This window comes from Anomalospiza imberbis, chromosome 5 (genome assembly GCF_031753505.1).
Source record: "Anomalospiza imberbis isolate Cuckoo-Finch-1a 21T00152 chromosome 5, ASM3175350v1, whole genome shotgun sequence".
In the NCBI taxonomy this organism is placed as follows: Eukaryota; Metazoa; Chordata; class Aves; order Passeriformes; family Viduidae; genus Anomalospiza; species Anomalospiza imberbis.
The window spans coordinates 57,890,611-58,005,223 of NC_089685.1; the positions used below are offsets into that span (position 1 = coordinate 57,890,611).

The 114,613-nt window shown below is 40.5% G+C and overlaps 3 protein-coding genes and 1 long non-coding RNA gene across 7 annotated transcripts; 2 read left to right on the top strand and 2 right to left on the bottom strand.

Annotated features, from left to right (window-relative positions):
* Window positions 1-6,472: 6,472 nt before the first annotated feature.
* On the bottom strand, window positions 6,473-14,524 carry CKAP4 (cytoskeleton associated protein 4). Of its 2 annotated transcripts, XM_068191044.1 has the most exons (3): window positions 13,965-14,517; window positions 8,502-9,527; window positions 6,473-8,441 (listed from the first exon to the last, which is right to left on the bottom strand). In XM_068191044.1, the coding sequence occupies exons 1-3, from the start codon at window positions 14,304-14,306 to the stop codon at window positions 8,196-8,198; spliced, it is 1,614 nt and encodes a 537-aa protein (XP_068047145.1). In that variant the 5' UTR covers window positions 14,307-14,517; the 3' UTR covers window positions 6,473-8,195. The 2 variants fall into 2 exon arrangements, with proteins under 2 accessions (XP_068047145.1, XP_068047144.1); XM_068191043.1 differs by having other exon boundaries at window positions 6,473-9,527; window positions 13,965-14,524.
* Window positions 14,525-19,837: 5,313 nt separating this feature from the next.
* Window positions 19,838-35,403, top strand: TCP11L2 (t-complex 11 like 2). 3 transcript variants are annotated; one of them, XM_068191045.1, is made up of 12 exons: window positions 19,838-19,965; window positions 22,597-22,703; window positions 24,692-24,859; window positions 25,011-25,088; window positions 26,063-26,195; window positions 26,433-26,553; window positions 27,279-27,499; window positions 28,419-28,555; window positions 29,558-29,739; window positions 31,092-31,273; window positions 31,983-32,155; window positions 32,723-35,403. In XM_068191045.1, exons 3-12 carry the CDS (start codon window positions 24,724-24,726, stop codon window positions 32,965-32,967), a joined length of 1,608 nt encoding a protein of 535 aa, XP_068047146.1. In that variant the 5' UTR covers window positions 19,838-19,965; window positions 22,597-22,703; window positions 24,692-24,723; the 3' UTR covers window positions 32,968-35,403. The 3 variants fall into 3 exon arrangements, with proteins under 3 accessions (XP_068047146.1, XP_068047147.1, XP_068047148.1); XM_068191046.1 differs by lacking the exons at window positions 19,838-19,965; window positions 25,011-25,088 and having other exon boundaries at window positions 21,729-22,703; window positions 26,060-26,195; XM_068191047.1 differs by lacking the exons at window positions 19,838-19,965; window positions 25,011-25,088 and having other exon boundaries at window positions 21,729-22,703.
* Window positions 35,404-36,638: 1,235 nt separating this feature from the next.
* On the top strand, window positions 36,639-106,787 carry POLR3B (RNA polymerase III subunit B). Its single transcript, XM_068191042.1, has 28 exons — window positions 36,639-36,812; window positions 38,262-38,294; window positions 38,816-38,872; window positions 38,955-39,019; window positions 39,386-39,461; window positions 42,556-42,656; window positions 44,856-44,947; window positions 45,564-45,681; window positions 46,710-46,818; window positions 53,707-53,829; window positions 55,309-55,425; window positions 55,902-56,036; window positions 60,651-60,812; window positions 64,029-64,229; window positions 65,291-65,453; window positions 67,503-67,656; window positions 68,906-68,980; window positions 69,737-69,835; window positions 72,183-72,310; window positions 79,215-79,424; window positions 81,240-81,398; window positions 82,831-82,948; window positions 83,445-83,587; window positions 93,380-93,483; window positions 94,364-94,530; window positions 96,810-96,923; window positions 101,960-102,133; window positions 106,253-106,787. The coding sequence occupies exons 1-28, from the start codon at window positions 36,747-36,749 to the stop codon at window positions 106,380-106,382; spliced, it is 3,393 nt and encodes a 1,130-aa protein (XP_068047143.1). The 5' UTR covers window positions 36,639-36,746; the 3' UTR covers window positions 106,383-106,787.
* A 3,980-nt stretch (window positions 106,788-110,767) lies between these two features.
* On the bottom strand, window positions 110,768-114,183 carry LOC137474462 (uncharacterized). The gene is made up of 2 exons (XR_010999362.1): window positions 112,910-114,183; window positions 110,768-112,870 (listed from the first exon to the last, which is right to left on the bottom strand). It is a non-coding gene; the product is annotated as an uncharacterized lncRNA (long non-coding RNA).
* Between the last annotated feature and the right edge of the window lie 430 nt (window positions 114,184-114,613).

Consider the following 114,613-nt stretch of genomic DNA (forward strand, 5'->3'; position numbering starts at 1 on the left):
TCATCCCAAAACAAATTTATCTCCAGATTCTGTCCAGGAAATGTTGAAATCAGGGATGCCTCTAAATAGTTCAGGCAAAAATTCAAACACTGAACTTCACTCACTACAGTAGATCTTTTCTCAATTCTTTTTTGCCAGTGCAAGAAAGCACACCTAGTCCTGAACGTGGGTTGTGCTGTGAAGTCTGTAAGAACTTAGATTTATTTCATTTCTCTTCAGGAGGAGGAGCACTTTTTGTTAAGGTGACATGAAAAAAAATTGAAAGGAACAATAAACAGCACTCCAAAAACTCTTTTTAATAGATGTGCTTCTTTTTATAGTTCAAATACTTTCACAAACAGGGATTTGGCTCTGTGCAACCATTTGAAACAGAAGCTCTGTTGCTGAATTAATTTTATTGGTAAAGTAGTAAATTATACCAGTTCTAATAAATGTGAAACATTAAACCTGAGGAAACTGAAGAGCTTTGTGAAGACAAGTGACAGCAAATCAGGATCTGAACAAAGGACATAGTAGGGCTCTTGGATAGATTCAGCCTTTATTCCAATTGTTTGAGGTTTGGGGCAGACCTGGCTCATGAGCCATGATAAGCAAGAGAGTCAGCACATGTGCTGCAAGGGGCAGGTCCCAAAGATGCCATATGAGACACACAATTTCTGCTAAAAGTACTTGCAGATCATCCACGACAACAGCAAGATTACAGATCAGTAGTAATCCCCCAAACCACATGAGAATGCAACCCCTCACCCTACCCTTGGTGGATCATGTGGACTTTTGGGAAAATACACTAATTCTAGGCAGTTCAAACATGTGATTCCTGTCTTGCATTTATGGAACTACCAGCATTTCTGGAGCACTTAGTTGCAATGCTTAAAGTCCTTGATCTTACTCCTTGACCTGAACCAAAAACTATTTTTAAGGGTTATATTTAACAAATAACACCACTATCTATTACCAACTTCATTATAAGTATTCCTTACCCATACTAAAAGAATGGAGAGAAGAAAAAGGAGATTCTTTGCCTTGAGAAGATTCATAAATGAATAATGATCCCCAAACACTAGAAAAATATATAATGGGGCTGGAGGCTGGAAAGCAGCAGGTGTCTATTCTGTTTGGTACTTCAGCTTTGGTTGCTCAGCTCCTTTGGGCAGGTGCTCTGGGGTCTGACTGCACAGTGGATGGAAGGAGCAGTGACACAAAGGACAACTGTAGCCTGCACCCTCACTTCCTACACCTCCACAGCTTCGTTTTACCCCATGTTGTTACCAGATAACCCAATTGTGCTTGTGTGGTAAAACACTCAGAAGGGTCTAAAACGTCTCCCAGCCTGATTTAATCAAAGGAGGTTCTTCTGAGCCCAAAAAAGGCCAGGAGGAGTCACTCTGCTATCTCTGCAGCTGCTGTGGCTTTAAACCCACAGTGACTTAGGGGGTACAGGGCTTTTTCCAGTATTGTCCCCAAACTGCAGTCACTGAGAGGCCGTGACATTCTTTTGGGATGCTGTAATGCACTTTGATCACTGAATGCATTCAACTACAGAGGTATTTTGCATGGCTCTGAGAGGTTATTATCACCTCAGTTAATTATATGTAAGGATTTAGACTCTGGCAAACCTTAATTATCCTTCCATCAATCTCAAGGTCACAAAAGTTTAGTAGGGCTGTTATTAGCAATACAAATATCTCCTTTCTGAATGGAAAAGCTGCTCTTTTTCTTACATATCTTATTTTTAAATGCTAAACACATTAGAACTGAGAAACCACCTTGAGAATGCAGAATCCTCAATGGATGTGCTAAGACCAATACCATCTTCAGACGTGAATGTATGATGTTAGAAGTCTGGTATGGGAATGAGGCAAAAATTATCAGAATGGGGTACTTGAAGCCCACATTTCATCCTAAACAATATGCCCTTGGGAGAGTGGTTTGGTGCCCGGAGCATTCCAGTAGACAGGTGCCTAAATAAATCTCCTCATCCAGCACCTGTTTGAACCTCTGGGTTCAAACTGGTGTTACATGCATGATGTAAGAATAACAACAGCTTCATTCACTCAGGGCACACATTCAAATCATTCAATGTCCCTTCTGTTTCTAGCTCTGAGGGCTGTGATGGCATCTCTGAAGGCATCAGCTGAACATATACCAGGTAGCTGCTCTGAAATTCTAGGCAGCTGGAAACAACAGCATGGATAAGGCTGTCCCTCAGTGAAGAGCCTCATGATGAGCATTGGGCTATCTACATTGTTCATCTTTTGAACAGAAATAGCTAATAAACATGCCCTGAGGCCCAGCCTGTCTCCCCAACACCACAAACCATATTTGCTTAATCCATAAACCATATAAGCCAGTGCTACCTTCTCTGATCATGTTCTTATGCTGCTGTGTCGAGACCCTGAGAAGGGATCCTGAAAAAGGAGAGCCTTGCTTAGGATGGGAAGATTTGTTAGGTATTCTGGTAAGCAACTCTGATGCACTCATAGGAAAGGAGAGGATTATTTGAACTTGAGGAATTGGAAACCATTGTTGGGTATATGACACATTTTCTATGTGGCTTTGGGTAAAATGCTTTGGCCTGAATTTTGTACCACGAAAGAAAAGGGGAATGTAGCTACTGACTTGAGTGGGATCTGGATCAGGACCCTTGTCACTCTGTGTAAGTTTCCTATCTGGGTGGAAATTTTCTCTTGACCATACTGTTTCAATTTACATACTTTTCACACTCAGCAGAGGTTGTCCAAGAAAAGCTTCCCAGGCTGAGCAGACTAGAGGTAGTCTGCTGCCCTTCCCAGGCCTCTGGCTCACAGCAACACCACCTTGCTGGTTGGATCTCACTCCTCTGCAAAAGCATTTTGAGTTTCCAGGGCAGGGAACTACTTGTCAGTAAGGTTTTTTTGGCCTGAGTGACACCAAAGTGTGAACTATTCAAACACACTCTGGGAACTGCAAAGTTTTTGTTTTACCTGCCACTGACAAGGATATAAATTCCTATGTTTAAATCACGTCTCTTGCAGTGCTCTCTCTAAACAAGTAACTCTTCAGTGGCTTTCATCTTAAGGTATGGTTTTGCTTGTGACTTCAGATTTTTACTGTAAATCAATTAAAATCTAAGCATAATATTCTGTATCCCCCTACTATGTATATACAGTTGGAAAAATTGGTGAAAAGGGAGAAACAAGGAAAAAAGAAAAAACTGTCAGAACTTTGAAAAAAAGTTTCAAGGTAACCCTGATTCTTTCTCCACTTGTTATGTTTTCCATCCTTACTCATAACTCCAGGATTCCATCCCAACCCCAACCTAAGCAGTATTGACAGGAAAGGATTATCCACTGGAATTTGACATATTTACATCTAGAGAGTGCCAAAGCAAAGTCTTTCTGAGTAGAACAAAACCGCCCTTATTTGAACTAGCTTCTTCCTCTAGAATTGCAGATGAACACCAGGGTGAGGCACAGGAGTTAATTGTGTAATTAGTGTTTCCTCAAAACTATTTTTTATTTCTAAAGAGCATATGCAGTAAAATAAGAAATTGCTTCTTTGGCTTTTTTTCCTCTCACAGTGAAATAGGAATCACTTGAGAAAAGATTTGTCCTCATGATGCTAAGCACAGCATCTAGTAGCATCCTCTTGGAAAAGAATTCAGGACTCTCTTTGTCTGAGGTCTAGCAAGCTACAACTGTGATGCTGTATTAACTCTGAATAGCTCTGGGGTTTAGTATTTGCATTATAAATGCAGGAATTATTGAGTTCTGCTCACATAAAGAGATTTCCAAGTTCTTTCACTTTCTGAGTGCATGAGCAAGCACAGACTCTGGAGAAATTACATTATATTGGGAGCTTGCAGCAGATTGTATACTAGAGACTCTGGAGAGGTTTTCCTATGTGAGCAAGGACAAAATACACTTTTTGTTTTGGTGTCCAAGGCAGAATTGCCCTTTAAGCATCCCTGGTCAGCATTAGACTAAGTGGGTTCTTGGCAAAGGAATCATGTTTTTTGCTGTTTGACCTCATGCCAAAATTTACACATAGGTGACCAAAAAGTCCTGAGTGTAAATATTCTGAACCAGCATATCTGACATTGGTGAATATCTGCTCTTGGCTGGTAGAGGATGACAATGACTAAAATGCATGCAGGAAGGCCAGGGTAGCCTGGCCTTAGTACGACTACTCAGAGAACCAGCAGGGATTAGCATCTCACAGTGCTAAGTATCACAGAGAGCTGATCTTAAACCCAAAAGAGCCACAGCTTCCCCCTCCCTAAACATGTATAAACCAAGCAGGTGATGACACGACAAATGAGCCAGGGACCAGTTATTAGCAAAATGGCAAAACTGGGCAGAACAAGTGGCAGTTGCTTCTAGAGTCAGCCCCGCAGTGGATGAAGGATTTTTCGGGGCGGTGGTAGCACAGGAGAGCATTAAACAGGGCACACGGGCCGGTGCCGCGGCGGGACCTGGGGAGGGGAGGCGGGGGGCACCTGGCGCCTCTCTTTTGCCAGCTAGGTGCTTCAGGACATGTTCCGGCCCCTGCCCCCGGAGGGAATGCCAGCGGCCCGGACGGACGGACGGACGGACGGACGGACGGACGGGCTGGCGCAGAGCTCGGCCCGCGTCGCTGCCGCGCCGCTGCCACCGGGGGGCGCCCGGCGCCACCGCCCAGCTCCGCGCCCTCAGCCTCGGCGGGCGGGGAGGGCTCGTTCTTCCCTTCCTTCCTCCTTCCCCTTCCATCCTCCCTTCCCCTCCGCTTGTCGATGTCTAAACAGCCCCGTCTGTTCCAGCTCTTCTCCTGCAACATCTCGCCTCCCATCATCGCCGTTGTTCTCTTGGGGAGACGCTCCAGCTCAGCCACTCCCGTCCGGCAGTGCTCCAAACTGGACAAGAGAGCACCCTTGGCAGTGCCCAGCCAAGCAGAAGGTCCACACTGGATGTTTTTTGGCTGCTGGGGTGTTTGTACATCTCAGACAGACTTCTTTTCCCCTAGTCATTTCACCTCTCTGCAGCTTTGTTTATGGTACCAGCTGAGCTAGGTCAAAAAAGGTAGTAAAACCACTAAATCACTAATCCATGCTTTAATGAAACTTCCAATATACGCATTTAGACCACCAGATGCCCTTCTCAGTAATTTAGCTCAAGGCAGTGGTTGAATTCCCACTGGGAGAAGTCCCTGCAGCAACCCAAGATTTATCTCCATCACATTTGCCAGTGTAGCTATTTAGGCAAGCCCTTTCAAGAGTGATCAAGTCCACAGTGCCTCAGTGTAATGGTTTCTCCATTTATGAGAGCCGAAAATGAAGGCAAGTGTTAATGAACAGGCCCAATCAATACCCCATCAATCAGGTAAGACAATTTATGTGGAAATTTGTTACTGTAACAGCATGTTACTGATGAACTCCCAGTAGAATAAGGAACACTGACAACAGTCTGTCTTGCTTAAGACCTTCTCCACTGCTTTATTACAAAGTTGAATAATGACAGTAAAGAGCAGAATTAGGTCTGTATGTGGTCTGTGAGCATTTATGAGGAAATCAGGAAATGTTTGTATTGGATGAAAATGTCAAACCAGACATAAAAGCTGAGCCACCATTCTGCCAAGGGATCCTCGCCTCTGCGCCTGCCTTCAAACATTTTATTATTTACAGAGAATTATTATTCTCATTTAGTGAGATAAATAATTTCAATAGCTTGCCATAAAAATTCAGTACTAGAAGTGTAATTAGTAATTCTTTGTTTAATCTTTGAGATCAAATACAGCCCAGCTGCACTACTGGCTTTAAAACAGCTGAAGTTCCAACATCATGCAGCTACTATAAAGTCACTGCATGCTGTCAGCCAGCTTACTGCCAACTTGGGGTTACCTCAAATATCTTTAGACAGAAGGGCTTGGGTGCTCACCTGCTTTGTCAAGCACATGTAGTTTAATTAAAGAGTTATTACCTATTTCTGTGACTTTGGCCTCAAGAATTGCCAGGATATGATGATGCCTATACTCCTGAAATTACCCTTTCCCAAGCTTTTGAAAGGCAGATATCCATCATGAGAATGATATCAGTTGATGGGCCTTACAATCCAGCATTCCAAGCTAAGCAGAAGGAGCGGCCACTGTAGAAGTATCACACAGGTTCTTTCTGCACATTATTTCTGTACTACAAGCCTTGGGCATTGAGGAAGTCTTAGAGGGGCCTTGCTGGCAGTGTCTGGCACAGAACTCATTCATGGCACAGATCAGGTATTTCACACTTTATGATCACTTTCTCAGGTTCCTGAGTCTGCTGGTCAACAGCAACACCTTGATGTGACTCAAACCCTGCTGCTTCCATAGCAGGCAAAAGCGCCTCAACATTTCCCTGTGGAAGCTGAGAACAAGTACAGGGCTGCAGCACATCTGGTGCTTCCCCAAGCACTTCCCTGTACTCCGCTGGAAGCACCCTAGGAAACACAACAATAAGCAAGCAGCAATCAAAAAAAAAAAAAGGTGCAAAGAATATTCCAAATGTTTATTATGTATTAAAAATACTGCAAATAAGCCATACAGTTCATTTCACAGTAACCTAAACAACATTGTTCAAGAACTTGAGAAGTCAACAAAGAACAGTGCAGTTCCAACAGTGACAACAGTTACTTTAATGCCATGGCTCCCTCTTTCTCTGACAGCAATTCTTTCCTGTTTACAGTGGAACAACACTGGATATGGTTCAGTATCCTATTTACCTAGGAGAACTCCTTTTCACCTGTGCTGTTCCTGTTTCTGGGAGATGCTATTTCTAGGAATTTTTTATCTAACACAGTTGAGGATCTGTCTGGTCCAAGCTGAGGTGGGCATGATGCCCACGGCCTATTTCCAAGGTAACCACATGCAGACTTCTTTACCAATTATTTGGATGAAGTTCAAAAGTAAACTTGAAAAGGAGGGATATTAGAAATCCTTTCCAAAAAGACAGAAAACCAAAGAAGCTCCACGAATAAGTGGTTTTTAAAAGACCATCTATAGAATTATGACACTTTTTCCTCCCTCTCCTAGAGGAGGTCTCCTAGAAGGATCCTTTGCTACCAATGCCCCAGCCAGACACCTGGTGACAAAAATAGTGACAAGAATCAGGCACCAAGTCCTGAATACGTAACAAGAGTTCAGGTCACTGTCAGCTGTGTGAAAACCGGGAAATGTATATACCATAGAAGCAATTCTGCTGATTTCACGGTGATTTTCCCTCTTGTGTGTTTTGGGAGTGTATTATTGCTGTTGTTAGCATGCTTGTTATATATGGAACACAACAGGTGCAATTTTGGTCCTTCCCTTTCCTAAAATTTGTGATGATTTTTACAGAAAAATCCCTTATCAAAGACCAAATTAGATCTTTCCAAGGAAGACACAGCCTAATCATGTAAACAGTCTAAAAATATAACAAAAATATTACTGTACCCTCTTGAAATTAATCCCATCCTTCAGATATCCCTCCTAAGCATGGATCTTCTGCACCAGCAGTTGAAGATGCTGGCAAAGAAGCCTGTGATCATAAAGAATGAATCTCCTAGGCCTTAGCCCCAGGCAATGCCACTTACCTCAGACTTTGTTAGTTCCTTGGTACAGATTAAGGTCTCACAGAAATACACTACAGCTCAGCTGACCCTTGGTGAACTGACCACACATCTGAATCCCAAACTGCAGAAACAGATGAGGTGCTCCACACCTTCTCCACTCTTAAAGTTCACCACAGTGAACAGTTTAAAATAGCATGTAGTTTTGCTTCTTAAACCAAAACATACCAGTAAAATCCTCAGTGAGTGCAGCAGTATGCTTTGGGTACCAGAACAGCTGTAGCCCTTCTTTGTGGGGTATCTTGTGTCAGTGTGAAACACCTTCATGCCATTAAATATGTGCCCATGCTAACGAGGCTGTAGTTATACCACTACACTTAACAGTGGTACAACTTCATAGAGAAGATGAAACTTTAAAAAACTCAACCCCCAACTAAACTTGTGTTTTCTTAAAACAAAATTTAGGGGAAAGAAAAAACCAAACAACAAAAACTCCAAAAACACTATGTAGAAAAGAAATAAAGGAAATAAGCAGAACTGTCTCTATTATTAAAGTATTCTTATTCTCTTTGGAGGTATCAAATTGCTTTTTAAAAGAGTAAAAAACAGGGCATACAAAAGCTATTCCCCTTAACCCATTATTTGCCCAAGGAGCACCACTGCCTAAATATTTTCATGTATTTTTTCTACTTTCACAAACAACCTTTCCAGATCATTCCTCAGGTCATCCACTGAGCTCTTCACAGACTCCAAGCTGTTCTCATTATTTTCAATTTTCACTGAATAGGCAACTAAACTATCCACTGCAGTTCTTAGCATTTTCAAATCAGAATCGACCTGGCTAACAGAAGATCTCAGTTCATCTACAGAGCCTTCCATAGAAGAAAACTTTTCAAGGTAACCTTGAGAATGTGTTTGACTTGTCTGAAGATTTTCTTGATCCAACAAAGTACTAATTTGCTTCTGGACATCCTGGAGAGCACCAGAGGATGGCAAGTCACTGATGCTTCTCTTTAAGTTTTCCACATCGTTGTACAGTGAAGTCTGCGCCTCACCAAGATTTTTCAGAACATCTGTGACTGAAGTTACATCTGTATCTGAGAGTCCCTGAAGAGTGGTAATGCTTTGTTCTAGAGTATTGAGCTTATTCTCATATTCTGCCTCCTTCGAAAGGAAAGATTCCAACTTTTCACTGTTTTGAGCAGCAACAGATGCTAGAGACTCTAGGCTGTCTTCTATGTGCCTCAATCGAGACTCCAGTCCTCCACTGTTCTTCCCAAAAGTTTCTAATGCTTTTCTGAAGAGTTCATTATCTTCCCATTTGTTGAGGTTGGCTTTAACTTGCAGTAAATCTTCGTCAAGTCTTTTAATGTCACTAGGGAGCTGCATAATAGAATCCTCAGCTCTCAGAACTTTCTCTTGTAAAGCTTTTAATGAAAGGTGTTCAGTGTCCGCAGCCTCTTTGAACTTCTCATGTTCCTGTTTGAGGTTGACTAACTCTTTCACTTCAGTGTACACATCAGACTCCATGGAGTCTATTGTACTCTTCAAGGTCTCTATGTCCTTTTCTTTCATTTTCATGGATGCTTGCATCTCATCAAAAGCATCTTTTAGCACCTTAATTTCATGTTTATACACATCTGCCTGTTCTAGTGAACCAACCTTTGCTTTCATATTGTTGATTTCATCTTGGCTCCTTTGCTGGACTTCAGTGAATACAGCAATGTTATCATTTATAGACTTGGTCAGCTCTGTTAGTCTCTCTTCCACTGTGTTTTCCAGAGATGTGAAGTCTCGTTCCCTTGCATCCTTCACCATGTGAATGCCATCAGACAAGTCTTTCAAAATTTCATTCTGCAGCTTCTGAAGCACTTCACTGATCCGGTTTATTTCACTCTCCCCTTGTTTAACAGCCTTCTCGCTCACCTCCTGCTTCTGCTGAACAATTTTCATCATGGATTCAAATTCTCCAAATGTGGTTTGAAGAGAACGTACCTGGGCCAGAAATACACATGGTTAATACCAACAATTTCACACTTTTTTCCAAAATCCTTATAGCCCTTGTTACCAGATGAAATTATTATGTTGCAATCCTTCATGCCCCATACCTGAAGTGGTCCAGTGGCATACAGATATTGGAGGCACAAAAAAAACCAGCATCTTGAGCCTTACAGCTCTATAGTACATACACCTTCTGTTAAGGGTCCTTGGCCTCACTGACCTGCCACTCATGAGCCAGGAAATCTGTGGCAGTGAAAAAGGAACCCAGTTCTCCAGAGTCTCCATGCAGATTCCTGAACCATCCGTCCCATATAGGATTCCTGGTTCTAAAGACCTCAAGTCTTTAGAAAAAGGAAGGGGGTGGGGAGGGAACCAAACCAAAAGAATATCTGGCATCAGTTTCTGAATACAGAAAAACTGGGATTATATTTTATCAGCCATGAATACCTGAACAATTCCTGACCATGAAAAAGAAGTTTTGCGGTAGACAAGAAAGAGCAACAAGTAAAATTAGAGGGAGGGGGGAGCTGGGATGGGCCAAGGAATGGAAATAGTAATAACATTTTGCTGCTCCTAGACACCAGCGGAAACACAAGAGATTTTTTTTTGTTAACTATTTTTTAAGATTAGAAAAAAAAATTAGGAAGTCTTTAATGTTCTAAATAGTTAGCAGCTTGTTTTTCCCACTCCTGCATACACCCACACACTCACAGTGAGCAGGGCTCATGTATGTACACACAGAGAACAAAAGCACAGCAGCTGCCAAGGGCCTGCCTTGCATCTAGCTCAGGTTAACAGAAAGTTCCTAACACTGCATCAGGTACACTATTAAACTTCCCTATTACAAAAACTATCTTTACAGCTGGTTTTAGTAGCAGCCAGAGGGAAAAGGTCAAGGAGTGAGGGGCTGCCACGTTTGTTTACTCTCACATTTAAAGGTAAGATCCAGGCCAGGGAAGCACACATTACTTAATTTTGAGGCCAAGCAGAGCATCAGGCCTAAGACTGTGGAGAAACCTTTTTGAGCATGTGTGGGTTGTACTTTCTTAAACTTAGTAAAGCAATGTAAGAACTCCCACTGGCTGCAAGAGGAATCCATCACACAGAAAATACCTCAAGGCTTTGGCAGGATGGCAAGTGCTGAGTAATGCACGTTGCCCTGCCTCACACTACTCCCTGTGTCTGAGGGGTATATTAATCAGCCATGCCACATGGGCTGCCATGTTTACTGATTAGATACACAGCTGGAGGGGTGGTTTTATTCTATAAATAGAAAGAAGTATATTTTATATGGTTTTAGAAAGAAATACACAGAGCTGCCTTTTTTTCTTTTCAAATGAAGCAGGCTCCAGCAGTTCCTTGACTCAGAACCTAGACATTATTTTCTAAAGACCTAACAGATATCCTAATTAGAAATTAAGTTATTTCTATGTATTTTTGCAAATCCCTGGCAAAATCCTTCTTAGTTTTCATGAAAGTCTATACTGTGCGAAGACTGTAGAGTTTGGCCATGAGACTTGCCTTTGCTTTGACAGATCCCCGCAGTTTGAACAATGCCCACTAAGATGACTTCTTATCTCCCTCTTCAGCAAAAGGGTTTCTACCACCCTTATATTCCTTACACTTGAATTCTCTAGTGCTCCCATAGGAAATTAGAACTGAGCTAAGGGGAAGGGGTGGAGAAGGTAATACTGTCATACACATTGCAGCTGGGCATCAGTCATTTGACTGACTTACCAACCTCATTTTTGTTACATCTTAGCTGTCATTCATTCTGATTACTTCCACAAGGAGAAGAGAGCTGTATCTTCTGTATCACTATAAATGGAGGTCAGAAATCAAACAGGGTAACACAGGAAAGTTCTCCTCCCTCTCCTATTACAGTGATACATTTCAACCAAATCACCAAATTCATATTTGCAAGTAACTGTCTTTTTTAGTCTAAGAAATCAGAAATAGCCAGAACTCTCCAGAGGGCTGGGTCTCTGCAACTCTATGACTGACAGAGGTGGATCCCACCTGACACGGTGGAAGTACTTTATACCTGCTCCTCCACTGCATTCAGGCAATGTTCATGGTACAAGTTGAAGCTATTCCCCATCTGGGCCAGCCACTTGAAGATCAGAGAGCTCTGATATAATAAAATGGACTGGGGTCTTCAAAATATACCAGCTTCTAATCTGATTTGTTCTAACCAAGAGCTACCAAGACTCAAAGCAATACCCTTGCACAAGAGGGGTAAAAACCCACAGCTTCAAAGCAGTTGGTCTGTGTATGAACCTTCATGTGAGTTTGCTTTTTTGGCATACATGGCTGGTAAGATTTGAAGCCATAGCCCTTGAAAGATTTAACATCATAAATAGTACATAAAAATATATCTCCAGCAAATGACTACTGTTTTCTCTAACTGGTCATACTATCTTGTGTTTAAACACCAAAAGACCTTGGCCTCTCTGAGAATGGTGCTATGTTAAAGACTAAACTGCCACATAATTTCCTTTCTCCTCGATGTGTTAAGCAGATGAGTTTATATAATGCTTACTCCTGACAGAAGCTCTCTGCAGTCAGATGAAGGGCAAAGCTACACAGCAGCCTGTGCTGATGGCACTCTGCAAGTACAACGCAGAATCCTACACCTTTGTGAAGCAGTGAAATACAGCATGCTCTCCTCTCCCTCAAGTAAATTTCTGTGTCATCAAACCACAGCAACCAAGACTTCCATGGGTTACATCGAAACCCTGTGATCTCTTTCCCCCACCTTTAACAGCCATCTGCTATACAAAGGCAAGTCAGTTTCAGTTGTCTTTGAAACCAACTATTTATAAACTTCTGTTATATACTCGTCTCCTAGAATATGTAACACATACTTATGATTTTCTGCATTGATGTGGAGATGGGAGGCAGCAAATTATCCCCAATCCTTTGATTACAAAGGCTTACACATTGCATGTACATGAGTTCTACACTCATGTATTGTAGTTTTACATCTTGCCATTTCAATTTCTTCCTTTTTACAAACAGTCTACAAAAATGGCTTAAAAAGCAGTAAAAAGCAACAGCCTTTGCTAATTCAAATCATTGTCCTGTCATCAGTGACTTAAAACTAGTTTCAGACACAGTCCTATAGCCCTGAAGTTTACAACTCTTCTCCCCCTCTGACATGAATTTTCCTTTTCCTTCTTGTTGTATGGGACAGGAAACATCAAGACGGATGATATAATCTCCACATGTGCAGGCCACCGTGTTTCTGAAAGCACTGAACAGCCAGAAGATCTCTGCCAGTGCCTGTCCCCAAGCTCGCAGGGAATATAGGGAATCTGAATGGTCTGCCATGCAGAAAGCAGTCAAGCTGAGACAAGAATTTCCTTTTCCTTGATCTGACTTAGTCATAACTTTACATACTGTCTTCCAACCAACTAACCTGCTCCCGGGAGAGGAGTTTAATTGTATGTTGATGATGTGCAATCACAGATGCCATTTTTAAAGGGTTTAGGCACCCTAGGACGTATCCAAGTGGACAGTGCTATTTGTGAAAGTATAGCTGGGAGGCTAATAAGGGCCTGAGTGAAAAAAATGAAGGAAGTGAGCATTTATTTCACTTCACTTGAGCCACATCCTGTGCCAGCAACTTCACAGCTTTTCCATGGTCCTGGACTGCCCTGGACACTGCGAGTGTCACTCCCTTGGCCAGGGACTGCGGCAGGAACGTGGGAGGCAGGGTACTGCAGCAGTGTTTCTGGCACAGCCTCTGTTGTTCGGTGAAGCTCACATGGGTTTTGTTTTCGAGAGCGTGGGGACGCTGAGGCAGGATCCTGCCCCATTCTGACAGCGCTGCCACCCCGTGTCCCTTGGCGTGCACACCTGCCTACTCGACAGGCAGCGACGAGCAGCTCGTTCGCCCCGCCAGGTTAAGTGATTTGCGGACCTCGAAGATACAGAATTACGGGCACCAGGCTCCTTCGGAACTGCGGGTCCGCACCGCTGCCGACACCTAATGCAGCGTGCGAGCTGTATTCCATAAAATGGCTTCAGGCACAGGCCCTGGAAAGGAGAGCTGGGGGCTGCGGCCACCGTCGCGGGGTCCCGTCCCGCCCCGTCCCGCCCAGCTCTACGCTGCCTGGCAGGGATTTCTCGCTGCTCCGGGGCCACGTTTGCAGGCACGCGGAATACCGCGGCCCGGACTCCATTTGCCCCTCTAATGCCATGAAAGCATCTTTGAGGGAGCACGGAAGAGGAGGGGAGGCAACGGGACACGTTGGCTTTCCCGCGAGCCAGGCCATCCGACAGCTGCACAGCTCCTTATTTAAGGGGCGAACCCCCGCGCCCGCCTCCCTGCACGGGCGGCTGCTGCCCCCCGCCCCGCCGAGCAGCACCGAGCGCCCCGGCGGTGCCCAGCCCGCCCGTCCCCGGCGGTGCCCGGCGCAGCGCTACCTTCTGCACCACGGTGTCCAGGGTGGCGGCCAGCTCCTGCCGCTGCCGGCCGGAGGCCTCCACCTCCCGGGCGCTCCGCCCGACCTCCTCCTGCAGCTGCAGCACGTACCAGCCGGCGGGCAGCGCGGCGCCCAGCACCACCGCGGCGCCCAGCAGCATCGCCCAGCCGCGGCGGGGGCCGGCGCCGGAGCGGCCCCCCCCGCCGGCCCTGCCGCCCCGGCCGTGCCCCGCCGCCGCCGGCTTCTTCGCCGGCGGCTCCTCGCCGCCGCCGAGGTGCGCGCTCTTCTCGTTGACGGCGGGCGGGCTGCCCCCCTTAGTGCCCCGATGCTTGGCGGCCGACATGGCGGGACGCCGACGCCGCCGTACGCAGAGCGGGAACAGCGGGAGTGGGCGAGGGAGAGAGGGAGGGAGGATGGAGGGAAGGCGGAGGCGCCGGCCCGGACCGCGCCACGCTCCCTGCCCCGCCCCGGCCCCCGCCCCGGGGAGCCGCCACGCACACGGGGATGGGCTCCGTCCCTGCCGGGGGGCAGACGTGGCGCACGGGGCCCAGCCCCATCCCCAGGGGAGCAAAGGCACCGGGAAGCGGCGGGCGGGGCGGAGAGGAAGCCCCGGCCCAGCCCCGCGATGACAGACCCCCGCCCGACCCGCTGTGGGGGTCTCGGAGCGAGGAGCGCTCTCCACCCCCGCAGCCCACGGCGCCGGGCGTCCCCCAACCCAGACCGGTCCTTCTGCCAGTTTTTGGCCCCGATCGTAGTTTTAGTGGTATAACGCGGCAGAATTCTGCCTCAGGCAACTTCTGTTTTGCTTGGTTGTGATTTTGGCTGGAATACCTGCAGCAAGTTCCGGAATGACTGAGAGGAAGGCGTGGAGAGAAAGTTATTTTCTCCATCCGCAACCCCTCTCCCCAGCCCGTTTCTAGTGCCTGTAGAGCGTAGACTTGGCTTCGGGCTGGTCCCTGGGGACCCAACAGCTGCTGCCCTGGCTGGCGGGAGCGCTGCCGGCCCCAGGCAAGCCCCTCTCAGGTCACGGACGGCTTTGTCCGAGACGGAGAGACCGAGAGCTCAGCACCGAGTCTGCCCGCACAGCCTTTCTGCTCCGGCCATGCTGCTTTGCCTCCCCACGCCGACACGAGCCTGCTGCCTTCATCTTCCCCGCGGAGCGAGTCCCGGCACAGGACAGGAAAGGAAAGGCTAAGCAGGCCTTCCCCTGTGCCACGGGCTCCAGCTGGAGCTTGAGGCACTGAATGTATCTGTTTCTCTGTTTGATTACAGCAAGAAATTAAATCAACTTTTGTCTTGGAAAATGTTTTCTTTTCTTGGTCTTTCCTTTGATTACCGTATATTCTTCCATGTGTATATATATAAATTTTTAAAAAATTATGTTGAGTATTGTGTAGAAACAGTGAATCGTGAAGTCAGCTGGATCACAGCCCTTGATGTCAGCCTGTCAAATACAGTTCGACCTCTGCAGAGGCTTAGGATGAACTGAACAGTTTAGTCTATACATGATGTTCTAGTAACTTCTAGAATGGGTGATAAGAGGAGAATTTATACTGAATTGTCTCAGGCATTTTGTTAGCACAATTCTGTCAAATGCACAGACCTGAGAGGATGTTGGTGTGACTGCAGGTTATGTGCACCACAACCGAAGTTACTGCCCTGACCCTAACAAGTAACAGAGAGCTTGCATGGGGCCAGGAGGTTGTCTTAAATATATCCCAGAGGTGGGTGAAGCTAGTATGAGGAGGCTTGCACTAAAGCAGGTGAGGAACCCTCAGAATAACCTGTCTTCCTCAATATGATGAGAGTAGAAATCTTCAGCAGCAAACAAAGCACCCTAGCAAAGCTTCAACAGCAGTTTCCACTGTGAACATCTAGCCACAGCCTTAGCTGTCTCACACTTTATGAGAAGGGGATATCAGATTTCTATTTAGGAAAAGCCTAGAAAGGCTAGGATTTGTAGCAGTACCCTAAGACCCAGGATTTTAGCCCTGAAGCCATTTATTTCAGACTTTACTGTAAGAACGGAGCTATATGGACTTCATCAGAGAGAATAATCATAATCATGAGGATCATCAATGCTAAGTACCAAAGGATGTAAATCTGTTTCAGGGAGCAAGGTAGCATGGGTAACTGTCACTATTTCTCCTTTTCTCGCTTGGTAGTGACAAGGAAAACATTAGCAATGTACTACCTAAAGATTTTTCTCACCATGGAACCAATTCAAGCTATTTCTGATTAAGAGTACCATTCTACAAATAGCTTTTTGTTGTATTTGACACTGTGGGTCAAACTCTTATTTCCTTTGTACAGAAAGACCAGTTACTAGTGCTGAGGGGAGTCTGCATTAGGAATTTGCTGAGTTGGTAAAGTTGCTAGACACTGCAGACTGGCGTGGTTGGAGAAGCTACTGACATACCATTTTCTCTCAGAAGTGTCAATATTCTTCTTTGCCTTTGAATTTGAAGACAAATACTTCAGTGGGGAGAAGTAGCAACCCTGTTTGCTTCTCACAATACTTATTTCTCCTTGGAGTACAGGAAAGTCCACAGAAGAACAAGATGAGAAAGCATCCTTACACCTGCCTTGTAGTCTTTCTGTCTTGACGTTGAGCCTATTATCAAATCTGGGCCTGATGATCTCAGTCAACCCAGAGTCTTAACATCCATCTGTTAGCACTAAAGCCAATCTGCCTGGCGTTATTAGGATTAGGGAAAAATGTCTTGTGACTTTAAGTTATGTTCTCAACTTACTTGTCATTGGCCCTGGCATAAACTATAGCATGCCTTGCCCTTTCCCTCTCCTCCCACGCTAACCATGAGTTAGCCACATACTGGGACACTTCTGGCCCACGGGGCCAAATGCAGCTGCACATCTTATCCACTCAGTAGCTGCCTTGCTGTTTGCTGGATAAAGCAGAGCATTAGTTATAGGCTTTACTGTCTTTGCCAGTTTTACTGGTAGCAGTAAGGAACATTATGAGCCAACTTGCTGCAAACAGTGAGCACAAACCAGTCCTTCATTTCAATTAACAGTGTTTCTGTAGTGAAAGGCTAAGAGTTAAAGTTGACTTGAGACACTAGTCAAAATTCCAAATGTGTACCTTTGTGTGGTTTAACTCCACCCAGGAAATAAGCACCACAGTTACTCTCTCTCACCCCACATGTCTCCAGTGGGATGAGGGAGAGAATCAGAAGGGTAAAAGTGAGAAAACTTGAGAGTTGAGATAAAAGAAGTTTAATAATTGAAAAAAAATTAAAATAATATTAAATTGTAATAAAAATGAAAATAACAAAAGGGCTAAATAAAAGCCAAGAAAGACAAGTGAAGCAAATGAAAACAATTTCTCACCAGCAAGTGACTGATGGCCAGCCAGTCCCCCAGCTGTGCCCCTGCACCAACCTTCCCACAGTTTTATTGCTGACCCTGATGCCTTATGGTATGGAATATCCCCTAGGTCAGTGCAGTCAGCTATCCTGGCTGTGTCCTCTCCCAACTTCTTGCGCACCTTCCTCCTGGCTTATGAGGTGGGGTGGGAGGCAGAAAAGGCTTTGACTCAGTGTAAGCACTGGTCACCAGTAACTAAAGCATCCCTCTGTTATCAACACTGTTTGCAAAACAAATCCAAAACACAGCCCTTTGCCAGCTACTAGGAAGAAAATTAACTCTATCCCAGCCAAATCCAGGACATACATGCATGTGCTATATAAGACACAAGGACATTGATCTTGTTAATTGAGCAGAACAAATTTAAAGGCTGTACAATTATTTTCTGGCTGACATTGGGGACGCCAGAAAGTGAGAAAAGAGTATAATTTCTCTGTTGAGAAAATCTCTCCAGTTGGTAATCTACTTCAAGATCCATATAGTGGCCTATAGCTTCAGTGCCTCTAGATCAGGAAAGAATTGAAACCAAAAAGAAGGGGAAGTGCTGAGTACTGCAGTGTCTAACTTATTCTTGGCTTTTGGACCAGAATCTCAAAGCATGTCCTTGGTGCCTCAGCTATATATGACAGATGTACATGTCTGATATGGTAGATAAATAGATAGATAGACAGATAGATAGAGCAAGCTATGCACTTAAGAATGGGCTCCAAAACAGCTGGTGGGCTTGTGAGAGAAGAACACTGCTATAGCTGAAAAAAAAATTGTTTTAAAGCCATCCCTTTCTGGAATCCCATCTCTCACTCCATGATTTAGGTGGAGATACTTTTAGGTTGAGATACTTTTTCCCCTGATATTATTTTTTATATCAGTATTTAGAAGCGACCTCACTTGGTGAGGCTGACCCCTTTCCTTCCCTTGTGCAAGCTAGGCCACTGAGCAGCACAGGTTTCCACAAGTGCCAGTCCACAGAGACACTAAATGGACCCTGAATCACTGGCCCTAGTGTTTTTGCAAGTACTCTTTGTGCAATTTAGCTGGTTAATTAATAAAAGGCATCAGTAGCCATCACAGCAAAAACTCATGTTTTCCCCATATTTCAGATGGTGTCTAAGCAAAATTGACATAAAAAATAATAATAAATTATGTCCTTGGAAGTTGTAACAGGTCTGTACAAAGCAGCCCGTCTGTATATCAGTCTTCTCCAAAGCCCTTTTGAGCCTCTTTCAGACTGTCATTGCCATGTGACATGCACAAAGTGGGGCAAAGTAGTGCAAATACAGTTACTTAAAACATCGTCTTCTTTATAGAAGCTACCGGATTAGGCTGTTGGACTTAATCCCATTTAATGTCTCTGAAGGCCGGGCTGACAGGTGCTCTGCATCGCTGCAAGCAAGCACTCCCTCTCCAGCTGGGCACTTGGCACTTGTGTAGCCAAACTCTGTGCCCTGCTTCGAGCCCTTGATTTTATAGCAGAGGTTAATGGGACCTGCAGTGGGCTTTGGTCTACCCGAACACAACATCTGTTCTGTGTAGTTCACCACACGTGCTAAAGGCTATCTGCAGGAAGGGGAGCTCCGTCTTCATGGTAGGCAAGGCTGGCGTTAGCGAGCTCTTGCCTCAGAGATGACCGCCGGTGTTTTGCTCTCCGTGCTTCCTGGTGGGTGAGGCAGTGGTGGCACGTAGCTCCTGTGACAGGAAGAGCTGATGACCCTGACAGGTACAGCTGGCCCAGTGGGTGCGTGAAGCTGCCAGTGCACGAGGTCAATACAGCAATAAGCAAGGCATTTCTAATGACAGTGCTGCACTGTCCGAGCTGCGTTCCTCAGTGGGCGCTCAGAAGGCCCCCGGACCCCACAGCCGTGAGCGAGACGAGTGACTAAACGCAGCACGGGGCCGAGTGGCTCCCCTGAAGCTGCGGTGGCGGGGGTGGCAGTGGGGAGCCAAGATGGCGCGTGGAGGGGCGCCTGACTATCCCACATCGGTAGGGTAAGGAAACCAGGGCAGCAGCATAGTTAAAGGCGTGCACACACAGCCCGAGGCGCTGCCCTATCCCTGCGGAGCACGGCCCCTTTCCCCCAGCCCGGGCTCTGCGGGATCGGTGCTCCCGTCCCCGAGGCGGCCCAGGGGCGGGGCCGGGGCGGCGCCGGCCCGGACGGACGGGGCCCTTCCGTAAACAGCACCCGGCCCGTCCCCCGGCCTACCCCCCGCACGCCGGCACGGCCCATTGCCGGCGCGGGGGAGTCCGCCGAAGCATCTTTCCGTGTCGCCGCGTATTTCCCCACGCTTAGTGCCCGGTCGCAGGCAGAATGAGGAGATACGGGCAGTTTCTACTGGCATAAGTGGAGGCTGGCCCAAGCGCCTCGGATAACTCGCCGTTGGCAGGCAGGAAAGGATGACGCACCTCCCCCCTTGCACCGTCAGAGATGGACGTGCCCGAGGAAGACACTAATAGTCCGGGCTGGGTCTTTAAATCTGAGGGGGGGTTCCTGCGGTCCCGGCGAGCGGCAGCGGTGAGTGACCGGCTGGGGACAGCGGGCAGGGCAGGGCTGCTCCGGCCGGCCGGCGGAGCTGACACGCGGCGGGGTGTCCGGGCACGCTGGGCGATGAGCCGCGGGGTGAGTCCGGGACAGCGCTGGCTCGGGGCTGCCACCCTCGTGTGCGGTGTGGGTGGCAGGGAGGTGGTGGACTGGCCCGTCGCTCTGCTGCCCCGGTGGGACACCCGCTGCAGCAGGTGGGATTCGCAGTTCCTGCGCTGGGTCCCTAGTTCTCTCCTTGCCCCGTGTCTCCTGGGCTTTCGCCATCCCTTAGTGTCCGCCGGGACCATCCGCCCGGACGGGCGCAGCCGCAGGGTCCCCCCGTGCAGCCCCGGCCAGCAGGGCAGGGGCACCCCGAGACCTCCCCGGGCCATGGGGGCCGCGGCGCTGAGGGGCGGGTGCCCGGGCTCTGCTTCTCTGGGGCTGACAGGGAGTGTTCCCTCCTTGCTTCTCCCCCGGACTCCCTCCCCCCGGGCCCGTCCTTGGAAACGCTGTTTGTTTTGGTCGGCGGGTGCCAAACTCTTGCCTTTGCTAAGTGTTAAAAACATGGGGCCGGGGGAGGAGACAGGCAGCCAAAGAGATGGAGGAAGAGGAGGAGCCGCCGGCTCCCCTCGGCGTCGCTCCCCCCGCGGTGGAGGGCAGCGGGCAGGACGTCCCCGGGCTCCCCTCGGGCCCACGGCCCCTCGTCCCGACACCGGCATGTCCGGGCGGAGGTCGCTCCCGCGGGCAGCGCTCGGGCCACTCGGCCGCATCTCACTCTCGCCGATACAGTTTGTTTAAGCCTTCACGAAGAGAAGTGTCTCTTCCAAGAGCTGTGGAACTAGAAAGCTAAAGGGGAGAAATGTCGGCTGTAAGCTGTGAAAAATGAGGGGGGTGGAAATGCGAGTAAACTCCTGACAAAGGCTCTTTTCTGTTCTCGTGTCGTGAGTGCTGACAGAGGTGGAGTCAGTGAAAGGGAAACTCGAGACCAAATGAGATTCAGTCGGTGCCAGCTTGAAGATAGTAAGAATGTGAACCCAGCAGAATAAACAAAGTTAAGACCTTCCTAGTGGTAAAACTGGACAGAGCACTCATAAGTCTCTGTCGCCATGCACACTTTGAGCAAAGCAGGGCTGTGGAAAACCTTTGCTTGAAGATGGTATCTGAAGAAAATACCCAACAAACTGAGAAATGGTCTTCCTCCCTCCTCCCCCTGGGTGCTTTGTAAAATTACTTCTAAAGCAAACCTACAGAAATAAAAAGTGTTTTTGTGCCTTCTAAAACTAACCTGGTCATGCAGTCTTGATAAGTTCTAAATGAAGAATTGAGTTGGGTGATGCAGTAACCAGTTAAGGACAAGATGTCTTTAAGCATTCACAGAGTTGTATTAATTTTCTTTTTACTAAAAAGAATAATCCTCACCTGTCTAAATAGCAGAAATGTGAGAATTTATTTCTTCATTGTTAAATTAGCTAGAATCTTGGGGTTGGTTCATGTAGAAGATACTTTTAGCTTGGTCTTCCAAAGAGTTTATCCTTAAAAAACCCTACAGTATGGTACTGATTGAAGGAAAGCAAATGGTGTGATGAAGCCCACTGTGATGGTGTCCAACCTAATATAAATGTAAATGTGGGTAGTCTTTAATGCAGCAAAGCAGGTTGTAACCTCAGGCTGACCCTTTAATAGAGCAGTTGGAATATTAATATATGTATTAAAACAACCACCTAATATGTAATACTTAATGAACAAATTTTTAAAAAAAAAAAAACAAGATGGTATTGTTTATCCAAGATGGCGAGTTACAAAGAGATCTTGCAAGGCTGAAGGGCTTTTAAAAATATTTTTCTGTGACCATTATACTCATTTAAACTTAAAGTTCTAAATTAACTTGGCCATTAGTTATTGATGAGAACTTCTGTGCTATCTACAAAAATGTAAGGAAAATCAGCTCTTCCAGTGTGTGCTATAAAGCAAAGACTAAGTGACTCAGTTGTCTATTGTAACTAATTAGAAATGGCATTTTTGGTTTGTACTTACCTTTCATATGCTCAATGACTGCATTTTTGCTTAAGTGTTTTAGATGGCCCCTGCAGGTTCTGCTTGTATATTCATGTACGTTTAGTTTGATGTGTTTATCTTTTAAACTTAGAATTTAGCAATAATGTTCTGAATCTGCAGAGTACACCCATTCTTACTTCCCATTGTGCTTGAAGCATTCTACTAGGAAATGCGTTTAGCGTGGCAAAAGATTGCAGTGGTTTTTTGTGTGTCATCTCCTGTTGCATGCAGTGTTGAAACTCCTCACTTAAATTAAGTCTTCTGAAGCTCTCTACTGACAGCTCTGCTGTCTGTATGTGTGCATATATTCTGGGAGCAGGTATGGTCTTGATACATCAAGATGCCATGTGCATCTTTGAAATGCAACTATTTGCATTGATATTTGCTGGGATTAGTGCTTAAGGACTTAACGTATACAGACCTCTAATTCTACCTTAAACCACTTGGTCTTCTTGGAAATCAAGATGGGGTGGAAAATGGCAGTGCTGACTGCCTTCATGGCTGGTTTAGTGCTTCTCTCAGAAGAACCTTGCAAAGCTCAATATTGATTAACATTGTCATACCTAGAGGTAAGAGGAAGTTCATGAAATGATGACGTGTAAATTATGTGAGAGTATTTGGGGTTTTAATGGTCATTTACCTTCTTCCATGTTGTTAACACCTGAACTGAAGCAGTAGACACACCGTGAATTGCTCACACTCCACAAGTGATTTGCAAGACTTTGGGCCACTACGCTGCAAACTTTTGATGGACCACGTCCTGCAACATTAATCTTTTGGAGGTTAGTTATTTGTATGGAAATAAAGGGGTGTTATACAAGATTAAAGCCTGGAAATAAACTGTTCTTATATTGATTTAAAAAAACTAGTTGGAGACTAATAAATACTTTGCAGGCTCTGTACAGTGTTACTGTATTTAAGTGAGCAGTTCAACATGAAGAACCTCAAGTATGTTCTGTAACTAGTTTGTCACAACTAGTTTCTGATCAGCACTAACTTTGAGATCTGTAACACAGATTTTAATTGAAGAAATAGTTTGTTTCTTCTCCAGCATTAGCTAATGACCCATTTCTAATTGTAGCTTCAATACCATTTCCAAGCCAAAATATCTGTTTTGTGTTTTTTAGGTTCTGTTACAACTGTCTTGTTCAGCCAATACTGTTTTAAATATTTGCTTGTTTGAAATTAAAAAATTGCTGTTCTAATAAGAGTTATGATGCTTAGGATCACTGGTAATGTTGCGAGTTCTGAATGCATGACCTCTGTGTTCTAGTCAAGTGTCTCTTACTGGCTCCTCCAGTACAGTGATAAACTGTTAGCTGTGTTCTTGCTAATGTGACCAATTCTTTTCACAAAAAAACCCAATGTAAAGTATGACATAAATAAGGTACTCAAGTGCATCCTCTTTCCTCTTGGGAGAGGAGGAAGAGTAAACATACACTTAAGAAATGTTAATCATCTCAATTAACAGGGGAGTGCTCATCAGTGTAGTAGCTCATCAAGTTATAAAGGCCTATTCAGAATGAGTTGGTACCCATAAAGTCAAATGCCTTAAGCTGTAACCAGGTGCCAGCATAAAGAAGTCTTCATTTTCACTACCTTTTGTCTATCCCAGGACCCTATAATATGTTGATTCACATAAGTACAGACAAAGACCATCCTTTTATTGCCAAAAGTTTCTTTTTTTCCAAATTCAGCAGTTGCAAAGTGTGGTATTCCCTGCCTACTGAAATGGACATAATTTAATAATAAATGAAGTTACATATTAGTTAAATTTGCTGATGGAAAACATTGCTGCCTGTATCTCGTCATAAAGTCCACTACAGAATGCTTCATGGCCATAATCAGAGATGGACAGCTACTTTTGGTATCTGGGCCAAATTCCTGTGGTAGTAATTACAGCTGACTTCCAGGTTCTCATTTTAATATTATTACGAACGTATTTTTCACTGCCTGTCATGCAGTTGTTAATCATCTGCATCACACTGTGCAGCTGTCCGCATTGTCTGCAATTGCAGATTGTCTGCCTGGGAAGCAGTTTCTTTACATAGACAGAAACACGATGAAGCACAACACTTCTCAGGGGAGGTTGTTGTCTCTGCTAAATAGAATGTTAGAGGCTCACAGTTGCCATTTGACTTAAACCAGAAAAGCTATCCACCTTCACCCCTAGGAGGAGTGGTTTTTGGGTCTGTGCCATTGTTGATCTGATTCCGAGCACAGACCCACCTAAAGCAGCAGGCCAGACTTTCAGCTACACCCTGTCAGAAGTGTAAAACACTAAATTACTTGCATGTTCTCCCCCTGCAGCCTCTATGTTTGCTTCGCAGTTGTTACACTTGGTGCAGCCTGTTTGTGGAAGGAAACTCATTGCTAAACACCACTTCTTTGTGAGGTCAGGTGGGGGATTGTAACATCACCAGATGCCTTCATGGACATTGAAAACTAACAAAATTCTTACAACGAGCAGCTTCAGGGGTTCTTGTGGATAGTCTTTCATTTTTTAAAATATAACCAATTTAGGGACTGTCTCCAACATAATCATTAAGGTATGAAACAGCTGAAGGTACAAAGCTTTCTTACAGAACAGGTATAGTTTGTTAATAACTATATGATTTTGCGTGTCAAGCCAGATCCTTTCCTTTGTTTTTCCTGTTTAGGAAAGGCAAGTACTTGATCTTCATCCACAATATAATGATCACTAGCTGACTTTTGAGGAAACAAGCGGCAGTAAGTGCTGCTTTTATGGGAATTGTGTTTGTCTTTCCAGGTCTTGTTTACTGTGTAAACAAAGTAATCAGAATGCCTCTCAATGATGAGCAGATCAGTGACTCAGATTCTTCACGACTCTCAGAAAGCACAGCTTCTTCCAGCGACTCAGAATATTCCAGGCAGAGCTTTAACAGTGATTCTTCAAGCAAACCCAGCTCCCCAGCATGTAAGCCTATTTCAGCCTTACCTGCACTGTGCATGGACCAATAAGGCTAAGTTACCTTGTTTCTCTTTGCTGTCGTGGGTAGAACCTGGGATTCTGAATCTATGTAAGAGTATTAACAGAGAGGCATGGCTTTCTCTCTGCTGTGAAGCAGTGCATCTCTTGTGTGTGGAACACCAGCAGCAGCTGTATCCATGGGGGTCTCCCTGTGCACTCCTTCCCTTCAGAAACTGTAAGAAAAGTGTGTCACCATGATCTTCCTAACATTGACATTGGTAGCAGCCCCCCCACTCAACCAGATATGCCTTTGTGCAAAGGGGGGTTTCTTCTGTTTGATCCCCGCATTTAAAAATTAATTCTGTAACTTACAGATTTGTAGTACCAACAGAAAACACACATTTGCACAAGGAAGATAATTTGAGTAATGGTGGAAAAAACCTTGGTTAAAATGTAGTTTGTATGTGTCTGTAAGCATTTGCAGACCATGCTTACTTTTTACATCCATGTAAATGAAGTCTTACATTAAAACAAGCTTGTTAGTGGAGCTGCAGTTTGCAGCTGGCTCTTTGTCTTTCCTTGTTACCAGTCTTCCAAATGCTAAATTAAATTATAGAATTTGAGTATTTAGAAACTTTGGGAATTTGCTCTTGTTTTCCAGTGTAGAGTTTGTTTTGTCATTGCTGCTAACTCCTAAAAGAAAGGGTATAACTTACATTCCACAGCAGATGAAAGATCTGCTGATCTTAAGTGGGGGGGGTTTGCAAGTCTGTAACTTCAGAACCTTTTCAACAGGCAATATAGCCATCATGTGTTTGGAATTACAGTGGACATCTGGTATCTCTTACTGCCCGTGCTTTTGGTTGGGTGGCTTTGACAGAACAGTTAGTAGGAAATCTGTGGAATGCAAGATCCCATTTTAAAGGAAAAAAAAAGATACCTTAGTTTGGATGTAGAAATATGAAAGTGCTCCCCAAAATATTTTGAGGCTTGTGTGGTATTTCCTCACAAACACACACACCCCTGATAAGCTGGGAGTTTCCTGAGTTAGTGTTTTAGGAAGATATAAAGACTTGGTAATCTTGGGTTTCTTCTTCCAGAGTACTGGAGTCCCATTAGCAAACAGTAAAATTTCTAGATTTTAGTATATTCAATTGCATTTATCAGCTATAGATATTTGGCTTGAATTGATCTTGCTTGTTCCAGCAGCAAGCCCTCCCAAGGTTATCACATTTGATGAACTGATGGCAGCTACAAGAAATCTGTCAAACTGGACTCTAGCTCATGAAATTGCTGTAAATGCAAATTTTTGCATAAAACATGAAGACTACCCACAAAACAGGTAAGAGTTTGAACTTTGTAAAAAGCAGCACTGGTGTTGGAAAGAGAGGAGAAATGAATAGAGTAGTCGAGACTGTGTTTTGGGAGCTGATGATCTACCACCCAAGAAAGATATGGTTGCAGGGCATAGTATCTGGGGAGGTGTGTTTCCCAACAAGTGATCAGTCCCATCTGAAACAGTTACAAGGATGAAAGCTAGTTGGGAGTTTTTCCTCTATCTAATTGACTTTCTCCACAGCTTTGCAGGCACAGTGAAACAGATTGTACACAAGGCATTTTGGGATCATTTGGAATCGGAACTGAATGAAGATCCTCCAGAATATGAACATGCTATCAAGCTCTTTGAGGAAATTAAGGAGGTAATGTTGTTCCTTTGTCTGTATTGTTTTGTCAGCTTAGCTTTAGGAGTCCCTTAGTTCACTGAAGGGTCTGCTTAACTTAGCTGAGCCAACACCTTCTAGTTTTCTTTTTATAATATGAAGCCACGATTTTATTCAGAACTGAAAACAGATGTCTATTTGTAGTATATTTATATTAACCAGGAATATGGCCACAAACAAACAGTGGCATGTTCACTCAACTTTCACGGCACAGTGATCAGTTGAAAGTCATCTCTTTTTCCAAAGCTTCACATCTCTACTAGCCTGTTTCCAGAACCGTACTGCGAGCTTAGGGCATGAACATGATTGCACCTGCCCACTTAGACTTCATTGTTTGATTATCACACAGGTGAGCATACAAACCTTCAATCCTGGCACAATGCTAAGTCTTTCAGAACTTTAAGTTAGTAAATGTTTATTTTACAGGGTAGCCTCCCAGCTTTTGAATGGGTCTACTTGTTGACTTGCTTTTTGTTTTATTGGTTTGAGCATTTTTGCAGAACTGTACTGGTTTGTTTGGGTTTTTTTTTCCAAACAGTCCTTTTTTCCCCTCAACCTTTGATAATGTTCAGTCTTAAAATGTCTGGTTATAATCTGTCAGCTCTATACACCTGACATGAATGTTAAAATTTCACTCAAGTGTGCTTACTGAGTGGTTTGGTTTTTATTGATAAGCTCTTTCTTTTTTTTCCCCTCTAATTTAGATTCTTCTTTCCTTCCTGACTCCTGGAGCAAACAGGATGCACAATCAAATTTGTGAAGTTCTAGATACGGATCTTATAAGACAGCAGGCAGAACACAATGCTGTTGATATTCCTGGGCTAGCTAACTATATCATCAACACTATGGGAAAGTTATGTGCTCCAATAAGAGACAACGATATAAAACAGTTAAAAGCAACTGACAATATTGTAGAGTTACTGAGGTTGGTATTTAAGTGTGGTTTTTGGAGAAAAAAACGTCCTCTCTGAAAGGGTAGTAGACAGTGGAAGGTGGGGGGGCTGGGTAAAGGAAGTCTAAAATTGTGTCAATTTGCATAACACCTGTTCTCAAACTACAGGAGAACTTCCTGAAGCATTAAAGGGGAAGAGCTCTGACACACTGATCAGATTGTGTATCTCACTTTGTAATAAAATGAGTAGGATACCTACAAACCAGGCAGCTTGGAATAGCCAAGCCAACAACTCTTGCAGTAATCTCTGTTTCAGAAACACTTTTTTTCTGTCTTGTTCGTTCTTACAGAATGTAAGCAGCACACTTGTACTGTTTCTTCTGGAAGTGTTAATTGCATTCTAGAAGGCCAAACTGTGGATTTAAAAGCTCTTTAGTTAAGATCTTATTACTTGAACTTGAGTAAAACATTTGCATACAGGGCAGAAAATGATGCTCCTGAGGTATGCTGAAATATTAAGACTAAATGGTAGTTGTTCTACTGTGTATATATATATATATATATATATATATATATATATATATGGGGATCAAAACAATTGGGTCAGAATGATTGTTTCTCTTAATGCAATCAGTGACCAAAAAGTTAAAATCTGTTAATTTAGGCTGAAATATACCAATTCATGTAGTTTTTGAAAAAACTTAGTTACAGGGCTGTAGCATTTAGTGATGCTACATTAGTACTGGTCTTTTTAACTTAGGCCAAGCCTTATATATACTACTCCTTCAAGAATTCCAGATGACAGGTAACATACTAATTACTCTGAAATGCCAATGAAGGCATTCACTTCTCCAAAACTGAAATTAAAATGATAATGTACATGTACTTCACGTGTGCTGGTGAAAATCAATAGACTAAATTAAACTGTGAAATTTTAAATTTCTGTTTTCAGACAAATATTCCATGTTTTGGACCTGATGAAAGTGGATATGGCAAATTACACAATTAAAAGCCTTAGACCGTACCTCTGGCATAACTTGGTGGACTATGAAAGAACAAAATTCCAGGAAATTCTTGAAGAAACACCAAGTATGTACCATGCTATACTTAATTGAAACTTTTCTTTGAAAAGAAGACTATTTAAATACATGCTGTGAAAACTCTACAAGTAACAGTTAACTTAGAGGAAAACTTCAATTTCTTGTCTGTGTGTAAGTAATGGGAAAATTTTTTTGACTAGCAAGCTTCACTGGATGATTGCTTGACTTGCTGTCAAGTTTGTCTGTCTGTAATCTGGGGTGCTTTCAGACAAACTTATATTTGCCAAATTGGTTAGTGTCTGAAAACCAAACAAGTGGTGACTCTTGCTGTCTGGATGCAGAAGCTCTACATAAGATGAGACTTTTCTTTTTTGTGTGCAACTGTTCTGTTGTTAGTGTGAAGTAAATGTGTAAAACCAGTTAGTGTGCCTGGAAGCTAGAAGGGCAAGATCAATTTTGTAATAAACAAAAGGCAGGCTCTGAACAAAATTTCTTAGATGATGCAAAGTCAACTTGATCCACTATTCGTTTTTGTGTGATTTGGTTAAACAGTGTTCATAAATATATCCTCCAAGAAGAATAAGTAAGTGTGCTAACATCTGGAGCAGGGGCTTCTAAAATGGTAGCCCTGAGCCACTGATAGGGCCTGCAGTGTTCATTTATGCAGCCTGAGAAAAACTCTACCAGAACAAATCAAATGTTTTAATCTTCCTTCACCTCTACTTTTCAGTTTTACACCCTATCTGATAAGTGGCCTCTCTGAAAAAGGAAAAACAATCCTTTAGGAACTCAAACTTTGAGACTTCTATTACCTAAAAGTCTTGTCTGAAGTCTTAACAATTTGTAGCTGGGTTTGTACAAGCCAGGTAGAATTTAAAGGTGATCAGTGGAAGAAAGAGTGAGAGAGTTACCATTTGTGAAGACTAAACTGTCCACTATGTTTAAGTCTGCAGAAGTTGAATTCTCTTATGTATGCAAATACTTTTTTTCTCAAGACCGTGCTTATTTTGATGAAGGCATGCAGTAAATCTGTGCTATTTCCAATGCTTAGGTGCCCTGAATCTCACAACAGAGTGGATAAAGGAATCAATAGAAGATGAATTGTCATCGATTTCTGATGAGTCTTCATCATCCCCTGGTGCTGATAGTAGTTCAAAACCAATTAGTCCTACACTGGTGCTAAACAATGGCTACTTGAAACTGTTACAGTGGGATTGCAAAACAATACCAGAGGTAAATACATTTTGGTGTCTTCAGATTACCAGCTATATGAAATCATTGGTGTGATACAATAATCCTGCTATTGATGACAGTAAGTGAATACTCTTTTGCACTCGTTTAATTTCTGCACAGTAAATTTGAAATTTGGAGATTATATTCTAGTCCGGTTTCTGAAATTTGAGATGGGCAAGTCATCAACCAGAAAAGAACAAGGTAAAGGTTGTTCTCCCTCTTTCCAATCATAGCTCACCAGCACCACCCTAAGAGCAGTCTTGGCTGTGGGCAAAGGCTGGCCTTGTATAGACAGTACTTGGCTTTCTCTGTCTTTAAAAGAACTGGCTGTAGCACCCTGTTTTCCTAACAGCAGCAGGAATTGGTGAGATCGCTCTTTAGAACAGAATCAATAAAAACTTCAGGCCTCTAAAGTAGGTATTTTCCCTTTCAGTGTAAACTATTGCTTCAAGACTCAGCATTCAGTTTTTCCCTCCAATTCCTGATTACTGACCTCTGCAACTTTCCATAAAGCCAGTGTGAAATTTGCCACCAGTCAGGGCTAAAATTTGCATTTCCAGTGAGGGCCTTAGCTACATGTAGGATGGCCTGGCAGAGAATTTGTTAAATACATGGGGATGCTCTTGGTGTTCTCAGAGAGTGGACTTTCTTACCTTTCTGTGAGCAGTTTTGAGTAAGAACTACATATAGATGTCCTCTGGTAGATCGAGCTTGCCATACTATGAAATTGCTACCAACTGCACTTGGATGTTAATGCCCCTGTGCTGCTCAGGATGAACTCTTTGTAACCTGAAATGAACTCCAGCTACATCTTGTTGTGGGGATTACTTATGTTTTTGGTATGATCAGCTGGCTTTTTGCCTGGAGCGGGTTATGTATCACTTGCAGAACCTGCTCTGGTGGTTGAATTGGTGGTTGTCAAGCACAGTTGTTAGTTATTATCCATCAGTTACAAATCTTGGCATTTTTTCAAAAGACACCCAAATCCAGAAGACTGTTCTATCTGTAACTTGGTCATTATGATGTCCTCTGGATCCTCTGAGCATTCCATGTTGTGGGCTGAATTGTTGGTTGCAGATTTGTCAGCAGTGATGAAGAATAAAGTGCAATATCCTCACAATATCCTCAGTTTCCTCATTACTATTCTTCCCACCACAGGTTTACTTCTGGTACTTGTACATAATGCTACTTCATACTATACTAAATGTTTAGGGTATTTCAGTTGCTGTCTCCTCTGGGTTTGTGCATTTGTGATTAAAAATAGTAGTGCTTCATGACTACATCCTCAATCTGTCCTTTTTCTCTCTCTCTCCCTCCTTATTGCTAAATTAGTATTATTATTTCAATTCTAGACTTTAATAACAGATGAAGTTCGTCTTCAGGAGTTGAGAGAAAAGCTCAATCAATTAAAAGTCATAGCTTGTGTTTCTCTCATAACAAACAACATGGTGGGTGCAGCAACTGTAGATATGCCTGATTTTGCTGACCATCTGAAAAGGATCTCCCTTCCTCTTCTTGAAGGCATGAATAAGAAGTAAGGCCTTTTATTCTTCTTCCTTTTTAAACTTTTTTTTGACAGTAAATAATTGGAAAAAATTCTAGTGTCATAGCTGGTGCTTGTTATTAATAGGAAGATACCAAATTTTAATAATTCATATATTCCCTTTATGATACAAGGCCGCTATATATTAGACACTTGTTTTCAAAGGTAGATTTTAATGAAATCTTAGTCTTGATGTTAATGTACAGATTTTTGAACCTACTATTAAAGTTCATTTTGTGGCATTCAATACGTTCATTAAATCTTCTTGGAATTTGCTTCAAACTTGTTGTAGGTAGTTCAAGTTACTTGGCTGCCTATTTCTTTGCCTGCTTGTACTACAGGCAAGTATGATGTATGTGACTGTCTTTTAAAATTTTTCCACTCTGTTTTGTCTCATGAAATGCTATGCATGTGGCCCAGAAAAACACCTAGGCACAAGGATAAAATAAACTGGGGTCACTGCTGCACACTTGAAATTACTTTTCCCATTTGAATCACAGCTAGGTCCTTATTTAATCTTCCACATAGAAATTTTCCTGTATATGTAGTTTTACATAAATCTGCAGTAAAAGATGAAAACGTTTCAAAATTCGCATTGTAGAGACCAGGTTGAAAATAAAAGGGAAAGGAGACACGTGGGGGCACTTTACAACCTATGCTACAGAAACTGCATAATTTAATGCTTTTCGGTTTCTTCCAGAAGTTTTGACTTGAAGGCGGCTCTGAATGCTATTGGCGTCCAGATTTGCAATGTAGTGAACAAGTCTCTCAGTGAAAGAGGTCTTCCCACTCTTAGTGAAGAAATGCAGAGTAATTTAATGGGTCAAATTGCTCATATTGTTGAGAAGAATAATCCTGTCTGTTCCTTGATTGGTTAGTAAGATACTATCTAATTGTCATATTGTATGTGTCTGTTTATAAACTTACTCCCAGCAAGCTTAATCAGCTGTCTAGTTATCTTCTAAAAGTATTTTCCTGCTGCAGTAGAACACTGGCTCAACTAAGAGTAAGGTTATGGTGTTTACTTAGAGATGGTGTTCTTGGTATGCTGCAGAGTGTGGTTAGTCACAGCTGGGAATAATTGTAAAACTGCATGTGGAGACACACCTAGGCAGCCTAGTATTTTGGAGAAGAATTTAGATAAAATGAGTGTTATTTACTCTTCTTTCTGTCCATTCTGGGTTTAAACCTAGTGGCTTTGTTTTTTCCTTTGAGTCTACTTCATATTAGTAATGTAACTTGTTGCAGTAGGTTTATGCTGTGTCCACCTTGCAGTAGCTAAACTTAAGAAGCTTACAGTATTGTTTCCCACCCCAAAACAATCTTGGGAAAGAGTTGTTGCTTACATTGTTGGATTTTTTTGCTGTGCTGATGTGCGGGGTACTTGCAAAGTGACTTGAGTTTACTTTTGTTCTGAGCATACTTTATATTTCATTTCAGACAAACGAATCCAGCTCTTCATGAGAAGCTTGCTTGCTCTTCCGAGTTTTCAGAAGTGTATGCCTACTATGCCAGGAGGCCTTTCTGTGATTCAGACAGAGATAGAGTTTCTGGGATCTCAGTATGCAAGCATTGTAAACTTCAATAAAAAAGTGTATGGACCATTCTATGCAAACATACTTAGAAAACTACTTTTTCCTGAGGCAGCAATGGAGAAAACAGAAGCAGAAACATCTAACAGTTAAAAAATGTACCCTTTTTTTAATCTTCCAAGACAGTGGGGAAGTCACATCTCTAAGAACAGCCTACTCCAGTCACTGTTGATGAGGAAAGGTCTTGTAAAATGTATACAGATAGTTTCTGAAATTCACTGTAAAGAAATTAATGTCAAGGTCATATATATATATATTTTAATAGAAAAATATTTGTTTAATGGATTGTCACTTGTAATAGCCAGTGAATTATTAATTTCCATAGCAAGCATTTATTTTGACTTGCAGTAGGAAAGAGCTGGCAATGTACTTACTGTTTTGCCACCATCAAAACAATGTTATTTTTCAACTCAAATATATTTACATATAGCAGTGCATATTAGGAAATGACAAAACAACTGTAGATAAAATGTACTATGCTTACATTGTATTTTTGTAGAGTAACATCTCAGACAGCAATTATGTTTCTGAGAATACTTTGAAGACAGTATAGCATAACTGCTTTAGTAACCAAACCTAGGTTCATTCTAGGCCAAGTTAAGGTCCTCCTGCAATTACTGGACCCAGAACTTTGCCTCTGGTACATTAAGGAAAGCCAGTGTTGCAAGCTTTTTGCAGGATAGCAGTTACAGAAGCAGCATTCACCACTTGAAGTAGGAATAATTCAGAACTTCTCAACTCAAACTGGGATGAAAATAAACACCTGAGAAACATGATGGTGGGGGGTGGAGTAAATTTCTGTATATAATGTGTTTATAAGCATTTTGTTTATTCAGTGGAGGTCATACAGATCTTTAATATGTGTATGTATTGATCTTTGATCTTAATTGATGGGTATTAAGTATTTTTAGGTTAGTTCTTCCTAACCTTTATTCCCAAAAACACTTAACCCTGACCTTACAGTGTACCACAGAAGAGCTGCCCCTTTCATGCCCTTATCCAACAGAATGTAAATTTTCCACAAGATATTCGTAGGCCTGAAAGCAAAAACCTGAGTAATTAGTCATTTTTGAGAATATTATTAGATTCACTTTCTTAGGAGTGTGAGAAATGCTCCTGTTTTCCTCAAATTTCTTTGTACTGGGCCCCAATACTTAGTTCCCATCTCAGGCATTGGGAATCTTGCATACAGAAAATGAATAGGATTGAAATGGAGAAATGTGGAAGCAAACTTCTTTAAGTTTACATAGGCTTTATCTTGCATATTTCAGATTACTGGGATTAGATAGTGCTGGAATACATATTATAGACATGTTCTTGTCTATGAAATTGAATAATTTACTTGAAAATTATATTTTAATATATTACTATATAATACTCCTTTTAAGATGTCATATATAGAAAACCTCAGTGTGGTACAAGTTAGAGCTTGTTTTTAATATTTTATATTACAATCTATTTTTTATGAAGAGACAAAACCTGTAAAAGCGTAATGTGTCACACAAATTGTTTATGTACATTACGGTGTCTATCATAAAGGTCTAAAAAAACCTGGGCATTATTAGCACTGTGGTTTTGTAGTCCATTTCTACAGGAATGTGTACCCTTTATAGCAAAGGAAATTACTTCTGTTCAGCTGTTTTTCAGTGTCCAAGGACTTTGGTCACATGTAAATGTTAAGGAAAACTTTCTTGCCTTTTTAGAGAAATTTCTCTAGTGCACTTCTGTTCTATCCCTTGTGAAAACATTGCACAAAATAAAGAGAAATACATATTTTAAAGGGAACTGTTTCCTGGAAAACCTAGGAGAAAGGAACTCTTAGACTATCATAACTGTGCCACTAGGTAAGTCAGGCTTGCTGAGATGAATATGAAATTTTGGTAGGCAACTCAAAATCATTAAGAGAAGAATGCATTTCAAAAGCAGGTAGAGGCAATTAATCTTAGTGATTTGCTACAATTTTAGAAATACCTACATGATTTCTAGCTTCAGCCAAAAGAGGATTCAATGAACACTTGAAGTTGATTGTTTATATGATTATGAGCTTTTAATTGCAATATTTTATATCCATTCTATTGTACAAATAAATGTCAAACTATAGCTCTTTAATGAGCTGGGAAAATTGTCATACTAGTTTTTACCAGTAAATACTCAAAAGCATAGCATGTGTTGGGGAGGTTTGGTGATTAAGGTGACTTGCAAAGGGCATTTTATAGCATGGCCTGTGTTTCAAGTGATTGTTTAATGTATTTTAATATAATGTTTCAAACAGGGACATTGCCATCTGTTTTATGTCATGTGTTGCATGCTGTTTATGCTGCTGTGGCTGAAATGCACTTGCCTCTACTCAGAAGTTGTCCTTGTGAAACAAGATGCCATTCTGTAGCAGCTTTGTTAAAAATCAAGTATTTGAGGGTTTGTATGTGTTAAATTTTGTTTGTGATACCAGCAGTGGTGAGAAGTCATTTATACAAATGTTATTAAATGCAACAGATTGTTAAATGCCAAAGATAAATGACTCCACTAATATTCTATTGTGACTGGTTTTCTGTTACTTCTCAGAAGCAGCACCAGTGTAGAGTAGTGACTTTAACCCAGCTGTACAAATAATATTCAAAACAGTTGCCTGCTTAAATCTGACTGCTTGGATGGAGGTTGTATTGGGTTTGCATAGCAGACTTGGAGGAGCAGTGGACTGCAGGGCTGGCTTCTGTGAGAAGCTGCTCCAAGCTTCCCCCTGTGCCCGACAGAGGCCTTGCGTGGATTAAACATGGAATGCCACGTATTGAACAAATTCTCCACTGACTGTGCACTTTAGGCAGGAAACCAAACGGAAGGAGTCTGAAATGTTACTGCTCTTCAGGGTAGGGGCCTTAGTGTCCAGGATGGGTGGAGCCAGACCCAACTCCGTGAGTGTTACTCGAGTGGAACCCGAGCCAGAGCAGACGTCTGTATGTACTGTTTTCACACTCTGCTTTTAGAACTTATTTCCAATTATTGTATTTATATATATATCAAAACCTTACTGCCACAGGAATGTGCAGAGACCACTAGTGCTTCTTGTTTCATCTTGAACTGGGGCAGATGAGTAGCTCCCCATTTGACTGTGATTTTGGTGTCTCTCTAGCACGGAGACTTGTACAGGAGAACAAGTAAGTTTGTAGGTGATTCAGCTACAGCAGTCAATAATAACAACAATTAAAAAAAAAAAAAAAAAGCTGTTTCCCCACGTTGCTTTACATGCTAAAAACTGCAGGAAAGCCGTTTAAAGCCCAAGTGCTCCGTGTCCCTGCCGCCTCCTGGCCCCCGGGTTGTGCCGGCGGGGGACGGTGACCGGCTCGGGGATTCAGGGGGGACCTCAGGGCGCTGCCAGCTCCGCAGCGCCGCAGCGGGGCGGGCTGCAGAGCAGAGGAGGGGAGGGGAGGGGCGGGCTGCCGGGCACCGTGAGGGGCGGGCTGCCGGGCACCGTGAGGGGCGGGCTGCAGAGCAGAGGAGGGGAGGGGCAGGCTGCCGGGCACCGTGAGGGGCGGGCTGCAGAGCAGAGGAGGGGAGGGGCGGGCTGCAGAGCAGAGGAGGGGAGGGGCGGGCTGCCGGGCACCGTGAGGGGCGGGCTGCAGAGCAGAGGAGGGGAGGGGCAGGCTGCCGGGCACCGTGAGGGGCGGGCTGCAGAGCAGAGGAGGGGAGGGGCGGGCTGCCGGGCACCGTGAGGGGCGGGCTGCAGAGCAGAGGGAGGGGAGGGGAGGGGAGGGGCGGGCTGCCGGGGCCGGGCCGCGCTCAGCGGCGCCCGGGCCGCGCGGGGCCGGAACCTTCGGGCGCCGCGCCGGAGCGCGGGGGGACGCGCCGCGCTGCAGCGCCGCGGTGCGCGGGTGGCCATGGAGGCGCTGGGGCTCGGTGCGCTCACCCCGGAGCAGGCGGCGGCCCCGGTCAACACGGTGGAGGTCAGCGGGGCAAGGGGCAAGCGGCCGGGCGCGCCTCGGGCTCGCCCGGAGCGTGGCCGGGCTGAGCTGAGCTGGGCTGGGGTGGAAGGAGTCTCCTGCCGCGCACACGTGGAGTCCCTCGTGCCCGTGCTGCGCCGCTGGGTGTGCGTGTGTGGGGCGGGGGTTTGTCTGCTCCGAGCTGTCCCTGGGCAGCCCCTCAGGACCCCGGGCTCTGCCCGACGTGGCCCGCACGCAGTCACGGGGCGGTCCGGGCTGGCAGGGACCTCGCAGCTCGTGTCCTTCCTTCCATCCCCCTGCCTTGGCACGGACACCTCCCGCTGCACCTTTCCCCTTCCAGCCTGGCCTTGAAATGTTTACTTAAATCAAAATCATTCGTCTCATCCTGCGGTCATCAGTTTAATTGCATTACTGTTTAACAGATGAAACCCCTTTTTTTAGACATAACATTTAAATCAGAAAAACCTGAAAGCAAGCACTGTTCAGCTTTGCAAACGCTACCGCGTATAAACCCAAAGGGACCAGTGGTAACAACCGCACCATTCTGCACGCGTCTCTTTTTACTGCATTGGCTTTGCCATTATTAGATGTTAAACTGGGATCACAAGCAAGATTAGTAGATTAACAAACAGCAGCAGTGAAGGCTGAGAGCCAAGAGCACCATCAACATGTCTGTGGGTAGAAGAAAGCTAACAACTTTCTACAGTTTTCTTTGGTTATTAATTTTGTAGTATTTTTAAATGGTAGTAGATGGAGAAGCATATGAGGGCTGGGAACACTCCTCCTAAATAACAGGATTTTGTTTCCAGCCAAAGATATATGCAAGTTTTAGCACTGCCGTGGTGGGAAAAAGTGGGGCTGACATAAAGAGATGTTCCCTGTGTTCATCGAAGATTAGTGGTGGGAGAAAGTTTGTAGGAACCTTGGTATACTTAGCACTTGTCAGTACTTTTGCTAAATCTCTGTAGGATTTAGGGTCCTGATAAGTGTTACAGAGACAAGTGCTGCTCCCAGAACTGAGGTTCTTGCGTGTATTTTGTAAAGTCAATGTTGTAGGAAATCTTCCCTTTCTACAAATATAATTTACAGTGTTAACAGAACAAAAATGAAAAAAAACATTAGTTGGTCTTAAATGAGGACATGGTGTTAAGGAGTTTTCTCAGAAAACTGTATTTTCACAGAAGTTGCTCTTAGGAAAGGCAGTGTGCCATTGCATCCTGAGTAAATACTGCACGTATGGTTTACTGAGATGATCCAGGTCATTTTTATCCATCTCTTATGGCTTTAGACAGTTGTTTTTTTGGTTGTTTTTTCCCTAAATGGATCTGATTTTAAACAATGTTACTGTTCAAAAAACAACAATAACAATAAAACACGTAGACAAAAAGGCTCAGGCATGTTAGATATTTGGCTACTCATTGGAAAGTTGTCTCAAACTGTTTTTGTTTTCAGGAAAAATGGAGACTTCTTCCAGCATTTCTAAAGGTTAGTGCTACACACTCATTTCATGGTGTGAATATTTAATCTCCTTACTAACTTTACATTCCCTTCTTCTGGCTTTTACTGTTTCCCAGAATACTTGTCCTCACTTTCCTGTGGATTTTGCCTTTTGTTTTAGTTCCTTGCAGTTACCAATAGACTTGTTCCATAGATTGTTTTCTTGATTAATTTACAGATTATTTTGTGGAGACATCCTCCTAGAGCTTTGCATTTTGGTGTGGTTATTCTCAGTCCATACTGTATATTTGTAATGTTTCCAGATTATTTTCCTTTTTTACTGGTTCTCAGAAATGCTGTCCATGCTCTTTATATGACAGCTCCAGTGTAAGCTTGGAAATGTAGTGTAGAACCAGAGTGAGCATCCAGCCACTTCCCAGAAGTTTGTCAGCTGAAAGAATTTAGCACAGTTATCCAAACCCAGTTATAAATGCTTATATCTTAATTTCTGCCTTATGTGGTTAACTTTACTGAAGCTGATTTTATTTGCTGCGTGCATTATTTTTCAGGTGAAAGGACTGGTGAAGCAGCACATAGACTCATTCAATTATTTCATCAATGTTGAGGTAGGCTTTCCTGGGCGGGGGGAGAGTGGCTCTTAATACTCAGAAAAGGCCATGGTTCCATTTTGTTCTTTGTCTCCTCCAGATAAAGAAAATCATGAAGGCCAATGAAAAAGTGACAAGTGATGCCGACCCAATGTGGTACCTGAAGTAAGCATGAGATGATTTCCATATCAGTAGCAGCATTAGTACTATCTCAGGGGTTTGTTATCAGCTATAAAGTGGTTATAAGCACTTGTGTAGGTATAAATCAAGAGGGTGTTTTTCATGACTTATCTCTTATTTTATGCAATGAAATATGGGAAGATTTAAAGGTTTACTGCACATGCAGGCTAAATTTGAACTAATTTGACCACAACTCAAATACAATGAGTTATTTTGGGAAGAATCATTGCTCATTATTAATCAAATTGTGTTCATCAAAGTAATTTCATTTTCAGTGTATGTAAAATTTTGCTTCCTTCAGATTGTCTGAAAAATATTTGCCTCATTGCTTATTTTGAAACTGTATTACAGGTACCTCAATATCTATGTGGGTACTCCAGATGTGGAAGAAAGCTTCAATGTGACACGCCCTGTATCACCTCATGAGGTGATGTTTGCATCTATCTTGTTGAGTTTTTTATCTTGGACAAAATATGTCTTGGATAATAGCTGCATGTAATTTTGAGTACATGTGTGTTATATTAGGTAGTGTATTGCATTCCACCATCACTGTAAAAAGAAGCTTCAGAGACTTAAACATCATTACATAAAGCTTTTTAATTTTATTTTAAATTGTTGAGGGTTTTTTTTGCTGCATTCAGTATTTTATGTTAGCTGAATTTGAGTGGGTTTCCATGAAAGTAGTGAAAAGTACTTCTCTTGCTTCATCTTGTGGCTTTCCTCATGACAGAGCTGAAGTCCTCATAATGTAGGGTTTTTTGATATTCTTATTTACTTCTTTTTAATATTAGCCTTGTTACTGTCTGCACCATAAGTCACTTCAGTCTCTGTTTCCCTTCCAGTCTTTGAGAACTTGCATCTGATTTTTTTGCTCATATTTTTAAAGTCTGATTCAGAAAGCAAACATGGAAATTTTAAGCAGAAACAGATGGAAAATGTTAAAATTACAAGAAGCTGCAGAAAAACATTCTCCTTCTGGGGAGTATATTTAATTTCATTGCAGTGCTGTAGGCATGTAGGTTACCAAATGGGTTGTGTACTTCTGGAATAAAGATGAAGGACATGCTGCTGTGACTGAAATCAGAAAGTCTCTTGCTTTTGACCAACAGGATATAAGGTAGCTTCTGTATGTATGAGAAAGCCATAAGCTAACATAAGCTTTGAACTTCTTAGGATTGCTTTCAAGTATCTAGAGACATTAAGTCTCTTCAAAGTGCTCAGGAACACAGTATTTCTCTCCTGCTACTGTGCTTTGAGATTTATACCACTGCAACAGAGGTAGTGACCACTTCTTTTTGGCCTCTGGAGGGAGAACTGAGCTTGGAACTTGCACTTACTTACCTGCATGCAGCCTGTTGTCAACCTCGTAACTCAGTTCATGTATCAGATGCTTTTTTCCTTGCTGTATCCACTTGATACTTGAAATGTTTTTTGGCATCTAATCAAGACTATAATGAAATACATTCTGTGCTTTGGAGAAATTCTGTAAGAATCAGCTGTCTAGTGGCTGTCATTTGGGCATAGCCACTTTCTGTCTCCAGTGACCTGACTCTAATCTCATTTGGTTTGATGGAAAGCTTTGGAATAAAGCCAGTAACTCAGCCAGGTGTAATACATGATAGTTGCTGCATCTCACAAACGTGTAGCTAATGTTCTGTCAGTAAATGTGAACATGCACAAAATGCAACAGGAAGCATTTCTTTAATATGAATGAAATTGCATGCAAAAAATGGTTTGTGGCCAACAACTCATTCAAGAATTCAGGTATTAATATGCTTGCTTACTATATAGCTAAAGTGACTGTCCATACAGAAGAAGGCAAAATAAATGCTTATAGAGCATATTGACTTTGAGTTTAGAATGAGATACTCTTGTGTCTTGTATATTCTCGTTGATGCTTAATGCTAATGCATAATTTCTCTTTATTTTCAGTGTGCACAAACGGAGGCCAAAGTTATTTTCTTAAATAGGATGCTGCTCAGGTCAAGCCTGGGTGCCTTAAAAAAATATTAGATAGGAGTCTGCTGTTATATTTCTCTGTTGAAAGCTTATAAAATTCCTTCCCAAAACCACCTAAAATCATTAGATTTTTATGAGGGTCTGAGTGTATATCAGGTCATGCCTGTCTTTTACTTTCAGGTGTCTATAGTAAGAAATTACCTCAAGGAAGGTGATACAAAAATACACATACTAGAATCTTACACTGTAATTTGTATTTTATATCTGTGTCTTGTGTTAAAAAAACATACCTAGAGAGTCCCAAGTAGTACTAATTTTTCCCCCAGGTGGTACTAAAGAGGCTGTCTAACTCTTTTTCCTTCAGTCCTTATGGGAGTTTCACGAACTATTCATACAGATGAATTTAAAGTAATTAGTATATGGAAATATTCTCAGTTACTTTTAAATTGGGTGTAGTTGCTGGGAGCAGAATGGCACCTAGTTTCCTTCAAGGCATGGCTTGAAAGCTGCTGTTGTATATCAGTATTTTATTACTGGAGAAGAGGTTTACTTTGTAGTGTGGAGAGGAGAAGCATCAAGTCTGTGATGATTGTTGAGGCGTATTTTTCTATAGAGCTGCATCTTCAATACACAGCACAATCTTAATTGCCTTTTATTAGTACATAATCAATACACTGAAGGACTGCAGAAGTATGAGTGCAAGTCTGACTACTGTTAAACCTGTAATCCTGGAGCTGAAAGGTAAAGCATGCTCAGTGAGGTCACGAATGACCTGCTGCGAGTTGCTCTGTTGTGTTCAGCAGATGCAGTAAGGCCTGTCTTGCATGAAGAGACACAATACCTTAGGGGCTGGCAACATCTTAAAATGAGGCTGGGGAGAGCAGACCAGAAAGATTGGATTAGAAATTATTGAGCCTTGAGGTATCTAATGCCCTAGATATGTTTATTCTGCTTCTCTTGGTCTCCAAGGAATTTGCAGACAAATTCTAGGAATCTTTGCAGGAAGTGATTTTGTAGTGAGCCTTCTGTAAGTCATCTTAATAAATGGTACTGCACAGTGAGGTTTGCTCATTCTGATAATAAAGTAGCATGGTGTGTCTCTCAGTCTTGTGCCTTTCCATTCTGTCAGACTTCATATGGCAGCACAGGTCTTCAGCTGTTGAGAGTCTGCAGTATAGAAATGTCCCTGAGCTGAGCATTGCTCAGACACACTGTGATCTTTGTGCCAGCTCTGCTGATTAGACCTGTTTGTTTAATTAGACCTTTTGGTTTAATTAGATAGTTTCGAAGTTAAGCTCTGCAATGCTGTCTTCTGAAGGCACAGATCTGCTGTCTCCTTTTGAAATTCAGAGCAATTGTATTTGAATTTTCTTAGATTTTGTTTTAAACAAAAACAAAACGGAGAGTCTGTCAAACATGCTTCAGGTATCATGAAGATGTTGCTGAAGCTTTGCTTCGCTTTGCTTTGCTTGATTTCTTTGTGAGAATTTACAGGACAGGGCTGTTTTAAGAGAGATTCTTGAGCCAGCACCTGACCTGTTGTGTGCCTGTTGTCCTTTCAGTGCCGCCTGAGGGACATGACCTATTCTGCTCCGATTACCGTGGATATCGAGTACACCCGAGGCAGCCAGAGGATCATCCGCAATGCGTTACCCATTGGCAGGTGAGACACCACCTGCTGAGCTGCTGCTATCAGTTTTCATTTGCTGCCATGCTGAGAAGAGTTTTTACTGCAAAACAGATGTAGGCCAACCTTGCTTCCTTGTTAAAAGAAACAATGAGCAGGCAAATCTTCATAAACAGCTGTACAGGATTTTTAGGGTCTAAGACCTTGTTTTGCAAAAGCTTCTGATAATGTCTCCTTCCAGAGAAGGATGGATATAAGGATGAATGGTGGCTCTGATTCTGTTGGTATAAAACCACAGAGGAAAATGCATGCCTGGAGCTGCAAGCTGCATTACTGTAAAATGAAATCAGGCATGTTTGCTTTGTAGCCAAATTACTCAGTCTTTCATACATAGTATGTAGAGTAGCGTCTGTGGAAGGTGCAAGGAAAGCAAGCATTAGTTCTGCTGCACAAGTTAAGCTTTCATTTAAAATTGTTTAAGTTACAATACTAGACTGGCTTTAAGGGCATACATGCAAAAGGTTTTTTGCTGTTAAAAACTGTTAATATCCAGTTATTATTTTCACGGGAAATAATTTTCCTTATCTGTCCCTAGTATTATACTTGTTTCCTTTGGCCAATGCTCTTGTTTGACATGCAGTTTGGACTGGGACAGGTGTTTCACTGTAGTTTTCAGTAATGGCATTTGAGTATTCTATTTTACCTTATGCCAACTGCTTCCTGTTTCTGATATAAACAGCCAATGCATTCAGCTTATATTGTGATAGATTTTGCTTGTCATAGGAAGCTTTTATCTCTAGGAAGCACTTTCTCAGTGAAATATAGTGACAAGATAGCTTTTTGTACTCTGCAGAAATACAGAATTTGAGTTCATCAGTTTTCTTTTAGGATATAAGAATATGAAAACAGCAAAGAAATTAAAATAATTTATGAGATATGAATACAAGAAATATAGCCTAATCTTGTTTCTTATTGAAGCAAATTTGAATGAAAAATCTCAGAGGTTGAAAATATTTGTGTAGTAGAACTCATGAATAATTTTTGTCAACGTGTGTTTTAGAAAACCCTTGGAACACAGTTCTTACAAAGGCTGTCCACCAAGGAGGGAAATTCTGTTAGCTGGATCAAAGGTCAGATTTTTTGTAGAAGATGCTGAAGGGCAAGGAGGTCTTTTGGTAGATGTAGTGGTAAACTTTCTGTCTTTTGTGAAATACAGCTTTCTCTTTGGAAGTAAACTACTCTCTTTCCAAAGTTTTAATGAAAAAACTGAGAGTGAAAAGGTACACTTTGAAGCTGACTACAAAAGTACACTTTTCAATAATAACTGCAAAATCATTGCTGGTTAGTTGTTAAATAAGCCAAATTGAAAGTAAGCATTCCGTGATTTATCATGGGGTGATAGAATAATTCAGGTTGAAAGAGTACAATCTCCTCAGCCTCTAGTACAGCCTCCTGCTCAAAATGGGTCAGCTCTATGATCAAACCAGGTTGCTCAGTGCTTCATCCTGTCAGGTCTTGAAGACCTCCATAAATGCAGACTGCCCAACTTCCCTGTGCAGCTTTTGCGCTGTTTGACTGCCCTCATGATGAAGTTTTGCCTCATGTGCAGTCTGTGAATCTTTAGTTTCTCTTTTATTTACTTCCCTAAGCATTGAATTTTTAAAAATTTCTTGGAGTATCTTTCCACCACATGTTGCTTCACAAAATGCTTGCTTGCAGGTTTCTCTGCTAGGACTCCAGAGAAGTCAGAAGTACTACTGGGGATACTTCATGCTTAGGTTATGAATTAGAGGCACTATCTCTCTGCAGCCAGAAGGTGTCATTCCTGTGTGGGAAATGAGATATGAACTAGCTTTATCTAATAAAAACTGGTAACAGTGGATCTGCAGTGGCATGTTCTGCTCTGCAGACTGTTTTGGAGAGCAGGAGTCTTTGCACTAATTGTCATTGGCCTTGGTGACCCTGCTTGTCACAGTGCCTGAGTAGCTGCATAGCACTTCAATAGGAAGTCTGTGGTTTCTGCTTGCAGGTGTCCAGTTTCAGGTCTCTTTTGAATTACATGTTCAATGAAATAAGGTGGGCTCAAACAAGCATGCTGTTGGTTACAGCATGCATGAGTTCTGATTACCTTAAATGTGTATCTCCAGTTTGTTCAGCCTGGTTTTTGTTCTGAATTTGACTATTCATATTTTTCTGTCCGAGTCTGAAGTTAAATTGTACCTGGTTTTCTTGCAGAATGCCTATAATGCTGCGTAGCTCCAATTGTGTACTTACTGGGAAAACTCCAGCAGAATTTGCCAAACTAAATGAGTGTCCGTTAGATCCAGGTACATTTTCACTCATGTTCTTTTTTTTCCCTATCTGTGCTTTGAGTTTTAAATCTTTTGGTATGTTTCCTGCCGCCATTAAGTCTCTATGGAAACTTCTCAAGTGTGTGCTTGCAACTAAAAGAAATTGTCAAGGTTTTGTTGAGAACATGAATAGTTGGTATTTGCAGACAAAGTTTTCAACCCCAAAAAGCAACACACCAAAATTTTGAATATTTTATTTTGAATTTTGTATACAGTGTTGTACAGTGATGTGCTATATGGGAAAAAGGATGGAGTTCATTCATTGAAAATTAAACAGATTAGGAAAGAGTGGAGTATGATGTCCTCCAGAGTGGGAACTCTCCTTTGTCATGGCCTTTTGTAAAGCAAGAATACAGTGTTGCATATAATACATGGTATTATTTGATATCTAGAGAGCAGTTGGAGGGTTATAACAAACAACTTGTTTGGCTTTTATCTGTCAAGTTTGTTCGTTATTCTTTGAAGTGAGAATTTACTCTCCCATTGTGTACTTATGGTTTACTTTCTAATAATTTATATTCAAAGGCATATTGGAGGAGCCAAGTAAAGTGCAAGGGTACTGATATGCAAAATTTTTTTTTCTGTTAACTAGGTGGCTATTTCATTGTTAAGGGTGTAGAGAAAGTCATTCTTATTCAAGAGCAGTTATCCAAAAACAGAATAATTGTTGAAGCTGATAGAAAAGGCACAGTTGGCGCTTCTGTTACCAGGTATGGTAAATTCCTACCATTACATAAAGGAGATAAACCTAAAGCTTTAGAACTTCATTGGTGTAGTTGAAATAGCTGTGGAGGTTTCTTCCTAGTATAGTTAAAAAAAAAAAGCTGAAGAAAAAGCTGTAGACATTCAATGCTCCTGTCTTGCTACCGTCATTTTGTATGCTAAAACTTCAATCCCTACATAGTGTAGTATTACCACAAAAATCAGTGAGAGGTGCTCATGTGTTTTAGGATTCATCTCAGGTTAGGAAAAGCAAGTTCTAATTTTTAGTGTAACAAAAGTGCACTTTGTAATTGATGGTGTTTGGTCTCAGTTTGCAGCAACTTACTGCAGTGGAAATTGGATGTAACCTTTTATCTGCCTCTCTACATAAAATTGGCATAAAAACTTTTATAAGTGAGGGCAGCTGAGGAGGAAACAAATATTTTTGTACAACACAAATTACTGAAAATGGCAAAGGAGTCTAAATTTGGCCTTTCCTCCTTGATCAAGTTTTGTTTCTATTTTGTTTGGCCTTTGGTTGGTTGTTTTTTATTTTTTAAGCTGCATTCTGGTCTATTCTATGGTACTTGTCACTATTCACTGTGAGGGCTGCTTTTTCTTCTCCAGAGGCCTCACTTCTCTCCTAGCTGCTCTGCTGTCTCTCAGTAAGTCTGGATGAGGTTAATGGACCACCAAGTACTGTTATGTTGTTAACTACTGTTGCTGCAGTACTTGTTCACAGTTTGACCTTGCTGGTTACATCAAAACTGATTATCAAAGCATGTAAATATGATTTTGAAAAGTACAGACTTCTACTTGCTTAAGCCAAATATTCCAAATAGTCCCGAGCATAGGTGATAACACCCTTGAAGTTACAGGCTGATCCCTGACTGGTTTGATGTAATTTTTAAAAGAGGAGAAAATGGGATTAATTTAGCTGATAGATTGTTCAAGCTTGCTAATTTCTATACAAAAGATACTAGGAGTCAGTGCAAACACTCTGTTTGACATAGTATTATTTTTATTTTACCTTCAGTTCCACTCATGAGAAGAAGAGCAGAACAAATATGGTTGTGAAACAAGGAAGATTTTACCTGAGGCACAACACTCTGTCAGAAGATATTCCCATTGCTATCATATTTAAGGTAACACAGCTGTTTGTTTGGGAAAAAAAAAGGGGGGAAAATGCTGTGCTGTAGTTCAAGAATGAAGATCGACAGCAGCTCTCAAGGTAACATGTACAGAAGGACTTGGCAGGGCTTAGAAACTGCAAGCTTTTTCCCCTGGGAAGTCATCTTTATTGTACAGCAAAAAGGAGAATAAGTGCTGTATTTTTCTGCAAGGAGAGCATTGCTGGGCCAGGACAAATACCTGCCACCCCCTTACTCTGCCTTATGAGGTATCTGTGTTGCTACAAGTCAGAAGCATTTTGGTTTGTTATGAGCTATGTTGCAAGTTGTGTTAAGGGTCATTGTTTCTGGTTTTCTGTCTGTGAAATCAAATGTAGGGACTACTGTTGGGAAAGGTGGTGGGTGGACGTGCTCTGTCCAGCTGCTGGAGCAGACAGTAGGGCATGGCCCGGCCTTAGGCTGAGAGCTGTCCTGCCAACAGCTGGAGCTCCTTCCTGTCCTGTCCTGCTTTGCTGCTGCCTGTGGCTTTACAGCCTGGTACATAGCGTGTGCAGGAGGAGAGTGGGCTGTGTTCTTGGAGGCACAAAAAAGCCTCTGTCTGGATAGATGTAGGCAAACTCTCTTTTAGTGTTCTCTGCAGTGGGTTACAGCACAGAAGGTTTGGAGAGGTGGTCACAGGAAGTGATGTACCAGGAGAGGGCAGCACGAGGTTGCAGCATCCGAGCTGGTCGTGCCCGCAGCGCAGTTGTTATTTATGGGTTTGTCCGAATTACTGCAGCACTTGGTGTGCCTTGGTACTGGCAAATAGTTTAATCATTGGGTTTAGGCTTGAGAAGTAAATGGCTGATGCCTCTGATTAAGCAAATCTCTTCAAATAAGAGAGTAGATCATCTGTTTTTAGTGATCAGGGTTAAAGGGGTTTGAGAAGGTATTTATGGACAGAAATATACATAAAAGTGCCAGAATTAAGTTCACAACTCTTGTGTTGCAGGAAAGTGTTGATATGGCTCTTAATCCATTTGCTCCAATACCAAACTGCTGGATTCCACCTTACCTTGTAGATTTTTATTACATTTTGTCACCCTGTGCTGGTACAGATCATACCTGCTTATGTAGAGTAATTGCTCTGGGTTGTTATCTCAGGAGATGGTTGTTGGCTTGTTTTCTAAGCAAAATTATACTGACTATTTTATTACCTTCTGACAATGATTGCTGTAATTATCCCCCCTTCGTAAGTATCTTTTATATTTTAGATAATATTCCTTAATTTTTCATTTATTAATTGCATAAGGGCTTACAGTTGTTATACGCTCTTGGCTGTAATGCTTTTCAATTATTTATATTGATTTAATACAGTAGCAAATTAGCTACATCCACTTTAACTATTCTGAATGTTCTATTCCAGCTGTTCTCATGAGTGGTCATCTTTTTTACCTTTCCTTTAATGACATGAAATTCAGGGATCTTCTGTATACTTCTGGTGAGTCTCCAGCTGGAAATGAAAGCGGTCACCAGTCTCCATTTTCCTTTCTTGGGCATTGCTATTGGGTAATGTGCTATTGCTTCATTCTGTTTAACTACTAGAAGCAAGATTACAAATGCAATAGGCCTCAGCCTGGAGAATCCCAAATTTAGGAAAGCCGGTCTAACTTCAGCTCTCTCACATGGCAGTATTATACGCTGGAGATCTGTTGGGAAAACAAGGAGAATAATTCCTTTCTGCCGACACCCAAGCCTTGGGCATGAGGCGTGTGTCTTCCTGGTTACTGGTAGCTGTTCTGCTTCTTGTGATGGTGAGATCCACATCTGCAAGGGACAAAATTAAGCTGTATAGATTTGAGGTCTGAAGTTTTGACTGCCTTTGAATCCTTAACTTGTACTGAAACAGCTACATGTTTAATTTCTAATTAAAAACTAAAATGAGAAAGCAATGGCAAAAATTTATTGCTCTGCATTTCTTCCCAGACTAGCATCCAGGCTACAACCAAGTTCCACAGACCTCTGTGTTTTGACTAAGAAAACAAATAGTAATTGGTAGAGGGCTGCCATTCAGTGCATTGCCCAGCTAGAGGGGACAGTTTGTCAGGGACTACCTGAGTAATTTTGGCTTGTCTTTCTAGTCCCAGAAGCTTTATTGACATAATGCTCTGTATGTGACTTAAGAAGTCAATCAGGTACAGAAAATCATTGTAGCATTATAGAAGAGAAAGCAAGGCTTGCAGATCTATAATCTAATGTGTACTTAAAGCTCCTGCATCTGTAAGGTGGAGGTGTACTAATATATCCTCTAGACATCTTTGTCAAAAGCAAGGACTGTGAAATAGAGAACATTACAAACACGACCAACTGACAGAGCTGAGGCCTAAAATTCTCAGAGCTCCCTAGACTAGAATCTAAGGTCACCCTTGTTTTTCAGGTACAAAGTCATGGACAGAGATGCTTGCTAGGGGAAGACCTGAACACAGTGTTCTCCATCCTTGCTTTTGGTGAGGAATGAAGCCCAGGCACCTGGGCTGTAGGGAGCCGTGGAAATAGAGTAGATCTAAAGGTCCCTTGATCTGGATAGATAGGGACTGACTGGATTGTGTGGGGTCTCCCTAAAGGAGGCATCTGCATTCAGTTCATCCTCCCCCATAACTGCATTCCAGAATGACCTTGTCCCGTTGCTTTGATTTTTCTGCCATCCAGACCTGTAGGGATCTTTGGGATGCTCAGGCGTTTTACAGCCAGTTGTGCCAAACACACGTAAGTTGTGGTTTTGTGAAATTTAGCACATTGACTACAACTAACTGAAATTTGATAGGCTACAAAAGGCATGTGCCTGGCATTATTCTAGGGCAGACTTGGGGTATCTGCTCTTTAGATATGAGGGAGTTAGAGCTTTGTAGCTGTGCTAGCTAACCTTTCTTCTTTTGAGTGACAGAAGCATTAGTGCAGTCCTTATATATGGAAATGCAACTTTACTTCTGAAGTACTGACATAAAGCGACAATTTTGCCCCTTAAGTATGTGTCTGTTGCAGTTTTTAAAGGGCTGTTAACTGCCTTGTAATGGGAAACAAACACATTTAATTTGCTTCCTGCTTACTTTGTAACACTTCTTCATTAGTTGACATACATATATGACCACAGGGGTATTTAGGGTGTCCTGAGCTGCTTTGCAACCCGAGAGACCTGTGTTGTAGCTGTGTCAGTTGTGCACATCTCATAGGGCTGTGTGAACTGTGAACAGTGCTCTTTTGAATATGTCAGGCTAGGAGGTACAGGTGCTTTACCTGGGGGGCTTGGACAGTTCAGGTAGCAGTGAGCATTGGAGGAGGTGTGGAATATTTGTGTGGTGTGTAAGGATGTTTCTATCCTGAAAATCATTTGAGTTGGAGGTAAGATGGTGGTGCTGCTTTTGCAGGAAGTTGCCTACATTGGAGGGAGTTAGAGCTGCTCAAAGGTAAGGGCTATTTCTCTTTCGAGTTTGTGATCTCGATTTGGTAGGTTTGAGTGAGCCCTGAGAGCTGAAGTGAAGGTTGCGTGCTGCATCAAAACTAGTTAGGGAAGGAAGAGGATTATAAATAACCTACAGGGACTTAAAAGTTGAATTTTATGACCTGAATCACTAGATGAAGCATCTTTAGTTTATGTGGGAGCTGTAAGAAACTGCTCTAGGACCTGGGGCAAAAGATTTGAACAGCAAGTTGAGTTTCATTTTTACAAATCTGCTTTAGCCTTGGAGGTGCAGCTCTAGAGGAACAGCTGGGTGGTGGTCTGACTGGATCTGCAGGATTATGGGTTCCCATGGCTGTTGTTTCATAGCTCGTATCTTTTGAATTATGAAAGCTCCAGACCAATTCTGTCTGTGATGTCAACCTTGAACTTCCCTGACATCTTTTTAATCCAGTCATCTGCCTGTCTCCATGCTGTAATTCAGCCTGATGGAGTGCAGAACTACATTCTAGGGAAGTGCCATGGAAACGCCTAGACATCATCATTAAGACATGAGCCAGGGGAGGAAGAGCTGGGCTCACGCTCTCATCTGTACACGTGTGTGTGCACACACAAAGGTGGACACACACACATTTGGGCAGAGGGAAGCTCCCCAGTCTTAGGAGGGGGTTGACCCCACTTGGATCACTTTCTCCCACTTGAACTCAGGGTGATCTGAATATTCTGAATGCTTGTTTTGCCTTGTCTGCTTTATGTCCATTGACTACTAGCCTTCAGCTGTGGTCTTCAGTAGCCTGCTCTTCTCCTCTTCCTCATCCTTTCACTGCCACTGTTAAAATATGCTTTTACAGTGTCTCCTTCCCCCTCCCCCATAAAATTACCTCTTTGTGACATTGCCTTCCAGTCATAAAGAAACAAGACATCTTGTCTACTGCTTTGCTTTTATGTTAATTCCCTTTCCTTCAGCTTTGTCCTAGGACTGCGAGTGTTTTAAGCTTAGGGCCCGTTCCTATATTGCGTGTCCTCCATGTTTCTGTAGCACAAGCAACAACCAGGGAATATTTTGTTACTGTCCTAATGATGTTACTTCTCTTGTATTGGTTTGTTTTTTTAGTTGTTTGTTTGGTTTTTCTTGGAAGGGTAACATCAGGGCCAAATTTACTGAAAACTAAAGTGTTAAGATTACAAATCTGTCTGATGGCATCATGGGCCTGCTGCTTGTCCTTTCAGTGTTGCTTGTAGGTGGTTTTGTGTATGCAACTCTGCTCAGGATTGTTGAGAGTATAAAGGAGAATAAATAGGTTTACTTGTAGGCTGTTGTATTAGCACATCTTTTTCAGTTGTTTGCCTGAGTTTTAGTCATTACGGATAAATTCATTTCCTTCAATATGCACGTATGTAATAACACAACATTTATTGTTTGGTGACAGATCCTAGCTTTTCCTACTCAGAAATTTAGAATTCTCAGGTGATTCTGCTGCTACAAATTCCAGCTAGAAAATCTACGCAGGCATAAAGATCTGCGTTACTCTCATCCTTTTGCTGTAACACTTGATCAGAGAATTCATCAAGGCAGAGGAAACCATCAACCCTCTTTAATTTGCTACGGCTTTCAGTTTTTAATGGATGAAAAAAATATAATAAAAATTCAGATTGATTTTTTTTTTCCCCCAGTTTTTATATGGCACTTAAGATTTGGTTGCCATCCTAGGATTAAGCTGATGGACAGAAATAGGGTGATACCAGCTTGCAGTTGATGTGCTTTAGATAAATGTATTTGTATTATATGTGCCTAGAATGGCACAAAAATATTGTTCTTCTAAAAGCTTCTAGACTAAGTGCAATAATTGTATGAATCTAGTTGTTCCTCAAGTAGTTTGCTGGTCAGCTATTAAATCCTAGACACATGGAAACTTACTGTTGTGAAGCTTTCAAGCTTTTGTAGACTTATCTTTTGAGTCTGGCTTTAAGGTCAGGAGGGAATTTTGTTAACTTCTCTGCTGAGATTTTTTAACTACTGTGTGACCTTATTTAAAAGGGTGAACAAGTATAATAAACATTTGAAAACCAGAGATCTCAACCACAATAATATCAAACGGCCAACTTCTGGTTCTGAAAAGAGGCTTGAGATCAGAGGGGTGACTACTTAGGGGATCACACTATGATGAAACACTCATACCTGGTGAAGTAACTGTATCTTGAGTTGGCTCTCAAGTCTGTCTGAGATCTTGGAATTGTGATCTGGGCTTTGCATTAAAAGAGGAGAGTCCTCACAGTGTTCTGGGTGTGTGATACTTCTGTAGTGCTTTTAATTTCTAATAAACCACAAGGTGAAAAGGCAGTGTTTGAATTTAAAAGAACTTCAGCCACTTCTTTGTTCAAGAAGAAGGAAATGAAATAAAAAAAGAAGCTGAATATTTCACAATTAGAGCAACAGTTTTGCAAGGGAATGGCATTAGCTAGGTGTTAAGCAAAGTGACACTCCATGAAGGCAATAAGAAGGGAAGGTATTTCTGCATTTTTGAGGAAAATGTGACTTTTTGGGGTACTGCCAGTTTTTAATGAGAACCAGAATACTAGAGTCTACATAGGCCATTATTTACAATGGTCTTTGTGGCAGGCACTTTGGAGAATAATGTGAATGCAAACGTAACTTCCTCACAAAGTTCTGAGAAACATATTATAACTCAGCCAGAAGAGGTTTAGTGAGATTATTCCATTTCTTGATATGGCTGAGCTCCAGGCAAATGTGTTAAGGGGGGAGCTTTAGCACCATCTGGAATCCACAAAAGCCTTCACTGCTGGCTGCCACCTTGAAACACTTTACTGATAGAGAGATTTTTCTAAACCTGTTAAGCGCTTTCTTAGTTTATTAAGCTTTTTCCGCGGTATAAAGTCTAACAAGGTGTCCATGGATCAGTGAAATAATAGAATGTCTTTCAAGTGGAATTGTGTAGTGAAGTCATCTTCTAAATGCAGAGAGCTGCAAAGGGGGAAAATTGTAAACATTTCTCAAAAATGATGAGCTACATCACAGTCAATGGAGTTTGCAAAATTGGTTGTGGTAAGAGACTGTGAGTAGTCCTTTAAGAAATTTCACCTTCCTTCCTTTATTGTAGATTCTGACTTGGCTTTTGTTGTTAAACACTATGCTTTGTTTTTACTCAGTATTTTTTTTTTCTTAAGAAAAAAACCCACAGAATTTAACTCCTGTCAGTGAAGAAAAGAAAAAAACCCCAAATAGGCTCTCCAAAAAGTGTGTGTGTTCCTGCTGCTTATCAAGATTTCCATTTAACGTTCTTCCATAGCTGGAATATGTGCTGCCAGTGCCAGATGGCACAGTTTCTTAGAGAAGAGCTAGCTCTTGCTTAGTAGTAATGCAGACAAACAATACCAAATTAGCATAAGCAAATGTCAGTGAGTTAACATAAAGCCTGTGTTATTTCTGCCTTTTCTTCTTTTCCTAGGCCATGGGTGTTGAGAGTGACCAGGAGATTGTACAGATGATTGGCACAGAGGAACATGTGATGGCTGCATTTGCTCCTAGCCTGGAAGAATGCCAAAAAGCTCAGATTTTTACACAGATGCAGGTGTGTCTTTTCACATGGCCAGAGACCATAAAAATCAAGACAGTGGGTATTGACCACTTTGCTGTGTCAGCAAAGGACACAGACTTCGTATTTTAAGGTTTGTCTTGGGGGTTTATTTCAAGCTGAGGCTTTTTAAAGGATCAGGACTTGTCAAACTTGTGCGACTTGGCTCTCATAACCTAACTGGAGAAGAAAAAAATCAGAGTCAAGCAATGCTTTGTTTTCAGAAGCCCAAGACTGTGTTTTAGTGGCATAACCCTGTGTATAACAAGTAGCAATGTCCATAAAATTAGGGGGGGTTGTTGAAGACTTTTTCTTGAAAAGGACTTGCATGTCCCATTTTGCTGAAGCCCTGTTGATGTGGCTATGACTATTTCATCATGAGTAGATGTTCTTTTATTTTAGTCTCCTGTATAAAGCCTACAGTAGCAGCTACCCTCTGTCCTGCTAAAGACTCAGCAGAATTCTCTTAGCTCATGTACTTTTTTTAGTTAGCCAGAACATGGGCCATTTTGCTGGGAGCAAAATGCTAGAAGAAGCTTTTTTAGACTAATCTTATTTCTGCTATTTCATTGTAAACTTTGCCAAATCATTCCATGTGTGATGTTTAGTGTTTTAAAGTGAAAATATTTCTGGTTTTCATCTTTGAGGGCTTTTGAGGTTTCCAATTAGCTTAAAGAGCTCCTAATTCAGAGTCAGATGAGTGAGATGGAACAACACAGAGGAATGTGAAGTATTCAGAAAGTTAGAAAAACAGAAATAGAGAAGTTATTCTGTGCAAGAAATGTCAAATGAAGTTAATAGAGAGATAGCTTTTTGTGGAAGAGTGTAACAGATGGAAAGGATAATCTGTCATTTAGTGGAGAGGGTGATTCTTTCACATAGCTTCATGGCTTCTAGGCAGGAGCTTCCTGTGTGGGCTTGGATAGCTTCTTGACTCATCTCACTAGGAATTCTGCAGACTGATTGACAGCTGGTAGGAGAATAAGAATCCACTGCAAGGCACTCCTGGAGACAGATTTGGATGCCACACAGTAGCTTTTGGAGATATTAAACAGGGAGTGCCACCTCATGGTTTAATATCTGAATGAAATTTAGCAAGTCCACAAAAGAACTAAAGGTGAAAAATCTAATTAAATAAACTAGATATTTTTGGAATTTATAGAATCCTTTTTTTCCATATCTCTGCCATATCCTTTCTTGTAGTGTCATAGTAATCATGAATTTCCACCACTTTCCATTCCAAAAGTTACCAACTTGTGACAAACACATTGTATGCATAGTCAATTGTGTCAATTTTCAGGAATTTTTTTCTTCGTATCACTTACATCTTTGTTATTTTGCAGTTTGTTTGATATTTGTATCATCCATTGGTGGTGAGATTGCGCTGGTTGAGGAATGCACACATAACTCCACGTGTGTGTGTATTTGTATAGGTTACAATTCTGATATTAACTCAGGTTATTTCCCCCTTCACAGGCATTGAAGTACATTGGAAACAAAGTACGAAGGCAAAGGATGTGGGGAGGCCCAAAGAAGACAAAGATGGAAGAAGCCCGAGAGCTGCTGGCATCAACCATTCTGACTCATGTGCTTGTATGTAACATTCTGGGATTTTTTTTAAACAGGAGAAAGCTTGTATGGTTATTTATGGTGTGAGCTTTGTTGGCAGGGAAAAATGTCTTTGATGGCTTTGTAGCTGAGATAAAGTAAATCATCCTCAAACTTGGATTGAGTCAAAAGAAATCTTTGTGAAATGCTGTACCATTGAACTAATCAAACTATGCACTTTTTTCTACGTAGCCAGACAGTATCAGGTGTGAATTCAGGACTTTCATCTCATGACCTATACCTTTATTCTGATTTACTTTCATTTGCTATCTGTTTCAAAGTTACTAACATTTATGTTTTGCATTTTTAAAGAAAATAAAGCTCTGAAATCCCTTTTGTAACTCAGCCCAGATTACCAGTGATTTAAATGGATGCATTTGTCTGAATAAGAACTAAAAAGCTGATCCTGAAACATTGATATGTTTTTGTTTTGTTTAGTTTTTTTTGATTTTTGTTTACAGGTGAAGGAATTCAATTTTCGTGCCAAGTGCATATACACAGCAGTGATGGTACGCAGAGTAATTTTGGCTCAAGGAGAAAATAAAGTAGATGACAGAGACTATTATGGAAATAAACGTTTGGAGCTGGCAGGGCAGGTGAGTTATTTTTACTTCAGAGCCAAGTGTTTTCAGGGTTTTGTTACTGTCTCCTCTTTAAAGGTGCAGAATAAGGAATAAAGAGTATCCCTGTCTTCTCAATTGAAGTGTTTTCCCTCTCATTTTATTTTTGCTGGCTTTTCTGTGTTGGCTCATAGATCTGCTTCCATGACTGAGATTAATACATTATATCTTCACTTCTGTATTGCCTCTTAATACCAGATGAAAGGACGGAGGAGTGCAAGTACAGCATCAGTCCTAGTTGTGGCATAACACTGTTAGTGTCGAGATGGCAGCAGTAAAAGCCATCCCCCAGTGTTACCCTCAAAGCAGCTGGGTAAGGGAATAAACTGGGACAAAGGAGGTGCCTGCTTGTCATGTCCAGGCTGTCCCACTGTGGAGAACCCAGCTTGTGTACCAGCTCACAGAACAGCCACTCAAGCCTCCTGTAATTTGGTGCCCGTAAGACCGCTTGTTTGTTAGCTGCCTCTCTGGCCTCTAGGGTGGCATGAATTAACAAAATGAGTGGTTCAAAGTTAACTTGAGCAGCTAATGAAGGTGGATTTTGTGGGGTTCTCTGCTTGCAGAATTTTGGCACTTGAGGCAGAAGCAGTATCAAAGGGCTGTAAAGGAGATAATGGTTTGAGGTGTGTGGCGTGGTTGTTTTGCAGAGAGGGTGGCAGTTCACAGCTGTTGGCCAAACTGCATTCTCCTAATGCTGGAGGAATTTACCTGTCAGGTGAAGGAACTGCTTAGCTAATATGGCATGGATTTTTCCTTGCCATGTGTGCTTATTTGGTTATACAGTTTATATTAGGATTGGACTTCTTTGCTGTGCTAAGTACTAATGCAAGTTGGAGTTTCAGTAGTTGGTATCACCTGTGGTTGTTGATCATGCATCAGAAATTCAGACAAGTACACAAAATGCACTGGACTGCAGAAACTGCATCTCTGCCGCCCACGGCATTTGTATTGGGATTTCTGTTTCTGCACACATAACAATATTCGTTCTTTTTTGTTCCTATCCAGTGGAAATTCTCATTTTATTACACTTTTTAAGATGTGTGCTTGCATACGGTATCATACTCCTCCTTTCCACCCTGCCCTGCTGTCTATGCCCACATGTGAGCACACACACAGAGTGCAATTATTTTTGAGTAAAAACTGCATGCTTTGCTTCCTAGTTTCCTGAAGAAACTAAGATGGCATTCTCAAACACATTCAAAGCACAAATGCAATGAAAAAACTTCTTAACTTGTTAGGATAAGTAAATTGTTTCTTCAAATTAATGTCTTCACTGTTAATCAAATTTTTGCACTGGTGCTGAGGCAGAATATGTTTCTAAAGTGTAAGGAGTAGTAAATGGACATTAGTGCAACATTCCAATGGGATGAATGTTTTAAGCTGTGATGGGTTTCTTAGGTTTCTGCTGTAACATTGCTGTAGTTCAGTATGATCATAATCAGTAAATTAGTTGTTGCTTTGTCATCAAGTTGTTCTTATTTAACTGGATTGAAGGAGTAGTTTGTTTTTTCCTAATACTTCTAGAAACAGAAAGTAGAACAGGTAAAGAATTTTCTACAAGCTCTTCAAAAAAGGCCTCTGCTCACACAGATGTTAACAACCAAAGTTGTTTTAAATTATGTGGGAAAAGGTTTTAAATGTAGAGGATCATCACTACAAAGCCAATGCATATTTTTTCTACATAAAGGACAACTGTGCATGGGGGTTTTAACACTTTATTAAGAGTAGTTCTCTCTCTCTTGTGATATTTTAAATGCTCATTTCAAGCTGAATGGTTGAATTCCCCTCTGCTTTTTTTTTTGTGAAATACTAATTTTGTTGGATTGCAGACTATTTAGTGTAGAGTTTTGCCAGTTTCTAGATATTTGTGTTTAGCTAAAGTTTGTGTGGATAAAATGGTTGTTGGTGGTTTGTTTGGGGTTTTTTTGGGTTTTTTTTTAATGCCAGCATGTTCCTGGAATAAAAATCCTGTTGATTTAAAATCTGAATAAATTAAAAAAAAAAAAAAAGATTCCCATGTGAGGAGAAAAACACAGCAGTCTAAACAGTGTAAAGACATAAATGGCATTGTGTTTATAAAAATGTGTGAAAACAATAGCTGCTAATTTCACACCCCATGGGACAAGAGAGTACGAAATGTGCTTTAGCTTTAGATAACAGAGTTGTATCCACTAGCCAAGCTGGTTTACAGAGCTTTCTCTTAGTCTGTCTGCCACTAGAGGCTTGGTAGGCCAGGTGCCAGCTGAGGTGTTAGCAAAACCTACCGATTTCAGGCTTAATCTTTTCACCTACCTTTTCTCTTCCCTTAATGTGTTCATTATTTGCTAAGCATTACTCTGTTCTTTGTCCTCGTTTTTTTTTTGTTTCTAATGCAGCTTGCTTTGTATGGGTGAGATATGGAACAGCACCAAAATCCGGCACCCTGGAAAGCAAGGGATTTCTACCCTGTGACAAAAGAATACCGCCTTGACTTCAGAGATTGCCTAATCCCAGCTGTTCTGATAATATAATTAAGGCTGCCTAATGTCTTTAATTTTGCAACCAGTTTGTGTGAAAGGGAGAATTTGGCACTCTAAAGGCTTAAACGCTAAATAGCAATCTCAAGGCGCCTAATTAGAATTCTCTGACATTAAGCTAATTGCTGAAACTGTATTTCAGCAGCTTAACTTCTTTATTAATTTTTCTTAGGATTTTCAATGAAAATCAATTGGTGAGCTGTCAGTATTTTTTTTCCCTTACATATAATTTGCTCTTTAGTGCTCCTCTCTGAAGAAGGCTGCAAGGCCCTGGACTAACTTTGAAATCCATTGAATATTATCAGTGGCATTCCATCCTTTTTCTTTAATCTCTTGCTCTTGACCTAAATAATGTGGTTATTGTGAAATTCTTCTTTGCCAGATAGTCAGAGCTCTTAGAGAGTCTGTGAGTGAAATTAGCAAAATATGAGGCTTTCCAGACTGGCAAGTAGTAACAAGTTGGTGTACTTGGGGTGGAACTGACTTTATTAGTTAGAGAAGAGGAAAGGTGGTGTGGCTTTATAGTCCGCATGACATACAGAATGACGAGATTCTTGCAGTTTTATGATCAAGAAATCAAATATGAAAACATGTTCTGAGTAATTATTTTAAGTGTTTAGTTAAATGTTTCAATCCTGCTCAAACCTGTTGAGATCAAATGTTTACTGTAGTTAATTTCAAAAGAGTTTAGTTCATATTTAACAAAACTCTCAGCCATCTTAAAACGACACATTTCCCCCTCTTACTTTTTCCATACTTCTGAAACTCTTCCCTCGTAATCTTATTTCTGGGGACTCCAGTGCATTCTCCTTCCTAATACAGTGCCTCATAAAAGTTGCTTTTATTTCTGGTGGAAATCGAATTTAAATTAACTGTGATGTCACAGGTGAGTTGCAGGTGACTGGATTTCTTGTGACAGTGGTGAGAGAGTATAATTTTGCAACTGTTAATGGTATTACAAACATCAGGAAGGAAAAGAGGTTCTGCAGCACCTTCCTCTCATTCCAAGGTTGGGTCTAAAAAGCCTGTCTGTCCGAGTGGCAATGGGATTCCACTTCTGTCAAGGGTCAGCATGCAGTGTGTGTTGTGACCAGCTTTACAGTGTCATTTGAAAAATGCTTTGGTCAGCTCAGCTGGAGCATGTAGTACAGGCAAGGAAATGAAAGCTAGTAGCCCATCCTAGGGAGAGAGGAATGAGTGTGGTTTAGTTTCTTGTTTCCAGCAGGTAAGGAAAGGAGGGGACTGTGTCTCATGGAGGCACTTAAAATACAGTTCAATTCTGCATGTACAAAAATCGTATGGTACAAATTACTCCAGAATGTCTTAGCTTGTGATGGGTTCATTTTGGGTCAATTGTTTGGATTTTTTTTCTTATTCAGCTGAGCTATGTAGCTTTATTGCCTAAACTGTAGACTTTTTGGTTTGTTGGTTTGTGTTTTTTAATGGAGACCTGTGAAGAGTACTGCACTTTCCAGATAGTAGCAGTGCTAGAAAACAGTGACAGATACTGAACATCCACAGGTGAACTCTCTGTGGGTGTAATTAGGTTTCCACGGATCGTGATTGGCAGAAAGTAGCAGGATAAAAAATGTGTGTGTGAGTAATGAAGCTGCCTATGAAACCTGAGATATGTATTAGGGTAAAAGCCACTCTTGCCTCCAAATCTTGTGTGTAATTCAGGGTTGTACATTTAGGGTATTAAATCTTCAGAAGAGTTTGTAACTTTAGGGAGGAAGAAGTAAATCAGCTGGATTGTAATGTAGCGGATTAGGGAAAATATTTGGATAGCATAGAGAAGTATGGCCGTGCTAAAATATTGTGAAGGAAAAATTAAAGCAAGGCAAAAAGGGATAAGTGCATAACCTGAGACCATTCTACTTAATTTCTATTATAAGTTCTCTAATATTGTAACAAGGCAAAAAACTTGTGATAAAATTATAATTTGTGAAACAGAAAATTTACGTTTTAATTGACAAGTAGAAAGGTAGAAATGTTGAACATGTCTCCCCTCTCTTTCCCTATGTCCTAGATTTGAAGAAGTATAATTTTTCCTTTAACCATTCTGTATTTCCAGCTTCTTTCTCTTCTGTTTGAAGATTTGTTCAAAAAATTTAACTCTGAGCTGAAAAAGATTGCTGACCAGGTGATCCCCAAGCAGCGTGCAGCTCAGTTTGATGTCGTGAAGCACATGCGGCAGGACCAGATCACCAACGGCATGGTCAATGCCATCTCCACAGTGAGTATTCCTGTTCTCATTCTAGGATGCAGAGCCTTTCCACCATAGTGAATGATGGAAATGTGTGCATTTTTTTTTTTTTGGTGAATCTTCTGGTTTTGGTTTGAAAAGCAGATCTATTTAGTGTTTTTTATAGATTAAAATTGCAAAACTCTGTCACGGGCAGGGCGTTTGGAATTCACGGAAGAATCAATAATCAGCCAGCATCTTTTATTTCAAACTGATGTTTTTTTAGTTTTTGAGAAGGAATGGTAGAAACCGGCTAAATTAAAATAGTGGTCATGGTTGTATTTATCCAACTGACTGTCTTCTAGGTTTTACTTGACTATGTGGTTTTTTTATTATCTGGATTTAGCTGGGGTCAGGTTACATCATTTGTACAAAAGATTTTTGAAAAACAGCAGGAAAACATCATGAGCTGGAGGAAGAAAAAAATCCCCTCAACCTCAGTTTTGAGCTCTTTGAGGGCAGTGCCTTTTTATTTTGAAATTGTTGGAATGAACAAATTTGCAGCAGAGAAGTTGGTACTTCTCTGCTAATGGTAGTGATCTATTTAACAGGGAAATCTGCTGCATGCCATAATATTAAAAAAACCCTGATAATTACCCGTTAAATATTTGTCTTGGTTGGATTTTAGCCTGTTTCTGTCTTCTGCTGGAACAGGCACTTTCCTTCATGCCAGTGGACAAGAACAATAATAGCTACTAACTTAGTCTTTAACCTCAGATATCTGCAAGAGCAATTTGTGAGATTGCTCCTGAAATCCAGCTAGTAGCTTGTAAAAGACTTTGAAATGCATGATTTTTAAACGAAATTAGGTTAGACTTAAGTATTTTAGGAGCTGGTAAAAATTGTGGAACTTAATTTTTAATCTTTGGCCCTCTTGAGAGGGCTTTTCTGCCTAGCATGAATCAGAGGTTTTTCTTTGGTTCTTGTAAACAAATTAATTCCACATATTGCATCCAAAACCACCAACAGTCTGTAACTTACAAATCCCAGTGTTAAAGCTTATCACTGTTTAATTTTATGAGTGCCTCAAATGTAGTTAAATCTCCACAGTACACGAAACCAAAACAATTGACAGATTTGTTTCTCTAAATGCTAGTGCTTTCTTCTAGCTTGTGCCAGTTTTTCCATTTGGACTGACAGAGATAAATCTGCAAATATTCAGTCCATATTCAGTAAAGTCTTCGTTCTTCCTCTGTCTTCGGACTTTTTTTTTTCAGCCACATAAGCAGTTAAACACCATCTGCTCTTAAGCATTGAAAAATAATTTCTCAGGAACAATGCCCAGTGCACACCATTCAAGAGATTAAGCAAATACCATAAAAATCATTCTTGGAAATGACAATCTCCAATCTCACCAGAATGCTTCAATGATAGTCTCAAAGAGCATGAAATAACTGAGTAGATTCATAATTACACCAGTAGCATGCAAAAGAATTCATAGCCCTGCAGCTGTACAGTGGTGGTCAGTGGTATTTGCTCCAGGTCCTCTCCTTTCCCTGGAAAGCCCCAGAAGAGAAGGTAGGGCAGGCAGTAGTGCCACAAGCCTGAGGGACATTTCAGCATCTGAAGATCACCTGATGCCACTGAGGGAGCAACTTCCCTTTCATAAGAGTTCTCAACAGGATGTTCTCCATGGGGGTGATCTCACAACTGCCCTGGCCCCTTTTGATTTTCTTTTTTGTGGACAACTTTTGAAGGGTCCATTCTGTCCCTTCCAAAGCACAGAGAATATTTTGTATGACTTCTTCAGGCAGCATTTTTACTTCCACTTTTTCCCAGTTTTTTTTTTATTTTAGACTCTTCTAGGCAGCAAATGAGAAACCACATACTTATTTAACCTACAGATGCAATACTTTCTAGTGTGAAGAAGAACTACAGATTTATTGCATTCTTCCACTTACATTCCCATAACTCCCAGTCTTTACAGAATGAAATGGTCAGTGAGTGAACCCTTCCCAAAGATCCTGAACAAATGAACAGGTTTCTTTGGACTGACTTGCCATTGGGCATGATATCTTCCCACTTTCTATTACAAATTTGAGACTATTTGATAGTCTCCAGTAGAAGCAAATAACAAAACCATTCATATGGATGGTGTTTTCTTCCTGTTGATCACTGAATGGGATTGTGCTGTTAAAAGTGGAAATAAAAAAGCCAAGCAAATCACCCTCTAAAAGCGTTTTGGTGTAGTACAGCAAGCAAGCTTCAAATTATTTGTTATTATTGGTGAGCTGAGTTTGCCAAAATGGGTTCAAGAATTATTCGAAGGCAGTCCTTGGGAAAATGTTATCTTTGGGCTGACCAGTAACATGGTGCCTGCAGTAAATAGTATTTTAGGGAGAAACTCGCTGTATCCACTGTATCAGGTGCTGAGAACTGGATATGGAGTAAATGTCATGGACGCAAAATTGTAGCACCAAATTTCAATATTGCGGTAGAGATTATTAAATCTGCTTGGCATGGAAACATATTTGTGTCCTAGAACATGCTCTGAGCTCCTCTGTTCTCCCCAAAGTGAGAGTGCCTGTGACAGTCCTGAAACACAAAACCTCTGAGATGTGCTTGGATCTTGCATGTCATATTAGGTGTAAACCAAATGGAAGTTGGGAAGACCTAGTCCTCCCACACATACACTCTTCTCTGGGAAGACACATCAACGAGTCTTTTCCCTCTGGATTCCAAAAACAAAAGACTTCAAAAAAGTACAGAGGGTTTTAATGACAGACTGCTCCAGCATAAATGTCTGTGTTTCCTACAAAAGTAACAAATCATGGAAAAGGCATAACTGAAAGCTTGTGGGATCTATTGTAAAAGTGTTATATCACTCCAAGACATTTTTTTCTTTTTAAAATACTAAAAAAATCTACAAAACAAAACCAAAATAATTTAATTTAGCTAAATTTGAGTATTGACTCACCTGTGAGGGAGAGATGAAAAAGACTATTTTTGTGATGGAATATGTAATAGCAAAAGTATCCTCTCATCTGAAAGAGCAGTCCTTTTGTTTCAGCTTCTCTTTAATCCTTAATAAAGATACGCTGTAAGTAAGAATTTACAGGCACATAGATAGTGAGAAACTTGGTTTATATAAATGGGCAACATTTGTTTTGCAAAGCTCCTCAGATACCATACTGTCTAGACTCTGGAAAAAGTCACGACAAGGATGAACTGCACAAATTCTTTTGAAACATTAATTTTATTCTGCAGGGAAATTGGTCTCTAAAGAGATTCAAGATGGACCGGCAAGGCGTGACACAAGTCTTGTCCCGCTTGTCTTACATATCTGCTCTGGGAATGATGACCAGGATCTCTTCTCAGTTTGAAAAGACAAGGAAAGTCAGTGGTCCTCGATCGCTACAGCCGTCTCAGTGGGGCATGCTCTGCCCTTCTGACACTCCTGAAGGAGAGGTGAGCAATTTCTATTTTGCTTTCTGTGTTTCTTGTCCTGACAAATGGAGGCACTGTTTAATTTGAAGCAGGTGGTCCTCCATCAGAGGAATAATTCTGATGAGGAGGTTTCTGCAGAGATAAATTATCCTCAGCCTGGTAGCACAACCTGTGTGACTTCTTACATCCTGGTCCTCCTTACTATATTGCCTTTTTTCTCCTGCATAGACCATCTGGAAACAGTTCTGAAATAATTTGGCTATATGAGAGTGACATGAGCAGGTCCCATTTTTGCAGTGGAACTACTTGTTCTCTTTTGGCAAGAGCAGAAAGAGAGGTGTCCTAAACCCCCTCCATCCCCCCTTCGTTGTTCTGTAGCAAACATTCTGTTTTGAAGTTGCAGCATCAACCTGCAGTGTTTCTGGAAACATGTACCAACATTTCTTTAGCCATCAGCCTGAGGAAGAAAAGTATCTTTGTACATATTTCAATCAAATAATTGATTCTGACAGTCTTTTTGTTTTGTTTGGCTTTCCTTTTCTTTCCCTTGGTTTTTTTTTTTTGTTTTGTTTTGTTTTGTTTTTGTTTTTTTTTAATAAAAGATACTCTGGGGTGAGGAACTTTCTGGATAAGTCAATATGAGCTAGTCTTACTAGGCAGCTGAAATAAAGTTACACTGTGTAAGATACTTTTTCATTTAAAAATGTTAATGTTTGTGCTAGAACATAAAGGATACATGTAAAATTGATAAATTGACTGATTTTGTATTTCCATTATGTTACTGAGTAGCTGAGGAGAGAAATACGGGGTTATACTTGGTTGTTAACTTAAAATCTATTTCAGTGCCTATATTTTATATTAGCTTGTAAATGCTAAAACATTACATTTCAGTGTGATACAGAAAATTCTACCTTTTTTTCCCTCCAAAATTTCAGAGTAATTAATTTGTTTAATTTCTTTCACTTTGTTATCTGTTTTTGTTAATCATAAATACACTTTGGGGAGGAAAATGCAAGTATGTTTGTTAACACATAGAAAGAGAAGGGATAAAATTAGTGGGTTTTGTTTTTGTTTTTTCCTAGGCCTGTGGTTTGGTTAAAAACCTTGCCCTCATGACTCACATTACTACAGATATGGAAGATGGCCCAATTATAAAATTAGCCAGTAATCTTGGAGTTGAAGATGTCAACTTGCTCTGTGGTGAAGAACTTTCATACCCAAACGTGTTCCTGGTTTTTCTTAATGGTATGTTACTTTTCAGCAGTCTTGACTCTGATTTGTTGCTGATGGAGTCCTAGGCTTCAGGAACCCTCCAGTAGTTCTTGGATCACAGTCAACAGCAGATGCTGCTTTCCACTTGCAAATAATTTCCTCTGTAAATATTTTTATAGGGTTGGGGAAAGTAGATGGGCCAGATGATGGCACTTAGTTTCATGAAGTTGTGTCTTCAGAACTCTGACTGCAGATGTGTGTAGCTGGGAAATTGAAGCTTTCTCAAATTTCAGCCTTGTTTTTAAACTCACTTGCATAAATAGGCACAAAAATATGTACAGTCAACTAGACGTCTGTTTGTTTTTTAGATATTGGCCAAAGGAGGTGCCATTCATAAAGTACTTTTAAAAGAAAATAACTTCAATTTGTAATATGTAACATTGTAATCAATTTACAAATTCAGATCTTCCTTTACAGAAAGCATGTAGTTTTCTGTAATCGTTATATATTTTATATATATTATTATTATATAGATTATAATATATATTATATATAGTGTACAAATGTATTTTATATTATATATCTATTATAATTAATATATATATATATATTAAAGAGCCTTTAAAAACAGAAAGGAAACATCAGACTATTGTTTGTGAAGTTTAGCAATGCTGTTCTCTTTAAATATACCTTTGAAGGGGCATCTTGCTTTGTGTGTGATGAGAAAAATTAGACCATGGAAACCAGGCTTGTCTTGTTAAAGGGATGATTTGGCACACTTGCTTTGCATCTGCATGTTCATATTTCTTTTACAACTGATCTTGTAGGTTTCTAAAACAACAGGTATCAGATTTCAAAATAGTGACATTTTTGACTGTGATTTCAAAACAGCCTTTTGTCAGTAGCATCCATTTCCAGGGACTCATGTGTAATGTCTGTCACCATGGGTAAATTCTCCATTTACCCTTGAATTAAGCAGCAGTTCTTCTTCAACCCTGCCTTTTCCTGGTAACATAAAAGCAACATTTGACCAAACTACATTCCTTTGCTCTGCTTTTCTCTAGCAGTGTGTTAAAGATAAGGTTCACTGAAACCACATGCACCCTCTTCTGTCTTATGGTCCAAAGGGGAGTGCAGAGGCAAAATATTGGACTCTTCCTTGACAAGCTCACTTCGGAGTACAGAACAAGACAGTCTGTTCCCAAATGTGGATGAACTAGTTCTAAGTGGGACAAGCCAAGCTACTGTTCAATCCACTGGTTTGTGGGTTTAATCCATAAAAAATTCCAACTTTTGGAGAGCTGACTTGATCCTGATTTAAACTTATGACTTAAGAAGGCACATAGTCTGTTAAATACAAATTCTTTAAGCTGTAAAGACCCTTCTGTTGTCTTAAAAACTCCCTAAATGATCATCCTTTGTCTTCTCCTTTAAAGTTTTAAAATGTGAGCATAGATGTTTATTTTATATATTGAAATTTTTTTTTAATATAAATTTTATATATTAAAATTTAGTCAGGTGACTCTTTAAATGAGTTTTACTCTCTTGTTTGTTCATCATGCATCAGAATATTTTAAGTATGAGCTGAAGTGCCCTGCTAAGTTAGCTGAGTTGAGCTAAGTACCTAAAAGAGAAATTCTAGTACTATTGTGAGTGATCACTTACATCAAAATATCAGGACTTTGAAATTTCTGACAAGGCAGCAGAGCCGTTCCTTAGTCTGTTTTTGGAAACCTTGAATCCATTTCAGTAGAGCTGAAATTGCTGACTTCAGAGTTGTTAACTTGTGCACCAACTGATGAATGGGCCCCTCAGCAGAAACGTACTTGAAGAAAGCTGGAAGAACCACACCATTTGGTTTCTTGGGCTGTTTGGAAGCATGCAGGTAAAAGACTTGTGAAATTCTGACAACTTTGAATTGAGAGGAAAAAAGAGGTGGTCTTCTTCATGTTAGAGAAAGGAGATTTTACAACAACTTATTATTTACAAGAAGCAGGAAGTACTTCTACGCATGCCACACGTGATGAGAATTCGTAAATAGTTTTGGATGTGCAAAGAGGTATTTATTCTCTCTCTGACCAGGTAACATCCTTGGTGTCATACGTGATCACCAGAAATTAGTCAACACCTTTCGGATCTTGCGTCGCGCTGGTTATATCAACGAATTCGTTTCCATCTCCACAAACCTGTCTGACAGATGTGTCTACATTTCCTCTGATGGAGGGAGATTGTGCAGGTAAACTTCTCATCGGAATTACCACACTGCTGAACTGGCTATAAACTTCTATGCACTGGGCTAAGACTTTCACAGGAAGAGATTTAAGTAAATTCAGTAAGACTTGAGCATCTCTTTTCTCCTTAAATAGCCCTGTCAAAATAAGCAGAGGCTGGGAGAGGCAGAATGGGTTAATGAATATATACTTATTTTAGGATTGACTGGCTGTGTGCATATTCTGTGTTCATTTCAACAAAGCAGCAGTCACAACTACTGGTGGCATTCTACTTTGTTCATTAACTGAATCTCAGAGCTTGTTGAATGCAATTTGAGGCATGTCAGGGGCTCTAAAGTAGTAAATGCACAAACCATCAATTTATCATACCTGGTCAAGAGATCCTGAGTAGGGCCATATTCAGTGGCAGAGAAATCACTTTTCCAGTCAGGGCTAATATGTTTAGTTTGGGAGCTGGCAGTAAAGCTTCCCATTTTTAAAATAAAAGCAAGAGAAATCATGTGGATTTGCAAGGCTTTACCAAGTTTGCTTTGTGGCACCCCTCACCCTGCAATTGTTCAGATATCCCTATTAACCATTTAAAAGTGCTTATTAGTCTTCTAACAGTTATTTAGACTTCAGAGGGGACTCCACAAGTATCTTGTAGCTATTTGCTGCTCTTTATCAGAGCAACTTGTCCAAATAGCAACAGCCCTTGACGTTTCCTTCTTGCATGCCATCCTTTGTGTCAGTGTTTTTGTGTGGTAGGGAAGCCTTCAGAGATCCATGTGCTATTGAAATTTATGGATTCATCAGAGATCACCCACAGTAAATGCCTGTACTTTACAGCCTGTAGGCAATTGCAAAATGCAGCCTTGCATGTGGACACTTAAGCACAAACTGTTCACTTAGTGTTCTCTAAAATCCCTGCAATAATCACGATACAAAATGCTGTTCGTAGCTTAGTAGTTTGAGAAATCTCAAATCTTTTAAAGACACAATCAAAATCTGTAGGTAAAACTTTTTAAAGGGGGAAAATGGCTTTCACCTCAAAATTTAAGTCTTGATTTTTCTGATACACATTTTAAGTTGTATCAAACTAAGGTCTGAATAGTTACTGATTTTATTTATGTGGTTTTATTAGTTAAAGGCTGATAAATTTTAAGAACAGTTTATAGAATAGGTTGTGCATAGGCAAGGTTCTTAGTAATGAATACTGCCTAAGTATTTGCTAAAAGAATTCCTTTTTTTTGTTGTTTTTTTTTTTAATTTCAGGCCGTACATAATTGTCAAGAAGCAAAAACCTGCAGTTACAAACAAGCATATGGAAGAACTGGCTCAGGGCTACAGGTACACAATTCAAGTAGTCCATATTCATCTTCACCAAGTAAATACTGTGTGGAGGTACTTCAGTCAGTCAGTATTTCACAGTCTTGGGGTTAACTAATTAGAGAAGTCTGCTCTCCTGTTTAAATTCATAATCTTTGTACTGGAGATTTTCTGTTTAAAGTCAAATTAAGGCTGGTGTTCTTACTTTGTTACTGCTGTGAGTTTTGGTGAGTATACAGAATAAATACATCACGCAGCCTCATCTTTCTGCAGGTGGAAGGTTTGAGGCAGTATCATCCTCCTGTCTGAAAAATCAAATACCTCACAGGAGTATCAACCACCCTAAACTGGGCACATTCAGTGTTTTTGAAAGTCCTTGCAGATTCTTAGTTAATGTATTTTTTAAAAAACCCACACTAACACAAAGGCATTTAAATTTAGCTCTAATTAAATTTCACAAAACTATCATAAAAACACGTGTGATTATCCTTATATTTGCCTACATTTACAGTGATGATGAGTACATATGGGAAAATTTTATTTAGTTGTTCAAGTAAGTGACATTCATCTGTCAGACTGTGAAGCAGTGAATGGGCAACAGGATTAATTTAAAACCACATTTTTCTTCAATATGTAATATGCACAGAACTTTACATGTGAAAGAATTTGTCTGGTTTAGCTTTACATGTTGCATTCCTTTATTATGTGTACTAAGTATTTTATGTTTGCAGAAATATAAAGTCAGTACTTCTAGTGTAATTTTGAATTTATCTATAGGAATTTTGAAGACTTCTTGCATGAAGGCCTCGTCGAATATTTGGATGTGAATGAAGAAAATGACTGTAACATTGCCCTTTATGAAAATACAATCAATAAGTAAGTATGCATTCAGTAACTGGTACAGGAAAAACTTTCATAGGGTAACTCTCTGAAATCCAAACATATAAATAATGTTACTGTTTTCACATGTACACATTGCTCCCTTGCTAATGGTTGAAACTACTCCAGATGAAAGCTAAAGAGAGAAATCTGTCTGCACACATCCTAAGTTATCCCTGGGAAGTTACAAAAAATGGTTGAGATTTTGGGAGAGCTGTTTCTGCTACTAACTCTCAAAAATATTACATACTTAAAGGTATCGCCTTTCTTTCTCTGGATGTGGCTCTTTTCTTTGTTCTGATCATTGGGCTGCTCATCATAAATAACCTTATCCAATAGGTATCCAGAAGGCAAATGGTTCCACATGTTATTTGATTATTTTAGCATATCATGATTGTTTGGAAATTTCTTTTCTGGCTATAAAGGAACCCTAGACACCCACCTTACAGTAAGTGGAGTGCTGGAAGGAGACCTTCCCTTTGACTTTTGGATGTATAATAAGCCCCAATAAAAATGTCAGCATCATTCTGTGTATTCTTTACCACGCATCTTAAAACCATTTTTGATAAGTGATTTTAATTCAGAGAGATTTCCAGATCTGTTATGTTTTCCACATATTTGAAGGACCTGCTGCAATTTTTTTTTATTCTTGTCTTCTGACTGTGATTAAAGAGCCCACATTAAAGGAAGGATTCTTTTAAATTTTTAAGTCTTCCTATCTTTTTACTGTTTTTTGATGTTTCTCTGACAATATCCTGTAAACTGAAGCCTGAATATGAAATGCTAGAAGTTAATCTCTGTGAATGTTTGATCAGTAGATTTATGCAGAAAATTCTTTTTCTAAATAATCTGTCCTGGTCAAGTACTCCTGCAAGCTAATAGAAATACATCATTGATTTCAGAAGAGCTGGGTGAGCTCTTCAATTATCTTTAACCTTTGCTAAATGTAATGTATTAACTCTGCTAATTAAATTGCATTGCTCCTACCCAGGCTTTTGAAGACTTTATCACTTTAAGAGATTACTCTTGCATGTTCTTGATTGAGTTTTGTATACAGGAGCAAAGAAGAGCGCACACAATTGCTGTCATTTGTGCCAAAATTAAATAACTTCCACAAAGCACCAGAGCTGAAAATTTAAGTTACGGGACAACTGACTCAGCTAGGAAGGTTAATGGGAATGTATCACATGAAATCATTGTTTAGTCTAAACGTGGAGGAGAAGGTGAACTTCCAGTGGACCAGTGTGAGGAAAGGACTCCTCAGCAACTCCAAGGAAGCGCAGAAGTTTCTTGTACTGTCCATCAATTGTTTTGAGTTTGGCTTCAGTGCTAACAGTGCCATAAGTATCTGAGCTTGCATCATATGAGCACATTGCTCCTTGTGTTTGGTAATGATCCTCCCTACATCCTGAATAGCTGAGTTGTGTACCCCCTTTCCCCAGATGATCATCTTGCATTTTAAACGGTGTGACCATGTTGGTACAACTTGTTCTGGTAATGCCACTGATACAACCCACTATCTGGAGTATCCCAGATAATATAGGCTTCTTTTAGCTGCAGTATCCTCTCTTTATCTTTCCAATCCAACTAGGGGGGTTTTCTTTGGAGTATTTGACTCTAATGCATTCAGTTTCTTCTTACACATTTGTAACTCTGCTTTTCAAACTCATGAAGTTGCCTTTCCTTTCTTGGGCCTGGTTATGGCAGTGGCATTTTTGACCTGCAGAAATTGAACTGCCCTGTAAAGTGTGAAGGTCTCCCATTAGCACTCTGGAATAGTTCACAGGGTAGTAGGATCTGTGTAGGCAGTGGAGCTGGTTTGGAGACAGATGTTTTCTCCTTAACTGATATAGCTGACCTTGGAAAACTAAAACAGTTTATTTTAATACCTGAATCTGTCGTGCTCTTCCCTTTTCCATCTCCCCAGTGGATTTCTGGATCTCTGAGATTAGTAATTTGATGCAGAGTGCTCTCATTACTTGAGAAGACATTCCTTAAGGCATTTTGGGTCTTACTGTATAAACTGATGTTTTATTGTCTTACTGAGCCTCCCTCAGGTTGTCATTATCTGGAGGCTTTTCCTCCATTATGGAATTTCATAAACCCTGATTTATTTCTCCTTCATTTCTTTTCATGTGGAAACACTTACAACCAAAAGAAAGTTGTTGGGTTTTTGTAATAAAAATCAAAATCCTTTCGTGAATCCATGTTTTGAGGTCCTACTGACTTACATTCTCTTGAACAGAATAGATTTTGAAGTGTTATGAGATACTGCTGAATTAAATAAATTCTACTGAAATTGTTCACAAGCCTGCCATAATTGGTACTCTTTCTTTCTTTTAAGAGATACAACCCATTTGGAGATTGAGCCTTTCACCCTTCTGGGTGTCTGTGCTGGGCTGATTCCATATCCTCACCACAACCAGTCCCCAAGGAATACTTACCAGTGTGCCATGGGGAAACAAGCCATGGGTAAGACTTCACCTTTTATTCCTCTTTGAAATGTTATGTAGTTTTTGAAGCTATGTAGCAAAAGTGATAAACAAAAATTCTTTCTTTCCTGATTCACATAAAAGCTTTGCTAGTAAAAGTAAAAGTGCACTTCTTTAGCTTTGAGAAAAGAAAGAGTTTACCTCTGAAATTTGGAAAGATTAATGTGAGAAAAGTACCAGTCAGTTTTACTTAATGAAGACTATATCTGCAGTTCTTAATACTTGAAAGAAAATTTTAATAAACTGGGACACTTTTTCATTTTCTATTGGTTTTATTGGAAATTATCATGACTTCCAGCATTTCAGCATATCTGCAGGATTGGCAGAGCGGGTTTTTACTTCTCTTTATGCTGCAATATTCTGTGGGTTTCCAGACAAAAGAGAGTTAAAAAGTGTTCTCACAAAGAGAGATGGAGCACAGATTGAGGAGCATTTCTTTGACTGGTTGAGTAAGTGTCTTAAATATATCAATAGTTAACATTGACTTCAGAGAATAAGAAGAATCAAGTGTGAGACTGATTAGTAATTTGAACGCTTTCCACAGCCATAGTTTAGATTTTTTGCTTTTGCTGTTTCAGATTAAGAGGGCGAGCACTGAAACAAAATTAATTTTCTGATTACTTATTATTTAATTTGACAGTGTCATATCTGGTCATTAAAACCCAACTGTTTTGTAAATTTGCTGCAGTTAAGTTCTGATCCTTTTGTTAATACTCAGTGAAACCAGCATTGAAGTGTCCAAGTCTATGGCCTGTGATCAAGGCAGAGGAGCCTGAGCAGTCATACATCAATTCAGACAGCTGCATTCACACTGGTGCTCTACAGGCTGGTCTCATGGCTTGTTTTGATGGCTTGCTTGCAAGCTGGGAGCTACAGTAGCACAACTCTGTCTCATGAAGGAACTGCCACTTCAGTTAGGTTTACTAAAATATTTATTTTGTGCTGTGTGTTCAAAGCTTAAACACTACAGCTTTTGTGAGCCTTCTCCAGCAGAATTAATAGCAAAGTAACTGCCTTGTGCTGAACCATCATGTTGAGCACATGAAAACAGAAAATAGCAAGATGCATGTTCTCTATTTAAATTAAAAAAAAAAAAAAAGTGTGGGTGGGTGGAAAGAGGAGCAATGCAATCTTTTTCCTTACTGTTCTCCCCCATCCCATTATCTTTCCCCCACCCCTGAGTCTCTATTTTATGACTATTAGTCTCAGAAGGTTTGGTTAGTTACCACACACAGTTAAGCAGGATCAGTGTGTACAGAAAGCCAATTCAGTATCTGTGGAGTTCTTTTGTAGTTTTCTGTGTGAAGGTTTTTTTCCCCGTTTTGTTTTGAGTGTCATTTGCAATTCATTGTCTGTGTTTTCTGAGGTTGGTGTATTCAGCTGCTTTGACCCTAGGTCTTGCACATTTAGCTCCTTGGATACAATCCTCTGACGTTCCTGCTGACGCTAGGAACACAAAAGCCATTGAATATCTTGAGCAATAAAAAAAGCCTTTGTTTCAGTTTGTTATGACAAAACACCTGACTCAAACAATAAGCAGCTAGATAAAAGTAAATCTTAAAAGTTGGCACATGACTTGAGCTTTATTTTGCTCTGTCTGAAGTACCTGCAAACACCTGAAGCTTTTTGTAATAAGTGCTTTAAAAAAAGCCACCATATGTGGCAATATGTAGGGGCAGAGATTATTTTTCTCTACACTCACTGATCAGATGAGACCTAGAGGGTATTCCTGAAACATTGCACATACATTTCTTCTGTTTATTTTTGTGAAGAGATGTGATGTAGTACTTCAAACCCCAACCTTTAAGTTACCATCCACCTTTATTGCTTTCTTTCTCCATATGGAAATTGCAGAGCAGCTCCTCATCCAACACTGCCATGGGGAAAGTCTCATGTCCAAGTCCTCTATGTCACTCCCTCGATTGTCAAAACCTGGAGTGGTGAAGGGAGCCCGGGGTTCAGGCTGGGAGAGGAGAGCCTTGTGCTTGTCGACACTGACCCACCCCCTCTGGCCACATCACAGGGCTGTGCCAGCAGCTTTGGACAGTCTTTTCTTTTTTAAGTCTCTTTTTTAAGCAGGATCAAGCTAAGGAAAGGTGTGAAAGCACAAGGAAGTGGAGAGTCAACATCAGAGATGGGAATGAGGTCTGTAATTCAGTGTTCCTGACAAGTATTGAGTCCTAAAATAGTAATGTTTCTTCTGGAGAGCATTACATGTCCTGAAACCTCCCTTTCAGGGGTAGATGAATCATCTTGTTGGAGGACTAGAGCTGCACTTAATGACCAAACTGGATTTCAGTAAAATTAAATTAAAATAAAACCCCTCACTTTTGGCATAGATTATTTACCATGTGTTGCAGGTTGAACTGTAAGACTGGGAGGAAGTTAGGTAGTAAATACAACAGCAGCTGCAAAAACCTCAGTTGAATGTTGACATTTCAGTGCAAGGTTAACAGTTGTAGCTTAAAATCTCAGAAGTACTTAAGATGAAAATACAAGACTCTCGTATTTTCATCTTAAGTACTTCTGAGATTTTAAGCTACAACTGTTTGCAATTTGTTTTTCAATTGCAAACAAATGAAATGTTTGCATTTCATGTGTTAGTAAAATAATGCTTAAGAGGATCAAAGGCTTCTACAGTTAGAGAAATAGTTCTAAACTGAGCTTTTAAATTCCAATAAGACATAAAACCCTAGTCAGTTTTACACGTTGTACATCTGTGACTGTGTAAAAGCCTAATTTGAAGAATGAAAAAATCCAGTTTTCCTGCCAGTAATCCCCCATATTGCACGTGCACATGTGCTGCTGTGTAAGTGACGGTGTGGGTACACAAAGCAAGCTGTACACTCACAGTACGACTATGCACTGCAGCTTCAACCCAAATGACATAACACAAGTCTTGACTAAGAAAAGGAGGGTTTGAGTGCTGATTATTACTTTAACCTCTGAAAGAAAAGGAAGTATTTGAGGGGACAGACATAGGTGGGTGAGAGCTTTGTTGTAGAAGCTTATAATGAAGCAAAAACTTTGATATTACAAAAGAAGCCTGTTAATGTATCATGTACTTTCTGCTTTGCTTCTGTGAAGTAGCAAAGCCCTTTATATTCTGCTCTGCCGTGTACTGCAGCCAGCTGAATGTGTTAAAATTAAGTTGAGAAGATAAATATGCTTCAAGGAACTGAGTGCTGGGGGGTTTTGACAGTTGTGAAAGCTCTTTGGTGGACTGAGAGCCAGAGTCCTCCCAAATTTTGTACAGCTAGCCTAGGGGCACAGAATCTAAACAAACCTCAAAACAAAACCAGCTGTTCCTGGTCATCACAGCTGGATCTGGGTGTGCTGTGGCTGCAGTTCTGTTCTGCCACTGCTCTTTGAGGAGTGTCTGTGCTCTGCAACACGACCTCGTTTTGACACCTCTCCTCTCCTTGGTAGTAGGCACAGAAGTGCTGAGGCAGAAATGAGCTTCCCCACACACGCGTATTTTACCCATAGTCTTTTTAACCCACTCTTTAATCTTTCTACTGTGAAAGGAGTATTTCTAACACCTAACATCCAGATCACTTAATGCATGTACTGTGACAGTCTGTCTGAGCTGAGTCGGAGCCCCCTCCAAAAGGTTTATTGCAGCATTTAAAATCTGTACTTCTTCCTCTCTTGCTTTGTGCTCATATAAAAGGACAGCATCACAGAAAATCCACGGAGAAAACAGGGGAAATACAGAACTACAGCAATTCTTTTCTTGACATGTGCAGTAAAAGCCCTTTTGGCTCAAGTAGATTGATTTCTGTATCCTTGTTAATTTAGATTGTACAGTTTAATGTTGTTGTAAGTGATACACCAGAGAATTGGATTAATGCTTTGTTCTGGTGAGTTCTCAAAACTTTCAGCATCAGAATAACAATGCCTCATTTATGCTAAATATCAGTAGATAGTGCTTTTGTAGTGATTATTTCACACTAAAGGATACTCAAATCATACTTAAAAAGAAGGAAAAAAACTGTCAGGAAACAGGAAAAAAAAGGAAAGAATGCACACGTGCATTCACAATATATCAAGCACTGAGAAAAGCAAGAAAATGATCTTTGTTGTATCCAGGTCAACCTTGTGTGTTTTGCTTTAACCAGGGCTAATTACCAATGAAAAAAATTGGTTCTTGCTGGTGGGATAATTATAAATGCGAGTCATTGTGAGCAGGGTTTGTTATGGTGAACTTTAATTATACTTTACTTTTGCTTGGTTGTTTGGCTGGAGCAAACAAGGACTCTGTTCTTTCAGAGAGAAAACAGAAATAAAGCTAGTGACTTCCTTCATTTCAGCGCCCACACAGAGGGCTCGTCCCAACATACCAGTCCTCTGAAGGGAGCTGCTGCTTTATTTTAAATAAGCAGATTGTGGTTTCAGGCTGTGGTTTGTTAGCCCAGTTTAGAGAAAGGATTATTTGTATAACCATTAAATCCTAGAAATTAGGAATAATATTGCTGATACGTGGCATATTTTTTGGCTAATTTATGTAATTTGTGCTCTGGAATCACTCTTTAACCAGTTTCTTTCCTGCTAGGATATCTGTCATTGATATATATGTATATGTTTTCCATTTGATACAGCATTCATCTCCTGAAGAACAGCCTGAATATAATTCATTATTGAAGCTCAGAATCTCAGTAATGTCAGTTGCTTCTGGCTCCCAGACAGTAGCAGTTCTGTTAGGCTTATCTGAACTTCTGATAAAAATGCCAGTTTTGAAATACATGAAACACCTGAAGAAAAATAATTTGTGTTACCTGAAGTATGTTAAAGTGTCATCTGAAATCTCTGATATATTGGGGAGTTACACAGATTTTTACTGGAGTATAAAGGACACCCTTAAAGTGTAAAAGATAAAACTGGTGCTCCAGACTTCATCCTGTCTTAGCATCCCTAACCAGTGAACCATAGCAGGTATAGTGTATAAGCATATCAGAGGAGAAAAAAAATTGCAAGCAATTTGAAAGTTAAGTTTGGCATGACTTTCTCTTGGAAAGATTTCTCTCAACATCAGGAAAATATACCTATCTGTGAAACATTTAAGCTGAACTTCACTGCAACCTATCCTGAAAGCACACAAATTCTAGATGCAGAGGGGAATAATGTTCTAAACCTCTTAAGTTTTTAATTTGGAAGTATATTTTCCTATCTGTATACTGGGAAAACCAGGGGATTTGAGTCAAAATACAATGGGAACAATGTCTAACTGAAATCTCAGGGTATATCAGAAACAGGGGACCTTCAGGTGGTGGGCCTTGCAGGGTGGGACTGCAAAGGTCTTCAGTCTTGAGGAGTCCAGGCCTTACCAGGTTGTGTCTTACTGGAGACAAAAAATACTGTTCAAAGATGATTCATTTCCTTATACAAGAAAAAGAAAAAAAGACATCTTCTTTAAAGCAAGAGACAAGCCTGTCAAGTCTACCAGATTTTTCTTGTCGTTTGAAAATTCTGTGCCTGTGTCATTGAATCTGCTTTCTAGAACCTGGGAAAGTCCAGGCCAGCTGTAACAGTCCATTTTCAGACAGTAGCTGTTGAACTATCTCCCCATTCTTGTCCTTGGGAAGGGTAGACCTGCTTGTAGTTCAGGAGAGTGAGCCTAGTGCCAAGCACAGGATAGGTGTTTGGAAATGCCTGGTTTTAGAGTTTGATTTTCTAGACACTTTATGTAAATGGGAATTTCAAGTAGATGCATGTAATTTGTGAAGCTGACCTCCCCAGTGAGCAGGTTTGTGTTCAGATGTGCTTCCTGGCCGTGTGAAATCTTCCTTGAACACTGACTGCCTTGACCTTTCCAAGAAAGCAGCCAGGCTCTGATACTGCAGGACAAAATGGAAAAGTTTTGAAAGACTTGCATCTTAAGGACAAAATACTGCAGAATGTTTAGCACTTAAAAGTTTAAATCGGTGTTAACTTTTCAGACTGTAATTTCTTAATTGCTTAGAGACATAGCATAGTCCTGGAACAGCAAACTCCAATAACATATGATTGCCTTGACTTTTGTTCTGCTGCACAACAGTTTGTTTCCCTGCTGGGTCTTAATTATTTTTTCCTCAGATTTCAGGAGACACTTTGGCATTCTGATGGGACAGGGCCAAAAATTTCAGTCTCAAGCTGGGAGGTCTATACAAAGGGTTGAATTCTGAACTGTAAATTTAAAATTAATTTCATCTAAAAAGACAAATATTGAAGTGGACTTCTACTGTAGTCTTTCTATCAATGGTGCTTCTAATTTTAGAAAGTAAATCACTCTTGGCTGCAGCTAGTGGTATGCTTTGTTAATACTTTGTCCCATTCTAACACAGGCTGCTGTTGAGCTAATTATTGTTCAAAAAAGGAAGGAAATATGTTATTGAGAATGAAGAGCTTGATCCACAGTTTCTCTTGAACTCACTGATAGTCTTGCTGTTGATTCTCATGAAATTTTGGATCAGGTTTCTGAAACAAAAGTTGAACTCCACAAAAAAATCCAAACCCAGTGGCTATGAGAACAATAAAAGCAAACTTCATACTTGCAGGATTCAGTGTTGTAATTTAAAAAATCTTATCTGTATTTATTCAAATGGCTTTTATTTCTTTTGTTGTTGTTCTTTTTATATTGATGCTTAGGTTTTCTCTGTTCAAGAGAAAATAAATAATTCTTTCTGGGAGCTGAAATTAAGAAACTACTTATGTATTTATTTAAATATAATAATGTAAAATTGTTTTGGTTTGAATTCTTTTATTATTTTTCCCCTTTTCTTGAAGCATTTCTATGTGATTTTAATTAATTTGCATTTTGGTAACTTTTTAACCAAAACATTCCTAGAAAACTCACTAATGTTCACTGCTTTTTTTTTTTTCTTTTTTTTTTCTTTTACATGCAGGTACTATTGGATACAATCAAAGAAACAGGATAGATACTCTGATGTATCTCCTGGCCTATCCACAAAAGCCAATGGTAAAAACAAAAACAATAGAGCTGATAGATTTTGAGAAACTCCCTGCTGGACAGAATGCCACAGTCGCTGTGATGAGCTACAGTGGCTACGATATTGAAGATGCTCTTGTCTTAAATAAAGCCTCTTTGGACAGAGGTAAGATCCATCAACTCTTTCCACTTCTCCAGTGTGTGTTCCAATATTTAATAAACTTGTATTCTCATAGTGTTAGCCTGTAATAACTTTTATTACAGTTATGAGCATTAGATCTTCAGTTAAGAAATTGAATTCCCAAACTGCTTTGAATGCTTTGGTTGGTTTTCTCTATGATTAGAGATTGTAACTCCTTGCATACAATAGTGTGGTGAGGTTGCCAACATGCATGTAAAATTCTGAGTCTGGATATTATAAGAAAAAAATGGCTAACTTCTGACCTCAAATTAAAAAAGTGTAAATACTTCATTTACAAAAAACATAAGGCATGAGTTAATCTGTTCTGTTGGGCTTGCTTTTTAGATGTTTACCTGAACCTTTGTTCATGACTAACAGAGAGGTCTCATTATTTCCACCAGTAACAAAAGCAGTAGATGAAATTAGATTTGTGAATGTATTTAGGAAAGGAATAGAACCCAAGGCAGTTTGTGAGCTTGGTGTTCTGAGGGAGCAGCAGCAGTAGTGCCTACTTTCTGAGAGAAAATAATAGTATTGTCTAAAGCAAAATAATTTAGTATTTATCCAGTGCTAAATTAATTACCTGCTTCCTTAAAAAAAATACCAACGCTGTGGTGCAGTGTATTTTAAGTAAAAGTACATAAGCATCAAAGGAAAATTTAACTAACAGAGACCCATGTTTGTGTAGGTCTAGCCTCTCTTACTCTCTCTACACTTCTTCAGCACTTCATGTTAATGCTACTGAGAGTTGGAGGAGAGTTGCCTGAAAACTTAGTCTCTCTTCTTTCCCTTTTCTCTATAAATTCCTTTGAGAGCAGGCATAGTGCTGTGATCAAACTGGTTTTAGTTTCGGGTGGCCAAAATCAGATTCTTCCATCACTTTATTCCCCCCTCAAACTCCCTTCCTTCTAGTTGCTAGGCAGCAGTAATAGTATTCCTAGACATGTATCTTTGGCATTAATGTCTGCTGCATTTAATTTATGCCTCCTTTTCTAAAACAACAACAGGCATGATTTAAAACTGAATGTTTTCTTTTCTGGTAGACTGGTAACATTTACAGGGCGAGCTGTGGTGCTTGTCAGGAATTACTTGACATAATCTGAAGATATAGATGTACTGTATGTGGCCACAACCACATTCTTTCAAATGAACTAAAATACTGCAGGATTATTAGCAAGCCTTGTTCTTGGCTCTCTGTAATTCTAAATGTGAATAAAGTTTTTACTATCATGGTTAGTTGCTGGACTTGGAGAGAAATTCCACAGATGCTACTTTTCTCATCTGAAGCCCACTTATTTTATAACAGTACATGTAATTTCAGGTGAGGAAAAGAAGAATAATGGGTTGATTATACTAAACACTCAGTTAGTACCTTCTTGTTAGACTAGTTTATGCCAACCACAAACACGAGTAAAAGTTCAGGTTTCTTAGAACTCATGAAAGGAAGAGGTGCTGCTCTCACCCTATTACAGTCCCATGTTACATCTTCCTGGAGACCACTAAAATTATTCAAGAGATTCAGTGATTTCAAGAGAAATGAGGTGTGCAGAGATACAGAAGCAGATTAGCACAGTTCAGAATTGGACTGTAGTCCGGTGTCTAAAGAAATGTAGTGCACATGATCTGATGTTTTAAGTTGTGCACCAGCAGGTATCCGTGTACAACGTTATGCATATTCAAGCCAATGAATAATCCAACTAATAAAGAATATTTTATATTCCATAGCTCAGATTTTAACCTGGTCATGTGTTATAGAGGATCTTTGAATTCCTAGGCAGATGAGTTTGTGTTCCATTTTAGGCTTTGGAAGGTGTCTTGTGTACAAGAATGCCAAGTGTACACTGAAGCGTTACACGAATCAGACGTTTGATAAAGTGATGGGGCCGATGCTGGATGCAGCTACCCGTAAGCCCATCTGGCGCCATGAGATTTTAGATGCTGATGGTATCTGCTCTCCAGGTAGGTCAAACTGCATATTCACTCAGGGCATGTTCATAGTCAGAGTGGAAATTAATGTTCTGCCAGTATTTCTTGTGCACCTTGTGTTGTACTTAGCATCTTGGGAGTTTTTTGACTTGATGACAGCGGTATTGTGATGGAAAATTTTTAAAAGTTAGTTCCTCAAAGCAGCATGTTACCAGTCATTGGGGGGACTTTTGTACAGGAAAAAAATAGCTTTATATTTAAGTAGAAGAGTGAGTTCTTAATTATGTGAATCTACTGAAGCATTAGAATTTGTATTCTTATGTTCCCAAGCTGGCAAGCTCTTAATACTGTAGTTTTTCCCTGTTTGTCTGTCATGTACTGTTGTTTTCTTAAGGATAAAGACAGACTCCTTATTATTTTGATTTCATCCATCAAAATCTCCTAGCAAGATGTCAGTTAATGCAGTTGTTTGAGGAAGTAAAACCTTATGGTTTTAACACTTTAGAAAGATGTTTGGGCAGAGATAAGAAAAATAAATAGAAATGTAAAGAGAGGGATATAACTTTTTAGTGGTAATAGATTTGAGAAAGAATTCTCCCATACTGTCATCCTTTAGTTAGGAAATGGCTTAATAGATCTGCTGAGATCTAGTAAGAAAGGTGTTTTAAAGGGCACTAAATTTAATTCCATTATAATAACACAATTGGGTCAGTTTTGCTCTTTAGCACATCACAAAGGAGCTTTCAAAGTTAATTAAGAAAAAAAAGGCAAGAATCTTCTGAAGTGTTAGGATAGACAGGACTGGTCTGGACTCCAGACTGAGACTGTTCTCAGCATGTAGGTAAAAACCTATTTGAGATAGTTCATGTGGACAGAAGAGACACAGGCTGAAGGTCAGTGTAATTTAGTGGAGGAGGTGGGAGGTAGATACTTAGTGTGCAGTTGTATCATTGGGCATCCTCCTGATCTGGTTTTCAGTGTAAAGGGCAGGATAAGGGAATGGAGCAGGGAGAAGCTATATATGACACCAGTATCAATAGAAATATGTAAATACAAGGGGACTGACAATAGTTTTGCACAGCTCATTGTGGAATGATGGGATGTCCCAAATTTAGGTGTGAATTTCTAAAATTTGTCAGTTCAGTCATGACAAAGTGTTTCCTGTTAATTTTCTCCGTACTTAGAGCAGATGACTTCAGATGCTTTTGAGCAGATTTTTGACCGAGGCTATGTTGAATAGCTGTTCTCATAGTGCACCCAGCATACAAGCTGCTCTGCTTTGGTTTACCAAAAAAACTAAAAACTGGTTTAGTGATTCCTTTATCATTCAATATTTAGTAAAACAGCAGAGCATACTTCTTGGTATGTTCCTTCCAGTTTTTCTTCCACATTTTTTTTTTTAAAGCTTAAAATGTATTTCTGACACAGATATTTTAATGGTGCTTTTTCTTCTTGTTTTCTTTAGGTGAAAAAGTAGAAAATAAGCAAGTTCTTGTGAACAAATCTATGCCAACTGTGACCCAGACACCTCTGGAAGGAAGCAGTGTGCCTCAGCAGCCACAGTACAAAGATGTGCCAGTAACGTATGTTGCAATATAACTTCAGAGTTGGGCAAATTACATGAACGAAAGTTGTCTGAAAAAAATACTCATTTCTAGAAAACTCCCTTCTTCTTATAACTATATTTGGCTGTTGTTTGTTTAATTGAAGATGAAGGAATTGGCAATATATGAGGAAGCTTTTGCTGTCAAGAAGCCCATGTGAAAAAAAAACCCATACCTTGTCCTTTACAAGTTCAGCTTAATTCTCTGTTAGTTTCTATTGCAACTCTTGAAACTTTTCTTTTCCAGAAACATGCTGTGCTCTGGCATTTGTATGTAAATATATATATATATATATATATATATATATATATATATATATATATATATATATATATATATATAAAATCCTTTTTCCTCATATATAAGTTCCACAAAGATTGCAGTTTGGTCAGGAGCTTACCAAGACACAGATAGTTGTCTGTAACTTGTGTTTGGTTCATAGAAGTAAAACCAATGTTTTGGCTTCTTTTACTAGCTACAAAGGTGCCACTGATTCTTACATTGAAAAAGTAATGATTTCATCAAATGCAGAGGATGCTTTCTTGATCAAAATGTTGCTGAGGCAAACCAGACGTCCAGAAATTGGAGATAAATTTAGCAGTCGGCATGGGCAGAAAGGTAAAGGACATATTTAATAAAAATTAATTCTTGTTGTATATCCCTACCATATGTACATAATGTATGTTTCCATTGATTGGTTCAGATCTTTTATGAATGCAGTGGTAGAAAGTCATATCCCTTTTTTTTATGTTCACCTAATTTAGCAGTGATGTTTCTGAAACAAAAACGTATTAGCAAAAACAACTCTTCGTTGATCTGTGAATCTGGAAAATACAGTAGTTGCCCAGTTTAAACAAGTACAGGGTTTTTGAGGTTTGGTTGGGGTTTTTTTTTTTGAAGTCACAATTTGGATTTAGGTAATAGATTTGTCAGTGGGTTGTCAGTAGATTGGAGAGGTTCTGAACAGACAGAAGAGAGATGAAATGGGAAATTTGCAGGTCTGTGCAGACATTCTGCTCTAAAAACAAGACTGCAGGTAGATAACTAAGAACCATGGTGTAAAAGGGAAGCAAATCAGGAGCACAACTAGGGGCGCACCAGCAAAGAGCAGAAAGAAAGGGAATGTTTTTAAAAATACACCTGGGACATGATATGGAGCAACTCTGGATCTTCAGACCAAAACCTGAAAATGAGTGCCCACTAGGAAGCTTCTTGGAGGCATGCAGTTCTCAAGTTTTAATATTACTGGGAAAATGAAAATCAGGAACCTACTTCTATATCTGCTGAAAAATAGCAGTGAACTCTGTTTGACCTGAATGTAAAAAAATATGAGTATCAGATCATCCTCTGAATCTCAAGGAGTTGGAAGGTATGGAATGGGTGCTAAGAAAAAAGTGACAGCCTGACTGTAACCAACTTAATAGCATGTTTTGTTCCCATTGGTGTCAGTATGGGACAGGTTTTGACACGTTCTCAGCATTCTGTACACTTGGAAAATCAAGATTTGTAGTATTTTAAGCATGACTTTCTTTGTTAGTGTATGTGCCATGCTATTACCTGGGTTTTGTAATCTTGTTAAATTTTTTGGGTCGTATTTTGGCTTGAGAACATTGTTTGGTCTCTTGTCAGATGTGATGGAAAGGTAAAGAGGTTGATATTGATAAATCCTTTCCATTGCAGCCCTTGCAGCCCGTACACCCCTTTCAATCCTGTCCTAATAACTCCTGGCCAGGTGTAACTGAAGTGAAAGGCTGCATCCCTGTCATGAGATGCAGAGCTAACCACTGTAATCCACATTTCTGTGGCATCCAGGTTAGGGGATCAGGACATCTGCCTACAGCAGACCTGTCAATCAGAAGAGGTAAAATGGGTGCAGAAGGCAGTAGTTGATGACAGTGACAGCTGTTACCAGAGACTGCCTCAAGTCTGTGTGTTATCTGTAAGAATAGTCAACACAGCCTTTCTCAGTACATCCAGCTCTCTGCAAGACCATCTGTAATTCCACTGTGTTTTTCCACACACCCACAAAACTGGTTTTTGAAACTCTGTATTCTCAGGAAATACTTCCATTGTTTCTGTTGTTATTAAGGAAGAGAAACTCTTCTGATAAGCATTGAAATGTTTTTCCTGATTGTGTTTTCAAGATGGTTTTTAATCTAAAAATACAAAGCTATTCCTACTGATTTCCCAGGTGATTTGGGAATCAGTACTGTTGAAGGTTTCAGAACAGTAAAGAAGCAGCATTACGTACTTGACCTTCCTTATAAAACTGAGTGTAGTTCTTGCACTGCAGCCTTATAGGATAGTTAGGATAAGTGAGGGGAGGAAGAGCTTCAAAGTTGAGCAACTGGAATGTTCAACTGCCCCATTCTTCCTTTTCCCAGGGAAGATCCTCTTCCTTCAGGAAGATTTTGTGTAGATTCTCTTTCAAACACTTTTCCAGTCTCATACACAATGAAGTTGTACAGTACTTAAAAACTTAGGAACACTGTTAGAGCAATGACTTATTTCTTGATACAGTTTCAGCTTTGTGTAATTAAACCCTCCTCCTTATAAGTGGTGTGCAGTATTTTAGCAGCAAGTTATTTTATAATAATGCAATCAGTACTGTGCAGGACAAATTTTCTTATTAGAATTTTTTTTAAAAAGCCTCCAAATTATATTAAAGAAGCTGCTTGATTAATCATGATAAATATTTAGAGGGACTTACCTGAAAATTTTAAGTAGATTCGTTTTTTCTCCTAATTTGGGCTATTAATGTACAGTAATTGGAATAGTTGAACAGAATGTAAATGAACTTTTTTTCATATCCCTCCAAAAAATAATAAAAAGAATGCTCCACAAATGTAGAACCATAAGTGGAAGTGGAAGAATGACAGAAGGAAACAGAATTCAGGCACGCTGCAGTATGGCTTTAGGGTGCTGAGGACCTTCCATATGACAAAATACACATATGACATCTCACAGTGTAGAGCAAGCAACTACCAGTGGAAATCCCATGGTAATGAAAACCAGAGTCCTTAAATGCTGTAGGAAACTTTGAGGCTACCCATAATTATGCCTGGCATTGCATCAGGTTAACAATGGCTGATCACCCTCTGTCTGTGCTTGGGACTATAATAATGATCATAATAAAAAGCCAAACCCATCAATTATTTAGAATGTCACTTTCAGCTTGGTTTTGGAGATGTGAGTGGGAGCATTGCAGCAGTTGTGGTACAGAGTTTGCAGGCATGTGCCTGCAGGCATGTCCCATACATCAGTCTGTACTCATAGTCCCTTGTGATCAGGGGTGTGATCATATTCCAAATTATTACATTTTACTAGGACTCATAGCCTTCCTGGAAGTAAACCTCTCAGTTCACTGCCCTGTAGTGCATTATAGAAGAAGATGTTGCAGTAAACAAAGGAGGAATATGGAGAAGATACATTTGATAGATACTAAGAAAAATATACTGACAAAACAGTGCAGTTCACTGTTTTGCAGTTTAACAATACAATGAAGAAGCCAATACTGACAATAGCAGAACTGGAGAAAAGGCATGAAAAGGAAAGGGAAAACCTCCTTTGATAGCTTTTTAACATTACATCTGGTATCATCCTCTGACATCAAACTAGGGAAGGATCAGTTGTATCAGAAGAATATAGACACTCATGGAACAGAAATCATAATACTAACTGTTTAATTTTTTCTATTGAGAAAATTTTTAATTAGCTCTGAATTTATTCTCTCATCTTGGTCTGAATATAGGCAATTATGACTTTTATGAAGTTTAATTTCTTACTGTTAGCTTTAAGCCTGCCATAGGGCCATTTGAATATATAATGATCTTAAACTAGCAAGTACCTTGGTTCAGTGAGAAGGAGAAAAAGCATATGTTTGTCTGCATTGTCAGTCTTTTTGTGAAATATATTTATTTTCTAGGAATGCATGAAGATGAGATTTGATTTCATGGAATCATAGTAGTAGTGGGCTTTAAATAAATAATATCTGCAAAATAAGAGATTGCACAAACCATGTCTCAAACTTTTTGATGGTCTTTTTCTTGTATTCCAAATTGATTTGTATTTCAAAGCTTTGCTTTGTCACTGGGGCAGAAGGAAGCAGAGTAAGGGAATTAGAAAGTGTCTGGGATACCACAGATTAAATCTCACAAACCAGCTTTAGCCTTTTGTTACAGAAAAGCCTTTCGTTAAATACGTAGGTAGGTTTTGTGGACCTCTGTAATAACACAGATCTATGTCACTGCCTCTGTATTTGCTGCCCTGTTTGTGTCCTCTCACATGTCAACATGGTATTGGCAAGGGTCACCACTTCTGGCCTGTCCACCACACCCTCTTTTCACGTGAGTCCCTGTTTTAAGTACACTCCTTCCAAGCTGCCTGTAAAAGGTTGCCTGTCCTTCAAGGCTTCTCAGAAAGAATTACATGGGGAGAAGGAAAAAAAAAATCCCAAACAAATGAGGCCACCATATTGTATTCTGAAATGCAAATATTTTGCTTTATTTTCATGTTCATCTTCAAACTGGATATTGCAGTAAGATCTTTGGGACTGGGCTGTCTCTGTAGTTTGTAAAGTCATTAAACTTCTAGTGTCTCAAAAATAAATCCTCTCTGGTAGTTATATGTTTATCCTGAACTGCAGGACTTTGTTTTCACTTACATGACATCATATATTTTCCAGAAGGATAAAAAAAATTCTTTTGGTTAATGATTTTGTTGTTTTAATCTTGTATTCTTCAAGCAAAGTCACTTTTCAAAGCACAGAAGGCAAAAGGATTGTTAAGCTAAAGAAGCTTCATCCAAGTTCCATACAAAGTAAATTATTATATTTCCAGATTTCCTCTTGCTTTGCTACAAGTCACAATGAGGAAAAAGTTGGGTTCCTTTGATGTGAAAAAAAGCAATATAACACTTCTCTGAAAGAACATTTCTCAGTCTCTCATGTGAAAAAGGATTAACACCTCCAACAAAGGTCCTGTAGATCACAGAACTAAGCAGCAATACTGAACAGTATTCCTGAGGAGTGGAAAAACTGTATTTAAGCAAGAGATTGTTTGAACTGGCAAACAGAAGCTTTTTAATAGCTGAAGATCTAAGATAAAGGATTAAACCTTTCTGAAGTATCTGCACTTAAACAACTCTAAAGACAAGGAAGCAAGTTTAAATTAATGAAAGATGGTCTTTGTTTTCCTAAATGAACCATGTTCTTTAGTGTCAAAACAAAATCCATTCACTGCATTATCAACTACATAAACTTCATGACAATCCCTCTCATCTACCAAAGTCTGACCTTGCTTACTTTTTAAAATTTTTATTAGTTTGAGCATCTGCCATCTGCTTTCCTAACTTCATAGTGGAGATCAACTTATCTTTTTCCTTTTAATGGGCACGTGTACAGTACAGATAAGCAGAGCATTTAAAATAAAACATTAGGTTTAAATGGCTGCATGTGTCATTTCCCCCCATGTTACAAGTCAGAATTAGTACTTTATCTCTAATACAATGTCAGTGGGTTTATAGTAATTAAATGGTTGAAGTGGCATTAAAAAGAATTTGTTCTTAATCGACTGCAGGAATGTGGGATGATTAGTAGTTATTAGGCATCAGGGAAGGTAGGGATTTCTTACCATATTTTTATCTTCAGAAATTGAATTTGAGAAAATGTCAGAATGCCATTAAAACTTCTCATACTGTTTTTTCTATTTATTTTTAACAAAACCACTGCTTAGCTCCCTGTCTTCAGAAGAAAATTACAGCATTTTTTATCTCAAGCAGCAAACAGGTAACCTTCTGACCTTTTCAGTAAATCCTCAACTGAACTTCTGAAATTAGGGTGATTTAGCATTTTATGGCACAGAATAAAAATCTCTAATTCTGTTTCCAAATAGTGTATCCTGAACACACATTTTATTAAGCTCTTGACTCATTCAGCCATGTGTATTTTGTAAAGTTCCTATGGTTATTGTTTTACAATAGCTGCTTCCAGAAGCATTGTAAGGGTTTCAATTAATCAGCTCTTTGTGTGCTTCAGACTATGCAAATTTATCACATCAGACCATTCAGCAGCTCATGGGAAAGCAGTGTACAAACTGTATTGTCTTCTAGCACCTCCTCTCATTTAGAGTGATGTTTTTAATAAGAAAACTAATCAAGTTTACTTATGCATTATTTATCTGTTAATTTTAATTCTGTTCTTTACCTCTTATGTCAAATGGGATGTAGCAAGTGATATGATAGATCAGTGAATGATTCAATATTGAACAAAGCTTATGTGATGCAGCACTTTTTTCTTCTAGACTTCTTTTATGCTTAGTTAGCCAACACAGTATGCAATTAGAGAGTTTTGAAGCAGCTGTACATTCGTTGTTCAGCCTTACTAATTTTTGCAAATCTGTCACTTGTCCGTAACATACAGTGCAGTGTTACCGCTCCAACTTCACTTAATTATGTGATGTTGTCTTATTTCTCAAGAGCATTTCTAAATTCTGGCAAATCTGGCAAAGCTAAAATAGACGCCTTTCAAGTCAGTTTTAGCTCTTTTACCACCGTATCATTAGAATGAGTAAACAAGCACATTTAGTAACGCGCTTCTTTTTATCTTGCTGATAGAAACTGGTATTGCTGCTGCTTCTATTCACGTCCTCTCCTTTGCTCTCTAATGTCCCTCCTGCTGGTAGTAATTAGTTTTCTGTATTAGGTTGTTTTGACTTATTTGATGATTTTTTCCCCCCCCCATTTGGCATGTGTGTGTATAGAAGGCACCTTATCGTAGCCTGGTGAAAAACTTTCCCATAGTGTTGTGTTCTGTCCCTGCCCCCTCCCGGCCGCCCCCCTTCTCCCTGTGCGCGGAACCGCGCTTTGAGTCTGGCTGCGCTCGTGTTTGTCAGCAAACTGTAAAAGCAGCCACACGAAAGGTACCAGCGCTGGAAACCTGAGCTTCTCCTGATTAGGAAAAGAAACGCAGACAAAAGTACAGGGGCGAGGGGCTCTTTATGCTGTCAGTGCCTTGTGGAGGTACATGGGTTTGAGATGCTGTCAGCATTGATGCTGATAGTGTGTGTGGGGCTGGGGGCCATTGTGCATAGTCAGGGGGCTGTCATTTATTGGCTGCCATACAATAGCATTGAAAAACACTGCCTATGGCTGTTTTATACTTGCATGTTAAACCACTCTGGATGTCTGATTTAAGGTTATTCTAATTTAAACTGTTACCCTTGCATTAAGCTGCTGTGCTTATTAATCCACTTTTTTTTCCTTTTTGATATTGTAAAAGACTTTCTTAGCATTTTCACTGATTTTTCTTTCTAAGGTGACGTTACAAAATAGATACACAGAAGTTTTTTTTCTAGAATTTAATTTGTTTTTTAAATGAAAAGAAATTAGATGTAGCAAGTTGCTAGCTGCTTTCTTGCTCAAGCACATAACCACCTTGTTAATCCACATTAAAAAAACACATTTTGGTTTTGGTTTTGTCTGCAACCTTTTCTGGTTGTTAGTATTTGATTCTGGTCCCAGATGAGACACCAGAATGTATAGGTGAGAGCCATTCCGGCCCACTGCAATATAGAATTTAGTCTCAAGTTATATTACTCGATTCCAGATGCAGCATATAAAAATTGTGAAAGGAAGGGAAGTGAATGAAACCAAATTATTCCATGTGTCCTCTATGAATGCTGGGGATCAATTTTCATGTGATGTCTAAATCAGTAACAATTAAGAAATACTAGCCTCTAGTAAGAGCCACAGAGCTAAATAGCCTCCCTAGTTTGAGTGTGCCTTATTTATGAATATTGTATGGGGTGTAGTTGAGCAGCTCATTTGTGAAATGAAGTTCATACTTTAACAGGGTTTAGAACTTGAGGCTGTTTTAAATCAAACTTCCTCTTCTTTACTGTTTTATTGGCCAGTTGCAAGTGGTAATTCCACTTACATGGATTAATTCACTTGGTCACTTTTTTGCAGCTGTTGGCTTGCCTGGTACTGCTCTGCTGCAAAAAAAAAAAAAAAAAAAAGAGTAACAAATTCAGGAGCCTAAAGTGTAGACCTGCAAGCGTTAGTCTCCTAAAGAGCTTCTGAAAGCAAGAAATTGCAAAATAAAATCAAGTTTACATTTTGAATGAATTGCAGTTACTTACTTTTAGAAGTAGCATTGTATATAGGAAAGGTATCTTTCAGCTTTTCTAACAGTTGAAGGAAGTTTCTTAAAACCTAGGGTAGGAAGAAGCTTCTCTGTCCTCTAAATACACACAGACATGCTATAGATCTGCTACAGGCTCAGCAACTCCTTAAAATACAGAAGCTTAGAACTGAGGCTTTATAGCTTTCTCTCTTTTTTTCTTTTTTTCCTTTTTTTTCTCCTCTCTGTAAAATAGAAACTTTATAAATGGCCTAGTAAGCTTCACATTTCTGGATTCTGTCTAAATATTTTGTTTTTAACTTCTAAGCTCATTATGCTGTCTTTGTGTTAACTTGTATTAAAATCTGTCAGCTATGACTGGTCTCATAACCACAGTCAGCGGACCAGAATAAGTTAATTATTTACTTGTGTCACTAGTGCTCTTCATCTAATGAAATGCACAGCTGTGTTAGATCTGCAGTTGGGTGTGTAGGTCCTATTGTTACACAAGTCAGCGGAGGGTAGAAGCCGCTATGATGGAGAGCCCTCAGTTCTTTCTGCTGTTCTGCCTTTCTGTGTCGATTTCATGGATCTTTTATCATTCACTTTCACACAAAACAAACAACACAGTGGCTGTCTGCTATGGGAACCAGCTTGGCATATAAAAGGTTTTCAGAGCCTAAAGTAATTTTAAGTTAGCTGAGATTTAATTCTTGGCTTACAGGTGCTGTGAAGTCCAGATGCAACCTAATGCTTTCATAGATGTTAATGCAAATAAAGGCAGAATGTATGCACAATAATACACATAGAGTATTTATGTATAAAATTTTAGGACAAAAAAAGTTGTGCAAGGAAGAGATAGTAGGATGGTTTGAGTTGTGGTTTGGTTTTTTTTTTTAATTTTCAGCAAATGATTGCTCCTTGGCAGGGAGGGCTGGAAGGATGTTATTGATTTATCACAGTAGAACAATGAAAATTAGTTTCAATAGGTTTAAAAACTAAATACAACAGCACACACACCCTTGCCCCAGACAGTTTTTTTTTCTGCTCCCTTCCCCCATACTTACCATTCTCATTCTATTAACTACTGTCCCATACACCTATCCCTGTCTTGCTTGGACTGTGGAAGAGGAGCTCCCTCCTGAGCAGACGCCGATATCCCCCTGTGAGCTGGCTGGTCGGGGGATGCCTTTTTAGGGATGTAACCAGTACCCTCAGTCTTCCAGGAGCCCCCTCCACTCCAGGACTGTTCCCAAAGCATGCTCTGGCACAGTTGCAGCAGGCTAATCTCAAATAGCTTGCAGACTTTTTCAGCTCTAAGGGCTTCTGGAAGAAATTGCCCAGCCGAAACAGTAGCTTTGGTTCAAAGGAGTATGGGCTTAAGCAGCTGCATTTTAGCACCTGAATTTGAATGTTAGATCTCTTGATCGTTTATAGCTGCAGTATGTTGAACTGCAGAGTTCACTATAGAAAATTTTAAGGGTTGGAAGGAAAAATTTTGAGATGCATGATGGATATTTAAGATGAGTTTTCATGTTTCTGTTTATTCTTTCTGCAATATTTTTAGAGTTTGGAGGGTTTTCTTTGTTTTATATCCAATACTGATAGAGACTGAAAAAAGCTTCCAAAACTTTTAAAGGGACAGATTGTGTTCATGGACTGACAAAATAAAAGCAGTCTGTGTAGTGGATTGCACTTTGTAATTCATCGATAGCAGTCTTTACTCAGCAAACAGATGTTACCTGAAAAAAATCTTTGTTATTTTTTATTTATTTTCCCCTACTTATCTCTTCTCGGTCCCTGTCAAAGTCCCATTTGTTGTGTTTTTATTGATAGTATTTAGCAAAGATATATATGATAAATAAATTTCAAATCAACAGTAATTCTGTATGTCCAAAGGCATAACCGAAGAGGCCAATTTTCTGAATTATTTTCTTTCAGGAAATTACAGCATCAGCTTTAAAAACTGGGTCTCTCTTGAGATATTCCTGTCTGATTGGACAGAAGCTTCTAGTTGCTTCTGAAAATAGGATCCAAAGCTTTCTTCCCTAATTTGCTAACTCACAAATCACTGGGGGCATTATATGAGGATATGCTAATTTTGCCAGTCCTGTCACAAGGGCTCTCTTCTAGTCTGCAGGTTGGGAGTACGGGTCATGGTAATGAGTCTGGGTAAAAAGTGATCCATGAGAAAGAGAGGAGGAGGAAAACACTAAAGAAAATCTGGTGATGAGCGTCAGCCCTGCTGGTGGTTTGCTGTTTTGTGAATTGAAATGTTTTCTCTTCTGCAGGGGTGTGTGGACTGATTGTTCCTCAGGAGGACATGCCATTTTGTGATACAGGGATCTGCCCCGATATCATAATGAACCCTCATGGCTTCCCATCGCGTATGACGGTGAGTGGGGCTGCTCCGTTCACACGGCACTGTCCCCCAGGAGGGAAAGAGAAGGGGATCAGCCACTAGAGACCAAAAAGCTTCGAGTGTGATTTCACTGAGTATATTCTCCAGTCATCATGCCAGCACTTGCTCTGCTCTGGGTAGTCAGCCCTTTCAGTGTTTTGAAACATCCTACTGTAAAAGGAACAGGGTTGCAGGCTCTTTGTGCACCATTCCCATTTTATTCTGTGTCATGCTAAGAGGGATGCAACTGAATACTTCACTTGCGCCCTTTGTGTTTGAAAATTTCTTGCTCTTCCTTCCTTATTGCCTGTGCCCACTACTCTGGCTGGGACAGACTGTGAGGTGAAGGTTGGAGAGGAGCTTCAATTATAGATCTAGACCTATAAAACTTCTTAAGTTATACACACCTCCCTGGAACTAAGGCAAGTCTTGCACCTGTGCTGCAGTCACTGCCTGCTAAATACTTCACTGCCTGGCCTTTTTGTGGGACCTCAGTGCTTCCTGTACAGCCTCTGATCTTTCTTCCTTTGTTAGCATCTTCCCTTCTGTTCCCCCTGCTGCACTGCAGCGAGTCAGTCTCCATGGCTGTTTCCTACAGCAGAAGGCCACATGGATCCTGCACATTTTTCAGATGACTGGAAGAAGTGGAACTGCCTGACTTGGTACCTTAAGGGTGTTCCCAGACCCTGTGACGAGTCCAGTTTTCCCCTTTGCACGGGAGTACTCCTGGTTCTTGGGCTTCTTCCACTCCTCCTGTTGCACTCAATAGCTCAGGCTGCCATCTGGGACATTTTCTCTGACTAACTTGTGCTGTGAGCAATCCAGCAATGTGCCTGTCCCAGTGACCAGGCTGCTAACTGCTTTTCTTTCACAGGTAGGAAAGTTGATTGAACTCCTGGCTGGCAAGGCCGGGGTGCTCGATGGCAGATTTCACTATGGAACGGCTTTTGGCGGCAGTAAAGTTAAGGATGTGTGTGAAGATCTTATTCGCCATGGTTATAACTACCTAGGGAAGGACTATGTAACATCTGGGATCACTGGGTAAGAATCTGCTCTTTAGATTTAGGTGTTTCAGGAGAGTGGGGAAATCCTGTTGAGGCACATCTGAAAAATCTTCTTATGTCTCAGAGCTCGAGAACTTTCTCTTGTTTGAAAACTGCTCTGTGAGACTGAGAAAAGAGGCTGAAGAGTAGCGTGCATTTTTTTTTTTCTTAGAAGCATTTTGTGGTTCCACATTTTAAAGATTGCTAGTGTATGTGTGGCTGTAATGGGAATAGCCCTTGTGGTACATATGAAAATTTCTCAAGTTTTACTGCCTGGCAAAAAAAAAAAGCTAAAACCAAGGCTTTCTTTTTGAGAGATAGAAGAAATTTCAGATTTCTGTCAGCAGAAAGTCTTGCATATGCTTGGAATCAGATAAGCATTTTCATGTTGACTTTAATAGTACTGTAAATATGGATTTGGAGGCAAGCATCTGTTCTTGGGAATATTTTGTGTGTGCTCTTTTTTCCTTTTTCCTTTTTTTTTTCTTTCAATTACACAATGTTTCAGTCTGGCATAATACTCTAATCTGCAAACTTCCTGCTGTGTTGATCAGACTGGCTTCTGAGACACAGAGTTCAAAGAACATAAGATAGTTTAGGAACAGGAAAAGGCCATATGGCTTCACATGCCTGCCCTTCCAAAATGTATCTTAATCCTACCTTCCTGCTATTTTTATTATCCTTCCAGTCCCCTTCTTCTCAAGGAGCAAGTTTAGGTCTCTTTTGCAAGTTTTTTTTATATACCTCTTATTTTAATTGCCTTTCCTACCAACTTATTCCATATGTTGCTTCTCTTTTTGTTTCAGAGATACAATTTTATTTTCCTTATTCACTCCATATTCCATAAATTGTATATCAAGTATCCTGGTGCTTGAAACGCTTCCTGTTGGTATAACATGTTAGCTTTTAAAAAATCTGACTAATCATGTTTCCTAGGGGGAATAAAATCATCTAGCTCTAAAAATCCCCCATCCCCAAACTTCAGCTTTGAAGTGCCCTATTTGGAGATGTTGTTTAAGGATACTGATACTTTTTTCCATGCAAATTACACAGGCTTAATCTGTTTGTTATGAAATTTGAAGGCAGATTTCATAAGAATGTGAAAGTTTGTGGATTTCAAATGTCTAATGAAGTTTTATTATTTTCTTCAAGTCAGCTTTTGGAATAACACTGCATAATGTCAGTAATGACTCTGAAAGGGAAGTATAATACTGTTGTCTCCTGCTTGTTTTTGCATTGCATTTTACCTTTTTTTTTTTTTTCTCAAACAAATTAGTGGCCATGCTGAGTCTGTCAGTGTTAACTCTGGTCATTCTCAGTGCTGTAGGTGGTAGCTGGGAAATGACTGGGTGCTTTTCACTGCTTGTTTTCCGATCCTTAGGCTCTTACACTCTTCTTACAGTTGGGGGTGTTTTAAACACAGAAATCTTCAGCCATACTCCAGCTCACAGAGTGGAGTAGCACCCTCTGTACTGCTCACAGATGTTCTTAAGCTGATGAAAGTGCCTAAATGCAGTTCTCAAGAGCCCTTTACCCAGCTCATCTGAGCCCCCAGTGCCAGCCAGGGCAGCAATCTTTGTCCCCTGGATGCAGGTGCTGGGCAGTGCTGCTGGGGCAGCTGTGCTGATGCACAGCCACTCAAGGAGGCTTTTCATCCCTCTGGGCCTTGGGTTGTGCCTCAGGGTGTCGTACAGGGAGAATTAGTGGATGAGGATACTGTCAAGCTCACTGTGCCAGTGCTAAGGAATTCTTGCAAATGCAAATTTCTTAAAGTGCTCCTACAAAAAGGATGTTTTGAGCATTTATGCTAGATGTATTTGCTTACATATATGCTTACCTTTATGAAGGAATGTAAACAAAAATACACTAAGTCACTCTTCAGAGTCTGAGACATATACAGTCCTTCCTGGCTGCTGATGACACTGTTGAAACACTCCTGTACAGATACAGAGGAGGGGCTTACCATGGCACAGCTGAAACAGGTACCTGCAGCTGTAGCAGCATGTCTGCACAACATAAGACCAGAATTTAGGAGCTTGTTCCTTGCTGCAGTAGAGACAGCAGCATGTGGTGCTGGCAGTATAGTGCCCCTGTATTCAGCAAATTTCCCTGGAAGAGGTTTCAGACTGGTTGCCCAGAAAGCCCAAACACATTTTTCTAGGATTCATTATTTCCAAATTGGTTCACATTTCTCCTGTACATGACACCCTTGCCTCTCTTAAGGTAGATGTGTGCTAACTGTGGTTGTTGGTTTTGCTTTGCTTTTTATTCTTCCAGGGAGCCTTTGGAAGCATATATATATTTTGGTCCCGTGTATTACCAGAAACTGAAGCACATGGTGTTGGATAAAATGCATGCAAGAGCTCGAGGACCCAGAGCAGTGCTCACCAGGTATTATTACAGGCTAAGCACAAAATTCTTGTGTACATGCAGAAGTGTGCCCAGCTGACTGATAGCTATAAAACAAAGTTTTTTTAACCTTGTGATACCTGGCATGAAATGCTCTGAACTGTTATTACATGGTTGCAGACTAAAAACTCTAGTCAGTAGACTGTGGCAGGATGTTGTTCTGAAGGTTCAGGTGTGCTCTATGTAGTTCAAAACTTGAGTTTGCTTCTCAAACTTCTGCTAGCAGCTGGTAAAAACACCATCTCTGAAGCACAGTACACACTGTGGGCCCTTCTTGTCAAATTGCTCATATCATAGGTATTTTAAGAGGTTTGTTAGGTATTTAGCTCATATCATAGGTATTTTTCTTTAACAAAATAAGTTATGAGTAGAAGGAAGAAATTTTGAGTATCGTCTATTTCAACATGCTTTGAGAAACCCGTTGGGGAAAATGAAGCCTCCTGCTTTTACTGGTGCTACTTACTTTTTCTCCTTAAAGTCAAGGTTTGTGTCTGCTTGCACTCATGTTCAAAGTTCCTGATATTCCTTGCTCACAAAAAAGAGTTTATTTAGTGGCACAGGTTTTGCTTTGGGGATGCTTCTAAAGGGTCATTTACTTCACCTCTCTCCATCACAATAGGATTATTTACTGAAAGTTGCCAGAAAATTAAATTCCAGCTAATCTTAAATATTCTAGCAAAGATTATTTCAAATGTCTTTTGCCAGTCTTTCTGGGCTATTATGTAGACCCTTATACCTCACCTCCCGCATGGTGGCACTTTTCTTTTTGACCAGTCAAAACTTGTACTGATTCTGACTATAGCAATCTTTGTACTGTTTGTAAGATGTAAGCACAGTCATGTCTGTCCCTTACTCTTCCCTATAGCAAGTATGATTTGTGTTCTTTAACTCTTCATTTATTTTTATGCCTCTGATCGTGTGAGGATCCGCCACTCTTGCTTTACCTGCCTGCACAACAGCTTCTACCTATTGATGTGCTGTTAGAGAAAGGACGGGCAGGTCTCTGCTGTACTTGATACAGAGGTGTCTTCCTCTTTGGCTTTTCCTAAGTCTTTTTGCTTTCCAACCTCACACTGTCTATAGGACAAAATTGTGCTTTCCATGGAAATAAATGCCAGTGGTGGAACTGGGAAAGAAATAATTAAAAGATTTTGTATCCCTTGTCTGAACTTTTTCATCAACCACATTGAGAAAAGGAGGTGTAGCACAAGCACAGCTGCTTGCCTCTATGAACATAAATGATATTCCCAAATAATAGGCTGTGTGCCCCATTTTCTGTTCTTCAGTGTGTTAAGCATTATATTGGTCCTTCACATGAAAGTGAAAACTCTCTATCTTAGCTAACAGTACACAGGATTTACTGGAACTCCTGGCTTACCCAAATCCCTTGATCTGCCTTTGTATTGCCTCCCCAACTTCTCAGCTGTTCCGAGATACTGAATTTAAATGAAGCCTGAATACCAAGTCAATGCATGTTTATATATAAAGATGAAGGTTGTGTGATTTTCCCCATCCCTTACTTTCTGCAAATTCTTTGTTCAGTCAGTAGCATCATACTATGTAATTAGGGCTCCTTATTTGACTTTCAGGAAAGCTAGTTTAATTTATGCTGCCTCTTGACTAGTCTTTCAGGAATTTTCTTTTTTCTTCTCAAATAATTAAACATTTGTTACTGACGTTGCCTCTGCTGAGAGAGTCAGCATTGCCAGCTTTCCTATTCGCTGTTTTTTTATCATCCATTGCACTTCCTGGAGAGTAGATTGCATCTAACATTCTTTTTTGATTTTAAAAGTAATCCTGTAACAGCTTCCAATGTGGAATTTGGCTGTCATTGTCTTGAAATGCATTTTATTATATATCAAATGTACCCTAAGCAACAGAGCAAAGCCGTATTTCCATCTGGAATAAGATAGAATACTTGAGCTTCTTGATCATCACTGATTCTAGCTATTGTTCTGATTAAAACAAGACTTTACAGAATTGCAAAGCAGCACTCTTTGTCAACATGGTCAAACCCACCAGGATGTTGGCCTCTGGACTGGTACTGGAAATGAAATGCAGTCCTTAATTTGAATGCCATAGATAGTTGACAATTCATGTGTAACACATTTCTATATGTGGTCTTGCTCAGATACCCAGTCCTGCTGAATCTTTTTAGTAGATAACCTGCTTTTAATTTTTCTTACACGAGAGCAATGTAAGCTTTCTGCATGCAGAGTTGTTTTGATGGACGTTGTCAGAGCTGCCACCTGTGTGTCTTTGGGCATGTCAGATGTGCCAGGTCCTGTTGTGCTGCTGAGGAGCACTGGGACAAACAGTGCTCTGAGCTCTGTGAGCATGGGATGCCCTCCTCCTTCAGGCAGTGCTCCACTTCTTGGAGATCAGTGTTTCAGCAAACAACTCCATTCAAACTAGTCACTTGTTTTCCCTAGCAGGCACAAGGGAGATCTGCTGAGACCATGGAGGCAGACTTATTTCCCCCACTGGCCAGTGAAGCAAGGAATAAGACCATTCAGCTGAACCCACTGTTCCTGCAGAAAATGCAGAATTAGTGCCAATAAATTCTTAATGTGCTTAAAAACACTGAAGTTAATTGTTTTATGCTTTTTTGTTCTAAAGGCAACAGTTAAATAGAATAAAGATCGCTTATTTTTTTATTTAAAAGCATCACTGCATTTTATTTAGCATTTGAGGATTTTAGGAACTTACTTATGTCCCTAATATTAAAAAGATCTCTTTTTCATTATATTCCCAATCTTATTTTCAAGAGTCTACTTTGTTTTCTGATGTTATATTTAGAATAAAGAAAGAAGTTAGTCGCCCAGGGCAACAGCTGCAGTGTACATGTGTATAGTGGGAAAGGGGAAGCACAAATGCTTTATAAATATTGTTTTAACATTTTAAACAACTTTTTGTATGAGGAATTTTAAAATTTGTGTGAGCTGAAAGAAGAATATGATAATCTTAGGAAGCAAAAGATAGAGTCATTTCAAAGGCTCAATCTCAGTATTGAAATTTTTGGCACTTTAGAGAAGACTACCTTTTAGGAAGTCAGGATTTTGTTTTGTTTTCTTTCAGTCAGATCCTAGACAGTGGGAGTGAAACTTAACAGCTGAAGGTCCAAGTTGGATTTTTTTGTTTGGGGAGCTTTATGTATTTTTTAAATGGAATTTCATCTACTTTAAAAATGTTCACCCTGTATCTGTTGAAAGACCCATGGCATATCTACGCGTGGAGTTGAGACCCCATGCTATTTCCAGAGGTTTTATTCTGCCGTAATTGGGGTGGGACTTGATTTGGGCTCACATTTGTAAAACTATTTTGTCATTTTGACCTGTACAACAGCAGCAGGTGAAACGTCTGAAAGCAGACTTGTGTATTAAATAATATTACAGCAGTCAGTTCATAAAACAACTCGGGCACTTCTAGCACCGTAGTAAATGCCTGATTCCTTGGAGGTCCAAACTGCTTTTAAAATCTGCCTCTTCACAAGAGAAACTGCATTCACCACAGGGTTAGCCTTTAAAACAGCATCTGAACAGTGATGGTGCCATCATCTGGGGAGGGGGCCCTGGGGAGTGTAATCAGGATGTAAACAACTTCTATCCATTCTCCCAACAGAGGGAAAAACGGAAGGTTATATGAATGCAAGGACAATTTGAATTACAAGCAGATTAGTTTTAAAGTTCCAGTGTGGTCAGAGTAAGAGAAACTACTTCCCCCTAAAAACAAATACAACTTGCATCTTTAGAAGGTATTTTGGTCTGGTAATTAGGCTTAGTTTTTACTTGCTACAAAAGATTATTAGAAGTTGAAGGCTTTTATAAATTTTTTCCTATGGTTTGCAGCAAGTGGGCAAAATCTTATTTTTATTATCTTTAATAAGCTTAACAAATTCAGTTGTTAGAAATAATAGAAACAAAATATACTCCAGAAGTAATGGGCCAGATATGTTATTGAATATTTTAGGTGGATTACACTGCTACAAGTGTCAGAAACAGCACATAAATATGAGGTTTCAGGGAGCAGTGAAGCTCAGTAATTTCTTTTAAATTCCTTCTCTTTGCTCTCATGTTTCAGGGAATGTATTAAGATGGAAATATTCATTAAAATGCATGCAGTATATTAGTGCTGTAGGAATTCAGGATTGTTTTTGCTTCATAGTTTTCTCTGATATTTGCAACCTAAGTACTACATCATTGTACTGGTACATGAGAGTAGAACTGATACTATGAAATTGCAGAATGACAAACAAGAGGTTTAAAGTTTTCCTTGTGTCCAAAAAAAGATTGTCTTATGCAGTCTTAATGTTAGATTATATAACAGTACCTTATTTTTTTACCTCAAAAACTTTAGTATGTACTTGATTGCTTTATTAAAATTTTCCTCTAGCACCACAAGGACAGGAAGTCTCCCCAAACAATAAACAAGAGTTTGACTTATGTAGAGGAACCTGTAGAACACAAAAATGAGTCTATTAACTATCATAGATGAAAAAAATAAACTAGATAAATGTTACTGTCTTAAAAAAATGGCATTTCAGTCATGAGTTAGCAATATGTGTACTACCCGTTTCCTGACTTATTTTGGTGTTCTTTCACAGATCAAAACCATCTTTATTTCAGAAATTAGTCTTAGCTGTAGTTCAGCTGAAACATTAGGTTGATGATTGATTGATTAACTGCTGAATATTATTTCGTTAGCTACAAACGATAATGTCTCATCAAGAAAAAGTGCCAAATCTGTGTCCAGATTGTCTTGGATACTCCTAGAAATCTTTTTGTTTTCACTTATTCAGCTGCATTCTGAGAGGTAAAGAGCTGTAGCCTGGTGCTGCAGTTGCCACTTGCAGAACTGCATCATATTGCGGATACAGGAGCAGCACATTTGTGAGATCAGTAGCTCTGGTTTGTAAAGTCCATGAACCCTGTGTTGTTCCTACAGTTTGAAGACAGCCTAGAGTCATAGAATGTACGTTTTGGAGTACTTACTACATTTCTCAAATATTTATTTCAAAGGCAACCCACTGAAGGTCGATCCCGTGATGGTGGTTTACGTCTTGGAGAGATGGAACGGGATTGTTTGATAGGTTATGGAGCCAGCATGCTTTTGTTGGAGAGACTGATGATTTCAAGTGATGCCTTCGAAGTGGATGTTTGTGGCCAGTGTGGCTTGCTAGGGTACTCTGGATGGTAAGTTGTCAAATGCGTCTGTGTAGCAGAACCTTGCCTTTGGTTGCAGTGCTTCTCAGTTTTCAGCAGTTCACAGGCTCCAATTAACAATCTCATGCACTTTAATCAAAAAGTCCAAAATTGGTATTTGGAAAAATGGGGATGGTTCTTTATTATGGTCTGATTGAAGTTAGAACTGAATTGAATGTGTAGTTAATGGGCCAGGGATCTCTCCTGTTTTGGAGCCACAGGTGTTCTCTTCCACAGCCAGGCTGTACCCTTCAGTCTGTCTGCTGACCTTCCATCCCACTGCTGACCTTCTGTCCCAGCCTTGCTAGGGATTATCAAGCACCCAGTCCCATATATCATCTATATTTTGAAAAGGGGGGAACAGCAGTGTCAATGTACTGGGCTGGTCACACATCTTCCTGCTACAATCCCACGTTGAACCTCACAAAGCTGAAGAATGAGAGTGGGCACAGAAGAACAGGAGCAGAAAGCAATATCCCCCGCTTTCTTGTTCTCTAGCTATGGAGTTCATAATCCCATGCATTTGGTTTTCTTTGGCTGTGCCCCTCCCAAATGCCTTTTGCTTTGTAATCTTGTAAAACAAGGAGTTCCTCCTCAAGGCATCAGGCAGGTGCACTGATCCCATGTTGGAGCTTGAGAGACAAGCAGCTGCCTGTTTGGAAATTCATTTGGCTTCTGCCTGAATGCCTTGTCCCTAGGAAACTTCTCTCTAGACTGCCTAATGGTCTTGCTGTCTTACTCTGAGACCTAACACAGTACTGAGATGGTCTCCTGAAAACAAACTGGTTTTTCATGTAGGGGAAGCATAAAACTGAACGTCAAAGCTGTGTGGAGCTCACCACATGTAACACACTGGGTTTTCCTTTAACTGTCTTTTCTCTCCAACAATTTTGAGATGTTAGACCTAAAGTTGTCCTGTAGAATGCTGAAAATACTCCACTATTATTAGAAGATAAACTTCTGTTTATAGTCTTAGAGGTCTCTGAAGAAGATGTTTTGCTTTGACCTGGTTTTGTTTTAGGCAAGCAGAAAACAAACTTGTGAGACCAATAGGAGTTTGAGATACAATGTTCTTGCAAGCTTTGCAAAACCAGGTGACCTGAAATCCCATGACTAAGGGAAGAAAAAATAAGTGGTGCAAGTTCAAGTTACAAGTAACTCTAATATTTATGTTGGTAAAAGATAGAGAATTAAAAGGAGGAGGAGAAAGATTAATTTCTAAACCTCAAAAAAACCACAGTTGGAAACTTGTCATGTCTTGGATATCAGCATCAATTTATTGGGAGAGGCGGGAAATTGGACTTTATTCACTCAGTGTCTCAAGAGTGATTTTTCCATGATGTAATGAAGTAGGAAAGTAAGGTGTATTCTCAGTTTGTAGATGTGTAAAGGTGACAAATTCTGTTTCTGCCCTTGGTCAGACCTTTCTTCTGAAGCATGTAGCTTCTGGCCAGAAACCAAGCACCACCTTTGTCTGCTCACAGCAGCAGCAGCTCTGCTCCTGGGGAAGCAGATGTTCAGACAGAGGTGGGCAAACATGTGTCATCCAGAGGAGAGATGAGCATCCTGCCCATCCTCTGGGCATCCTGAAATTGGTGACTTTCAGTTGGGCATGGTGCTGCTGGCTCTTGTGCCATAACCCTTTTTGAGAGTCCTGTTTTTCTTGAGGGTGTGTTCAGTGTGTGTAAGAAGGGAAGCTTTTTTCTGACCCAGGTCTCTTAGAACTAGTGCAATGCAAATAACAGTTGTAGGAAGTAATGTGAAAGGAAGCACGTGCCATAAGTCAAAGAACCAACCACTTCTAACTCTGTAAAGCATTGCCTTTAAAAAACCTCACATGCAGATGTAGCTCAATTATTTCTTCAATAAGACCTTGACTTTCAGAGCAGTCCTTGAAGATTTTTCAGAGTCCACAGGAAATTAAAGTACCTTGAAGACGAAAATTAGGAATTTAAACTTTAGAAGTAATGCTACATTTTATTTTTGTATTGCTAATACATTTCATTTTTTGAAGTTCATAGCAAAGTTAAGTAACTCCTTAAGTAATTGTGAAAGAAACTACTGTCTCAGACAGAGCCAGACATTCTTGCAATCTGATTCTGTGAAAAGCTGTCTGATGTGAGAGTAATCAATAAGAGAGCTTCTGCTAAATTTTATACTGTGTCTACCAGTATCTGAGGTAAGTGGCCCTATAATGAGCATCACAGTAGAGACAAAGTCATTAAAAGAAACTTCCAAATGGGCCTTTTCAGTGACTCGGGCATTAATAAGACATTGCTGCAGGAAACCTTTTAGAAACATTGTTTGTGGCTGGCATTAAGGGCACTTGTCTTATGGAAGATGAGCCCTTCCTCTCAGACAAGGACTAGCCCCTGGGTAGGTTTTTCTGAAAGATAGTAACAGCAGATCAGTGTTGGGGCATGAACTGGTATTTTCACAGGGGACAGGGGTTCTTGTGGCAGTGACAGAATTTGTCCCTGTAAAAAATGTGGTTGAAATTTACTATGATTTACTGGGTTTATGCAGATTTTCCAACTTAGCTGTTGCACAGGTGCTTAGGAGCAGAACTGCACTGAATGCAATGAGCAAAATTTGGTCCTTTTTTGATGATAAGTTATTGGTCTCTCTCATACTCTCATACTCTCTCTCATACTGATCTCTCTAGTATGTGCATTTTAAACTATACATGAAGAAAAATTTTGTTTCTGGTCCAAATTCAGCCTTGAATAGTACAGTTGCCTTTTTCTGACCAGTTTTGTGTCAATTCCAATACCAAATGGTCTTTCACGCACTTGTTTCTGTGATCTCTGATGGAGTTTTGTGCTTACTGCACCTTTCTGGGTGGTCCCCATCGAGTACAAAGCTGGCCCAGAATGGTGTAGCTTTGAGCCTGGGTGCAGTGAGTGGTCTCTGCTCCTCAGTCCCTAGGAGGTGTAATCAGATGCCAGACGTGCTCATAGCAGAGTAGTTGTGTCTCATCAGGCTTCCAGGGCCTGCAAGGAATTCTGTCTCTCCTATAGAGAGCAATTACTTGCTTTCCATCGCTGGAGAACGGCTCCCATTCAGGTCACTTCCTCCCACCATAAAATCTACCTATCCCTATAAATATGGACTAGGGGAGTGGTTATAAACCTGCACTGACCATGAGCCTCATTCTATACCATGGAAGCCTGCAGGAGTTCTGCTAATTCTTCTTTAATTGGATCTTCAGACTGTTACGACTTTATGGCAGAAATACAAATTTGAAACACAGGAACAAAAAAAAAAAGAGCTTTGTTAGACCATTAGGAAGTGCTGAGTCACTCTGTGTTCCCAAAGGAGTGGCTTTCTCAACTCTACAAAACCAGAAAATTTAATATACAGGAGAATGAAGAAATAGAGAGATTGAAAATGGATTTTTATAAGAAATATTTTCTACTGCCACTAATTTGAGTCCCAATACTGTAAGGATGGCTGACTAGCCGGTAATTCCTAATATAGTCACAGTTATATCTATTTGACAAAAAATCCCTTTCTCTCTGAATTTTAAGATCATTAGAGCAAAGAGCACAAATAATATGTGTTAAAGCAGTTTTACTGAATTTCTGTGCTGACTAAAGTTTAAAGATGTAAGATGAGAAGGGCCTCTTTTCTGGAAAGTGTAATGATTTGAGACATTATAGGGTGAAATTGTGTATTAAAAAACCTTCTTTCTTCCTGACTCTTCTTTTTGTGACATATATGTAGCACAGAAATTGGACCATTAACCATTTTTTCAGAAACACTTGGTTTTGTTCACCTCCTTTGTGTCACTATGCACTGCTGAATTTGTTGACATTTATGCGAGTGCTGAAGAAGCAGAAGTCAGTCCTGTTGGCTCCTGAGTATTGTGATTGCCCTCCTAGAAAAGTGCAGGTTTAACATTAAGCTCCTATTGATTTCAGTCAGATTATTTAAGGACTTTAAAGCTATGACTTAAGCACTAAAATGTGTCTCAAGCATTTGGGGCTTCTGGGACTGTGGCCAGTGTTTAAATGCAGATGGATAAAACAACAGTGGCTAGTGGCAATTGGGTTTTTTCAGCAGATGTTATTGACCAGCTCTTAACTTTCTTTTTGTTTGTTTCTCTAGGTGCCACTACTGCAAATCATCCTGTCATGTGTCTTCTCTGCGCATACCTTATGCTTGTAAACTCTTATTCCAAGAACTGCAGTCCATGAACATCATACCTAGGTTAAAACTTGCTAAGTACAATGAATGAACAAGATGAAAAAGACCCCAAAAAGTACCTTTAAGGAATGATATGAAAATCCAGTGTATCTAACTGGGAGTTTTGGTGAACAGCAATAAACTCTAAAACTTGAGTGAAGGGAGGTGCAAGACAGTAGGAAATCTTTCTTGCATATCCTCCTTGTTTTAAAGCTGACATGGAAGAGTCTGTCAGTGAAATATACTAGGAGCTGTTTTGAAGCCTTGATTAGTCAAGAACAGAACATGAGGAATAAGGCCATGGTCCAGAAAAGGACTTGGATCACTTCAAAAAATCCCATGCTTGTGTTTGAAAAGGTCTTTTCTGGGCTAGGTCTTAAGCAGAACTAAATACACATCTTATTCATAGAGGTTAAAAATGTTTTCCAAACCATTATAATAAATGTTTTAAATAATACTGACTGAATATGTTGACAGCTGTGTAAGGATGGTAAGGTGTTATAATATCTAAACCATTTGCTGTTCCTAAAGCAGTTTGTTAAAGCATTAAAATTTTCTGAAGCAGTGTAAATGTTAGAGAAATGAAACTACTTTCTCAAGAGCTTGAGATCAGACATTTTGAGTGAGATTTCAACATGCAGGTGCATTTGTGTGCTGGCAGTGGTGTGCTTGTACAGGTAATATGCTGTCAACTAAATGTACACAGTTTCCAAGAAGTTCAGGAGAGGAGGTGACTGCATATGTAGCAAGTGCATGATACAGCACACAGATATCCATTCTGTTCCTACTGAGATAGCAGATCTGATAATACACTGGCACAAAGTCCTGAAAAGACAGGCTGCAAACACTAGGTAATGACCATTACCTAGTGTGCTGTCATAGGACTCTAGAACTTTTTTTAAAACATTAACATAGCCAAAACATTTTAAGAACAAACCAAAACCAAACCTATGAAGAACAACAAATCCTTTACTGACAGTGAAGCAAGTTTGAATGACCTGAAAGAATTTAGAAAGGGAGCAGCTGGATTTTTTTCATGAGGTCTAAGGCCTAGAACTAAAGCAGTGGATGAACTAAGAATCATTTAGTACTCTAAACTGACCAGCCCTTACTCAGCAAAGCATGCAGTTAACTTTTTAAGCAAAGGACATCAACATGCACAGACTTCCTTCAGTGAAAAGCAGCAATCTGGGTCAGTGAGGATACAGAACACTGCCTATGATGTAGAAGTCCTGAGATGCTCTTTGGCTCCTCATATGGCTGAACTTCATGTACTGATCCTGACAATCCTGCTGATCTTGACACTGCTCATGCAATGATGTTGCTGCTGTCCTCTTAGCTCTGAGCACAGATGAGTATCAGCCTGAGTAGATTTCTTTTTAGCCTTCCACAAAATGCTTAAACTAGTACATCTGTGTTTGGGCTTAAAAACCAAGCCTGAAGAAATACATTCTACTTTCCTTCTCTTTTTTTCCCCCGTTTTTCTTGCAATTGGACTGGTGACAACAGAGATGTCAACACAGTACAGCTGGATTGGAAAAGCTCTTGAAGAACCTCTTCCAGGATCCAAACAGCTCAGGGTTATTTACCAAAGAGTTTTAAGAGAATGAGAGAGTGACATCCTCCACACTGGAGGAAGAGGTTCACCAAAAGCCTCAACCAAATGAACAACCTCAGCCTTGGTGCCTGACATGGCCCAGCTGCAGCTCGGGAGCACCAGCAGAGGGAGTGAGCCTTTTATGAAGAAAGGAGCAGCCTTAAGAATGATGGATCCAGCAAAGCATAGGGACTAGACATGTCTGGCAGTAAGTGAGGGTCACCCACTATCAGCTGCTCTGGTGATGCCTACATCAGCTGTATTTATACATCACTCCTGCCTGACCTGAGCCTGTGCCTACAATGGAGGCTTATTTGAGTGCAGATCTGGGTTGAAACTCTGATGACTTCTTAACCTCTCTCTAGGAGGCAGCCTATGTTCCATCATAATTGACACCTACAAGTAATTTCTTGGCAATGGAATAAGCATAATAAAACCAGCAGCAGAAACAGAACAAATGGCTATGAATTCCTGGAATATGGTTGGTCAAAGTGGCAGTTCATGGAAGGAATCTTACTGTAGTCAGGGAAAAAAATATAATGCGTGGACTGATGAGGTAAAATACAGAACCTCAGAGCTGTCACATTACTTTCCTCTGGTAAGCCCCAACCTTGCAGCCATTTGAATTATCTTACCAGACAACCTTCCCTCCCCCCTTTTTATACTGTGAATGCCTACAGAAAGAAGGTCTTATGTCAGCTCTTGGCTGCACTGCTGGAGCTGGTATTGCCCAGATCAACCCTGCCATCACTGTCTAACTGCTGAATTAGATACCATATTCTGAACAACACCTGACAAAATCTGAAGGCTTTAGCTCTAGGAGCTGTGGCTAGAAAAGTACCGTAAGGTTTCCATTCCATTGCAACTTTTTTATTCCTTGTATATAGTGCCCAGGAGAAGTTTTCTAGAATTGCTGTTTGGCAGGAAGGTCTTGAGCATCAGTCCCAGCTGAAATGCCAGATGCAGTCCATTTTCTGATATGAGCTAGAGGTGTGTGCTGCTGTTGGAAAAGATACCTAACTCCATGTAGTATGTTATCACTTGCTTTGCAGATAAAGGGTTAAATGCTATGTATCCTAATGAATACTGTACATGTCCAGCCCTGCTGTTTGGTTGTGAGAAACAGAATGAAGCCAGAGCTGAGGTGCAGAATGCTATGGGGTGAGAGCAAAGCATAGGGCTTCTGGCCAGTTCTGGAGCTGAGAGCAACACAGGTTTAGAGTTTAGAGTTCAGAAAAACTGCTTCACTTCAAATCATTTACATAACTGTTACAGGTATTTAATTTTTCTTTTTTTTAAGGTAAATGTATCCAAACATAGAAATAAAAAAAAACAAACTATAAAGGAAAATGAAAACAGACTGGCCAATTTTGGCATTCAGAGAGGATATATTATGAAATAAAGGCATACTGAGATGTAATAATTTTAAGATGAAAGTAAAGGGAGGGCTCCCACTATGCACAATTGGTTTTGTTTGTAATTCCCATATCTCGTTAAGAGTTTTCCTTACAAAGAAGTTTCAATGTGCAGCAAAGAGAGCTTTTTAATTCGTTGGACTCCTTGTTTCTTGTTTAAACAGGGATGAAACCCAATGAAAAACATAGACTCATGATGATGAGAAGTTACTGTGTCTTTTCTCATGTTTTCTAATGATAAATAGAAAAATATCTGTGGTTTATAGCAAAATGGGAGTACGTCATAATTAAAAATCTATAAAGACTGAAGAATATTTCACTGGTTAGTGGTAACAAATGCCAAAGGAATGAAAAGTGCTGTGCACCTGACAATAGACTTGCAAGCCCTGCTCAGACCACCTGTAAAACCTGACAGTAACTGGTGTCACACAGCTGCAAAACCAAACTAGAGGGGCTAAAAATGTGTCTGCCCCACGGCTCTTGAGGATGAGGATGGCCCTAGTGAGTGGGAGCATGAGCCTTGAAACAAGGTCGCTGGCTTGCAGCCCTCCCACAGGGACCCACAGGAGCCCTCCTCAGCCGTGTTTCAGCACAAGCACCTCTGGAGTGGTGGCAGGGAGCTGGCTTAGCAGTGCTGAGAGCCCCTCCAGCTGGCCTCTCCTCCCGTTGGAGCTGAGGATTGTTTTACAGCCCTTTGCCATTTCAGCAGGGCCATGGGGCACTTGATGAATTCCCTCCTCTGAAGAGGACGTGACTTGCCCAGGGCCACAGAAAAACTGTGCCAGAACTGGGATCAGGGCTTCACAGTCCCCAGGTGCCAGACACGTGCTTGCCTTAAAACTGAGCACTTCATCAAACCGTAAAATCCAGCCAGATGGTGACTCTTTGCGATTATCTGGACCAGTGCTGGGAGGCTTAACGTGTGCAAGGCACGGTGAGGATCCGGATTCCAGTTTCTGTGTCTAAGGTTCAGGAGCCCAGAAATGGATCCATGTTTTAGACCTAAGTGCTGCTAGAGACTTGAACATGTTTGAACTGAGTTCTGACTTCAGTCCACCTTTCTCATGACATATTTCCATCTCAGCATGGGCCCACCAATTTCAGTGGAGGAGTTCTTTGTTTGGGAAGGGGTAGAAAGGTGCAAGGGTAAGGACAACTACTTTTGTCACTCTTACTCTGCCCTGGATATGTGACGCCAGTCAGACTCTGTGCTTTCAGGTAGTGAAGACTGTATGAATCAGTTTTGCCTCTCTGCAATCACTTAAGAACTCACCATATGAACCTGGGAGGCAAATACAACCCCTCTGCCTTCCTTACGTATGAACATACATCCCAAAACACCGGAACTCTCAGTTAAGCTCTCCAAACCTAGGTTAGAGCTAATACAGAGAATTTTTGAAGTTGGCTTTATTTTTTAAAAAGCAGTCTATATGGCTTTATTCTTTCTGTCTCAAAATAACCAGCAAAGATTTTTGTTGTCTACCCAGCAAATGGACTTAGGTCTTTGTTCCATCTTCTAAAAAATTCTTCCAAGCTCATGAGGTGCCCATTCCTCTTTGCATCTCACTGCTGGGAAAAAAACAGCTATCTATTTCTCCTAACTGCGGTTACCCCTTTATTTGCGTGTTTCCTGAGGCAGGTAACTCTGAGGTGGTTCCAGTGACCACATGTTTTTTCCAATAAACTTGTGCATGTCCTTGTCCCCTCCTCCCAGTCAGTATAAAAACAGCATGTTAGATCCAAATCAAAAGCAATTCCCTGCTGCTAACTGCAGCAGAGCCTTTGTCTTTCACTAGCCTGAGTTTTGGGGAGCTCCTTGACCTATGCATATGCTTCACCATTCCAGACAGTGCACTGTAGTTATTGTCTACTTGACAATAAAACATTATAAACTGAGAAATAGCTTAAGAACTAAGAAAGAAATTTGTGTGCTTAACAGCAAAGTTCTAATTTCTTGCTGAAATTATGTTCGAATAATGGAAACAGTTTTCCCCTGAACTCCTGGTGAATTGGAAAATTAAACTCTGTATTCAAGCCTCCCCCTGCCAGTCAGAGGCAGGCACTGAAGGTAATTCTCTCTGCTCCAGGCAGATCAAAAGAAGCTCATTATCAGTCGATCATCTAAAAGGATATGACAGCTTCACATCCAGTTGTTCAGCAGCTGAGATGCAGTCTGGAATGGATCTTTTCTGTGTCTGTTGTCTATAATAGCTTTTAGGGCTGGCTCTTCTTCCAACACACAGTACAAATCCTCTGGTAACTAGTACCAGCCACACACAACAAAAACCAGCTAAATCTGGTGTAAGCTCAGAAATCGATGACTGCTTGCCCTTTTCTCAAACTCAAGTCAGCAAGTGTCTCCCAGGCTGAGTGTTCTGGTCAGCAGCCCTGGGGGCAGTGGTTCTTCTCAACTCCTACAGATGCTCATACTACCCGGGAGAGTGAATTCCCTTCCTCCATGCAGATTGACCAGTGTGAACCAGATATTTCCACTGGTCTCTTCTGGCAACATTGTCACTGCACTACTTTATAAACAAGAGAGCTTGGGCTGAGGAAAATTCCTTTCACAGACATTAATAAGAGAAGATCATCTAAGGCTGACTGTGCTCATCTTCAACAAAACCTGGCTTCAGAAATATCTACAGTTACAGCATGCCAGCTGCAATTCATGTTACTTTTCTTTCCAGCTAAAAGGAAGGTGCCCCCTGCCCCGTGCATGTGCAATCCATCATTTGCATGCCTCTACTCTTCTGCTCATTTTCTCCCAGGTACCTGCATATGTGTCTGCCCTAGCCACTTTCTCATGGTGCTTGTGTCAATTAAAGGCTTTTGAAGGAATTGGTGTACTTGTTTACCTAGGCAGCCTTTTGATGTTCCTCTCCCAGTTCCTGCATCTGTCAGCATCATGTTCCCCAAGCACAGACACAGAGTTGATTCCAGAAGTCATCTGTCAGCTTACTCCATATCCTGTCCTTCACCTATACATATAGCTTCCTCAGGGGTGTTAATATATGTAAAATAAAGTTAACATTTCCTGTTCTGGTAATAAAGATGAGGAAGTGGGAAAGAGAAGCCAGTACAGAAACAAGATCCTTCTCTGTTTCTTCCATGGGATTTGCCCAGAAGATGAAGATAGCAGAAACAGGAACGGAGCTGGGAAGAAAGGTTGACAGAAGCATGGGTTCATACTGAGAGGAGGAGGCTGCTGGCTTAGGCAAGAAAATATGGAACCACTCACAGACTGCAGGCCACTGCTAAAATAATGAAGTGTCACTGTGTGTTTGGCTGTTGCCAACAATCTTACAGCCTTCACAGAGATACATCGGATCCAGAAGGATCCCCTGAGTCACTGAACTCACATCCCTGGTATTGCAAAGAACCATCTTATGTAGCTCCTTTTACAAGCAATTCCCATCCATTCCTAAAACTATTGCAGGCTCGTGTCCCTGATATTCTATGGGAAGACTTCAGTACAACTTCAGCCTAAAGATGCCTTTAAGTAGAATTAGCTAAATTAATATATAACAGCTAATATATATATATATATATATATATATATATATATACATATATACATATAGTTGTTCCTGTGCCAGTAGTTTTGTTGAAAATGCTTTTCTTGGGGTTTTTCCCCAAAATATTTGTTAGAGTTCAGTACAGATGCTCAGTGTAGTACCAGCCTAAGGAACTTTTTATGTCAAAAAAGTTGTGGTCACAGCCTACTGGCAAAGACAGCTGTAGATTAAAAGACAGTCCTAGAAATGTGTTTTTGTGAAAGATCTCAAAATACCTGAATGGTGAGTTGATACAAACTGTCATACTTCCACTCTGCCTCTGTTTTGCTAAACCATCAAAAGAAACTCATTATCTGTTGTTCACCTAAATTGGTATGTCAACTTTGCATCCAGTTGTTCAGCAGCCTGGAATGTGTCTTCTCTTGATGATCTTGCTCTCCCTTCCTGCACCAACAAAAGTTTGTATTCTTTCTTGAATAAAAGTGCTATTCTTTTCACAATAGCAGCAGAATCCCTCTCCACTAAAAATGCATCATCCGATGCAGCGTAAGGGTTAATCTCCGTTTATTTTATGACTTGTGAATGATCTGCATAGGCAAGAACTTGGAGTGAAAATTCCCAGTTGTATACTTTTTGCATCCTTGCTGAGACCTGCCCATCATATTACATCAAAAACTGCAGCTAGTGGCTTGTAGTGCTTCCATCTGAAAACTGCCAGCCTCCAGCACAGGAGATACTCTGTGCTTTCAGAAGAATAAAGTACTTTAATAAGTGTCCTACAGGATATCCAGAAGCATGAGATTCTGCTTAAATAGGTAAGCAAAACCCAAGCAAGAAACAATAATGGAGCTATGAAGTACATTGGGGTGATCTGAGACACTTGAGGGAGGATTAGGTAAGCCAGAAGGCAACAGCATTGGCATATTCCACAAGAATGTGGGAACAGGAACTAACCTGGAGAGGCAGGGAGTGAACACATTGCAGCAGGTACCTCTGGTCTAACAAATGTGCTGCTGCCCATCCTGCCCACGCGTCACCCTCCGCAGAGAGCGTACACCTTTACATCCTGTCAAAAAACAGCCCAAGCCTCTAGACATCCAGGCTGTGCTAAATCCCGTCCTTCTCATCGCCCCCAGAAAGAGCATATCCCTATCTTCACAAATCCTGTGTTTTCATTTTGCTCATCTCTGAAATACTAGCAACACGAAAGCGTCTCTGAAGCTTTACACCGGTGAAGGTGAAATTTCTACAGGTGCAGGGTGCCCGTGATGGATCCCCTGCGGCTGCCGCGGCAGGTGTTCCACATTTCCAGAAGCCAGGCCCCTGCCTGCGGGCACTCCCCGCGCCACGGAGCGCTGGATGGCGAGTGCCCGCGGGCGAGTGCCGGCCCAGGGCTGGGACCACCCGCTGGAAGCCATGGGGGCACCAGGTAACTCCCCACGAACAGGCGGCGCCGGCGGCATCTTCTGGGTTTTAAAGGTAACGCGGTTTCAAAACCCCTTGAAGAACGAGCCCTGCTCAGAGACAAAAATGCCTCTGAGGTTTTTGGGGGGCTTCTGCCCCCGCACGGGGCCCGGGGCTCTCCTGAAAAGAGCAGGCTGGCCCCGAGGGGCCCTCACCCACGGTCTTCCCTCGGGCTCCCCTCAGGGCTTGCATCATCCACGGTAAAGCCCTGGGGGAAAAGAATGTGGGGAGAAAGCTATAAAAAGGTGGGAAAATGTCACCGTTTTGGCGGTGACAATCAAAACCCACCCGC

Excerpts from the sequence above, each read along its gene's own strand:
- CKAP4 (XM_068191043.1), bottom strand. The coding sequence starts at position 14,306 with ATGTCGGCCGCCAAGCATCGGGGCACTAAGGGGGGCAGCCCGCCCGCC. Across the intron at positions 9,528-13,964 it reads TGGACACCGTGGTGCAGAAG|GTACGTTCTCTTCAAACCAC; the intron begins GTAGCGCTGCGC and ends TTTCTGGCCCAG.
- POLR3B (XM_068191042.1), top strand. The coding sequence starts at position 36,747 with ATGGAGGCGCTGGGGCTCGGTGCGCTCACCCCGGAGCAGGCGGCGGCC. Across the intron at positions 53,830-55,308 it reads AGATTTTTACACAGATGCAG|GCATTGAAGTACATTGGAAA; the intron begins GTGTGTCTTTTC and ends CCCCCTTCACAG. Across the intron at positions 94,531-96,809 it reads GTAACATCTGGGATCACTGG|GGAGCCTTTGGAAGCATATA; the intron begins GTAAGAATCTGC and ends TTATTCTTCCAG.
- TCP11L2 (XM_068191045.1), top strand. The coding sequence starts at position 24,724 with ATGCCTCTCAATGATGAGCAGATCAGTGACTCAGATTCTTCACGACTC. Across the intron at positions 26,196-26,432 it reads GAAGACTACCCACAAAACAG|CTTTGCAGGCACAGTGAAAC; the intron begins GTAAGAGTTTGA and ends CTTTCTCCACAG. Across the intron at positions 32,156-32,722 it reads TCCTGTCTGTTCCTTGATTG|ACAAACGAATCCAGCTCTTC; the intron begins GTTAGTAAGATA and ends ATTTCATTTCAG.